We start from the raw sequence: 144,179 nt of genomic DNA, 5'->3' as shown, positions 1-144,179 counted from the left end.
CCATCAAACCTACTATAGATTTGGCCATCAAACCTGCTATAGATTAGGCCACCAAACCTGCTATAGAATTGGCCATCAAACCTGCCAGAGATTTGGCCACCAAACCTGCTATACAATTGGCGATCAAACCTGCTATAGAATTGGCTATCAAACCTGCTGTAGATTCGGCCATCAAACCTGCTATAGGTTCGGCCATCAAACCTGCTGTAGATTCAGCCACCAAACCTGCCGTAGATTCGGCCCCCAAACATGCTATAGATTTGGCCATCAAACCTGCTATAGGTTCGGCCATCAAACCTGCTGTAGATTCGGCCACCAAATCTGCCGTAGATTCAGCCATCAAATCTGCTGTAGATTCAGCCATCAAACCTGCTGTAGATTTGGCCATCAAACCTGCTATAGATTTGGCCATCAAATCTGCTATAGTTTTGGCCACCAAACATGCTAAAGATTCGACCATCAAACCTGCTACAGAAATCAGCTATCAAACCTGCTGTAGGTTTGGCCATCAAACCTGCAATAGATTTGGCCACCAAACCAGCTATAGATTCGGCCATCAAACCTGCTATAGAGTTGGCCATCAAACCTGCTGTAGATTCGGCCATCAAACCTGCTGTAGGTTTGGCCATCAAACCAGCTATAGATTCGGCCATCAAACCTGCTATAGAGTTGGCCATCAAACCTGCAATAGATTTGGCCCTCAAACCGACTGTAGTTTTGCCCATCGAACCTGCTATAGATTTAGCCATCAAACCTGCCATAGAATTGGCCATCAAACATGCAATAGATTTGGCCATCAAACCTGCTATAGATTCGGCCATCAAACCTGCTATAGAGTTGGCCATCAAACCTGCTATAGAATTGGCCATCAAACCTGCTATAGATTTGGCGACCAAACCTGCTGCAGCTTTGGCCATCAAACCTGCTATAGATTTGGCCATCAAACCTGCTATAGATTTGGCCATCAAACCTGCTATGGATTGGGCCATCAAACCTGCTATAGATTCGCTCATCAAACCTGCTATAGATTTGCTCATCAAACCTGCTATACATTTGGACATCAAACCTGCTATAGATTTGGCCCTCAAACTGACTGTAGTTTTTCCCATCAAACCTGCTATAGATTTGGCATCAAACCTGCTATAGAATTGGCCATCAACCCTGCTATAGATTTGGCCACCAAACCTGCTATAGAATTGGCCATCAAATCTGCTGTAGATTTGGCCATCAAACCTGCGTTAGATTCGGCCACGAAACCTGCTATAGAATTGGCCATCAAACCTGCTAAAGATTTGGCCACCAAACCTGCTATAGATTTGGCCACCAAACCTTCTATAGAATTGTCCATCAAACCTGCTATAGATTTGGCCATCATACCTGCTATAGATTTGGCCACCAAACCTGCTATAGAATTGGCCATCAAACCTGCTATTGATTTGGCCACCAAACCTGCTATAGAATCGGCCATCAAACCTGCTATAGATTTGGACCTCAAACGGACTGTAGTTTTTTCCATCAAACCTGCTATAGATTTGGCCATCAAATCTGCTATAGCTTTGGCCACCAAAGCTGCTATTGATTGGGCCACCATACCTGCTCTTGCTTCGGCCATCAAACCTGCTATAGATTTGGCCATCAAACCTGCTATAGATTCGGCCATCTAACCTGCTGTAGATTCGGCCATCAAACCTGCTATAGATTCAGACATCAAACCTGCTGTAGATTTGGCCAACAAACCTGCCGTAGATTCGGCCACCAAATCTGCAATAGATTCGGCCATCAAACCTGCTATAGAATTGGCCATCAAACCTGCTATAGATTTGGCCACCAAACCTGCTGTAGCTTTGGCCATCAAACCTGCTATAGAATTGGCCATCAAACCTGCTGTAGCTTTGGCCATCAAACCTGCTATAGATTTGGCCATCAAACCTGCTATAGATTTGGCCATCAAACCTGCTATAAATTCACTCATCAAACCTGCTATAGATTCGCACATCAAACCTGCTGCAGATTTGGCCCTCAAACCGACTGCCGTTTTGGCCATCAAACCTGCTATAGATTTGGCCATTCAACCTGCTATAGAATTGGCCATCAAACCTGCTATAGATTTGGCCACCAAACCTGCTATAGAATTGGCCATCAAACCTGCTATAGATTTGGCCATCAAACCTGCTATAGATTTGGCCATTAAACCTGCTATAGATTCACTCATCAAACCTGCTACAGATTCGCACATCAAAACTGCTATAGATTTGGTCCTCAAACCGACCGCCGTTTTGGCCATCAAACCTGCTATAGATTTGGCCATCAAACCTGCTGTAGCTTTGGCCATCAAACCTGCTATTGATTCGCACATCAAACCTGCTATAGATTCAGCCACCAAACCTGCTCTAGATTCGGACCCCAAACCTGCTATAGCTTCGGCCACCAAACCTGCGGTAGATTCGGCCACCAAACCTGCGGTAGATTCAGCCACCAAATCTGCTGTAGATTCAGCCATCAAACCTGCTGTAGATTCAGCCATCAAACCTGCCGTAGATTCGGCCCCCAAACCTGCTATAGATTCGGCCCCCAAACCTGCGGTAGATTCGGCCACCAAACCTACAATAGATTCGGCCACCAAACCTGCTGTAGATTCAGCCATCAAACCTGCTGTAGATTTGGCCATCAAACCTGCTATAGATTTGGCCATCAAATCTGCTATAGTTTTGGCCACCAAACCTGCTATACATTTGGCCATCAAACCTGCTATAAATTGACTCATCAAACCTGCTATAGATTCGCACGTCAAACCTGCTGCAGATTTGGCCCTCAAACCGACTGCCGTTTTGGCCATCAAACCTGCTATAGATTTGGCCATTCAACCTGCTATAGAATTGGCCATCAAACCTGCCACAGATTTGGCCATCAAACCTGCTATAGATTTGGCCATCAAACCTGCTCTCGATTCACTCATCAAACCTGCTATTGATTCACACATCAAACCTGCTATAGATTCAGCCACCAAACCTGCTCTAGATTCGGCCCCCAAACCTGCTATAGCTTCGGCCACCAAACCTGCGGTAGATTCGGCCACCAAACCTGCGGTAGATTCGGCCACCAAACCTGCTATAGATTCAGCCACCAAATCAGCTGTCGATTCAGCCATCAAACCTGCTGTGGATTCAGCCATCAAACCTGCTATAGATTCGCTCATCAAACCTGCTATAGATTTGCTCATCAAACCTGCTATACTTTCGGACATCAAACCTGCTATAGATTTGGCCCTCAAACTGACTGTAGTTTTTCCCATCAAACCTGCTATAGATTTGGCATCAAACCTGCTATAGAATTGGCCATCAACCCTGCTATAGATTTGGCCACCAAACCTGCTATAGAATTGGCCATTAAATCTGCTGTAGATTTGGCCACCAAACCTGCGTTAGATTCGGCCACGAAACCTGCTATAGAATTGGCCATCAAACCTGCTCAGGATTTGGCCACCAAACCTGCTATAGATTTGGCCACCAAACCTTCTATAGAATTGTCCATCAAACCTGCTATAGATTTGGCCATCATACCTGCTATAGATTTGGCCACCAAACCTGCTATAGAATTGGCCATCAAACCTGCTATAGCTTTGGACCTCAAACGGACTGTAGTTTTTTCCATCAAACCTGCTATAGATTTGGCCATCAAACCTGCTATAGAATTGGCCATCAAATCTGCTATAGCTTTGGCCACCAAAGCTGCTATTGATTGGGCCACCATACCTGCTCTTGATTCGGCCATCAAACCTGCTATAGATTTGGCCATCAAACCTGCTATAGATTCGGCCATCTAACCTGCTGTAGATTCGGCCATCAAACCTGCTATAGATTCAGACATCAAACCTGCTGTAGATTTGGCCAACAAACCTGCCGTATATTCGGCCACCAAATCTGGTATAGATTCAGCCATCAAACCTGCTATAGAATTGGCCATCAAACCTGCTATAGATTTGGCCACCAAACCTGCTGTAGCTTTGGCCATCAAACCTGCTATAGATTTGGCCATCAAACCTGCTATAGATTCACTCATCAAACCTGCTATAGATTCGCACATCAAACCTGCTGCAGATTTGGCCCTCAAACCGACTGCCGTTTTGGCCATCAAACCTGCTATAGATTTGGCCATTCAACCTGCTATAGAATTGGCCATCAAACCTGCTATAGATTTGGCCACCAAACCTGCTATAGAATTGGCCATCAAACCTGCTATAGATTTGTCCATCAAACCTGCTATAGATTTGGCCATTAAACCTGCTATAGATTCACTCATCAAACCTGCTACAGATTCGCACATCAAAACTGCTATAGATTTGGTCCTCAAACCGACTGCCGTTTTGGCCATCAAACCTGCTATAGATTTGGCCATCAAACCTGCTGTAGCTTTGGCCATCAAACCTGCTATAGATTCGCACATCAAACCTGCTATAGATTCAGCCACCAAACCTGCTCTAGATTAGGCCCCCAAACCTGCTAAAGCTTCGGCCACCAAACCTGCGGTAGATTCGGCCACCAAACCTGCTATAGATTCAGCCACCAAATCTGCTGTAGATTCAGCCATCAAACCTGCTGTAGATTCAGCCATCAAACCTGCCGTAGATTCGGCCCCCAAACCTGCTATAGATTCGGCCCCCAAACCTGCGGTAGATTCGGCCACCAAACCTACAATAGATTCGGCCACCAAACCTGCTGTAGATTCAGCCATCAAACCTGCTGTAGATTTGGCCATCAAACCTGCTATAGATTTGGCCATCAAATCTGCTATAGTTTTGGCCACCAAACCTGCTATAGATTTGGCCATCAAACCTGCTCTCGATTCACTCATCAAACCTGCTATAGATTCGCACATCAAAACTGCTATAGATTTGGTCCTCAAACCGACTGCCTTTTTGGCCATCAAACCTGCTATCGATTTGGCCATCAAACCTGCTATAGATTTGGCCATCAAACCTGCTATAGATTTGGCCACCAAACCTGCTGTAGCTTTGGCCATCAAACCTGCTATTGATTCGCACATCAAACCTGCTATAGATTCAGCCACCAAACCTGCTCTAGATTCGGTCCCCAAACCTGCTATAGCTTCGGCCACCAAACCTGCGGTAGATTCGGCCACCAAACCTGCTATAGATTCAGCCACCAAATCAGCTGTCGATTCAGCCATCAAACCTGCTGTAGATTCAGCCATCAAACCTGCCGTAGATTCGGCCCCCAAACCTGCTATAGATTCGGCCACCAAACCTGCGGTAGATTCGGCCACCAAACCTACAATAGATTCGGCCACCAAACCTGCCGTAGATTCAGCCATCAAACCTGCTGTAGATTTGGCCATCAAACCTGCTATAGATTTGGCCATCAAATCTGCTATAGTTTTGGCCATCAAACCTGCTATAGATTCAGCCATCAAACCTGCTGTAGATTTGGCCATCAAACCTGCCGTAGATTTGGCCACCAAGCCTGCTATAGATTCGGCCATCAAACCTGCTATAGATTTGGCCATCAAACCTGCTATAGATTCGGCCATCAAACCTGCTGTAGATTCGGCCATCAAACCTGCTATAGATTCAGCCATCAAACCTGCTGTAGATTTGGCCATCAAACCTGCTATAGATACGGCCACCAAACCTGCTGTAGATTTGGCCATCAAACCTGCTATACATTCGCACATCAAACCTGCTATAGATTTGGCCATCAAACCTGCTATCGAATTGGCCATCAAACCTGCTATAGATTTGGCCACCAAACCTGCTTAAGAATTGGCCATCAAACCTGCTATAGATTTGGCCATCAAAGCTGCTTTTGCTTCGGCCCCCAAACCTGCTATAGATTCGGCCTCCAAACCTGCAGTAGATTTGGCCCTCAAACTGACTGTAGTTTTTCCCATCAAACCTGCTATAGATTTGGCATCAAACCTGCTATAGAATTGGCCATCAAACCTTGCTATAGATTTGGCCACCAAATCTGTTATAGAATTGGCCATCAAACTTGCTATTGATTTGGCCATCAACCCTGCTATAGATTTGGCCACCAAACCTGCTATAGAATTGGCCATCAAATCTGCTGTAGATTTGGCCACCAAACCTGCGGTAGATTCGGCCACGAAACCTGCTATAGAATTGGCCATCAAACCTGCTAAAGATTTGGCCACCAAACCTGCTATAGATTTGGCCACCAAACCTTCTATAGAATTGTCCATCAAACCTGCTATAGATTTGGCCATCATACCTGCTATAGATTTGGCCACCAAACCTGCTATAGAATTGGCCATCAAACCTGCTATTGATTTGGCCACCAAACCTGCTATGGAATTGGCCATCAAACCTGCTATAGATTTGGACCTCAAACGGACTGTAGTTTTTTCCATCAAACCTGCTACAGATTTGGCCATCAAACCTGCTATCGAATTGGCCATCAAATCTGCTATAGCTTTGGCCACCAAAGCTGCTGTTGATTGGGCGAACATCCCTGCTCTTGATTCGGCCATCAAACCTGCTATAGATTTGGCCATCAAACCTGCTATAGATTCGGCCATCTAACCTGCTGTAGATTCGGCCATCAAACCTGCTATAGATTCAGACATCATACCTGCTGTAGATTTGGCCAACAAACCTGCCGTAGATTCGGCCCCCAAATCTGCAATAGATTTGGCCATCAAACCTGCTATAGAATTGGCCATCAAATCTGCAATAGATTTGGCCATTCAACCTGCTATAGAATTGGCCATCAAACCTGCTATAGATTTGGCCACCAAACCTGCTATAGAATTGGCCATCAAACCTGCTATAGATTTGGCCATCAAACCTGCTATAGATTTGGCCATTAAACCTGCTATGGATTCACTCATCAAACCTGCTACAGATTCGCACATCAAAACTGCTATAGATTTGGTCCTCAAACCGACCTCCGTTTTGGCCATCAAACCTGCTATAGATTTGGCCATCAAACCTGCTGTAGCTTTGGCCATCAAACCTGCTATAGATTCGCACATCAAACCTGCTATAGATTCAGCCACCAAACCTGCTCTAGATTCGGCCCCCAAACCTGCTATAGCTTCGGCCACCAAACCTGCGGTAGATTCGGCCACCAAACCTGCTATAGATTCAGACACCAAATCTGCTGTAGATTCAGCCATCAAACCTGCTGCAGATTCAGCCATCAAACCTGCCGTAGATTCGGCCCCCAAACCTGCAATAGATTCGGCACCCAAACCTGCGGTAGATTCGGCCACCAAACCTACAATAGATTCAGCCATCAAACCTGCTGTATATTTGGCCATCAAACCTGCTATAGATTTGGCCATCAAATCTGCTATAGTTTTGACCACCAATGCTGCTAACGATTCGGCCATCAAACCTGCTGTAGATTTGGCCATCAAACCTGCCGTAGATTTGGCCACCAAACCTGCTATAGATTTGGCCATCAAACCTGCTATAGATTTGGCCATCAAACCTGCTATAGATTTGGCCATCAAACCTGCTATAAATTCACTCATCAAACCTGCTATAGATTCGCACATCAAACCTGCTGCAGATTTGGCCCTCAAACCGACTGCCGTTTTGGCCATCAAACCTGCTATAGATTTGGCCACCAAACCTGCTATAGAATTGGCCATCAAACCTGCCACAGATTTGGCCACCAAACCTGCTATAGAATTGGCCATCAAACCTGCCACAGATTTGGCCATCAAACCTGCTATAGATTTGGCCATCAAACCTGCTCTCGATTCACTCATCAAACCTGCTATAGATTCGCACATCAAAACTGCTATCGATTTGGTCCTCAAACCGACTGCCTTTTTGGCCATCAAACCTGCTATAGATTTGGCCATCAAACTGCTATAGATTTGGCCATCAAACCTGCTATAGATTTGGCCACCAAACCTGCTGTAGCTTTGGCCATCAAACATGCTATTGATTCGCACATCAAACCTGCTATAGATTCAGCCTCCAAACCTGCTCTAGATTCGGCCCCCAAACCTGCTATAGCTTCGGCCACCAAACCTGCGGTAGATTCGGCCACCAAACCTGCTATAGATTCAGCCACCAAATCAGCTGTCGATTCAGCCATCAAACCTGCCGTAGATTCGGCCCCCAAACCTGCTATAGATTCGGCCCCCAAACCTGCGGTAGATTCGGCCACCAAACCTGCTATAGATTCGGCCACCAAACCTGCCGTAGATTCAGCCATCAAACCTGCTGTAGATTTGGCCATCAAACCTGCTATAGATTTGGCCATCAAATCTGCTATAGTTTTGGCCATCAAACCTGCTAAAGATTCGGCCATCAAACCTGCTATAGATTCAGCCATCAAACCTGCTGTAGATTTGGCCATCAAACCTGCCGTAGATTTGGCCACCAAACCTGCTATAGATTCGGCCATCAAACCTGCTATAGATTTGGCCATCAAACCTGCTATAGATTCGGCCATCAAACCTGCTGTAGATTCGGCCATCAAACCTGCTATAGATTCGGCCATCAAACCTGCTGTAGATTCGGCCATCAAACCTGCTATAGATTCAGCCATCAAACCTGCTGTAGATTTGGCCAACAAATCTGCCGTAGATTCGGCCACCAAACCTGCTTTAGATTCGGCCATCAAACCTGCTATAGATACGGCCACCACACCTGCTGCAGATTAGGCCATCAAACCTGCTATAGATACGGCCACCAAACCTGCTGTAGATTTGGCCATCAAACCTGCTATAGATTCGCTCATCAAACCTGCTATACATTCGCACATCAAACCTGCTATAGATTTGGCCCTCAAACCGACTGTAGTTTTGCCCATCAAACCTGCTATAGAATTGGCCATCAAACCTGCTATAGATTTGGCCATCAAACCTGCTATAGATTTGGCCATTAAACCTGCTATAGATTCACTCATCAAACCTGCTACAGATTCGCACATCAAAACTGCTATAGATTTGGTCCTCAAACCGACCGCCATTTTGGCCATCAAACCTGCTATAGATTTGGCCATCAAACCTGCTGTAGCTTTGGCCATCAAACCTGCTATAGATTCGCACATCAAACCTGCTATAGATTCAGCCACCAAACCTGCTCTAGATTCGGCCCCCAAACCTGCTATAGCTTCGGCCATCAAACCTGCTGTAGATTTGGCCATCAAACCTGCCGTAGATTTGGCCACCAAACCTGCTATAGATTTGGCCATCAAACCTGCTATAGATTTGGCCATCAAACCTGCTATAGATTTGGCCATCAAACCTGCTATAAATTCACTCATCAAACCTGCTATAGATTCGCACATCAAACCTGCTGCAGAGTTGGGCCTCAAACCGACTGCCGTTTTGGCCATCAAACCTGCTATAGATTTGGCCACCAAACCTGCTATAGAATTGGCCATCAAACCTGCCACAGATTTGGCCATCAAACCTGCTATAGATTTGGCCATCAAACCTGCTCTCGATTCACTCATCAAACCTGCTATAGATTCGCACATCAAAACTGCTATAGATTTGGTCCTCAAACCGACTGCCTTTTTGGCCATCAAACCTGCTATAGATTTGGCCATCAAACCTGCTATAGATTTGGCCACCAAATCTGCTGTAGCTTTGGCCATCAAACCTGCTATTGATTCGCACATCAAACCTGCTATAGATTCAGCCACCAAATCAGCTGTCGATTCAGCCATCAAACCTGCTGTAGATTCAGCCATCAAACCTGCCGTAGATTCGGCCCCCAAACCTGCTATAGATTCGGCCCCCAAACCTGCGGTAGATTCGGCCACCAAACCTGCTATAGATTCGGCCACCAAACCTGCCGTAGATTCAGCCATCAAACCTGCTGTAGATTTGGCCATCAAACCTGCTATAGATTTGGCCATCAAATCTGCTATAGTTTTGGCCATCAAACCTGCTAAAGATTCGGCCATCAAACCTGCTATAGATTCAGCCATCAAACCTGCTGTAGATTTGGCCATCAAACCTGCCGTAGATTTGGCCACCAAACCTGCTATAGATTCGGCCATCAAACCTGCTATAGATTTGGCCATCAAACCTGCTATAGATTCAGCCATCAAACCTGCTGTAGATTTGGCCAACAAACCTGCTTTAGATTCGGCCATCAAACCTGCTATAGATACGGCCACCACACCTGCTGCAGATTAGGCCATCAAACCTGCTATAGATACGGCCACCAAACCTGCTGTAGATTTGGCCATCAAACCTGCTATAGATTCGCTCATCAAACCTGCTATACATTCGCACATCAAACCTGCTATAGATTTGGCCCTCAAACCGACTGTAGTTTTGCCCATCAAACCTGCTATAGATTTGGCCATCAAACCTGCTCTCGAATTGGCCATCAAACCTGCTATAGATTTGGCCACCAAACCTGCTTAAGAATTGGCCATCAAACCTGCTATAGATTTGGCCATCAAAGCTGCTTTTGCTTCGGCCCCCAAACCTGCTATAGATTCGGCCTCAAAACCTGCAGTAGATTCGGCCCCCAAACCTGCTTTTGATTCGGCCCCCAAACCTGCGGTAGGTTAGGCGACCAAATCTGCTATTAGATTCGGCCATCAAACCTGCTATAGAATTGGCCATCAAAGCTGCTATAGATTCAGCCATCAAACCTGCTGTAGATTTGGCCAACAAATCTGCCGTAGATTCGGCCACCAAACCTGCTTTAGATTCGGCCATCAAACCTGCTATAGATACGGCCACCACACCTGCTGCAGATTAGGCCATCAAACCTGCTATAGATACGGCCACCAAACCTGCTGTAGATTTGGCCATCAAACCTGCTATAGATTCGCTCATCAAACCTGCTATACATTCGCACATCAAACCTGCTATAGATTTGGCCCTCAAACCGACTGTAGTTTTGCCCATCAAACCTGCTATAGATTTGGCCATCAAACCTGCTATCGAATTGGCCATCAAACCTGCTATAGATTTGGCCACCAAATCTGCTTAAGAATTGGCCATCAAACCTGCTATAGATTTGGCCATCAAAGCTGCTTTTGCTTCGGCCCCCAAACCTGCTATAGATTCGGCCTCCAAACCTGCAGTAGATTCGGCCCCCAAACCTGCTTTTGATTCGACCCCCAAACCTGCGGTAGATTTGGCCACCAAACCTGCTATAGATTTGGCCATTCAACCTGCTATAGAATTGGCCATCAAACCTGCTATAGATTTGGCCACCAAACCTGCTATACAATTGGCCATCAAACCTGCCATAGATTTGGCCATCAAACCTGCTATAGATTTGGCCATCAAACCTGCTCTCGATTCACTCATCAAACCTGCTATAGATTCGCACATCAAAACTGCTATAGATTTGGTCCTCAAACCGACTGCCGTTTTGGCCATCAAACCTGCTATAGATTTGGCCATCAAACCTGCTATAGATTTGGCCATCAAACCTGCTATAGATTTGGCCACCAAACCTGCTGTAGCTTTGGCCATCAAACCTGCTATTGATTCGCACATCAAACCTGCTGTCGATTCAGCCATCAAACCTGCTGTAGATTCAGCCATCAAACCTGCCGTAGATTCGGCCCCCAAACCTGCTATAGATTCGGCCCCCAAACCTGCGGTAGATTCGGCCACCAAACCTGCTATAGATTCGGCCACCAAACCTGCCGTAGATTCAGCCATCAAACCTGCTGTAGATTTGGCCATCAAACCTGCTATAGATTTGGCTATCAAATCTGCTCTAGTTTTGGCCATCAAACCTGCTAAAGATTCGGCCATCAAATCTGCTATAGATTCAGCCATCAAACCTGCTGTAGATTTGGCCATCAAACCTGCTATAGATTCGGCCATCAAACCTGTTATAGATTTGGCCATCAAACCTGCTATAGATTCGGCCATCAAACCTGCTGTAGATTCGGCCATCAAACCTGCTATAGATTCAGCCATCAAACCTGCTGTAGATTTGGCCATCAAACCTGCTATAGATTTGGCCATCAAACCTGCTATAGATTCGGCCATCAAACCTGCTGTAGATTCGGCCATCAAACCTGCTATAGATTCGGCCATCAAACCTGCTGTAGATTCGGCCATCAAACCTGCTATAGATTCAGCCATCAAACCTGCTGTAGATTTGGCCAACAAATCTGCCGTAGATTCGGCCACCAAACCTGCTTTAGATTCGGCCATCAAACCTGCTATAGATACGGCCACCACACCTGCTGCAGATTAGGCCATCAAACCTGCTATAGATACGGCCACCAAACCTGCTGTAGATTTGGCCATCAAACCTGCTATAGATTCGCTCATCAAACCTGCTATACATTCGCACATCAAACCTGCTATAGATTTGGCCCTCAAACCGACTGTAGTTTTGCCCATCAAACCTGCTATAGATTTGGCCATCAAACCTGCTATCGAATTGGCCATCAAACCTGCTATAGATTTGGCCACCAAATCTGCTTAAGAATTGGCCATCAAACCTGCTATAGATTTGGCCATCAAAGCTGCTTTTGCTTCGGCCCCCAAACCTGCGAGAGATTCGGCCTCCAAACCTGCAGTAGATTCGGCCCCCAAACCTGCTTTTGATTCGACCCCCAAACCTGCGGTAGGTTAGGCCACCAAACCTGCTATAGATTCGGCCACCAAACCTGCCGTAGATTCAGCCATCAAACCTGCCACAGATTTGGCCACCAAACCTGCTATAGAATTGACCATCAAACCTGCCACAGTTTTGGCCATCAAACCTGCTATAGATTTGGCCATCAAACCTGCTCTCGATTCACTCATCAAACCTGCTATAGATTCGCACATCAAAACTGCTATCGATTTGGTCCTCAAACCGACTGCCTTTTTGGCCATCAAACCTGCTATAGATTTGGCCATCAAACCTGCTATAGATTTGGCCATCAAACCTGCTATAGATTTGGCCACCAAACCTGCTGTAGCTTTGGCCATCAAACATGCTATTGATTCGCACATCAAACCTGCTATAGATTCAGCCACCAAACCTGCTCTAGATTCGGCCCCCAAACCTGCTATAGCTTCGGCCACCAAACCTGCGGTAGATTCGGCCACCAAACCTGCTATAGATTCAGCCACCAAATCAGCTGTCGATTCAGCCATCAAACCTGCCGTAGATTCGGCCCCCAAACCTGCTATAGATTCGGCCCCCAAACCTGCGGTAGATTCGGCCACCAAACCTGCCGTAGATTCAGCCATCAAACCTGCTGTAGATTTGGCCATCAAACCTGCTATAGATTTGGCCATCAAATCTGCTATAGTTTTGGCCATCAAACCTGCTAAAGATTCGGCCATCAAACCTGCTATAGATTCAGCCATCAAACCTGCTGTAGATTTGGCCATCAAACCTGCCGTAGATTTGGCCACCAAACCTGCTATAGATTCGGCCATCAAACCTGCTATAGATTTGGCCATCAAACCTGCTATAGATTCGGCCATCAAACCTGCTGTAGATTCGGCCATCAAACCTGCTATAGATTCAGCCATCAAACCTGCTGTAGATTTGGCCAACAAATCTGCCGTAGATTCGGCCACCAAACCTGCTTTAGATTCGGCCATCAAACCTGCTATAGATACGGCCACCACACCTGCTGCAGATTAGGCCATCAAACCTGCTATAGATACGGCCACCAAACCTGCTGTAGATTTGGCCATCAAACCTGCTATAGATTCGCTCATCAAACCTGCTATACATTCGCACATCAAACCTGCTATAGATTTGGCCACCAAACCTGCTGTAGCTTTGGCCATCAAACATGCTATAGATTCGCTCATCAAACCTGCTATACATTCGCACATCAAACCTGCTATAGATTTGGCCCTCAAACCGACTGTAGTTTTGCCCATCAAACCTGCTATAGAATTGGCCATCAAACCTGCTATAGATTTGGCCATCAAACCTGCTATAGATTTGGCCATTAAACCTGCTATAGATTCACTCATCAAACCTGCTACAGATTCGCACATCAAAACTGCGATAGATTTGGTCCTCAAACCGACTGCCGTTTTGGCCATCAAACCTGCTATAGATTTGGCCATCAAACCTGCTGTAGCTTTGGCCATCAAACCTGCTATAGATTCGCACATCAAACCTGCTATAGATTCAGCCACCAAACCTGCTCTAGATTCGGCCCCCAAACCTGCTATAGCTTCGGCCACCAAACCTGCGGTAGATTCGGCCACCAAACCTGCTATAGATTCAGCCACCAAATCTGCTGTAGATTCAGCCCCCAAACCTGCTATAGATTCGGCACCCAAACCTGCGGTAGATTCGGCCACCAAACCTACAATAGATTCGGCCACCAAACCTGCTGTAGATTCAGCCATCAAACCTGCTGTATATTTGGCCATCAAACCTGCTATAGATTTGGCCATCAAATCTGCTATAGTTTTGGCCACCAAACCTGCTAACGATTCGGCCATCAAACCTGCTGTAGATTTGGCCATCAAACCTGCCGTAGATTTGGCCATCAAACCTGCTATAGATTTGGCCATCAAACCTGCTATAGATTTGGCCATCAAACCTGCTATAGATTTGGCCATCAAACCTGCTATAAATTCACTCATCAAACCTGCTATAGATTCGCACATCAAACCTGCTGCAGATTTGGCCCTCAAACCGACTGCCGTTTTGGCCATCAAACCTGCTATAGATTTGGCCACCAAACCTGCTATAGATTCGGCCACCAAACCTGCTGTAGATTCGGCCACCAAACCTACAATAGATTCGGCCACCAAACCTGCTGTAGATTCAGCCATCAAACCTGCTGTATATTTGGCCATCAAACCTGCTATAGATTCGACCCCCAAACCTGCGGTAGGTTAGGCCACCAAACCTGCTATAGATTCGGCCACCAAACCTGCCGTAGATTCAGCCATCAAACCTGCCACAGATTTGGCCACCAAACCTGCTATAGAATTGGCCATCAAACCTGCCACAGATTTGGCCATCAAACCTGCTATAGATTTGGCCATCAAACCTGCTCTCGATTCACTCATCAAACCTGCTATAGATTCGCACATCAAAACTGCTATCGATTTGGTCCTCAAACCGACTGCCTTTTTGGCCATCAAACCTGCTATAGATTTGGCCATCAAACCTGCTATAGATTTGGCCATCAAACCTGCTATAGATTTGGCCACCAAACCTGCTGTAGCTTTGGCCATCAAACATGCTATAGATTCGCACATCAAACCTGCTATAGATTCAGCCACCAAACCTGCTCTAGATTCGGCCCCCAAACCTGCTATAGCTTCGGCCACCAAACCTGCGGTAGATTCGGCCACCAAACCTGCTATAGATTCAGCCACCAAATCTGCTGTAGATTCAGCCCCCAAACCTGCTATAGATTCGGCACCCAAACCTGCAGTAGATTCGGCCACCAAACCTACAATAGATTCGGCCACCAAACCTGCTGTAGATTCAGCCATCAAACCTGCTGTATATTTGGCCATCAAACCTGCTATAGATTTGGCCATCAAATCTGCTATAGTTTTGGCCACCAAACCTGCTAACGATTCGGCCATCAAACCTGCTGTAGATTTGGCCATCAAACCTGCCGTAGATTTGGCCATCAAACCTGCTATAGATTTGGCCATCAAACCTGCTATAGATTTGGCCATCAAACCTGCTATAGATTTGGCCATCAAACCTGCTATAAATTCACTCATCAAACCTGCTATAGATTCGCACATCAAACCTGCTGCAGATTTGGCCCTCAAACCGACTGCCGTTTTGGCCATCAAACCTGCTATAGATTTGGCCACCAAACCTGCTATAGAATTGGCCATCAAACCTGCCACAGATTTGGCCATCAAACCTACAATAGATTCGGCCACCAAACCTGCTGTAGATTCAGCCATCAAACCTGCTGTATATTTGGCCATCAAACCTGCTATAGATTCGACCCCCAAACCTGCGGTAGGTTAGGCCACCAAACCTGCTATAGATTCGGCCACCAAACCTGCCGTAGATTCAGCCATCAAACCTGCCACAGATTTGGCCACCAAACCTGCTATAGAATTGGCCATCAAACCTGCCACAGATTTGGCCATCAAACCTGCTATAGATTTGGCCATCAAACCTGCTCTCGATTCACTCATCAAACCTGCTATAGATTCGCACATCAAAACTGCTATCGATTTGGTCCTCAAACCGACTGCCTTTTTGGCCATCAAACCTGCTATAGATTTGGCCATCAAACCTGCTATAGATTTGGCCATCAAACCTGCTATAGATTTGGCCACCAAACCTGCTGTAGCTTTGGCCATCAAACCTGCTATTGATTCGCACATCAAACCTGCTGTCGATTCAGCCATCAAACCTGCTGTAGATTCAGCCATCAAACCTGCCGTAGATTCGGCCTCCAAACCTGCTATAGATTCTGCCCCCAAACCTGCGGTAGATTCGGCCACCAAACCTGCTATAGATTCGGCCACCAAACCTGCCGTAGATTCAGCCATCAAACCTGCCGTAGATTCAGCCATCAAACCTGCTATAGATTTGGCTATCAAATCTGCTCTAGTTTTGGCCATCAAACCTGCTAAAGATTCGGCCATCAAATCTGCTATAGATTCAGCCATCAAACCTGCTGTAGATTTGGCCATCAAACCTGCTATAGATTCGGCCATCAAACCTGTTATAGATTTGGCCATCAAACCTGCTGTAGATTCGGCCATCAAACCTGCTATAGATTCAGCCATCAAACCTGCTGTAGATTTGGCCATCAAACCTGCTATAGATTTGGCCATCAAACCTGCTATAGATTTGGCTATCAAATCTGCTCTAGTTTTGGCCATCAAACCTGCTAAAGATTCGGCCATCAAATCTGCTATAGATTCAGCCATCAAACCTGCTGTAGATTTGGCCATCAAACCTGCTATAGATTCGGCCATCAAACCTGTTATAGATTTGGCCATCAAACCTGCTGTAGATTCGGCCATCAAACCTGCTATAGATTCAGCCATCAAACCTGCTGTAGATTTGGCCATCAAACCTGCTATAGATTTGGCCATCAAACCTGCTATAGATTCGGCCATCAAACCTGCTGTAGATTCGGCCATCAAACCTGCTGTAGCTTTGGCCATCAAACCTGCTATTGATTCGCACATCAAACCTGCTGTCGATTCAGCCATCAAACCTGCTGTAGATTCAGCCATCAAACCTGCCGTAGATTCGGCCCCCAAACCTGCTATAGATTCTGCCCCCAAACCTGCGGTAGATTCGGCCACCAAACCTGCTATAGATTCGGCCACCAAACCTGCCGTAGATTCAGCCATCAAACCTGCTGTAGATTTGGCCATCAAACCTGCTATAGATTTGGCTATCAAATCTGCTCTAGTTTTGGCCATCAAACCTGCTAAAGATTCGGCCATCAAATCTGCTATAGATTCAGCCATCAAACCTGCTGTAGATTTGGCCATCAAACCTGCTATAGATTCGGCCATCAAACCTGTTATAGATTTGGCCATCAAACCTGCTGTAGATTCGGCCATCAAACCTGCTATAGATTCAGCCATCAAACCTGCTGTAGATTTGGCCATCAAACCTGCTATAGATTTGGCCATCAAACCTGCTATAGATTCGGCCATCAAACCTGCTGTAGATTCGGCCATCAAACCTGCTATAGATTCGGCCATCAAACCTGCTGTAGATTCGGCCATCAAACCTGCTATAGATTCAGCCATCAAACCTGCTGTAGATTTGGCCAACAAATCTGCCGTAGATTCGGCCACCAAACCTGCTTTAGATTCGGCCATCAAACCTGCTATAGATACGGCCACCACACCTGCTGCAGATTAGGCCATCAAACCTGCTATAGATACGGCCACCAAACCTGCTGTAGATTTGGCCATCAAACCTGCTATAGATTCGCTCATCAAACCTGCTCTACATTCGCACATCAAACCTGCTATAGATTTGGCCCTCAAACCGACTGTAGTTTTGCCCATCAAACCTGCTATAGATTTGGCCATCAAACCTGCTATCGAATTGGCCATCAAACCTGCTATAGATTTGGCCACCAAATCTGCTTAAGAATTGGCCATCAAACCTGCTATAGATTTGGCCATCAAAGCTGCTTTTGCTTCGGCCCCCAAACCTGCTATAGATTCGGCCTCCAAACCTGCAGTAGATTCGGCCCCCAAACCTGCTTTTGATTCGACCCCCAAACCTGCGGTAGGTTAGGCCACCAAACCTGCTATAGATTCGGCCACCAAACCTGCCGTAGATTCAGCCATCAAACCTGCTGTAGATTTGGCCATCAAACCTGCTGTAGATTTGGCCATCAAATCTGCTATAGTTTTGGCCACCAAACCTGCTCAAGATTCGGCCATCAAACCTGCCATAGATTCAGCCATGAAACCTGCTATAGATTCGTCATCAAACCTGCTTTAGATTGGCCATCAAACCTGCTATAGCTTCAAGCTACCAAACCTGCTATAGATTCAGCTATCAAACCTGCTATAGCTTCAAGCTACCAAACCTGCTGTAGATTCAGCGATCAAACCTGCTGTAGCTTCGGCCATCAAACCTGCTACAGCTTTGGCCATCAAACCTGCTATAGATTTGGCCATCAAACCTGCTATAGATTTGGCCATCAAACCTGCCGTAGATTCGGCCATCAAACCTGCTGTAGATTTGGCCATCAAATCTGCTGTAGATTGGGCCATCAAACCTGCTCTCGATTTGGCCATCAAACCTGCTGTAGATTCGGCCATCAAACCTGCGATAGATTCGGCCACCAAACCTGCTGTAGATTTGGCCATCAAACCTGCTGTAGATGTGGCCATCAAACCTGCTATAGATTCAAGCTAGCAAAGATGCAATTGAATGAGCCAACGAACCTGCTATAATAATGGACCGCCGAATTTGTTCATGTAGAAGTTAATTATGCTGTCCTTCATTGTTCCTTTCTGGAACCACTTCTTTTCATCACATATGTCAATGATTTGTATACAGGTCTTCAGAGATTGGTGTTGAAATTTGCACATGACCCCAAAATAGGAGGCATCAACTGGGAAATTCCTCAGATTTGCTCCTTCTACATTGGTGTGACTTCTCCAGATCTGCTTAGGATCCTTCTATTTCTCCCGAATGTCCAGCAAGGTATTTCCCTAGTTAATTGTTTAGGAGACCAAAGGAAACTGCAAAGGGATATTGGTAGGATGGGAGAATTGTAACAGACAAAAGCATGGCCTGATGATGCTTTATGCAGTCCAGCCAGACATAGCAGTGGATGGCTAAATCAGTTGCCATCATATCCTTTAAGTCTGCATCCTTTGAACTTAAGGGAGCAGATATGAGGGCCATACCACGGGCAACGGCCAAGTTGGGAGAGAGTAATGGTTTTACTGGGGACTGGGGCACCAAAGGTGAAGGTTGTCACTCTTCTCCACATAAAACCGATCCTCGATCCCACCATCGTTGTAAGCCACCACCCCATTTCCAACCTCCCTTTCCTCTCCAAACTCCTTGAAAATGTTGTCGCCTCCCAAATCCATGCCATTCTTTCCTGGGGAACTTTACGTTTCAAACCCTGTAATCAGGTTTCTACCTCTGCATAACGGCTCCTTTCACAAGTCACAAATGACATCCTATGTGACTGTCACAAAGGTAAACTTTCCCTCCTCGTCCTTCTCGACCTATCTGCAGCATTGGTCATGGTTGACAACACCATCCTCCTACAATACCTCTCCACCATTGTCCGGCTGGGTGGGACTGCACTTGTCTGGCTCCATTCTTATCTATTAATTGTAGCCAGAGAATCACTTGCAATGGCCTCTCTTCCCACTCCTGCATCATTTACCTCTGGTGCCCCCAAGGATCTATCTTTGGCCCCCTTCTGTTTCTTATTTACATGCTGCCCCTCAGCGGCATCAACTGAAAACACAGTATGAGTTTTCATATGTATTCCGACAACACCCAGTTGTACCTCACCATCACCTCTTTCGATTCCTCCACTGTTGCTAAATTGTCAGACTGCTTATCTGACATCCAGTGCTGGATGGGCAGAAACATCCTCCAATTAAATCTTGAGAAGACTGAAGCCATTGTCTTTGGCCGTATGTTACAAAGTCCATTCCCTAGCCACTGATCCATCCCTCTTCTTGGCAAATGTCTGAGACTAAACCAGACTGTTCACAAGTTCTGAAGAAGGGTCACTGACCTGAAACGTTAACTCTGCTTCTCTCTTCACAGACGCTGCCAGACCTGCTGAGTATTTCCAGCATTTCTTGTTTATATTTCAGACTGTTCACAACCTTGCTGCGATATTTGAATCCAAAATGAGCTGCTGACCACATATTCTAGTCATCACTAAGACTGCCTATTTCCACCTGCGTAGCATTGCCTGACCCACCCCTGCCTCAGCTGATCTGCTGCTGAAACTCTCATCTATGCCTTTTCTTACCTCTAGACTTGACTATTCCAACACAACCCTGGCCAGCCTCCCACGTTCTACCCTCTGTAAAATTGAGATCATTTAAAACTCTGCTGCCTTTTTCTTTACTCACACAAAGTCCCATTCACCTATCAGCCCTGTGCTCACTGACCAACATTGGCTCCTGGTAAAGCAATTTTAAAACTCCAATCCTTGCCTTCAAATCCCTCCATGGTCTCACTCCTCTCTATCTCTGTAATCTCCTTCAGTCCCACAATCCTCTGAGATATCCGTGCTCCTCTAATTCTGGCCTCTTGAGCCTCCCCGATTTTAATTGCTCCACCATTGGTGGCCACGCCTTCAGTTGCCTAGACCTCAAACTCTAGAATTCCCTCCCTCCACCTCTCCACCTCACTTTCTGCCTTTAAGATACTCTTTATACCTCTTTGAGCAAGCTGTTAGTCATCTGACCTAATTTGTTTTATTCTTTCATGGGATGTGGGCATCGCTGGCAAGGCCAGCATTTGTTGCCCATCCCTAATTCTCCTTGACAACTGAGTTGTAAATTCTATGAGTGTCGCAGATGTAATGTCTGGACATTGTTACTTAGATTTAAAAAGATTTTTTGAATCTTAGCCCACAGCAGAAACATTTAAAATAAAACCCAGCGTGAGTCTGACAACCTAAAAATACACTTTATGAAGGAATAGAAAACTATTCAACAAAGAACACATTAAATGCCCAAGCACTTCCTATATTAAGAGAAAGTGCAGGAAATGTGTTGAGAGAGCTGTCAATATTACTGTAGGCTTGCTAGGCCATTTCAGAGGGCAGTTAAGAGTCAACCGCAATGCCGTGGGTCTGGTGTCACATGTAGGTCAAAGCAGCAGGGCATATTTTCTTCCCTAAAAGGCATTAATGAACGAGATGGGTTTTTCTGACAATCAATGATCATTTCATGGCACCATTACTGAGACTAGCTTTCAATTCCAGATTTGTCATTAATTAAGTTTATTAAATGAATTTAATTCCACAGCTACAATGGTGGGATTTGAACCTATTGCCCTAGGGCTTCAGCCTGGACCTGTAGATTACCACTACACCACCATCTGCTTATATGCCTCAATGTCAAATTTTGCTTTATAGTGCTCCTGTGAAGCACCTTGAGACATTTTATTATGTTAAAGGAGCAATATAAATACAAATTGCTGTTATTGTTGTTTGGCTAAAAAGTGGCAGATGGAATTCAATGTCATTAAGTGTGAGGTGATATATTTTGGTGAAACAAAGCAGCAGTAATTATACTCAATGAAACTAGGCTTGGTATTCTGGAAGAGCAGAGGGTTTGGTGGAGGTTCAGATTCACAGAAAATAAAGGTAGCACTTCAGATTAATAAGATTATTAAAAAATCCAACAGAATTCTAATTATTATCACTAGAGGTGCAGAATGCAATAGCCAAGAGGAAATAAAGGGTTAGTGTGAAACATTAATAAGACCTCAGTTAGAGTACAGTGTAGAGATTGGGCTCTAAACAATTGCAAAGGTATTGAGCGTGTGCAGTGCAGGTCCACCAGGATGTTGCCTAATATGAAGAAGTATAAATAGAAAGAAAGATTCGAAATAACTAACAGAGAAAGCTGATGAAGGTAGTGTAGTTGATGTGGATATGGACTTTCAAAAGGCGTTTGATAAAGAGCCATATAATAGCCTTATTTGTAAAATTAAAGCCCATGGGATTAAAGGGACAGTAACAGAGTGGATATAAAATTGGCTGAGGGATAAAAAGCAGACAGTAGTGGTGAATGTCTGTTTTCAGATGGGAGGAAAGTATGCCGTGCTGTTCCCCAGAGGGCAGTATTAGGACCACTGCAGTTTTTGATATACATTAAAAACACAGGCTTTGGTTCTAAAGGACACAACTTTGAAATTATGACACATAACCTGGAAATGTAACAGTAAAGAGGAGAGTAACAAACTTTAGAATGACATAGACAGACTGGTGGAATGGGTGGACATGTGAAAGAAGTAATTTTATACCGGGAAGTGTTTTGTTTTATTCGTTCTTGGCATGTGAGCATAGTTGGCAAAGCCAGCATTTATTTCCCATTCCTAATTGCCCTTGAACTGAGTGACTTGTTAGGCCATTTCAGAGGGAGGCTAAGAGCTAATCACATTGCATTGGGTCTGGAGTTACATGTAGGCCAGACCAGGTAAGGATGGCAGATTTTCTCCCTCAGAGGAGATTAGTGAACCAGATTTGTTGAAGTGTTAAGTGATACATCTTGGTAGGAAGAATGGGGAGAGGCAATATAAACTAAAAGGTACAATTTAAAGGGTGTGCAGGAACAAAGCGAGTGTATGTACATAAGCTTTTGAAGATGGCAGGACAGGTTGAGAAGGCTGTTAAGCAAAAGCCTATGGGATCATAGTCTTTAGATATAGAGGCATAGGCCAGAATTTAACATCCCCACCCCCAGGAATGGGCTAGGAGGCAGGGAGACGTAAAATAGGATGGGGAGGATTGCCATGTCTTCCATGCTACGCACCTACCAGCAGCAGAGGAGGTGGCAGATGGACTGCCCACTCTTAGGCCAACTGAGGATGGGCCCAGCAGGGATGGGCTTGCCCCTAGCTTTCCAGCTGGTAGGCGGGGCCACTGCCTCACCATTAAATTCTGGCCATAGAGTACAAAAGTAAGCAAGCTATGCTAAACCTGTATCAACCACTGGTTAGGCCTCAGCTGGAATATTGTGTTCAATTCTGGACAGCACATGTCATGAAGGATATCAAGGCCTTGGAGAGGGTGCAGAAGAGATTTATTAGAATGGTACCAAGGATGAGAGTCTTCAGTTACATGGAGGGACTGGAGAAGCTTGGGGTTGTACTACTAAGAGTAACTAAAAGAAATTGGTGGTGGAAGCAGATTCAATAACTTTCAAAAGGGCACTTGATAAATACTTGAAAGGGAAAACTTGCAGGGCTAAAGGGAAAGAGCAGGTTAGTGGGACTAATCGGATAGCTCTTTCAGAGAGCCAACATAGGCACAATGGGCTGAATGGCATTCTTCTGTGCTGTATCATTCTATGACTCTATGTATTTTTATGTGAGCTTCCCATCCCCCTCACACCCTTCATGAGAGGCAGTACCGGCGAAGGTTGTTGTGCTACACTGTCTTAAGTGGTCTGTAACGGCAGCCATTTGATATCTTAGATGTAACATCAAGGTCATGAAAACCATATCAGAAATAACAGGACAGGACACACCGTCAAACAACAGTTCACATTAGCAAACTGAGATCCACAGGTGTTAATTAAGAACAGACAGAATTGTAATATTAATCATTTGCAGCATAAATTAGTTAAAGCTCTGTAAATTATTGATGAAATGTGTTTGTTCTGTATTAAGTCCTATTCTTGAAGGGCTCAGAAATGAAAGTATTGGAACCTGGGAGCTACATTGTGTATTTCACCCTCAATCAGTTGAGTGGTTCGGAAACAAAACAGACATTGAAGGTCATATGCTGATTAATTACAGAGTGAGAAATTGCAGCCAAGTTAGTGCCCATTTCAGAACCAAACCCAAGCCGCCAGTTTTGACATCTCTGCTTTGATGCTGGTGTCAACGGACTGGCTCTCATGGTCAACCTGTTGGGTTCAGGCATAAAGGGCGACCCAATGTAAACCGCAGTAAAGCTGGGCCTCCGGCTTTATAAGGGCAGACAGATTTAACAGCAGAAACTGCAAGAGCCAGATCCCAGAATCAAGTTAAAGGCAATGGCAAAAGCTTGGAACACTGATCACCACTGAACACATTTCTAGGAATGACAAAGTGAGCTGGTCAAACAATGACCCAGAAATGCTGCATACTTTTAAGAACTTTTTAATAGAAGCATGATCACAGATTTAAGGAATTTACAGGACAGAAAGAGGTCATTTGAATTGTGCCAGCTCTTTAACTGGAGCAGTCTACTCCAGTCTCATTCCTCTGCCCTTTCTCAGCATCTGTTCATATTCTTCCTTTCAATCCTTATCCAGTTCCCTTTTAAAATTGACTCTCTGCCTCAATAGCCCCTTGTGATGAAGCAATATAAATTCTAACAACCCTCTGGAGAAAGCTAGAAAGATAGGAGGAAAGGAGACTTGTACTTAAATACCGCCCAGAGACAGACAATGTCGCTCTCTTCACTCTCTGAGTGTGACGCTCAGTGAGGAGTGAGAGTCAGAGACAGTGTTGATGCTCTCCCCATGCCACAGAGAGACAGTGGAATCTTTGAATTTGGCCTCACATATTCTAATGAAATGTTGTAAATTTGATTTATTTTAAATGGACTGAAGTGCAAACACTATAAGATGTTACTTCTCTCAAGCGCCCTATAAATTCCTGACTCTCTGTTGAGATTCCTGGCGCCTGATGTATTTCAAGATCTCTGATGTTTTAAGCATCACTCTGTGCACTGTGTGAGAACTTTAGTGCAACCTCTTGGGAGTCTATTACCGTCCTTACATATTGTCTCTCCACCAACCTGGTAACACTTTAATATCTGTCCTTGTGTCTTCCATCGCTTATCTTGTTTTCCTTGGGGTCTGGTGATACCTTGCTCTTTAATTGACAAGATGTCAGCTCTCAAACAATACTGAATCCACTTCTGTTTCAGCAACACGTTTCAGATCAAATTTTAACACGGTTTGATCAAAGACTATATAATTTTTCAAGATAGCTGTTATATCCAGACTTTTATAAAGACAGGAATATGTACCTTTGCTGACAAATAAAAGGCTGAGAGCTGCCTTCAACTACCTGCCTCAAAAAAGGTGAAAAAATTACCTTCCAAACTGGTCAAGATTGGAAACACACAGAGGATTAATCGTCAACTTTGTCAAGAGATAATGCAAGAGACCTTTCAGAAGTTTATCTTTCCTTAGCAAACACTTTAACCAGTTCGGAAAGTTGGAGAAAAGGGCCAGGTTGAAACAATACATAGTCCAATCAGAAAGGAAGTCAGTGTGCTGTACTTTTGTTTAACAAAAATCAGTGAGCTGATGGAAAGTATTTTAAAAGCCTGCAAAAGATTGTGCAGCCATGTGACCAAAAAACTCATATATATTCTGGTATGAGTTATGGAGTCATTAGATTCCATGATGGAATTTATAGGAAGGGGATTAAGGCATTCAGCCCCTCAAGCCTGTTCCTCTGTTCAATTAAATCTGATCTGTACCTGAACTCTATCATAGAATTCTTGTTGACATAAGATGACAACTCTATGGATAGTTAGAGAATAGGCTGGGAAAAGTAAATCCACTTCACATAATGACTTCCCCATGGATAGGTAGGGTATAGGCTCGGGAAGTTAGATCATAAGAACATACAAATTGGGAGTAGGAGTAGGCCACTCGGCCCTTCAAGCCTGCTCCGCCGTTCAATATGTTCATGGCTGAATTGGTTACTCCACATTTCCACCTACCCCTAATAACCTTCCATCCCCTTGCTTATCAAGAATCTATCTACCTCTGCCTTAAAAATATCCAAAGTCTCTGCTTCCACCACCTTTTGAGGAAGAGAATTCCAAAGACTCACGACCCTCTGAGAGAAAAAATTTCTCCTTATCGCTGTCTTAAATGGGCAACCCTTTATTTTTAAACAGGGACCCCTAGTTCGAGATTCTCCCACAAAGGGAAACATCCTTGCCACATCCACCCTGTCAAGAGCCCTCAGGATCTTATATGTTTCAATCAAGTCACCTCTTACTCTTCTAAATTCCAGTGCTTATAAGCCGAGCCTGTCCAATCTTTCCTCGTAAGACAGCCCGCCCATTCCAGGTATTACTCTAGTAAACCTTTTGTTGCAGCAGCTTTTTCTGAAGCAGCGATTGTGCGAGCGAGGTGTCAGCTGGGAAAGTGAGTTTCAGTTTAAAATAACTTACCTTTTGTTTCGGCGGACAAGAGGACTGCTGGGTAAGTAAACCTATATATTCGGGCAGTTTAAAATAACTTACCTTTTGTTGCAGCAGCTTTTTCTGAAGCAGCAATAGTGCGAGCGAGGTGTCAGCTGGGAAGGTGAGTTTCAGTTTAAAATAACTTACCTTTTGTTTCGGCGGACACGGGGACTGCTGGGTAAGTAAACCTATATATTCGGGCAGTGGCTAAACCCGAAACACTACACGTTTAGTGTCTCCTACCCATCCTCCTCCTCTAACCAAAAAAAAAGGACTCTTGTGTGGAGGGTTTGGTAAGGTAAGGTTTTCCTTTTTTTTAAATCTCTGTTGTCAATTTAGTGTGGAGGGGATGGAAGCTTGGGCAGTTGCATGCTCCTCTTGCAGGATGTGGGAGTTGCGGGTCACCACTTGTGTCCCTGCTGACTTCACCTGTGAGAAGCGCACCCAACTCCAGCTCCTCGCAGACCGCGTTAGGGAACTGGAGCTGGAGCTGGATGAACTTCGGATCATTCAGGAGGCTGAGGGGGTGATAGAGAGCAGTTATAGTGAAGTAGTGACACCTAAGTTACAGGATAAAGGTAGCTGGGTGACCGTCAGGGGAGGGAAAAGGAATAGGCGCACAGTGCAGGGATCCCCTGTGACCGCTCACCTCAATAATACATCTACCGTTTTGGATATGGTTGGGGGGGACGACCTACCAGAGGAAAGCCACAGTGGCCAGGTCTCTGGCACTGAGCCTGGCTCAGTGGTTCAGAAGGGAAGGGGGGAGAATAGGAGAGCATTAGTGATAGGAGATTCAATGGTTAGAGGAACAGACAGGAGATTCTGTGGTCGCGAACGAGACTCCCGGATGGTATGTTGCCTCCCGGGTGCCAGGGTCAGGGATGTCTCGGATCGAGTCCACAGAATTCTTAAGGGGGAGGGGGAGCAGCCAGAGGTCGTGGTACATATTAGTACCAATGACATAGCTAGGAAAAGGGATGAGGACCTGAAAAGCGAATATAGGGAGTTAGGTTGGAAGCTGAAAGGCAGGACGAGCAGAGTAGTAATCTCAGGATTGTTACCGGTGCCACCTGCTAGTGAGGCTAGAAACAGGGAGCGAGTGCAGCTGAACACGTGGCTACAGAACTGGTGTAGGAGGGAGGGATTCAGATATGTGGATCATTGGGATACCTTCTGGGGAAGGTGGGACCTGTACAAGAAGGACGGGTTGCATCTGAACTGGAGGGGCACCAATATCCTGGGCGGGAGGTTTGCTAGAGCTCTTCGGGAGGGTTTAAACTAGTTTGGCAGGGGGATGGGAACCGGAGCCACGTATCAGTGGATGGGGTAGCTGTTGAACAGGCAGATCCCGAGTGCAGAGAGTCTGTGAGGAAGGTTAGACAGTTGACAGGGCAAAGTTGCAGCCAATATGATGGGTTGAAGTGTGTCTATTTTAACGCAAGAAGTTTCAGGAATAAGGGTGATGAACTTAGAGCATAGATCAGTACTTGGAGCTACGATGTTGTGGCCATTACGGAGACCTGGATATCACAGGGGCAGGAATGGATGTTGGATGTTCCGGGGTTTAGATGTTTCAAAAGGAATAGGGAGGGAGGTAAAAGAGGTGGGGGAGTGGCATTGTTAATCAGGGATAGTATCACAGCTGCAGAAAGGGAGGTCGTCGAGGAGGGTTTGTCTACTGAGTCATTATGGATGGAAGTCAGAAACAGGAAAGGAGCAGTCACTTTGTTGGGAGTTTTCTATAGACCCCCCAATAGCAACAGAGACATGGAGGAACAGATTGGGAGGCAGATTTTGGAAAGGTGCAGAAGTAACAGGGTTGTTGTCATGGGTGACTTCAACTTCCCTAATATTGATTGGAACCTCCTTAGTGCAAATAGTTTGGATGGAGCAGTTTTTGTCAGGTGTGTCCAGGAAGGTTTCCTGACTCAATATGTAGATAGGCCGACTAGAGGGGATGCTATGTTGGACTTGGTGCTTGGCAACGAACCAGGCCAGGTGGCAGATCTCTCGGTGGGAGAGCATTTCAGTGATAGTGATCACAACTCCCTGACCTTTACTATAGTTATGGAGAGGGACAGGAGCAGACAGGATGGGAAAATATTTAATTGGGGGAGGGGGAATTACAATGCTATTAGGCAGGAACTGGGGAGCATAAATTGGGAACAGATGTTCTCAGGGAAATGCACGACAGAAATGTGGAGGTTGTTTATGGAGCACTTGCTGCGACTGCTGGATAGGTTTGTCCCGATGAGGCAAGGAAGGGATGGTAGGGTGAAGGAACCTTGGATGACAAGAGATGTGGAACAGCTAGTCAAGAGGAAGAAGGAAGCTTACCTAAGGTTGAGGAAGCAAGGATCAGACAGGGCTCTAGAGGTAGCCAGGAAGGAACTGAAGAATAGACTTAGGAGAGCTAAAAGGGGACATGAAAAAGTCTTGACGGGTAGGATTAAGGAAAATCCCAAGGCGTTCTACACTTATGTGAGGAACAAGAGGATGGCCAAAGTAAGGGTAGGGCCGATCAGGGATAGTGGAGGGAACTTGTGCCTGGTGTCGGAGGAGGTAGGGGAGGTCCTAAATGAATACTTTGCTTCAGTATTCACTAGTGAGAGGGACCTGGTCGTTTGTGAGGACAGCGTGGAACAGGCTGATATGCTCAAACAGGTTGAGGTTAAGAGGGAGGATGTGCTGGAAATTTTGAATGATATGAGGACAGATAAGTCCCCGGGGCCAGACGGGATATACCGAAGGATATTACGGGAAGCGAGGGAAGAGATTGCTGCGCCTTTGGCGATGATCTTTGCTGTCCACTGGAGTAGTACCGGATGATTGGAGGGTGGCAAATGTTGTTCCCTTGTTCAAGAAAGGGAATAGGGATAACCCTGGGAATTATAGACCAGTCAGTCTTACGTTGGTAGTGGGCAAATTATTGGAGAGGATTCTGAGAGACAGGATTTATGATTATTTGGAAAAGCATGGTTTGATTAGAGACAGTCAGCATGGCTTTGTGAGGGGCAGGTCATGCCTCACAAGCCTTATTGAATTCTTTGAAGATGTGACAAAACACATTGATGAAGGAAGAGCAGTGGATGTGGTGTATATGGATTTTAGCAAGGCGTTTGATAAGGTTCCCCATGGTAGGCTCATTCAGAAAGTAAGGAGGCATGGGATTCAGGGAAAGTTGGCTGTCTGGATACAAAATTGGATGGCCCATAGAAGTCAGAGGGTGGTAGTAGATGGAAAGTATTCAGCATGGAGCTCGGTGACCAGTGGTGTTCCACAAGGATCTGTTCTGGGACCTCTGCTCTTTGTGATTTTTATAAATGACTTGGATGAGGAAGTGGAAGGCTGGGATAGCAAGTTTGCCGATGACACGAAGGTTGCTGAAGTTGTGGATAGTGTGGAAGGCCGTTCTAGGTTGCAACGGGACATTGACAGGATGCAGAGCTGGGCTGAGAAGTGGCAGATGGAGTTCAACCTGGAAAAGTGTGAAGTGATTCATTTTGGAAAGTCGAATTTGAATGCGGAATACAGGCTTAAAGACAGGATTCTTGGTAGTGTGGAGGAACAGAGGGATCTTGGGGTCCATGTCCATAGATCGCTCAAAGTTGCCACCCAAGTTGATAGGGTTGTTAAGAAGGCGTATGGTGTGTTGGCTTTCATTAACAGGGGGATTGAGTTTAAGAGCCGCGAGGTTATGCTACAGCTCTATAAGGCCCTGGTTCGACCACACTTGGAATATTGTGTTCAGTTCTGGTCGCCTCATTATAGGAAGGATGTGGAAGCTTTAGAGAGGGTGCAGAGGAGATTTACCAGGATGCTGCCTGGACTGGAGGGTATGTCCGACGAAGAAAGATTGAGGGAGCTAGGGCTTTTCTCATTGGAGCGAAGAAGGATGAGAAGTGACTTGATAGAGGGGTACAAGATGATGAGAGGCATAGATAGAGTGGATAGTCAGAGACTTTTTCCCAGGGTGGAAAGGGCTATCACCAGGGGGCATAATTTTAAGGTGATTGGAGGAAGGTTTCAGGGAGATGTCAGAGGTAGGTTCTTTACACAGAGAGTGGTGGGTGCGTGGAATGCGCTGCCAGCGGTGGTAGTAGAAGCAGATACATTAGGGACATTTAAGCGACTCTTGGATAGGTACATGGATGATAGTAGAATGAAGGGTAGGTAGTTAGTTGATCTTAGAGTAGGTTAAAGATTTGGCACAACATCATGGGCCGAAGGGCCTGTACTGTGCTGTACTGTTCTATGTTCTATGTTCTTAAACCTTCTCTGTACTGCCTCCAACGCATTTTCATCCTTCCTTAAATAAGGAGACCAATAGTGTACACAGCACTTCAGATGTGGTCTCACCAATGCCCTGTATGGCTGAAGCATAACTTCCCTACTTTTGTATTCAATTCCGTCGCGATAAACAATAACATTCCATTAGCTTTCCTAATTACATGCTGTACCTGCATACTGACCTTTTGTGATTCATGCACTAGGACATCCAGATCCCTCTGCAATCTCTCACCATTTAGAGAATATCCTTCTTTTTATTCTTCCAGCCAAAGTGGACAATTTCACACTTTCCCACATTATACTCCATTTGCCAAGTCTTTGCCCACTCACTTAACCTATCTATATCCCTTTGTAGCCCACTTATATCCTCTTCACAGGTTACTTTCCTACCTATCTTTGTGTCATCAGCAAATTTAGCAACCATACCTTCGGTCCCTTCATCTAGGTCATTTATATAAATTGTAAAAAGTTGAGGCTCCAGCACAGATCCCTGTGGCACATCACTCGTTACATCTTGCCAACCAGGAAATTGCCCATTTATGCCTACTCTCTGTTTCCTGTTAGCTAGCCATTAGCTGTTATTTTCTGCAATAACCTTTGATGTGGCACCTTATCAAGTGCCTTCTGGAAATCTAAGTACAATACATCCACCGGTTCCCCTTCATCCACAGCACGTGTAACTCCCTCAAAGAACTCCAATAAATTGGTTAAACATGATTTCCCTTTCACAAAAGCATGTTGACTCTGCCTGATAATCTTGAATTTTTCTAAATGCCTTGCTATAACGTCTTTAATAATAGCTTCTAACATTTTCCCTAAGACAGAATGTTAAGCTAACTGGCCTGTAGTTTTCTGCTTTCTGTCTCCCTCCCTTTTTGAATAAAGGAGTTCCATTCACTATTTTCCAATCTAATGGAACCTTCCCCAAATCTCGGGAATTTTGGAAAATTAAAAGTAACGCATCAACTATCTCACCAGCCACTTCTTTTAACACCCTAGGATGAAGTCCATCAGGACCCGGGGACTTGTCAGCCCAGAGCTTCAACAATTTGTTCAGTACCATTTCCCTGGAATTCCTCCCTCCCTTCCATTTCCTGACTTACAGCTAATACTGGGATGTTACTTGTATCCTCTATAGTGAAGACTGATGCAAAATATCTGTTCAATTCATCTGCCATCTCCTTATTATCCATTATTAGTTCCCCAGACTTACTTTCTATAGGACCAACGCTCACTTTATGAACTCATCTTTTTAAAATATCTATAGAAACCCTTACTATCTGTCTTTATGTTCTAGCTAGCTTTCTCTCGTATTCTAATTTTACCTTCCTTATCAATCTTTTAGTCATTCTTTGCTGTTTTTTATATTCTGTCCAATCTTCTGACCTGCCCTTGGGTAGGTAGGGTATAGGCTCGGGAAGTTTGATCATTTTATATAATGACTACCCCATGGGTGGGTAGGTGTCTCAGTTCAGCCTTTGCTATGTACATGTGATGTAAACAGTGCTAGGATAATAAGTTGGAATACTCATAGCAAAATATATTCCCAGTTTAATTAGAGTAATTTAGAAACAAATTAAACAATCTGAAAAAAAGTTTAATTTATATAGAGACTTTCACCACCTGAGGACATCCCAAAGCATATTACAGCCAATGAATTATTTTTTGAAGTGTAATGCAGGAAACACGGCAACCAATTTGTGTACAGAAAGCTCCCAGAAACAGCAATGTGATAATGACCAGATATTCTGTTTTTGTGATGTTGATTGAGGGATAAACATTGGCCAAGACACCAAGAATAACTCCCCTGCTCTTCTTCAAAATACTGCCATGTGATCTTTTACAATTACCCAAGAGGGCAGACAGGGTCTCAGTGTAATGTCTCATCCAAAAGCTGGCACCTCTGACAGTGCAGCACTCCCTCGTACCACTTTGGAGTGTCATCCCAGATTTCTGTGCTCAAGTTTCTGCAGTGGACTTGAACCCACAACCTTCTAGCTGTGAGGTGAGAGTGTTACCAATGGAGTCTTTCTTTTACTTTGATCTGCCACAAACATCTGGCTGATCAAAATGCACTCCTACTGTATTACATTTTCACACAGCCTCACTCACTGGGAGGATCAGGGCCCCCTCCCCAGGCTATGCATGCTTTGATCTATAGTAGACTTAGCATAAGCTTTAGTCTAAAACTATAAGTTCTGGAATGAGCATTATCACATCTCTCAGGATATCCTAAATGCTTCACATCCAATGAGTAATTTCAAAGTGCAGCCATTGTTGTAATGTAGATAGTGATTCATGCACAACAAGAACCAACAATAGCCTGTGAGATGAGTGACCAGAAGATTTGTGTTTGTGTGAGGGTAAAACATTAGCCAGGATTAGCTGCTCTCACTTTTCAGTTACTGCCATGGGAACTCTGACAGTACTACATTGGTTGGGGAATGTATAGCCACTCCATGGATAGGTAGAATACAGGAAAATGGGTTCATCTATTGCCACACCTTTCTGACCTTCTCCTTCTCTGCTGGAAAGTAGACTCTGTTCCACAGGAGATGGGTGATGCCAAAATCATCACACTTACGATCAGGTGAGAAGGCGTCGAAAGGCTCCCCTCTTGTCCCTCTCCTTGTTTCACCGCAGCAGGGTTTATTCCTTTTTAAACAGTGGATGAGTTTATCAACACAGTGAGTGTTTAATCTTTATGTGCTATGATCAGAAAAAGAATCAATCAGACAGGTTTTCTTGAGTTTAACCAAGAATGAGGTTACTGTCATGCTAGGCCCCTACCTGCCAAGAATGAGGTATATCAATTTTGTCATGAACACTGATTTTTAACTGTTGTTGGAGCGAGGAAATGACTTGATAAACAGATCAGCCGTGACTGGAAAAAAACATTTACGTACTAACAGACACCGAAGGTGAGGAAGCACATTCCAGGGCTTGCTAAGGAGGATACAATCCACAAGAGCCAGGACTGGTTAGGCCAGCTGGTCACATGACTACCTGGCTGTTCCAGGGTTTTCTTTTGAACTGGCCACAGAGAGTTGGAGATCAGAGTGTCTGTTTTCCACCTGGACTGAGATCTCTCTCCTGTCTCCTCCCATTTCTTTCTCACAAGCCTCTAAATCCACGGAAGACACATGAACCCGTAGAGAGAAAAATCTCCTACAGCAAACAAGGTTTAAGAAGAATACTGGGCCCCAACAAAAAGCAAGATCTACCTATAATCAAAGACTCTACAGTGAGTTCGAAGAACCGTAACAACAACTCTTCAGATATTGCCTCAAACGTTTCCACTTTATTTTTTTTCTGCTCTTATCTGTCCCTATTTGCATGTGTATATACAAGATAGTGTGGGTGCATTGTGTGTCTGTAGGTGTTAACCGAATTAGAGTTCAAGTTTAATAATTTCAACTTTTCTTCTTTAAACCTAAGAAAGCCTGTTTGTGCTGGTTTCTTTGCCTTACAATTGGAAAGCAGTGAACAAGGATTCAAGAATCACTTCAAGAATAAGAATCCCAAATTTCTCTGAGGTTGTATTGTTCCAATGTTTACCCCGTCCACTAGTGAATGTTCCAAGAAGGCTTTGAATGTCCTGCTAATGAGGGTGATATTGGAAAATTTACTCAACTGTTCAAGCCATTGTCCCGGATGAGAGCTCTTTAGACATGTGTCTCCACTTCGGTGTCCTGGAATGTGAGGTTTTTCAATGCAAATTGCGGTGGCCATCTTTTTAAAAGTTAAAATGTAGGATTGCAGCTTTCCTTTTTAAAAGTTTAATGTAGGTTTCCAAACAAAGAATTAAAAGTCCTCATTCAGCACAGCATGTTTTCTTAACAACAAAGCAGACTGCAACAACTACAGGGGCATCTCACTCCTTAGTGTCACAGGGAAGGCCTTTGCTATGGTCATACTTAAAAAACTCCATTTATCACAGACCAAGTGTACCCGGAAGCACAGTGTGGCTTCCATGCTGGCAGATCTACTGTGGATATGATCTTCTCCATACGACAGCTACAAGTGTAGGGAACAGAGTATACCCCTTTACCTTACTTTCATAGATCTCACTAAGGCATTTGACACCATCAGCAGAGCAGGGCTCTACAAGATTTTGAAAAAATTTGCTGTCCACTGAAGCACCTCAGTCTCATCCTCCCCTTCCATGATAACATGCACTGCACTGTACAGTTCGATGGCTCAACTTCCAACAGTTTTGGAGTAAAGAATGGAGTGAAACAGGGTTGTGTCCTAGCCCCAACTCTGTTTGGCATCTTCTCCATGCTGCTGACCTTCGCCTTCACTGCAGATATGGAAGGAGTCTATTTGCACACTAGGTCACACGGCAAGCTTAACAATCTATCAAGGCTGAAAACGAAGACAAAAACACATCGCGTCCTGATCAGATAACTCCTCTACGCTGATAATGCTGTGCTAGTCGCTTACACGGAATCTCAGCTACAAAGACTAATGGACTGTCTCTCCCAAGCCTGTAACTTGTTCTCCTTGATTATAAGCATCAAGAAAACCATGGTCATGTTTCAAGGTGTTGCATCTCCACCCCTGATCACACTAAATAATACCCCACTGGAAGTGGTTAGGAAATTCTGCTACCTTGGGTCCACTTGATGCAGAGTTCGATACACACATAGGGAAAGCAGCTACCACCTTTGACCAACTTGCAAAATGTGCATGGGATAACACCAAGTTGATGATCCATCTCGGCCTCCTCCTGAAGCCCCAGCATCACAGATGCCAGACTTCAGCCAATTCAATTCACTCCGCGTGATATCAAGAAATGACTGAAGGCACTGGATACTGCAAAAGCTATGGGCCCTGACAATATTCCAGCAATAGTACTGAACATCTGTGCTCCAGAACTTGCCACGCCCTTAGCCAAGCTGTCCTAGTACAGCTACAACACTGGCATCTACCTGACATTGTGGAAAATTGCCCAGGTATGTCCTGTACACAAAAAGCAGGACAAGTCCAACCCGGCCAATTACCGCCCCATCAGCCTACTCTCAATCATCAGTAAAGTGATGGAAGGTGTCATCAACAGTGCCATCAAGCGGCACTTGCTTAGCAATAACCTGCTCAGTGACACTCAGTTTGGGTTCCGCCAGGGCCACTCAGCTCCTGACCTCATCACAGCCTTGGTTCAAACATGGACAAAAGAGCTGAACTCAAGAGGTGAGGTGAGAGTGACTGCCCTTGACATCAAGGCAGCATTTGACCGGGTATGGCATCAAGGAGCCCTGGCAAAACTGAGGTCAATGGGAATCAGGGGGAAAACCCTCCGCTGGCTGGACTCATACCTAGCACAAAGGAAGATGGTTGTGGTTGTTGGAGGTCAATCATCTCAGCTCCAGGACATCACTGCAGGAGTTCCTCAGGGTAGTGTCCTGGGCCCAACCATCTTCAGCTGCTTCATCAATGACCTTCCTTCAATCATAAGGTCAGAAGTGGGGATGTTCGCTGATGATTGCACAATGTTCAGCACCATTCATGACTCCTCAGATACTGAAGCAGTCCGTGTAGAAATGCAGCAAGACCTGAACAATATCCAGGCTTGGGCTGATAAGTGGGAAGTAACATTCGCGCCACAAAAGTGCCAGGCAATGACCATCTCCAACAAGAGAGAATCTAACCATCTCCCCGTGACATTCAACGGCATTACCATCACTGAATCCCCCACTATCAACATCCTAGGGGCTACCATTGACCAGAAACTGAACTGGAGTAGCCATATAAATAATGTGGCTACAAGAGCAGGTCAGAGGCTAGGACTCCTGAGGCGAGTAACTCACCTCCTGACTCCCCAAAGCCTGTCCACCATCTACAAGGCACAAGTCAGGAGTGTGATGGAATACTCTCCACTTGCCTGGATGGGTACAGCTCCAACAACACTCAAGAAGCTCGACACCATCCAGGACAAAGCAGCCCGCTTGCTTGGCACCCCATCCACAAACATTCACTCCCTCCACCACCGATGCACAGTAGCAGCAGTGTGTACCATCTACAAGATGCACTGCAGCAATGCACCAAGGCTCCTTAGACAGCACCTTCCAAACCCGCAACCTCTACCAACTAGAAGGACAAGGGAAGCAAATACATGGGAACACTACCACCTGCAAGTTCCCCTCCAAGTCACACACCATCCTGACTTGGAACTATATCGCCGTTCCTTCACTGTCGCTGGGTCAAAATCCTGGAACGCCCTTCCTAACAGCACTGTGGGTCTACCTACCCCAAATGGACTGCAGCGGTTCAAGAAGGCAGCTCACCACCACCTTCTCAAGGGTAATTAGGGATGGTCAATAAATGCTGGCCTGGCCAGTGAAGCCCACATCCCAGGAATGATTAAAAAAACGCTGACCTTTAGGGCCAAGCTGATGGTTTATAAGGCCTGTGTTCTCAGCACCTTGCTGTATGGCTGTGAAATATGGGTGACTTACAGCTACCAGGAAAAGAAGCTCAATAATTTCCATCTTCACTGTCTGCAGTGCATTATGGGTATATCCTGGCAGGACAAAATCACAAATGTGGCAGTCCTCTCAAAGACTGAGCACCCAACTGTGTGGGCAATAATCAAACAGAGGCAGCTTCAGTGGATCGGACATGTCCACAGGATGGAAGACGGTTGCATACGCAAGGACACTCTGTATGGTGAGGTAGCCAGGGCTAGACAACTAGTGGAACATCCAAAGTTCCCCTTCAAGGATGCTCACAAGGGAGACATGAAGGACCTAAATGTTGACTATCACACCTGGGAGTCACTAGCTGGTGAAAGAGGGAAATGGCGACACATGCTGTGGGCTGGTGTGCACTACCACGATGACCAGTGGTTACAGTAGCTTGGCAACAGGTGCCAACATCAAAAACAACAACTCACAGCATCACTTGGCAGCTTCACGTGCAGCACTTGTGGCAGAACCTGCCTCTCAAGGATTGGCCTTCACAGCCACCAACAAAGGTGTACCAAGAGAAGACACCCCATATAAATGGATTGTTTGCTGCATGTCTATCATCTCTCATAGATGAAAGGGTGTCAACCAATACAGCAGAAACTAACAAACACATCCTTCACAGTTGTAAGTTGCAACCTGTCCCATCTTAGGAATTGGATTTACCCTTCAGTTTATAATTGGGCTCCCCTGGGACTACATACCATATGGCATTTTTAACAGACTATAGAACTGCTTTACAAGAAGCTCCACTTAACCCACAGATGTTAATGAGGTACAAACATCTTAATCAGTGCTCCTGCTTTGAGAATATTAGCCTCCGAACAGTCCATAGTGCAAAAGTAACCCCTTGCCTGTTATGGGAGTATAAATGACATCCAAGCAGCAACTCAATCCTTTCTGGAAGAATTCAGAAGTGACTCTGCTGCCCATCCCATTCACCTATCACCCTGTGCTCACTGACCTACATTGGCTCCTGGTAAAGCAATGCCTTGATATTAAAACTCTGATCCGTGCCTTCAATTCCCTCCAGGATCTCACCCCTCCCTATCTCTGATCTCCTTCTGCCCTACAACCCTTCCAAGTACCTGCCTTACTCCAGCTCTGGGCCCTGTGCATTCCCCACTTCCTTCACTCCATCATTGGTTGCTGTGCCTTCAGCTGCCAAGGCCCTCAGCTCTGGAATTCCCTCTCTGTCTCCCTCTCCTCGAAGATGCTTCTTAAAACCTCTTTAACCAAGCTGTAATAAAAACAGAAAATGCTGGAAATACTCAGCAGGTCAGGCAGCATCTGTGGAGAGAGAAGCAGAGTTAACGTTTCAGGTCAGTGAACTTTCATCAGAACTCATTCAGATTTCCAGCATCTGAAGTATTTTGCTTTTATCGGTTCGTTGTCATTTTGGGATTTTTTTTTTGCCTTATTTCACTCCTCTGAAGTACCTTGGGTCGTTTTGTTAAAGGCGCTACGTTAATGCAAGCTGTGTTGTTTTCGGAGTCGGAGAGGATATTTGTGCTGAACCAGATCCCGTGCAGAATTGTTGGATCGATGTAGCTAACGTGGGACGAGAGAGCTCTTTCCCATAAGACAAAACAATTTCAGCTGAATTCCGTTTTGCATCTGAAGAGCTGGTGGGCTGCGTTTGTCCCAAAACAACATGCAATGATTTTTACAACCCCGCAAAAAAAAAACAAAAGGCAGAGTGAAGCTGATTTCACCAGGAGGTGAACTCGGTCAGAAGTTCCTTGTTGGAACTGAGGATCGAAGGATCAAAAGGTAGGTTACCCAAAACACTCAGCTTTATTACTGTTTAAAGATCATTTCTCAAATGAATGGTGGACAACTTTCTCCAGACAATGTGCATCGTTAGGGGAGTTGGGCAGCTCGCAGCGACATGGGTCCGATGGGCCGAATGTCTAAGATTCTGTTCTCGCCAAAGAAGTTGTTTCTGTGAGACAACTGTTATGTTTAAATACACTAAGCCGTCTACTAGGTTCCTTTAAAAAAACAGCCGTGGTTTTAAGTATTTCCTCAACTTCACAAATGAAAATGATACAAAGTACAGCGAGCCATTTTATAATTAATGGAGTAATATTGATAGACTGCAATATGATACCACACAGTGAGAGTTACCCACTCCTCATTTAGTTAATTCTCACCAAGAAATTACTGTTGTATATTTCCCACGTGTTTCTATTGTATAGAAGGCAAGGTGTTTCATACAGAAAGCAGCAAAGCTAACATGATAGGGACTAGATGGCAAATAATCTCTGCTGAAATGGAGCCACATTTCAGTCAATGGAACTTATCTACTAAATGATTCTAACTACAAAATCAAATAACCCAACGTTGCATTGGGTTTATTTTATGATACTCTCGAGTTTTAGATTTTGTGTCTAATTTATGTTGGGAGATAATCTAAAACTGGACAGTGACGTCTAATTTCTGTTCAAATATAATCGGCGATGAGGGAGTGATGCATCATTTTACTGACCATATATCGATACTTTTAAAAGAAAGAAGCTACACAAGATCTATCACTGAATAAAACAAAGCCATAATAAATACAAAGTTTATCAGTAAAATTCCAAACTCTGCAAGCTTTCTTTGTGAGCGGGCATTGCTTTTCTCTTCGCATATTTAAGCGGATGATGTTCAGTTCCTAACTACGCCGCCACGTTATTCCTGCAGCTCAGTCGCAGGGAGGTCTTGGAAAGCTCTGTATTCATGGTAGACAATGGGAAGTGTTCTCCATCTTCCTGTCTGCTCCATCTACAGTGCACAATGATGGCCCGCAGCTCTTTTTTGAAGTTATTGTTCAGGAAGCCGTAGACGATAGGGTTGATACAAGTGGAAGCCATTCCTGCCAGGTGGCATAGGGAAAAGATGAGATTGTGGTGACAATGCATCACTGCGTCCAGATCCCAGTCTGCAATGGCATTGAATACATTTAACGGTAACCAGCAGAGGCCAAATCCGATAACCAGGAAGCCAAGCATCAGGGTTATCCTTCTGCTGTTTGTCAGTCTGCGGTTATCCTCACCTGCTCTGTCTAACAACTCCTTCCTTGTCTTTAGTCTCCTGTATATTCTGCCGTAACAGACTGCAATGAAAGCAAGGGGCGCACAGTATTGAAAGGCTAGGAGCCATGTCGTGTATACCAGTTTCTGCTCCCTGGATGGCCATGACTCCGTGCAGATATCTTCGTTAGCCAGTGGCGCGATGGAGACAGGAAGGTCCCTGAAAGGTTCGTCTGTTAGAACATGAAAAGCCACAAAGGGCAAGGAAATGAAACAGGCTAGCATCCAGATGAGCACTACTGTCCTATATGCTTGGGGGACACTCGGTTTCCAACCTGTCGGGTTTATAATGAGTTGATGTCTTTCCAGAGCAATCATGACCAAGGATAGAATGGATACTGTCACTGACATACACTGGATGAAAGGGACCATCTTACACAAGACTTCGCCAAAAATCCAATAGTCCATTAGGGTGTAGACTACTGTAAAAGGGAGACAGAAGACACAGATCATGATATCTGAGAAGGACAGGTTGGCAATGAGCATGTTGGTCACATTCGTTTTCTCCTTCTGCTTTGCTATCACACAAATTAAGCAGATGTTTCCCAGTAAACCAACAGCCATGACGGCACAGTAAGAGGCCACCAGAAAGCCGGTGAGGGCCGCTGAGGTTGGGCAGGGATTTCCAAAATCGGGCAAATTCCAGCCTGAGGCATTGAAGGGAAGGGAGTAATTACCATATCGGAGAATGGGACCATCTGCCATGGCAGGGAGTCTTGTCGCTTCTGTCCAAAGTTATCCTACTTGCAAAAACAGGAGGCTCGAAGGTTGCAGAACATGGCTATCACTTTAAAATAGGCACACGACGGTGCGAAAGTGGAACGTAGACAGCACCGACTGATAGGAACATCTGTGGGGGGGAAATCAACATTAATACCAGTTAATTGTAGTTCAATTCGGTGAGAGACCCTGATTTAACTACAGCAGATTCTACATCAGAGACTCTGGCGCTACTGCGAATTATTAGACTTTCCACCCCTTGTGTGCAGGCATTGAGTGGGGAAGGTAAGCTGAGTTGGTAGAAATCCTTTGTTACAGTGTGGTTACTGTTTATAACACTCAGCCTTGCTCCTGGTGCCGATAATACTGAGGTGCCAATTATTAACCTGAGATTCTGATAACACAAACGGCGCGGGATCATATCAGTCTTAGTACGATTAGACCTTTAGTAAGTATCTCTTACCTGGAATACACACACACACACGTCTCAGGCTCCTCACCTGGTGCACTTTAGGATTGGGACCTTATAAAATGTCACCTCTTATGTTCACAGAAACTACTCAGAGTGGGATGCTGCGTTAGAAGGGACTGCGTTTAGATGCTGTGTGGGGCGCTGTTTAAATAGTCTTCGATCTACAGACTCCGGTTAGATGTGTGGGAAGAAACCCCGCGCAACCGCTAAACACCACTGCCCTCTCTCGGGCTGGAACGTAGTAAATGATTTCAGCTTTACTGTAGAATCATCCTTCTCCACAAATTTCTATTAACTTGCATTTTACTTTTTTGTGCTTTTCTGAGTTCCTCCAACACTGGTAATTGAGGTCACATTCAGGTTTTCTAAGTGTAACTGAGTAACTAAACTATGTAAACGATATATTTTGCCCGGCTCCTCTCGACAAGCTCGATTGGGATGAGTAGGAGCTGTCAATAATGAAGGTTCCGCCTGCCGATGGTATAAGAGGCTGAACTGCACCATAATAACTTGTTTTATTTCAAATTGTATTCTTAAAGGAGTCTGGTTTTTATGCAATGATGAACTTATTGATGAATGTTTAGTCAAGCCAATATCTTCTTTCTTTGGCCTCCTTGTCTCGAGAGACAATGGGTAAGCGCCTAGAGGTGGTCAGTGGTGTCAGTCGCTGTGAGGCAACTATGGAGTGACCTCTCCATGGCGCATGCCTGGGCGAATGTATGGAGGTTGAGAGTTGCCCAAGCGTCAAAACCCCCCTCTCGGCCTTTCTGGTGGGGTCCAAAGGAGTGCAGAGCACGACGTTTGGCACCGGTATGGCTGCAGGAACTGCCGGAAACATGCCAAAGGTGACACATGACCGCCTACTTACTCCCTTAGCCGTGGTCTCTCCCGAGACGCCCACAAGGCAGCTGTTCATTTGACAAATAAAACAAGTTAGGGTTATACCCTCATAACCAAAAAATACTTGCTGCAGTCAGGTGGGAGTTGAACAGTGCAAACCACCCTCACCAGGTGGCCAATATCTAGGCTACTATAAAAGCAAAATACTGCGGATGCTGGTTCTGATGAAAGGTCACCGATCTGAAACGTTAACTCTTTCTCTCTCCACAGATGCTGCCAGACCTGCTGAGTATTTCCAATATCTCAGCATTTATTTATCATTGGTAATGTATTGAGGATGCCGGAAATATGAAATAAAAACAGATAATACTGGAAAGACTCAGCAATTCGGGCAGCAACTGTACAGAAACAACTTAGGTTTACCATTTCATTCTGGTACAAAATCTTTCAATGGACAGGTATATACTGCAGGGCAAGAATTATAGCTGGGGGAAAGGAAATTATGATGCGATTAGGCAAGATTTAGGATGCGTAGGATGGGGAAGGAAACTGCAGGGGATGGGCACAATCGAAATGTGGAGCTTATTCAAGGAGCAGCTACTGCGTGTCCTTGATAAGTATGTACCTGTGAGGCAGGGAGGAAGTTGTCGAGTGCGGGAGCCGTGGTTTACTAAAGAAGTTGAAGCGCTTGTCAAGAGGAAGAAGAAGGCTTATGTTAGGATGAGACGTGAAGGCTCAATTAGGGCGCTTAAGAGTTACAAGCTAGCCAGGAAGGATCGAAAGGGAGAGCTAAGAAGAGCAAGGAGAGGACACGAGAAGTCATTGGCGGATAGGATCAAGAAAAACCCTAAGGCTTTCTATAGGTATATCAGGAATAAAAGAATGACTAGAGTTAGATTAGGGCCAATCAAGGATAGTAGTGGGAAGTTGTGTGTGGAATCAGAGGAGATAGGGGAAGCGTTAAATGAATATTTTTCGTCAGTATTTACAGTAGAGAAAGAATATGTTGTCGAGGAGAATACTGAGATCCAGACTACTAGGCTAGATGGGATTGAGGTTCACAAGGAGGAGGTGTTAGCAATTTTGGAAAGTGTGAAAATATATAAGTCCCCTGGGCCAGATGGGATTTATCCTAGGATTCTCTGGGAAGCCAGGGAGGAGATTGCAGAGCCTTTGTCCTTGATCTTTATGTCATCATTGTCGACAGGAATAGTGCCGGAAGACTGGAGGATAGCAAATGTTGTCCCCTTGTTCAAGAAGGGGAGTAGAGACAGCCCTGGTAATTATAGACCTGTGAGCCTTACTTCGGTTGTGGGTAAAATGTTGGAAAAGGTTATAAGAGATAGGATTTATAATCATCTTGAAAAGAATAAGTTCATTAGCGATAGTCAGCACGGTTTTGTGAAGGGTAGGTCGTGCCTCACAAACCTTATTGAGTTTTTCGAGAAGGTGACCAAACAGGTGGATGAGGGTAAAGCAGTGGATGTGGTGTATATGGATTTCAGTAAGGCATTTGATAAGGTTCCCCACAGTAGGCTATTGCAGAAAATACGGTAGTATGGGGTTGAAGGTGATTTAGAGCTTTGGATCAGAAATTGGCTAGCTGAAAGAAGACAGAGGGTGGTGGTTGATGGCAAATGATCATCCTGGAGTTTAGTTTCTAGTGGTGTACCGCAAGGATCTGTTTTGGGGCCACTGCTGTTTGTCATTTCTATAAATGACCTGGATGAGGGTGTAGAAGGGTGGGTTAGTAAATTTGCGGATGACACGAAGGTCGGTGGAGTTGTGGATAGTGCCGAAGGATGTTGTAGGGTACAGAGGGACATAGATAGGCTGCAGAGCTGGGCTGAGAGATGGCAAATGGAGTTTAATGCAGAAAAGTGTGAGGTGATTCACTTTGGAAGGAGTAACAGGAATGCAGAGTACTGGGCTAATGGGAAGATTCTTGGTAGTGTAGATGAGCAGAGAGATCTTGGTGTCCAGGTACATAAATCCCTGAAAGTTGCTACCCAGGTTAATAGGGCTGTTAAGAAGGCATATGGTGTGTTAGCTTTTATAAGTAGGGGGATCGAGTTTCGGAGCCACGAGGTCATGCTGCAGCTGTACAAAACTCTGGTGAGGCCGCACCTGGAGTATTGCGTGCAGTTCTGGTCACTGCATTATAGGAAGGATGTGGAAGCTTTGGAAAGGGTGCAGAGGAGATTTACTAGGATGTTGCCTGGTATGGAGGGAAGGTCTTACGAGGAAAGGCTGAGGGACTTGAGGTTGTTTTCGTTGGAGAGGAGGAGGAGAGGTGACTTAATAGAGATATATAAGATAATCAGAGGGTTAGATAGGGTGGATAGTGAGAGTCTTTTTCCTCGGATGGTGATGGCAAACATGAGGGGACATAGCTTTAAGTTGAGGGGTGATAGATATAGGACAGATGTTAGAGGTAGTTTCTTTACTCAGAGAGTAGTAGGGGCGTGGAACGCCCTGCCTGCAACAGTAGTAGACTCACCAACTTTAAGGGCATTTAAGTGGTCATTGGATAGACATATGGATGAAAATGGAATAGTGTAGGTCAGATGGTTTCACAGGTCGGCGCAACATCGAGGGCCGAAGGGCCTGTACTGCGCTGTAATGTTCTAATTCTAATGTAAATAACAGCAAACACTTATAGGTCCTTTAACATAATAAAACGTCCCGAGGCACTTCACAGGAATGATAGAAAGCAAGATTTGACATCAGACCACATAAGGAGTCACCAGTGAAGATGACCAAAACCTTGATCAAAGAGGTAGGTTTTAAGGATGTCTTAAGGGAGGAAAAGGAGGCAGAGAGGTTTAGGGAGGGAATTCCAGAGCTTAGGGCCCAGGCAGCTGAAGGCATAGCCACCAATGGAGGGCAAATTAAAATCAAGAATGCTCAGAAACCCAGGATTAGAGGAGCGCAGATATCTTAGAGGGTTGTGGGGCTGGAGAAAATTACAGCGATCATGAGGGGCAAGGCCATGGAGGGATTTGAAAACAAGGGTGAGGTTTTTAACATTGAGTTGCTGCTTAACAGGGAGCCAATGTAGGTCAGTGAGTATAAGGATAATGGGTGAATGTGACTTGGTGATAGTACGGACACAGGCAGCAGAGTTTTGAATGACATCAAGTTTACAGAGGGTAGAATGTGGGAGGCTGACCAGAAGAGGAATAGCCAAGTCTAGTAGCAATAAAGGCATGGATGAGGGTTTCAGCAGCAGATGAGCTGAGGCAGGGGTAGAGTTGGATGATTTTATGGAGGTGGAAATAGGTGGTCTTAGTGATGGCACGGATATATGATTAGGTACAAGTATGATACCATATTTACAAATAGTCTGATCCAGCTTGCAGGGAGAGGAATGAAGTCAGTAGCTAGAGAACAGATTTTGTAACAGGAACCGAAGACAATGGCTTCAGTTTTCCAAATATTTAATTGGAGGAAATTTCTACTCACCCAATACTGGATGTCACAGAGGCAGTCTGATAATTTAGAGACAGTGGAGAAGTCGAGAGGTGATGAGGTAGAGCCAGGTGTTGACAGTATACATGTGAGAACATGTGAGGTGATGCATTTGGGGAGGTCAAATAATGCAAAGGAATACATGATAATGAGAGAATACTGGGAGGTGTAGAGAAAGTGAGGGCCCTTGGAGTGAATGTCCACAGATCCCTGAAGGTAGCAGGACAGGTCGATAAGATGGTTAAGAAGGCACATGGAATCCTTTCCTTTATTAGCCGAGGTATAGAATATAAGAACAGGGAGGTTATGCTGGAACTGTATAACTCATTGGTTAGGCCACACTTGAGCGTGCAGTTCTGGTCACCTCATTACAGAAAGGATGTAATTGCACTAGAGACGGTACGGAGGAGATTTACCAGGATGTTGCTGGGACTGGAAGATTGCAGCTATGAGGAAAAATTGGATAGGCTGGGGATGTTCTCCTTGGAACAGAGAAGGCTGAGGGGAGATCTGATTGAAATGTACAAAATTGAGGGACCTGGATAGAGTGGATGTGAAGGATCTTTTTACATTAGCAGAGAGGTCAGTGACTAGGGGGCATCGACTTAAAGTGATTGGTAGAAAGATTAGAGGGGAGATAAGGAAAAAAAGAATTCAGCTAGAACATGGTGAAGGTCTGGAACTAACTGCCTGAAAGGATAGTTGAGACAGAAACCCTCAACTCATTTAAAAGGTGTCTGGATAAGCACCTCAAGTGCTATAACCTGCAGGGCTACGGACCAAATGCTGGAAGGTGGGATTAGACTGGGTAGCTCATTTTTCGGCCGGTACCGACACGATGGGCCAAATGGCCTCTTACTTTGCTGTAAACTTTCTATGATTCTATGATTCTAACAGATGCTGGATTTTCAGATGATGTTACCAAGGGGCAGCATGTGAGAAATAGAAGGCGGCCAAGGATAGATCCTTGGAGGACACCAGAGGTAACAGTACAGGAGTGGGGAGAGAAGTCATTGCAGGTGTTTCTCCGTATTAAACAATCAAAAGCAAACTGATCAAATCGAGAAAGACCTAAATAGATCAGGGAACTGGACTAGTGAATAGTAGCTGTTGTTTAATGTGGACATAAGCAGTCATGAGATTGGGAATAGTTAATAAACAGAGACAACATAAGGTAAAAAGGATTAAACTACAAGACATGGCACAAAAGGGTTGGTGGTAAATCAATCAACATAGTGTAAAACAGCAGTAAGGAGCAGAGAGTTGCTTGTACTGTGAAGTCAGAATGAAAGAGCTTGGATCCAAGGAAGTGACTGAGATTGTACAGAGCTCTGGTTCCCAGCTGGAGCACAAAGGTAGGTCACAGTCACACTTGCAGACAAAATGGAAGTGTTTGAAAAATTAAGCATCTGATCTGTGTTTGGTCTCTACAGGGTACAAGAGACTGCACCATGAGTTGTGAGTACAGTCTAGTAAGTTAGAGGAGGTACATGTTGTCAGGCAAACCCCCAACTTGCCAAGACTGAGGCACACATGATGTCGCCACATGAACATTAAAACTTAAAATTGCAAGCCTCTGACTGGAAAGACATTTTTGTATAGTAACTAACAGTGTTGGAACAAAAGGGACGCAGTCGTTGCTTCCCCAATACACAGAAGAAGTGTTCAGACCAGTTTTAGTCACATGACTAACTGGCTGTTGCAGAGAATTTGAAATTCCAACAAAGGATTTTGAAGAGACAAAGCTGTGTGCTCATGGAGTGAAGATCTTTCCTGGAACTGAAGCAAGAATTACCTCCTCTCTGCCTGCCTCCATCACTTCCCCATGGCACTGAATCTTGTGAAGACACGTAAACAGAGAGAGAGAAAAATCTCCTATGTGAACAAGGTTTACGAAAAATACTGGGCCCCGATGAAACGCAAGACCATATCTTCAATCAAGGACTCCAGTGAGCTCAAAACAGTAACAAGATATCGCCTCAAACTGTTCTACTTATCTTTTCTTCTGCTCTTTTCTGTCCCTATTTGCATGTGTGTATTGCGTGTGCATGCTAGCGTGGGCGTGTCGTATATCGGTAGGCATTAACCAGATTGTTTAAACCAAAGAAAGCCTGTTTGTGCTCATTTCTTTGCCTTATAATTGGAAAGTTGTGAACAAGGATTCACAAAGGGAGAGCTCAAAACACAGTGTGTTTAAAATTAAACCCTGTTACAATAAGACTGGTGAAGATAGTAACAGACCCCTAGACACATTTCTCACCTGGTCATAACAATGTTCATAGCTTTCTCATGCAGAAGCAGTATTTGGACCCAGGACAGTGGTATAGCAACTTCCTTGCAATCACATTTTTAGTTGTTAGTTCAAACTTCTAACATTTGCTTTTTAAAAAAAGAAAAGAGGACAAAAAGGTCTTCAAAACCATCAAACCAATTTATCCAGTCAGTGGTGCAACCTAACACCAGACCCCCCACCATCCTTCCCCAACACCTTTGTTACGCTCCCGTGAAGTGCAGCGATTGAAAATACAAGAAAGCAAACTGAAGAATTATAAAAATTGACTTTTCCTTTAAAAAGTGGACAATATGCTGGAAAAAAATGGCCACCGAAGGTCAAACCGTATATCAAACTGAGTTACCATCTGACAAGGGCAAAAGGATACAGTCTAAGCTAAGAGGTATCAATTACACCCATCCAGAACCCATCAAGAGATATTTTTGAATTGAATGGGTTCTTCTGAAACAAAGAAGGTGTGAAGTAGCCACATCCTGGGCCACTGTCAGTCGCCATAGGGAGAAAGATCTATGTCTCCCAACAGAGGCAAGATGTGAGACCATTTTGACCATAAAAGTAGCTCTCTGGAGAGAGAGAGAGAGAGAGAGAGAAAGGCCCAGGAAAGAAAAATCATGAAAGCCTCTCCAGCTGAGATCTAGGAGAAAATCCAGCAAGAAGGTGCCCTGCTGTGAGTTCTACACTTCAACGTGTGCAGCAGAGAACTGAAAGTCATCCCCTGCCTCCAGACTAAAATTTCAGTCAACAGAGAAATCTACAAACAGCCCAGGCCTGTAACTTTAAAGAAGAAACTGACCTCCAAGAAGATTCAACAGGTTACCATGAACCCCAAAAATCTACCTCACTTCAAATCCCATAACTCTTTTTCTCTCTATCTCTCTCTTCTTGTGCGCGCGTGTGCGAGTGAATATGGGAGCGGTTATGGTTGTGACCATTTCAGGAGTGAATATTTGCTCAATAAGTAGTTAATCTTCTGCTGTAAACCTCCAAGAAAACCTATCGCTGTCAGTTTATTTAACAAATAAAACACAAAGGGGTTAAAACCCTAGTAACAAAAACATTTGCTGTGGTCAATTGGGAGTTCTCTCTCCCCCTAACACTTTAACAGGCGGGAGAACTGTAAATTTAACTTTGCTAAACTGTATTGTAATTTTGGACATGCAGGACTCAGATGTTGAGATATACTTAAGATTGGGGATTTGCATGGAGGTTCTCATGATCAGCCACTGTAAGCTATTGATGCAGTGCATCAAGGGTCTCCACTGAACCACCTCAAAAGTTAGGGCAACCAATTAGTAAAGCCCAAGGAAATTCCTAGCATGTGTATTGATTGTGATATATGATGGTATTACTTATGTTCTAATAAATGTTGCAATGCAGTATTAAAGGATGCAGGATGCAGTTGTATTTCTGACTTGATCTGTGGTACCTGGCAAGCAGGTATATTGCAACTGGGATCCTACAGTTTTCCTGTAGTGATTAGTTGCACGTCTGTAACTGAGAAAGTAAGGCCCGGGTGATGTAAAATGGTTCAAAGATGAGCTAACTTGCATCTTATAAACTGCAGAGGGAAATCTCAAACTGAATAATGATGTGAGGGTGTACGAAAGAGGAAAGATTAATTGAATATCATTTGATTAATAATCCTTACATATTTTATAGATTTACCATTTATTTAACCTTGCACCTTGCTGTGTCTAGGTACCTTCCTCTTCACCATCCATAACGATTCCTCTTTGCACATTGAAATTGTGCAGTGTGCAATAAATTAGCTCAATCCTAGAAAACTAACAAGTGACTTGCATGTTGCAATGCTGATGGCCACATACAAGGTGCACATTCATGGAGTAGAATTCTTTATGGTAGTAGCATTGTATAAGGGAGCATAAAAGGCCATATGGATGCAAGCCTCACCCCATCAGTACATAAATATAAGAATATAAGGACATAGGAACAGGAGTAGGCCATTTAACCTCTCAAGTCTGTTTCCACTGCCATTCAAAGAGATTGTGGCTGATCTGCAATCCAACGTTGCCCCATATCTCAACACATTTGGTTAACAAAAATCTATCAATCTCAGATTTAAAATTAACAATTCATCTAGCACCAATTGCCATTTGCAGAAGAGAGTAAATCCTAGCAGCCTTTTTTTATTATTTGTTTCACGGGATGTGAATTTCGCTGGCTATGCCAGCATTTATTGCCCATCCCTAATTGTCCTTGAGAAGGTGGTGGTGGGCTTCCTTCCTGAACTGCTGCAGTCCATGTTGTGCTGGTATACCCACAATGCTGTTAGGGAGGGAGTTCCAGGATTTTGATCCAGTGACAGTGAAGGAACAGCGATATAGTTCTAGGTCAGGATGGTGTGTGGCTTGGAGGGGAACTTGAAGGTGGTGGCGTTCCCATGCATATGTTGCCCTTGTCTTTCTAGGTGGTAGAGGTCACGGGTTTGGGAGGTGTTGTCAAAGGGGCTTTGGTGAGTTGTGGCAGTGAATCTTGTAGATGGTACACACTGCTGCCAGTGGTGGAGATAGTGAATGTTGAAGGTGGCAGATGGGCTGCTTTGTCCTGGATGGTATCGAGCTTCCTGAGTGATTGTTGGAGCTTCACCCATTCAGGCAAGTGGAGAGTATTCCATCACACTCCTTGTAGATGATGGACAGGCTTTGGGGAATCAGGAGGTGAGTTACACACCGCAGAATTCCCAGCCTCTATCCTGCTCTTGTAGCCACGGTATTTATGTGGCTACTCCAGTTCAGTTTCTGGTCAATGGTAACCCCCAGGGTATTGATAGTGGGGGATTCAGCAATGGTAATGCCATTGACTGTCAAGAGGAGGTGGTTAGATTCTCCCTTGTTGTAGATCACCATTGCCTGGCACTTATGTGGCACGCATATTAGTTGCCACTTATCTGCCCAAGCCTGAATGTTGTCCAGGCCTTGCTGCATGTGGACACAGACTGCTTCAGAATCTGAGGAGTCGCAAATGGTACTGAACATCATACAATCATCAGCGAACATACCTTTTTTTGATCTTGGGATGAAGGGAAGGTCATTGATGAAGTAGCTGAAGATGGTTGGGCCTAGGACACTACCTGCATCAATATCCTGGAGCTGAGATGATCAGCCTCCAACAACACAACCATCTTCCCTTGTGCTAGGTATGACTCCAACCCTGTTGTTTTTTCCTCAGCACTGACCCTCCAACATCTGAGGCCCAAACATTGATCCTTGATACTTGCCCTGGGAGTATTTGTTGGGAACAGTGTAGAGGGAGCTTTACTCTGTATCTAACCCTGTTTTTTAAATTTTGCTTGAAGGCCCAATTTATATATACATTTTAAATAAATAACTTTATCAAAATTGAATAAACAAAGCAGAAACTCAAATTAAAATAGTATTTTCAGCATCGATGATGCACTCCAGTGCCTGCGGTGCTCACTGTTCGTAGAAGGCCTCAAGCGAACTGGCGGACACCACATGCTCCATCTCCAGGGACACCCGGGCGCAAATGTAACCGCAGAAGAGGGGCAGGCAATCAGGGTGGGCGGACCCCCAGATGGCCTACAGCCTGGACCTGTGAATTGCCACCTTGGCCAGGCCCAGGAGCAGAGTGACGAGGAGATCCTCCTCCCGGTCCACCCACCTCCACACCGGGTGCCCAAAGATCAGGAGTGTGGGGCTGAAGTGCAGCCAAAACTTGAGGAGCAGCCCCTTTAAATTACCCACACAGGGGCTGCAACCTCACACACTCCATATATACATGGAACACAGATTCGTAGAGGCCGCAGAAATTACAGGTGGCCTGGCAGTCTGTCAACCTGCTTAAAAGTCTATTGCACGGGACTGCCCTATGTAGCACCCTCCACCCTAGGCCCCCGACGTAACGGGGGAGGACTCCCGCATAGAGAGACCTTCATTGGGGTCTCCCTTCGCCGTCAGATGGCAACACGGACTGCCAATGCGTGTCCGGGCGGCTGACGAGGGCAAGGAAGTGGAGAGTGTGCAGAAGCAGCCCATTTGGAATGCCATGGTGGGCATTTCCGAGAGGCGGCTCAGGTTGTGCGGGACCGGCTCCCAAAGAGGGTTTTGGGGCTTGGGCCTGATGGTCAGCTCGGCCGGAAGCGCTCTGCACTCCCGAACCCCGTCCTCACCCGCAGAGAGGGGTGTCCTGGGGCTTGGCTATTCCTCCAACTGCGTGTCCATCCCCGGAGTCGACCACCCGGACAGGCGAGGTGCACTCCTCCGCCGGCGGGGGAGTGCCCTGACTGGAGGCGACCATGTTCCATTCTCTGAATAGATCCCGGTAAAAGACAGGCAACTCCCCCAGGGAGGTGCGGCTAACATTCTCCGCAGGGAGCTGCATGTCGTCTTGAAGGCAGTGTCGCTGGCGGAAAAAAATACATCGCCAGCGCACACCATCTGTTAGGACGCTCGACGTACAGGTATTTCTGCAGGGTCCGAAGGCGGAGAGTCACAGCCTGGGTTTGGCCGCCCTCCTCAATTGGGACACTCAGGACCGCGGCACAGACCCAGTGTTTCCTCTTGGCCCTGAAGAAATCAACGAGCTTCTTCTGGATCTTGGTGGCAAATGCAGGGGGGCGGGGCCAAAGCGACCATCCGGTACCACAGCATCAAGGCCACCAGTTGGTTTATTACCAGCGCTCGGCCCCTGCAGGAAAGCACTCGGAGCAGTCCTGTCCAGCACCCCAGCCAAGTGGTGACTTTCGCCTCCAACTCCTGCCAGTTTGCCGGCCAGGCTTCCTCAGCAGGGCTAAAGTGGACTCCCAGATAGAGGAGGTGTGTGGTGCTCCACGCAAAAGGTGAAAACTCCTCTGGCAGGGAGTCCAGCCGCCACTGACCCACCAGGAGTCTGGAACATTTCTCCCAATTGATCCTGGTGGAGGACGCAGCAGAAAAGGTCTGCTGGCACTCGCGCATCCTCCGCAAGTCAATGGGAGCTAGGGCTCCTTGATGCTATACTCGGTCAAATGCTGCCTTGATGTCAAGGGCAGTCACTCTCACCTCACCTCTTGAGTTCAGCTCTTTTGTCCATGTTTGGACCAAGGCTGTAATGAGGTCAGGAGCTGAGTGGCCCTGGCAGAACCCAAACTGAATGTCAGTGAGCAGGTTGTTGCTGTTTAAGTGATACTTGATAGCACAGTCCATGTCACTTTGCTGATGATCGAGAATAGACTGATGAGGTGGTAATTGGCTGGATTGGATTTGTCCTGCTTTTTATGACATTACATACCTACGCAATTTTCCACATTGTCGGGTAGATGCCAGTGTTTTAGTTATACTGGAACAGCTTGGCTAGGGGCGTGGCTAGTTCTGGAGCACAGGTCTTCAGTACTACAGCTGGGATGTTGTCAGGACCCATAGCCTTTGCAGTATCCAGTGCCTTCAACCATTATCATGTGGAGTGAATCAAATTGGCTGAAAACTGGCATCTGTGATGCTGGGGACCTCAGGAGGAGACCGAGATGGATTATCCACTCTGCACTTCTGGCTGACGATGGTTGCTATTGCTTCATCCTTGGTTTTTGCACTGATGTGCTGGACTCCTACATCATTGAGGGTGGGGATATTTGTGGAGCCTGGTCCTCCTGTTAGCTGTTTAATCGTCCACCCCCATTCACAACTGGATTGTGACAGAACTGCAGAGCTTTGATCTGATCTGTTGGTTATGGATCACTTAGCTCTATCGCATGCTGCTTCCGCTGTTTGGCACCTTGGTGCTGCTCCTGGAATGCTCTCCTGCACTGTTTATTCATCCAGGGTTGATCTCTTGGCTTGATGGTAATGGTAGGGTGGGGGATATGCCAGGTCATGAGGTTCCAGATTGTGGTTGAATACAATTCTGCTGCTGCTGATGGCCCACAGTGCCTCATGGATGCCCAGTTTTGAACTGCCTGATGTGCTCTGAATCTAACCCATTTAGCACAGTGGTAGTGCCACACAACATGATGGAAGGTAGTCTCAGTGTGAAGATGGGACTTCGTTTTCACAAGGTTTGTGCAGTGGTCACTCCTACCAATACTGTCATGAACAGATGCATCTGTAACAGGTAGATTGGTGGGGACAAGGTCAAGTAGGTTTTTACCTCGTTAGTTCCCTCACCACCTGCTGCAGGCCCAGTCTGGCAACTATGTCCTTCAGGACTCGGCCAGCTTAGTCAGTAGTGGTGCTACTGAGCCCCTCTTGGTGATGGACGTTGAAGTACCCCACCCAGAGTGCATTCTGTACCCTTACTACCCTCAATGCTTCCTCCAAGTGAGATTCATCAGCTGAGGGAGGGTGGTAGATGGTAATCAGCAGGAGGTTTCTTCCCCATGTTTGATCTGATGCAATGAGACATCACGGGGGCCGGAGTGAATGTTGAGGATTCCCAGGGCACCTGCCTCCCGCCTGTACACCACTGTGCCGCCACCTCTGATGGGTCTGTCCTGGCAATGGGACAAGACATACCGAGGAATGGTGATGGTGGTGTCTGGGATATTGTCTGTAAGGTATGTTCCGTGAGTATGACTATGTCAGGCTGCTACTTGACTAGACTATGGGACAGCTCTCCCAAATTTGGCACAAACCGCCAGATGTTAGTAAGGAAGATTTTGCAAGGTCGATAGGGCTGGGTTTGCCTTTGACGTTTCTGGTGTCTTGGTCGATGCTGGGTGTTCCATTTGGTTTTATTCCCAACTTTTGTGTAGTGGCTTTGTACAACTGAATGAAATGACCTAGCAAGTCAGAGGGCATTTAAGAGTCAATCTCATTGTTGTGGGTCTGGAGTCACATGTAGGCCAGACCAGTTAAGGATGGCAGATTTCCTTCCCTATAGGATATTACTGAACCAGATGGGATTTTAGAACAAGCCATGGGAGTTTAGTGGTCTTTATTACTGAGACTAGCTTTCAATTACAGATCTATCAATTAACTGATCTGAACCAGTGTTACCAGATTATTAGCCTGTATGAGAAAGTGTTGCCTAATTTCACTCCTGAAAGATCTGGTTCCAATTGTTAGAATGCCCCAAGTCCTAGATTCCCCAAACAGTAGAAATAGTTTCTATCTCCCCTATTTCCAAGGTATAGTGCCCAGAACTGCTCACAGTACTCCAGGGCATGTATAGCTGGTGCATGACTTCTACCCCCTTGTAATCTAGTTTGAGATATAACCTATGCACCTGGACTCCCAAGTCTCTTTGGACTTCCACTCTTTCGAGTTTTTTCACCATTTAGAGAGTGCCCTGTTCTACTTTGTAGGTCCAAAGTGGATGACCCCACGTTTGCCGACATTGAAATCCATTTGTCAGTTTTGCCCACTTAATCAATCAATATCTATTTGTAACTTTATGCTTCCATCTGCACTACTTACATTGCCACCTATTTTTGTGTCACCTGTAAATTTTGATATGCGACTTTATATTCCATCATTTAAGGTGTTATTTATTAACAGTGAATAGTTGATGCGCCAACATAGGGGCACCAGGAGTTACACCCTGCTAATTGGAGTACCTGCCCATTAGCCTGACTCTCTGTCTCCTGCCACTCAATTTCCATACCAGGTCAATAATTTGCCTTCAGTTCCATGAGCTCAAACTATAAGCAAACAGTGTCTTCTGAGGAACTTTATCAAATACCTTGTGGAAATCCAATTAAATAACATCCATAGATGTGTCCCATCCACCACTTTTGCCATCATCTCAAAAAATACAATAGTTTCATCGGGTAAGACCTACTCCTTACAAATTTATGCTGGTTCTCTCTGAACACCTTAATTTTTCAGCTGATCAGTCACTCCATCCTTAATTTTAAACTAACAATTCCTCACAAAAGATGTTAGGCCAACTGATCTACAATTCCCCAGTTTCCCTCTTTCACCTTTCTTAAATAATGGAGTAACATGTGCTGTCTTCCAAAAGCAGAGAACTTTGGAAGATTATAATTCGGGCATCTGATGCCATATAAACATAAGTTGTTAAAATAACACCTTACAGTCCACAATACTAGATTTGAATACAAATTTAAATCCTTAAAAAAAAAACTGGTGTCTTATTGCAAAGATAGATTTAAGGAACAAGTAGTGAGCTAGATTACTGTTATCGGCCCGAAGGGACTATCGCAGACCTTATCCTGTGAAAGCTGGTTTATGCCAATTATTCCAGAGTTGAAACATTGTGGTTATGTATATTAGTCTATGTAGCATTGCTTGGCAACCCAATGAGGGAGTGGGGGAGTGGGGGGAAAGGGGGGAGTGGGGGAGCAGAGCAGATGCGAATTGACCCACAAAGGGCTTTCAATGCAAATTAAGGACCTGGTGAAATGTGCTCAGTTCAGGCACCAAACACTCACTGTCAGAGGGTCAGTACTGAGGGAGCGCTGCACTGAGGGTCAGTACTAAGGAACCGCTGCACTGACTGAGGGTTAGTAGAGGGAGTGCCGCACTGTCGGAGGGTCAATACTGAAGGTCCGCTGCACGACATCGTCGGAGGGTCAGTGCTGAGGGAGGGGCGCGCTGTCGGAGGGTCAGTGCTGAGGGAGGGACGCGCTGTCGGAGGGTCAGTGCTGAGGGAGGGGCGGGCTGTCGGAGGGTCAGTGCTGAGGAAGTACTGAACTGTTGGAAGGTCTGTACTGATGCAAATGTGGGACTGTTTTTGCAGTGCGTTATTTGATTGATAAAGTGAAGACAGTGAACGAGGGTAAGAGGTAAAATTTTGTCAGTCAGACCAATTTCACACTGAATTGTTATTTTGTTTGTGAACACCTCCAACCAGCCAATTAATATGGAAAGCTGGTGAATTCAAATCAGTAAATTCATGTTAAAATGTGGACGGTTCCATTCTGAACTGACACATCCTCTGGACTTGTGAAATATGGAATGGTTCTGCTGATGGGAGAGTTTGTGCTCACAAATCAGACACTCGCATAGTCCTATTATTTATTTCCCAGTTGCTTCCTTTACAAATTCTGCAGGATCAAAATGGAAACGCATGTGTCGGACATTTACCTGGGAATAAAACTGTGGGAACTGTGGAAAGAATGGATTGCATGCGTCAGTGCTGAAGGATTTTCCATCTAGCAGAGAGCGCGTATAACAGTAAAATGGGTCTGGAGAACCATTTCTGCTCCTGCAATAAACTGACCCACTTCAAGTCAGCTATTTTCCTCAAACAATTATTAGTTATTCCATAGAACACAGTTTGCAAATCATTTTGAAAAATATAACTTGAACAGACACATCATAGTAATTCCACGTTTTACACTGGGAATAAAGCAGATCTAGTGTCACACCCTAATTATCTCCACGGAGACAGCAAACGGAGCAGAGAACGAGATTGGAGTCTTACCATTACTGACCGCATGGGTTCAATCGCATCTGTTTAAAAAATCACTTCTCTCAATGCTAAACAGGTAAAATCCAGCTTCAAGCTGCTGGGTTATCTGGTGCAATGTAGTAACACAGATTCTCCATCAGATAGAACAAAAAACAGTTTGCTGTCAATTCTTTATAATTGTATATCAGTACAGCAATTTCACTGACAGTTCCCAGGAGGAGTGTGTGATTGGCGGCTGCAGATTGTAAACAGAGAGATCAGTGCAGGAATTTCACAGAGTTCCTGGGAGGAGAGTATGCGATTGGCGTCTGTAGACTGTACACAGAGAGATCAGTGCAGGAATCTCAGTGACAGTTCCCGGGAGGAGTGTGAGATTGACAGCTGCAAACTGTACAGAGAGAGATCAATGCCCAGGAGGAGAGTGTGTGATTGGCAGCTGCAGATGCTGAAAATCTGAAATAAAAACAGAAACTGCTGCAAAGACTCAGCAGGTCTGGCAGCATCTGTGGAGAGAGACAAGGTTAAAGTTTCAGGTTGATGTCCTTTCACTTGAACTGTCTTGTTTCAGATTTACAGCATCTGCAGGGTTTTGGTTTTGCTCTTGCTCATGTATAAAGTTACAGTTAATTGTTAATTTAGGCTTATTAACCAATCCTTAGGGGAATAAAGTTAGTTAATTGTTAAATTGGAGTTGATAACTAAGATTATTCTCGGTGATTTGATTAATTCATATATTGGAGGGTCACTGACCCGAAACGTTAACTCTGCTTCTCTTTCCACAGATGCTGCCAGACCTGCTGACTATTTCCAGCATTTCTTGTTTTTAGGCCAATTTCCAGCATCCGCAGTATTTTGCTTTTGTATCTGTTTAATTCACTGCCACTTCTCTTCCAGGAATGTCAACCTTGAAGTTCTGCTCTTCTGACAGATTTCTGTTTGTCTCTTTTACCTTGTTCACCTTCATTGCTTTGTTTCCCTTCTCATGTTTAATCTGGTATCTACAAACTCGCTTTCAAAGCCACCTCTCCCTCCTTAGCACAGATACAGATATCGAGACAATCAACATTCTGCAAACCGTTCTCTCCGTATTCTGAGATTCACACAGTGCCACGTGCCACTACATGCACACACGCAACCTCACTCCTATGCAGCATCAACTCACTTCATCTCAAGCTGTCCTGCTCTGCAGTTTCATTTCATCCTTTGGCTCAGGCAACACCTTAAAAAATAGCTTTTTCTCAGGTGTTAAGGATCACAAGCTTCAGCAAATCATGGGTACCAATGCGCCTTCATATCTTTCTTCCCCTTCACTTCCCTGACCTCAAACCTCCTTTTAATCTCACCTCTTATTGTATATTCACAATACCCTCGGACCTTCCCTCTCTTATCCTGAACGATCAGTCCTTCGCAAAGACCTCAGCTTCATCCCCTCACGCCCCCACCTCAATGAATTGAGCACAGCACAATACTCAGCTCTTTTTCCGTCTTCTTTGCCTCCGCGCCTACTTCTTTATTTTATTTTATTTAGAGATACAGCACAGCAGACCTTTTTACCAGTCTCTCCTCTCCATCTGGATCCCTCCCTCTGGGACCTTATCCTCCTGATCTTTTCATTGATAACTGCCAGCATGACATCGGCTGTCTCAATTTCTCTGCTCCCCTCACTCACTCTAACCTGTATCCCTCTGAACTTGCTGCACTCGGTTCCCTCAGATCCAACCTTAATATGGTCATCAAGCTTGCTGACCAGGGTGAAACACAAGAAATAGGAGCAGGAGTAGACCATATGGCCCATCAAACCTGCTACACCATTCAAAACGATCATGACTAATCTTAGGATTCAACTCCACTTTCCTGCCCGCTCTCTATATCCCTTGATTCCCAGACAGCAAAAATGTGTCTATCCCAACCTTAAATGTATGCATCAATGGAGCATCCACGACCCTCTGCAGTAGAGAATTCCAAAGATTCACAACCCTTTGAGTGAAATAATTTCTCCTCACCTCAGTCCTAAATAAACGGCCTGTTATCCTGAGACTGTGACCCCGTGTTTTAGCTTCCCCGACCAGTGGAAATAATTTCTCTGTCTACCTTATACAGCCCCTTCAGAATCTTATATGTTTTAGTGAGATCACCTCTCATTCTTCTAAACTCCAGAGAATACAAGTGGTGGTGTTGCCTGGCAAACTGACCTCTACCTAGCAGAGGCCAGACGCCAACTCTGACTCATCCTCCTACCTTCCCCTGGACCATGGCCCCATCACCGAACATCAAGGCATCACTTCCAGCATTGTCACTGACCTCATCTCCTCTGGAAATTTCTCCCCATGGCCTCCAATCTCAGTCCCCCAACCCCAAACAGACCACTTCCATCTCCTTCACAAGATCCACAAACAGGACTGCCCTGGTAGACCAATCGCTTTAACCTGTTCCTGCCCAGAGAATTGATTTCTTCTTTTTGCACCTCTTCTCCTTTTGTCTTCCCACCTACATCCAAGACTCTTCTGATGACCTCAGTCAGTTTACAAGCTCTAACCATCCCCTCTTCACTATGGACATCCAATCTCTCTACACCTCCCGTCCCCCACCAGAATAGTTTTAGGGCTCTCTACTTCTTCCCTGAACAGAGACCCAACTAGTCTTCATCCACTACCATCCTTATCCCCCTGGTTGAACTTGTTCTCACATTGAACAACTCACTTCCCTGCATGGGTCCCAGCTATGCCTGCCTTTTTGTGGGACATTTTTTGTTCCAGTACTACTCATGCCTCCTCCCTCAACTCTTCCTGACAATTGATAACTATCGGTGGCATTTCCAACACTCATTTGGAACTGGAAAACTTCTACTTTGCTTCCAATTTCCACCCTTCTCTCACCTTCACAAGGTACAACTCTGACTCTTCCCTTCCTTGACTTCTGTCTCCATCTCTGGGGATAGGCTATCAACAAACATTCATGACAATAATAAATGCAAAATACTGCGAATGGTGGAAATCTGAAATAAAAACAAGAAATGCTGGAACCACTCAGCAGGTCTGGCAGCATCTGTGGAAAGAGAAGCAGAGTTAACGTTTCAGGTCAGTGACCCTTCTTCGAACCGAAGAAGGGTCACTGACCCGAAACGTTAACTCTGCTTCTCTTTCCACAGATGCTGCCAGACCTGCTGAGTGGTTCTAACATTCATTACAAGCCCACAGACTCCCACAACTACCTAGACTACTCCTCACACCCTGCTTCTTGTAAGGATTCCATCCCATTATCCCAGTTTTTGTCTCCGTTGCATCTGTTCTGGCGATGTAACCTTTCACACCAGCACTTCTGATGTTTTCCTTTTCCGCAACCAAGGATTCCCCCAACCGTGGTTGACAGAGACCTCGACCATGTCCAACCCATTTGCCACACTTCTGCTCGCACCCCTTCCCCTCCTGAGAACCACAATAGGGTTTTACCTTGCACTCACCTACCACCCCACCAGCCCCCAAAATCTAAAGGGTCATCCACTGCCATCTCCAGCATGATACCAAACACATGTTCCCCTCCCCTTTCAGCAATCCAAAGGAAACATTTCCTCTGCCACACCCTGGTCCACTCCTTTATTACCCCCAACACCTTGTCCCATCCCAACACCTTTCCATGCAAGCACTGGAGATGCAATACCTGCCCTTTTACCTCCTCTTTCCTAAAAACACTTTTTTTAAAAAAAAGAGATACAGCACTGAAACAGGCCCTTCGGCCCACCGTGTCTGTGCCAACCATCAACCACCCATTTATACTAATCCCACACTAATCCCATATTCCTATCAAATCCCCACCTGTCCCTATATTCTCCTACCACCTACCTATACTAGGGGCAATTTATAATGGCCAATTTACCTATCAACCTGCAAGTCTTTTGGTGGTGGGAGGACACCAGAGTACCCGGCAAAAATCCATGCAGACACAGGGAGAACTTGCAAACTCCACACAGGCAGTACCCAGAACTGAACCCGGGTCGCTGGAGCCGTGAGGCTGCAGTGCTAACCACTGTGCCGCCCGTTAGGTGTAAGTGTGGTTTACGTGTAATTCTCTCAATTTAATATAGTCACTGCTCACAATGCAGTCTGCTCCACATTGGGGAGACCAAATGCGGTATTTGGTGACCGCTTTGCGCAATACCTCTGCAAGCATGACCCTCAGCTTCTGGTGGCCTGCCATTTTAATTCGCCACCTTGCTCTCACACTGGTATCTGTCCTCAGACTACTGCACTGTTCCAATGATGTGCAATGCAAGCTTGAGGGACAGCTCATCTTTCAATTAGCCACTTTACATTACAGCCTTCTAAACTCTGAGTTCAGCAGTTTCAGACTATTATCTATGCTGCCCATTGTTTTCTTCTCTTTGCATGTTTCAGTCTTAATTTTGTGTTCTCGATTTTTCTTTCAGATGGCAGATGTTCTTTATTCTGCCATTCACACCTTTCCCAGACACATCTTTTTTGTTTCTTTACTTGTCCCATTACCACCCACTTTGGCTCTGACCCACCAAATCTTTTGTCATTTAACATATTCCGCCCTATGACAGATCTTCCCTTTTGGTCTTTTTCCACCCTCCCCCATTTGACCTGCTTAAAACCTGTTACATTTCTAACTTCTTCCAGTTCTAATGAAAGATCATCAACCTGAAACATTAACTGTTTCTTTCTCCACTGATTCTGCCAGACCTATTGAGTATTTGCAGCATTTTCTGTTTCCATTACAATTGAAACACTTGTTAGAAAGCAGCTGTCAGTGATAAAGTCCAGTGAAGGTCAGTGAAGACTGAGCAGAGAGATTCTATTCAAATGTCAATGAGAAAAGTGATGCATTACAAGCAGGCTAGACCAAATATCATGTAAACATATAAATAAGGTCCAGTAACATTTCTGTAGGTCTTCAGGAAGGCACCACATGCCTTTGGAACAAGTTTCTTCTATGCAAAGAACTCAATGCCACAGAACAGGCATTGCAGGTGCGAAGCTAATTTGTTCCCCTTTAAGAAACTGCTTCTATTTTCAATATACTAAAAAAATGACAGGATGCTTCTCCAATACTGGTGCAAAATAACTTTAAAATGCTGAATGCTTCTGAGCAGCAACTTAAAATTTAATAGCACATTCCTATCTACAAAGTTCTTGATCAAACAGCAGCAAAACAGAATGGCTTCAGCTTGTGTTTACATAAAGCAATGAGCCTTTCTAGCCTTAAAAGGGACAAACCACCTTCACAGTAAAATACATTGTACATTGTAATGTACAATACTTATCATTCAATCAGCAATGCCAATGGGGGACCCTCTAACATTTGGCTCTAAAACCTCTACCCCAACCACAGGTTGTATATGCTGCAGTAAAGCCTGGCTCGGTACAAAATTAAAACCCTACCCAGGCCCGAACCGACAACAGCCAACCCGGACCTGACCCAGGCTGGGCCAGAGTCCTTTAATATTTTTTAAATGCCCGACCCAACCCGAACCAGACACATGTAGTCGGGTTTGGTTGGGTAGCCAGGCTTTACTGCAGAGTGCGAAGTCCGGACTGTATGTTTCCCACCTTGACGTCCTGAATGTTCATTTGAAGACTACTTCCCGGAGCAAAGCAGCACTGCCCACATCCAGCCCGACCCGAACCAAATCCTGGACCTGGAAGAGAGACCCGACCCGAACCAGACACATTGTCGGGTCTGGGTCGGATAGCCACGCTTACTCTGCAGGTCCAATCTCTGAGTCAAGTACTAATCCAAGACTCAATGCTCCCTCTCCACCTCAATTTCTCTCACTTGTGTATGGTGCACACGTTTTCACACAGCCTGGCTCTACCCAACTGCAGTTCTCACCTTCAATCTGGTTATATATTGGCTGCCATCCTGGACTATCAGGCCAGCTTTGCTTAATTGGTAGCACTCCCGCATCAGTCCTACTCCAGACTTTGAACACCGTCTTGACCGACATTTCAATGCAGTTCTGCATTGTCAGCTGAGATGTTAAACTGTGTCAGCATGTACAAACGGATGAAAAAGGATCCCAGGGTACTATTCAGAGAGGAGCATGGAGTTCTTCCAATGTCCTGGCCAACCTTCCTTCCTCAACAACCACCCAAACAGATTAATTGGTCATTCAACTCATTTGCTATTCTGTGACATCTTACTGTGCACAAACTGACTGTTTCAGGTGGCTCCACTGCAATAACTGAACTTAGAAAGATAATTCACTGGCAACTTTGCAATATCCCAAGGCAAGGCATCATCTAGATGGAATTTCTTCCTTCACAAGACGACATCACAAATATGAAAACATGTGTGACAATCATTCAGGACAGAAAGGAGGCAGATTAAAGGAACTTACAGAAAGGGAGATCAACAGTTAAACAGATATTTGAGAAGTACAGGAAGAGAGGGAGTAAGAGTGGAAGACAATAGAAAAACATAAGGAGATAAGTGAGAAGTTGCAAGAAGATTGTGTCAAATTTCTGCAAAAACATTTGCACATGAAGAATGCCAGACTCCCCTGTGACTGACTGTGCATTAAATGTTATAACGTTCACACTTCTACAATCGGACCCTCCACTGAACTCACCATGAGTATATAATGCCCTAGTGCAGAATAAAAGTATCTGAAATTGGATTTGAAATATGGAAAACACACCAGAACTGTGACCAATTTGAAAATTTTATTTCTAATAAAAACAATTTTTTGTACAGTTTATACATCAGCATTCGGCACACATCAGGGATTGAAGTTTGAGGTGAGGGGAAGGTCGTGGTCCTGACAATGCTGAAGCATTCTGGTTCTTCAGCTTTTTACAAGCAGGAATCAGTCTCCTATTTGTAGTGCTAGGCATCTGTTTGAGAAAGCCTTGTTTAAGCAGTAAACTAAAGCTGCAGTATACAGGTTCTACAAACGTTATCCCCAGTATTTTCTGCAGGCCCTGATTTAATCCCTGTGCAATTATCCAAACCCAAATGACTTTAAAGAAACAGCAGCATGACTCTTGCCCAAGGCAATTGAAATTTCAAGGGTTGCATTTCTTAATTTGCTGCAGGTTTAAAATGTCATAATCACTACTAACCAGTCTTTCATTCAGCTCATTTCACACTAATTCCTACCAACGGCAATAAAATAAAGAAAATCCTCACTTCCAACTGCTCCCAAGAGCCAGGTTTTCATGATCAAGAGATGTTACAGGGTAGCATTCAGTGCCAGCCCCCTATCCCATGGCCCTGGATCCAATAGAAATGAAATATTGCAACAGAAAGCCAGGTGCAGGAAGCAGTGCTTGGTAAGATTCCCACTTCAGCTCTGCTCTCCTGGCATTTTAACTAAAACACAAGCAGCGCTTGGATGAGCAACAGGTACCACCCTGTGGAAATGAGCAAGTTAAACTGACTACCATTAACTTTGTACAGTAACCATTAATCCGGGGGAGTGAGGAAGACAGAGACAGTGCAGGAAATTTCGCCGCTGTCCAACAGTTTCATAAATTTCACCATCAGTATGTTTGATACAAAACTCAAAGGGGAAGGGGAGGAAAAAAAATCTCAGTCTGCGATTTTTAAATCAATGACTGAAGCATTGTCCGCAGGGGTAGGAGAGCAGGGCCCAGTGACACCATGCCGGTGTCAATTTATTTTAAAAGATAAAAATCCAGGCAACAAATAGTTTTCTGACAGTGAGGGAAGACCATGAGAACTTAAAAACAGTGGTACACTTCCAACTTTTCCAATTCTGAATCAGAGTCAACAACTAACTACCAGCATTAATTACAACAAGGTACACACTGGCAAACTGCCACCAAACTGCACACTCTCATCTTCCTGTTTCTCTTGAACAGGGCCTCTGCTGAGACCATAAATGTGCAAATATCCTAGAGGGTAAGAGCACATGTGTAAACTAAACAGAATTAGAGTGACAAAGCAAAAAAAACACTGTCTTTATTCTCCCATTCCACTTGTACAATGGTTAAAGGTTTGAAATTAAGCTCATTATTCAGATTCCAGGCAGCAATAAATCTCAAACTGAAAAAAATCTGCATCTGTAACCTACTGTGCAAAAAACAATCACTTAAAAAAAAAAGTCCCGCTTTAAAAACTTTCAACAGGGTGGCTTGTCAGATCAATAACTGTAAGACTGCAGACTGATCCTAACACTGCACTCCAGGAGTGACTTTCACTCAAACTATAACTCTTCCCTACAGGGGAAAGCAGGACAAGGAGGGACGACAAACACCTGAATAAAGAGATGTCTCCAGCCATCTCACAGCCCACACAACTGGATTCCTGCATTTGTGTCATCACTGTCAAGTACTTTGAAAACGTTGTCTCTCTGGCTTTTGATTCCTGAGGTACATTTAGTCAGTTGTTCTGTAAGAAAACAAATCAAATACAACATACATCACACTGGCAATGGTTCATACAAGCTGATGACAGGGCTCACTGAAAAACAATTCTATTGTTAACCTGTTCCCTCTCCTCAGGCGCTGTCCTCCTCTCCAACTCCAACCTCCCTTTCCTTTCCAACCCCCTTGAATGTGTTGTTACCTCCAAAATCTGCATTCACCTCTCCCACAAATCCATGTTTGAATCCCTCCAATCACTTCCTTCCCCACCACAATACTGAAATAGCCCTCAAAGTCACAAACAATCACCTACATGACTGACTTCAGCAAGTTATTCCTCCACATGATTTTCAACCCCTGAAGCATCGAGATGTTTTACTCCATTAAAAGCAGTATATAAATACAAGTTTTATCTGCAGCCTTTCACATGGTTGACCACACCATCTTTCTCCAATGCCTTTTCTCCATTGTCCAGCTGGGTGGGACTGCCCTTGCCTGGTTCCACTCTTACCCATCAAATCATAACCAGAAAGCCACCTGCAATGTCTTCTCTTCCCACTCCCAGACCATCACCTTTGGAGTCCCACAAGGATGGGTATCCTCCACCCCGTTCTATTCCTCATCTACATGAAGCTCCTCAGCGACATCATCAAAAAACACAACATCCAGTTCCACATACAAGCTGATGAGAACTCCATCCTGCCCCCACCTCTTTTGATCTGTCCACTGTTTCTAATCTGTCAGCCTGCCTGTTCAATATTCAGTACTGGATGAGCAGGAATTCCTCCAACTAAATATCAAGACAAGTGAAGCCATTGTCTTTGGTCTACACCACAAACTCCATACCCTAGCCACCGACTCCATCCCTCTCCTGGCAACTGTCTGAGGCTGAGCCAGACTGTTCACAACCTTGGTGTTGCGTCTGACCCCGAGATGAGCTTCCGACCATATATCTGTGCCATCACTAAGATCACCTCTTCCACCTCTAACATTACCCAACTCCAACCCTGTCTCAGCTCATCTGCTGCTGAATCCGCATCCATGCCTTGGTTACTTCTAGACTTGACTATTCCAAACGGTCTCCTAGGCAGCGTCCCATCTTTCACTTTACCTAACTTTCACACTGTGTGCTCGATAGAAACATGGACAAACATTTAGTGTAAGGATCATGTCCAATTACTTACTGCTCAGATCACTGCGATCCAACAGGATCTGTAGGTCAACATCACTCATCACTTTTTCAGTGGATCCCTTCACGACTCTGTTGGAAAGATTGACAAAACATTCAGTCAAGTGGAGATGAGTTGATAGTCTGCACCTAACTAGCCAGCAAATCAATTAGGATCAATTAGTTAATCAATGCAATAATTAACAGACTCAGTCAGAGGAATCTGCAGCAAACATTTTTTCTTCTGGTTAGAAATATCTTTACCCTCTGCGTCAAATTACCCACTGCACAAAAACATCGGAGTTCAAACTGCACTGCAAACGTGGATAAATTATTCACAGGAATAAACATCCAAACTCATTCACTAGAACCCAGCTAAGAACTACTGAGAAGCATTTCATGTCAACAAGGAAGGAAGCTCCACTCTCTTCTGGCAGATTGTCTTAATCCAAGAATGGAAAGGAATGGAGTGGAGTAGGTAAGCGCTCACACCTTGGGCCTTGTCCATGAACAATTTAAATTTAGAGAAAGGCCAAGGTCCTTGGGCTTCCACAACTTTAAAAGATCCTGGACAAGAATGAGTCAGGACAGAAAATAGGAGACTGTGCAATGACTCTGGAATTAAGATAGTATAAATGGATGGAAGAGGACGAGTGTGTAGTGTAACACAATGTAGCTTCAGATGAAAAAGTACATTCAGAGGAACAATTCTAAACACAACAGGTGACCTGATATGACAATTTGGAACTTGGAACCCAAGCTGCAAAAATCCACAAAAGGTTAAACAGATCAACAGCCTATCTACTTTACCTTTCATGATCGCGAGACTTCAGCAACTCCATCAGCTCTGTAGAATCCAGGCTGCTCCTAGACTGCTTCAAGCCTGACTTGCCCCCTTTGAACTTATCTGAACAGGAATTGAGAAAGAGACATTTGACCATTCTGAATGAGACCAAATGAAGAGTACAAAGTTCAGAGGACACAACAATGCAGTGGGTCAGACACTCTTCACTGCAATAACTCTGGTGTAAATTCAGTTCACGACGATACAAGTCTCCTGGGTCTGCAATTATACCCGAAATGACCACTCAATTCCTAAATACTGAGATCCAAATTAATTAATTAAATAGAATAGAGATGGTTGGGCAGGTGGTGCTGCAGCTATAATATGTGGGAGCTGGTGGACACCAGTGCAATCCAGTGACCACATCTGGAGCAAGTGTTGGCTGCTTGAGGACCTTCAGCTCAGAGTTGATGAGCTGGAGTTTGAATGCAGACACTGCGACACATCAGGGAGGGGGAGAATTACCTGGACACTGTTTCAGGAGACAGTCACACCCCTTAGATTAATTACATCAAATTTGGACCGTGGTCAGGGACAGGAGGGTATGACTGCAAGTGAAGCAGGTACAGGGATCCAGAATTTAGCTTAGGAGGAGCCCCAGCCAGTGCCCTTATCCAATAGGTATGAGGTTCTTGCTCCCAGTGTGGATGAGGGCACAGACTGCAGGGAAGATGAGCGAACTGACCAAGGCACCATGGTTCAGGGCGCCTTTCAAGTGGGGAGAGAAAAGAGAAATGTAGCAGTAATAGGGGATAGCACAGCTACAGAAATAGATGCTGTTCTCCGCAGCCACGATACAGTGTCCCGAAAGCTGTGTTGCCTACCTGGTGCCAAGGTTAAGGACATCTCTTCTGGGCTAGAGAGGAACTTGGAGTCGGAGGGGAAGGATCCAGTTGTCGTGGTCCACGTAGGTACCAACGGCATAGGTAGGACTAGGAAACAGGTTCTGCTGAGGGACTATTAGCAGCTCGGGGCTAAATTAAAAAGCCGAACCACAAAGTTAATAATCTCCGGATTACCAGCTGAGCCACTTGCAAATTGGCCTAGGGTAAGTAAGATTAGAGAGGTAAATGCGTGGCTCAAAGATTGGTGTGGGAGAAATGGGTTCCGATTCAGGAGACAGTGGCACCAATACTGGGGAAAGACGGAGCTGTTCCATTGGGATGGGCTTCACTTGAACTATGCTGGGACCAGTGTCCTGGCGAATCGTATAGCTAGGGATGCAGATAAGGTTTTAAAGTAAATAGTGGGGAGGGGAAGGGTTCAATTAAAGGGAGATTTAAAAAGTCAAAAAAGTAACGGGAGAGTAGAGGCGCAGGGTAGGGAAGGGGCATATATTAATCAGGGAGTGACAGGAAGGGACATAGAATACAAGCATAAGAGTACAGCAGAAATTAGAATCAAAGTAGGTAAAAATGGCAAAAAGTCAAAGCTTAAGGCTCTTTATCTGAAAGCACATAGCATTTGCTGACGGCATAAATAGAAATAAATGAAAATGATTTGATAGCTATCAGATACATGGTTGTAGGACGACCAGGACTGGAAACTCAATGTTCAAGGATATTCAATGTTCCGGAGGAATAAACAGAAAGAAAAAAAGAGGTGGGGTAGCTTTGTTATTAAAGGAAGTGCAGTTGTGAGTAAATGATACAAGTGTAACAGATCATGATGTAGAATTAATTTGGGTGGAAATAAGGAATAGCAAGGGAAAGAAATCACGGGTGGGAGTGGTCTATAGGCCCCGAGGAGTTGCCTCTCTGTAGGACAAAGTACCAATCAGGAAATAATGGAGGCGTAAGAAAGGCACTACAATTATCATGGGTAATTTTAATCTGCATATAGACTGGACAAATCAAATTGGCAAAGGTAACATGGAAGACGAAATTGTAGAGTGCATCAGGGATTGTTTCTTAGAACAATAAGTTACAGAACCTACCTGGGAACAGGCTACTTTAGATTTGCTCATGTGTAATGAGGTAGGATTAATAAGAAATCTCAGTTAAGAATTCTCTAGGGGGAAGTGATCAAAACATGATGGAATTTCAAATTCAGTTTGAGGGAGAGCAACTCAGATCTCAAACCATTATCTTCAACTTAAACAAGGGCAATTACAGAGGTATGAAGAAAGTTGTCTAAAGCGGGCTGGGAAAATAGACGAAAGGGAAAGTCAGATGAGCAGTGGTAGACTTTTAAGCAGATGTTTCATAACACTCAGCAAACATTGAGTCCTTCCTTCTGACTGGAATAAATGAAAATGATGAACCAACCGTAGATAACAAAGGAAGTTAAGGAGAGTATCAGATCACAAACAAAGGCATATAAAGCAGCGAAAGCTAGTGGCAGGCCAGAGAATTTAGGAACCAGCAGCAGATGACTAAAAAAAACTAATAAAGAGGGGAAAAATTGATTACGAGAGTAAATTGGCAAGAAATATAAAAACAAACAGCAAAAGCTTCAACAGGTATATAAAAAAGGGAGAGAGTAGTTAAAGTAAGTGTGGGACCCTTAGAGGATAAGACTGGAAAATTAACAGGGACCAGGCAAATGTCAGATAATTTAAACCAATATTATGCATCAGTCTTCACGGTGGAGGACACTATAAACATCCCAACAATAATAGATGAGCAAGGTGTAAATGGGAGGGAGGAACCTGTAACAATCTTGACCACAAGGGAAAAGGTGCTTAACAATCTGATGGAACTAAATGCAGACAAGTCGCCAGGATCTGATGGCCTGCATCCAAGGGTTTTAAAAGAAGTGGCTACAGAGATAGTGGAGGCATTGGTCATAACATACCAAAACTCACTGGATTCAGTAGGGTACCAGAGGATTGGAAAACCGCTAATGTGTCGCTCCTATTCAAGAAAGGAGGGAGACAGAAAACAGGAAACTATAGACCAGTTAGCTTAACATCTGTCATTGGGAAAATGCTAGAGTCCATTATTAAGGAACAAATAGCAGGACATTTAGAAAAACAAAATGCAATCAGAGTCAACATGGTTTTATGAAGGGGAAATCATATTTGACAAATTTGTTAGCGTCCTTTGAGGATTATAACAAGCAGACTGGATCAAGGGGAACCAGTAGATATTGTGTATTTGGATTTTCAGAAGGCTTTCGATAAGGTGCCAGAACTTTTTTTTTTTAAATTCATTCATGGGATGTGAGCGTCGCTGGCTAGGCCAGCATTTATTGCCCATCCTTAATTGCCCTTGAGAAGGTGGTGGTGAGCTGCCTACTTGAACTGCTGCAGTCCATGGGAAGTAGGTACACCCACAGTGCTGTTAGGAAGGGAATTCCAGGATTTTGACCCAGCGACAGTGAAGGAACGACAATAAAGTTCCAAGCCAGGATGGTGTGACTTGGAGGGGAACTTGCAGGTGGTGGTGTTCCCATAAAAGGTTATTGCACAAAATAAGAGCTCAGGTATTGGGGGTAACGTGCTGGCATGGATTGAGGATTGGGTAACACACAGAAGGCAGAGAGACGGGATTAATGGGTCTTTTTCAGGTTGGAAAGCTGTAACTAGTGGGGTGCCACAAGGATCGGTCCTAGGGCCTCAACTATTTACTATCTATATTAATGACTTGGAGGAAGGCATAGAGCGTAGTGTATCCAAATGTGCGGACGATACAAAAATAGGTGGGAAGGCATGTTGTGCTGACGACACACAGAATCTGCAAAGGGATATAGATAGGTTAAGTGAGTGGAAAAAACTTGGCAGATGGAGTTCAATGTGGGAAAGTGTGAGGTCATCCACTTTGGTAAGAAGAAGACAGACTACAAAATACTGCAGTACTGAGGGATCTGGGTGTTCTTGTACATGAAACACAAAGTTAGCATGCAGGTGCAGCAAGTAATTAGGAAGGCAAATGGAATTTTGGCCTTTATTGCTAGGAGGTTAGAGTTTAAAAATAGGGAAGTCCTGTTCCAACTGTACAGGGTGTTGGTGAGGCCACACCTGGAGTACTGCGTACACTTTTGGTCCCCGTATTTAAGGAGGGATATACTAGCATTGGAGGCAGTTCAGAAAAGGTTCACTCAGCTGATTCCTGGGAAGAAGTTGTCTTATCAAGAACGGCTGAACAGGTTAGGCCTTTATTCATTGGAGTTTAGAAGAACGAGAGTTGATCTTCTCGAAACATATAAGATTCTAAGGGGACTCAATAGGGTAGATGTTGAGAATATGTTTCCGCTAGTGGGGGAATCCCGAATTAGGGGACGTAGTTACAGAATAAGGGGTCACACATTTAAAACTGAGATGCAAAGGAATTTCCTCTCTGAGGGTGGTGAATCTCTGGAATTCTCTAACTCAGAGTTGTGGCGGCTGGGTTACTAAATGTAATTAAGGAGGAGGTACATAGATTTTTGAAATCTGAGGGAATAGAGGGTTATGCGGAACAGGGCCGAAAATAGAGTTGAGGCCTGGGACAGATCAGCCATGATCTTATTGAATGGCGGGGCAGGCTTGAGGGGCTGAATGGCCTACTCCTGCTCCTATTTCTTATGTTCTTACCATAAAATGTCTCCACTGGTACTTGAACTCAGAAGCCACAGGATGGCCAATGTGATAAGTGGAAAATGTCATACTGGTGCATTAAAGAGTTCTTTGAAGGTTGATTTACAGGCACATCCCTGGATGGACAGTAAAGTTTTTTTTTTCTGATTTTATGATCAGGGCGAGGGATGGTGGGGAAATAGGAACTCCTAGCATTTCAGATACCAAGGGCAGAATTTTGTTCTGCCCTTGGAGGTGGGGAGGGGGCAAACAAAATGGCAGGGGGCACTGTCCCAGATGTTGCCCCGGCTCCCTGCCAGTTTGTCCGGGACAGGAAGCCAGAGGACGACGGTCCTGCTATCAGAGACCCTAGATGACAAATAGATAGCCAGTTAAGGGTCTCTTCCTGCCTCCACCTCAATTTTGTGGAAGGCGGAAGGGCCCACTGCCACGGGGAGATGACGCCAGGTAGAGCTTGGCGGCCTCCTAGTGGGGTCTGGGGGGGGGGGGGGTGGGACATCCCTCATTTGGGGGAAATCCAGGACCCCTCAGCAGCGATCGCCACCACCTGCACCCTGTCGTCAGGGCCTGCCTTAATTACCCAGTGACCCCGGCCCCACTCACCTGCGTCGGGGTCTTCTCCAGTCTTCGGAGCTGCTGGACCTCCAACAGTACCAGCAGTCGCCACTACTCGCAGTGCTGCCAGCCTTCTGATTGGCCGGCAGCTCTGGAGGCAGGAACTTGTCCCTCAAAAGGGACCGTTGGCAGTTAATTGGCTGCCCGCCATTAAATGGCTTTGGAGGTCTGAGACAGGGTCACCTCCATACCCTCACCTTCTGTCCCGCTTCCAAAACCCTCATTGCCAGAATAAAATGCAACCTCCACAGTCAGTGTCAAAAGTCAGGCACAGTACAGCCAGATTCAGAGTCTGCCCTGCCCCAACATGCTTCAGCTCCAAGAGCAGTCTCTACTGCACCAGTGATACATTTTCTTCATTCCCATACTATTCTTCCTGAGGGCCCTGACAGAGATGGCCAATTGGTGCCAAATTAGGGACAGTTTTAGGACAGATCAATTCCCACTGGAAGCTGGATTCAGACTACCAAAACTCATTTTACATTTGTGCCTTGCAGACAGAGGACACTTTTATTCAATCAGTCTCGCCTGCATTTCAGCCAAGATACCGTTCCACCAAGTTCCCCTGTGAAGCTCTCCTTACTCTACACCAACCCATGCTACACCTGGCATGCAGTCAGTCAATAACGCAGACAATGGGCGCCCAAAACTGAAAGTATCTTGTGCCCCAAAAAATAAAAACAAGTGTTGCATTGCAACAGTAAATCACATTCATTGAGAACAGAGGAAAGGTGAGTTGTCAGATGAAGTTCTCACTACCCTCCGACCAAGAAAATGTTGTATTCAAACACTAACTTTTATGAATAACCATCTTTTCGAGTCGCCTTTTGGCTGCAGCTTTCTCCACAATCTTCTCATCAATGGTATTGGCAGTTACCAGGCGGTACACAACAACTGGTTTGGTCTGACCAATCCGATGACACCGATCCTGAGCCTGAAGATCCGCCTGAGGATTCTGAAAAGTAACGTGAAGATGAGGGATCTCAAGCATGCATACAATGACCTGCAAAATTGACTGCTGCTGCTGTTTTTGCACAGCTCTACAGGCCCCACAGTCCTCAGGTGCTTCAACAAGTGGCCATTTTTCACATCAAACCACACCAGGCAGTCACTAGACTACTGGAGGTTACCCGCATAATATGATTTTTGGACTTTAAATCCAGTACTCAGATCAAAGAAAATACACCCACCCCCACCAAACCTCATCTCAAAAGGCTGCATCTGTGTTTAAACACCTCCCCCTCTTCATCAAAAAATTATTAAAGGCATTTTCCTGTAAATTCAACTGCTCAGATGGTGTGTAACTCAGTTCCCCATTCCAAATACATTGCAATAGCAGTGCAGAATACAAATGGATACAAACCAAAATAATGGTAGGAAACTCAATTAGAATCTCAAATTGCTCTCAGCAGAGACCTGCATCCATCAATACTTCACTCTTGCATTAAAAGCTCAATGTACTCTCTTCGCAATGCACATCACAGTGAACTGCCACAGAATATGCAGCGTGAATAGCACAGCAGTGTAACACCTCATATCCCAAATGACAGTACAAGCTGCACTTTACTGATCAGCTACAGCAGGTTCTATACAGTGCACAAGCAAGATACTCAAATAGGTCACAGGATCAACAACAAACTCAGCTGACCGCTTCAAAGCCCCAAAAAAGACTGTCTGGAAACGGTACTTACCCAGTCACTGTCGTATATAATGACAGTGTCTGCTGCAGTCAGGTTAATGCCCAAACCTCCAGCTCGAGTGCTCAATAAAAAGATGAAGACTTCAGGATCATTGTTGAAATTGTTTATCTGGAAAAAGAACCAGAGACACAGAGATTATAAACATAACCTTCTAAATGAGAAGCATTGTGCTCCAAATCATTGCCCACCCAAAACTCATGCTGGTAATGTTTCAAGTCATCTCGAAACTGCACCCAATATCAGGACATAAGCAGGAACATGGAAAGATAATTCAGAACCTTCTCACTATGTTTCCAGCACTTCGACAAATTGTGTTTTATTTTGGGATGGAGAAAACACTGGTAAAGCAACATTGGGAAGGGTGCAGGGGGTTGTCAGGTTCAAAGGCCAGACTGAAAGGAGTGGTTATGGGGGGGGGGGGGGGAATTTTAAAAAAAGAGACAAGTTCAGCAGCCAAACTGATTAGGGATGGCTGGCTCAGAAACCTGACTGAGAAAGGGTGCAGGCTGCTTTCCCAAAAGGCCTGTGAGCCAACTGGATTCTTATGGCAATCCAGCAGCTTTTGTGTCATTTCTTTTCATGATGTCAACTAAAAATTTTGATTGATCAAATGAAGATCCACACTTTATCAGATGGGATTTGAACTTGGCCTTTGGGGTGCTCATGAAGACCAGGTTCCATAAATTTGCTCTCCTGCTCCGCCCAAAAGGTAAATAAAGCCAAATGCCAAAATATTCATCTAATCCCAGATCATACATCCCTGCCAAATTATTTTCCTTTCAATGGCATTTCCATACTCAGAGCAGCTCAAGCTACAACCACCACTGCACAGCTCTTACTGTACTGATTCTTGCACCCTCAGTTACGTTCAATTGTGTTTATCTGCACTAGTTCCTGTAATCATTGGTCCCATTCGACCATCTCTACCTATCTGTATTTATCTCTAAACCTCACTTCCATTCGACCATCTCCCTTGTTTTTAATCCCTCAGTCCCATTTCCAAATCAGTACACTATTTTTACAATTGAAGTATTGGTTGATAGATTAGCTGTTTTATCAATACGACCCTTCTATCTATCCAGTACTCTGGGGAATATTCAACATATTTTTGTCAAGTCTTGATTGATGTACCCTCTAAATTTTTTTTTTCAATGCTCAGCTGATTTGATTAAATGCATGGGCCCCTTAAATGTTTTTGCGCAACCACATACACATGGTAACAAAGTCTGTGCGTTGCCTGCACAGGAACTTTCGGTTTGCTGCGTGGCTGTACAGCTTCGAAGGAACATTAGTCCTGATCACGTTCTGTACTGCCTACAAATGTAGGAAGCTGAAAATCTCAAAGCAAAGAATTTTGCATGAAAAGTCTAATCTCTTTGGTAGCATTTACTGCTGCCCAATGTTAAAAGCAGTTTTTTGATGTGCACCCTTTCACCGGCTTTTCTGTTGGTCTAAAGCAGAAATTCAAGATATAAAATGGCTTTAAGCTTAAAGCCAGACAGAAGAGTAGAGACCACAGCTGCAGTCTCTGAGGGGAAACGTACATTTTCCTCACGCATAATGTAAGACATGGAACCATCCAGTCGGCTGTATTTGTAGTCCCTCAGGTAGCAATAGTCCATCAGGATATCCAGCATCGATGTCATTTGAGAAAATAGCAGCACCTGTTAAAAACAAAATCAATCAGTCATCAGTCAGAGTACAGCAGACTGCCAAACTGAAGAGGTGCCGGAGAGTTAGCTTAGAGTGTATAGTCCTTTTGTACAATACCGGGGCAGTTAAGCTTTTTTAAAAAAGGCAGTGGCATCTTGCAGCAGTAGGGATAAAGGATAGAGGAAAGTGGGCATGGGTGTTTGTGGACAGACAAGGTCCAACAAGCTATTCTAGGTCAAATGGTATTTGCAACAAATAGACAAATGGATTGGAGTCTGCTGGAATGTGTTGACACTGGAGACTCTTGCTTGATGTCTTTACTTTTGTATGTAAGTGACAGCTTTCTTTTGGTTTTGAAAGATTCACATTTGATTTGCCAGGTTTCTGTTGAGCTTCAAATGTGATCAGAATAATTCTGGGCAACCTTGCGGCATACTTTCAATTTTTGAGGCAATCTGACATGCGGGGGGTGGGGTGGTCAAGACTCTAGGTCAGACCATCCCTACGTGTAAATCGTATTACAGACATTAAAGATCTAGATCCAGTATTACTGAGAGTTAGCAAAAGCTTACATCATTTTTAATACTGAAGAGGTGCAGATGACGTCCTGGAAGGTACTGTGGGTATGCCAAGCTTTTGTCTTCATCTGACACCATGTTTAAATAAACAAACACTCATTAATTTGCAGGTACCAACAGATCTTGCTGTTGAGATTTGGGATTTATCCAGCACTTCAATCTGCAACTTCACAAGCAGAATGGAACAAACCAAAGAAGAAAGAAGCACAGAACAGGACAAAGGTCTCTAGGCTTCTAGGACACAAGAAATAGGAGTAGACGACCACATGGCCCATCGAGCCTGCTCCGCCATTCAATATGATCATGACTGATCCTGGGCTTCAATTCCACTTTCCTGCCTGCTACCCATATCCTTCGATTCCCTGCGAGACCAAAAATCTATCTACCTATCCCAGCGTTCATTCAAAGATGGAGCATCCACAACCCCCTGGGTTAGAGAATTCCAAAGATTCACAACACTTTCAGTGAAGTAATTTCTCCTCATCTCACTCCTGAATAATTGGCCCCTTATCCTGAGACTGTGTCCCCGTGTTTTAGATTCCCTGACCAGTGGGAACAATCTCTCAGCTTCTAGCCTACCAAATGCTTTCAGAATCTTGTATGTCTCAATTAGATCACTTCTCATTCTTCTAAACTTCAAAGAATATAGACCCAATTTATTCAGCCTCTCATCATTGGACAACCCCTTCATCCCAAGGACCAGTCAAAGCTCTTGAACTGCATATTGAATGCTCCCGATTTACTGCTTATGTTATTTTTTTAATGAACCTGCCCTGTAAGTTATAGTAAGATACAGATCACAATCTGAAAGAACAAAGAACAGTACAGCACAGGAACAGGCCATTCGGCCCTCCAAGCCTGCACCGATCTTGATGCCTGTCTAAACTAAAACCTTCTGAACTTCCAGAGTCCGTATCCCTTTATTCCCATCCTATTCATGTATTTGTCAAGATGTCTCTTAAACGTCGCTATCGTACCCGCTTCCAGCACCTTCACCGGCAACAAGTTCCAGGCACTCACCACCCTCTGTGTAAAGAACTTGCCTCGCACATCCCCTCTAAACTTTGCCCCTCTCACCTTAAACCTATGTCCCCTAGTAACTGACTTTTCCACCCTAGGAAAAAGTTTGACTATCACTCTGTCCATGCCACTCATAACTTTGTAAACCTCTATCATGTCGCCCCTCCAACTCCGTCGTTCCAGTGAAAACAATCATGCCGTATGCCTTCTTGACTACCTTATCCACCTGCATTGCCACTTTCAGTGATCTGTGGACCTGTACGCCCAGATCTCTCTGCCTGTCAATACTCCTAAGGGTTCTGCCATTTACTGTATACCTCCCACCTGTATTAGATCTTCCAAAATGCATTACCTCACATTTGTCCGGATTAAACTCCATCTGCCATTTCTCCGCCCAAGTCTCCAACCGATCTATATCCTGCTGTATCCTCTGACAATCTTCATCACTCTCCGCAACTCCACCAACCTTTGTGTCGTCCACAAACTTACTAATCAGACCAGCTACATTTTACTCCAAATCATTTATACATACTACAAACAGCAAAGGTCCCAGCACTGATCCCTGCGGAACACCACTAGTCACATCCCTCCATTCAGAAAAGCACCCTTCCACTGCTACCCTCTGTCTTCTATGACAGAGCCAGTTCTGTATCCATCTTGCCAGCTCACCTCTGATCCAGTGTGACTTCACCTTTTGTACCAGTCTGCCATGAGGGACCTTGTCAAAGGCTTTACTGAAGTCCATGTAGACAACATCCACTGCCCTTCCTTCATCAATCATCTTCGTCATTTCCTCAAAAAACTCGATCAAGTTAGTGAGACACGACCGCCTCTTCACAAAACCATGCTGCCTCTCGCTAATAAGTCCATGTGTTTCCAAATGGGAGTAAATCCTGTCCCAAAGAGTCTCTCCAATAATTTCCCTACCACTGACATAAGGCTCACCAGCCTGTAATTTCTTAGATTATCCTTGCCACCCTTCTTAAACAAAGGAACAACATTGGCTATTCTCCAGTCCTCTGGGACCTCACCTGTAGCCAATGAGGATACAAAGATTTCTGTCAAGGCCCCAGCAATTTCCTCCCTTGCCTCCCTCCGTATTCTGGGGTAGATCCCATCAGGCCCTAACTTCTTAAATTTCTAAATTTACTCCTGCAGCTCTCTTCAATTACATAAGATAAGAAATAGGAGCAGACCATACAGCCCCCATTCCACCATTCAATACCATCATGGCTGATCTTGGGTTTCAAATCCACTTTCCCACCTCATCCCCATATCCCTTGATTCACAGAGACCAAAAATCTGTCTATCGCAGCCTTGAATATACTCAACAAAGAAGCATCCATAACCCTCTGGGATAGACGATTCCAAAGATTCACAAACCTCACTCAAGAATTTTCTCCTCATTTCAGTCCCTTATCCGGAGACTGCGTCCCTGTGTTCTAGATTCCCCGGCCAGGAAAACAACCTGTGTCTACCCTGTCAAGCCCCTTCAGGATCTTGTATTTTTCAATGAGATCACCTCTCATTCTTCTAAACTTCAGAGAGCATAGGCAAAATTTACTCAGCCTCTCATTATAGGACAACCTCTTATCCCAGGAACCAATCTAGTGAACCTTCGCTGTACCGCCTCCAATGCAAGTATACCCGTCCTTAAACATGGAGACCAAAACTGCACATGGTAGGTGCGATCACAAGTTCTATACAATTCCAAGTTTACGGTTTCTCCACACTACTTCTAACTGCTCCTTTCACCATTAATGCAAGTCGAGATATGTTTTTACATATCTCCCAGAAGACACCACTCCTGATGGGCGCAGTTCATAACTTGAGACATGGAGTTATGTCTGCCAGCAAAGCCCAGCTCTGGCTGAATTTGAAATTGAGATGATTTTGCCAGCCATGACCAGTCCCCTACCTCAGCCTGATCTCCCCAGCCAACATAATGGATGAATTGGAGAGGGCCCTTGGTTCTAAATCCATTCAGAATGGAACAAATTGTGGGTAGAAGCTGTGTGTTAACACAGTCATATGTATTTACCCAATAGGGATGTCCTGGAACTAGTGTGTGGCACAAAATGCAAAAGAACATTTAATGATGCCTAAAGAAAATTTTTAAATAAACAAGCTAAGGCTTTACCAGGATATGTCTCTATTCACGGAGCTTGTATGTAACCCAAGGACCAAGTGAAAGAAGCTTATTCCAGGAAAACAATACAATTTAAATCCAAGCCCTTGGCAAAAGTAGGCTTCTTCAGGCAAGAGTCACTGGACTGATTTACACCAGGTCACATTCCAATTAACATCCAGCCACATCCCACCAGTGCCTGGGAATAAACTTGCACCTTTGAGGTTGGTAAGTTTTGGTTAAATGTTGTGTGGCAGTACCACCATGCTAAATGGGATAGATTTCGAACAGATCTAGCAACGCAAAACTGGGCATCCATGTGGCGCTGTGGGCCATCAGCAGCAGCACTGTATTCAACCACAATCTGTAACCTCATGGCCCAGCATATCCCACTATACCATTACCATCAAGCTGGGGGATCAACCCTGGTTCAACAATTAGTGCAGGAGGGCACATCAGCAGTAGCACCATAGCTAAAAATGAGGTGCCAACATGAAGCTACAACACAGGACTACTTGCATGCCAAACAGCGTAAGCTGTATATGATAGAGAGAGAGAAGCGATCCCATAACCAACGGATCAGATCTAAGCTCTGCAGTCGTGAATGGTGGTGGACAATTAAACAACTAACTGGTTCCACAAATATCCCCATCCTTAATGATGGGGGAGCCCAGCACTTCAGAGCAAAAGGCTGAAGCACTTGCAACAATCTTTAGTCAGAAGTGTCGAGTGGATGATCCATGTCGGCCTCAAGTCCCCAGCATCACAGATGCCAGTCTTCAGCCAATTCGATTCACTCCAGGTGATATCAAGGCACTGGATACTACAAAGGCTATGGGCCCTGACAACATTCTGGGAATAGTACTGAAGTCCTGTGCTCCAGAACTTGCCACACCTCTAGCCAAGCTGTTCCAGTACAGCTACAACACTGGCATTTACTCAGCAATGTAGAAAGTTGCCCAGATGTGTCCTGTACACAAAAAGCAGGACAAACCCAACCCGACCAATTTGCAACCCATCAGTCATCAGTAAAGCGACGGAAAGTGTCATTGACAGTGCTATCAAGCGGTACTTGCTTAGCAATAACCTGCTCAGTTACACTCAGTTTGGGTCCCGCCAGGGCCACTCAGCTCCTGACCTCATTACAGTCTTAGTACAAACATGGACAAAAGAGCTGAACTCAAGAGGTGAGGTGAGAGTGACTGCCCTTGACATCAAGGCAGCGTTTGACGGAGTATGGCATCAAGGAGCCCTAGCAAAACTGGAGTCAATGGGAATCAGGGGAAAACTCTCCACTGGTTGGAGTCGTACCTAGCACAAAGGAAGATAGTTGTGATTGTTGGAGGTCAATCATCTCAGCTCCAGGACATCACTGCAGGGATTCCTCAGGGTAGTGTCCTAGGCCCAACCATCTTCAACTGTTTCAATCACCTTCCTTCAATCATAAGGTCAGAAGTGGGGATGTTCAACACCATTTGGGACTCCTCAGATACTGAAGCAGTCCATGTAGAAATGCAGCAAGCCCTGGACAATATCCAGGTTCTGGCTGATAAGTGGCAAGTAACATTCACGCCACACAAGTGTCAGACAATGACTATCTCAAACAAGAGAGAATCTAACCATCTCCCCTTAACATTCAATGGCATTTTGACCGTTGAATCCCCCACTATCAACATCCTGGGGGGTTACCATTGACCAGAATCTGAACTGGAGTAGCCATATAAATACCATGGCTACAAGAGGTGGTGAGAGTCTAGGAATTCTGTGGTGAGTAACTCACCTCCAGTCTTCCTAAAGTCTGTCCACCATCTACAAGGCACAAGTCAGGAGTGTGACGGAATACCCACCACTTGCCTGGATGGGTGCAGCTTCAACAACACTCAAGAAGTTCAACACCATCCAGAACAAAGCAGCTCGTTTGATTGTTTGTGGGCGGGGTGCCATTCACTCCCTCCACCACTGATGCACAGTGGCAGCAGTGTGTACCATCTACAAGATGCATTGCAGCAATGTACCAAGGCTCCTTAGAACCTTCCAAACCCATGACCTCCATCACCTAGAAAGAGGAGGGCAGCAGATGCATGGGATCACCACCTGCAAATTCCCCTCCAAACCACACACCTTCCTGACTTGGAACTATATCATCTTTCCTTCACTGTTGCTGGGTCAAAATCCTGGAACTCCCTTCCTAACAGAACTGCGGGTGTACCCCTATCTCACATGGACTGCAGCAGCTCAAGGCGGCAGCTCATCACCACCTTCTCAAGGGTAATTAGGGATGGGCAATAGTGATGGCCACATCCCATGAACAAATTTTAAAAAAGTGTAGTCACTACTGGTCTCAAAAAAGCAATTTGGTTGCTGGCTTTTCCTATTTGTCTTTATTTGAGTGAATCAGAATTGTTCAAAGAATGAGCAATTTGAGCTGAACAGAAAAACCTGATCCTATGCATAAGAGAGACATAAATAGGTCACCTTGTGCCCTCTTCTGCTGAGTTCTGGCAGCATTCGGTCCAAAATGAGAAACTTTCCGGAGCTTTTCACCAACTCTTCATCTATCTGCAGAAAACAGTTTGAAAATGTACATCAATGCCAAGTACCTAAAGTATGCAGGAGTTGAAACCCACAACTTTAGAGATTTAGGGAATCAAATACAATATTTTAAAAAGTGGAAAGAGAAGTTTATGAAATTAAAAATAATTGGATCATTAACAGGTTTATGAAATACAAAAGCAGAAGTAATGCTTTTACATATACAGATCATTGGATAGGCCACAATTAAAATAGCATGTCCAGTTTCAGAGCTCTTACTGTAGAAAGGATTTTAAAGCCATGGCGAACGTTGAGTCAGATAATACCCAGAAAGAAAGAGTACAGACTAGAGAAAGGGGGCTATCTTTAACCAATAGAGAGGTCAAGAGAAGATTTCAGAGATGTTTAAGATTTTGAAGGGTACAGATAAAAGGGGAAACTATATCCAGCCAGTGAGTCAATAACCAGATGACATAAAATTTAAGATCATTGCAAAAGACGAACGGGAGAGGTTAGAAGATAACAGAGAGGGGAATATGCAGCAAGACCTGGGTGTTCTCGTACACCAGTCGCTGAAGGTAAGCATGCAGGTCCAACAGGCGGCAAAACAGGCAAATGCTTTGTTGGCCTTCATAGCAAGAGGATTCGAGTACAGGAGCAGGGAGGTCTTGCTGCAATTAGACAGGGCCTTGGTGAGGCCACATCTGGAATATCGTGTGCAGATTTGGTCTCCTTATCTGAGGAAAGATATTCTTGCTATAGAGCGAGTGCGGCGACGGTTTACCAGACTGATTCCTGGGATAGCGGGACTGACGCATGAGGAGTGATTGAGTCGGTTAGGATTATGTTTGCTGGAGGATCTCATAGAAACCTATAAAATTTTTAACAGGACTTGACAGGGTAGATGCAGGAAGGATGTTCCTGATGGTGGGGGAGTCCAGAACCAGGGGTCATAGTCTAAGGATACAGGGTAAACCTTTCACTACTGAGATGAGGAGAAATTTCTTCACCCAGAGAGTGGTGAGCCTGTGGCATTCACTACCACAAAAAGCAGTTGAGGCCAAAACATTGTATGTTTTCAAGGAGTTAGATATAGCTTTTGGGTCTAAAGGGATCAAAGGGTATGGGGCGAAAGCAGGAACAGGTTACTGAGTTGGATGATCAGCCATGATCATAATGAATGGCAGAGCAAGCTCAAAAGGGCCAAATGGCCTAGTCCCGCTCCTATTTTTTAATGTTTCTAGGACAGGATTGCCTTAGAAAAAACAATGGGAGGTGGCAGAGGGGGGCTGCGGGGGTGGGGGTAATAGGTAAATACTTTACTAAGTAAGGGTCTGGGTAAAAGGGCAAGGGAATGGGAGAGAGAAAAAAAGTTCCATTTTACAGCTGAATATTTTTTCAACAGGGAGATCACAAATGCAATGATAGAAGTAAACGAATACTTAAATCATTAAAATCAATTCTTAACCAATTTCCCTAAAATTCAGGATTTGAGTGGCCATTGGAAAAAACAATTTCCTTCCAAATTAGATGGGAAAAAGTCCCCATATTTTCTGTTCTTACCAAAACTGATAACAGAGACACAGCACATCACACCTGTGAGGCGAGGCTGCATATCATGCACTGTGCTGATCCTGGGTGTGATGTATACATATATCTGCATAGAAAAAATGAATTTGAATTTCTTTCTGCATGCATGAAACTCTTTATACTACAGGATCTGTTGGTCTTCCTTTCCTAGCAGGGTATGTTAGCAAGGATAGCAGTGTACCAAGTCACAACATCAATAGTCCCCTGAAGATGAATTTCATCAATCAAGGGCTGACTCAGGTCAGACACCAAAGCAAGCTCACAACTGTCTTTTGGGCAGAATCTCCAACAATTTTTATTATCCCACTACTGCAGTTGCAGGAACCACCACAATAAACATAGGTTCATCACTTTTATTCTTCAATTTTACTTAATTTTAAGAAAGATGAATGAGGGGGTTAAAAGTCTGAAAATGAGCCCCATAAAACATGTTATTTATGAACTGTGAATTTATGAATTTAAAAATAATGCTCCCTTGCCTATTTTCTTCCATTTCAGTGATGTTGGAAATGAAAACTGATTCACTGAAATTACAAGGGCTTGTTGGGCACCTGCTGATTTTCCACAACGGAAATAAAACTCAACTACAGAGACCCTAGGTTTAATTCCCAAGCAGAGCTGAATTAGTTGATCTCAGGTTGGACATTAATATGGGTACACTTGACCCGAGGGCCCTCGAGCTAGGGAGGGAAAAGCAATGTGGGATCTTGCTCTTGTTGGTAATTGCACATGGCGATGGGGAAACTTGGCCGCTATCCCGCAACAGTCAAATAGCCTGAACCATATATGTTAGCACAGATCATCCCCTTCAGCAGAGGGGAGTTTGGGTTTAAAGTGGATACAAAATGACATGAGTCAACTGAGGATGTGAAGGGAATCACATGGTTTTTTACCTTAAATTCCTGGGTCTTAGGGTCCAGTGGGTACTCAATTAAGTAAGGGTGGTTACAACACTTCCTGAGCAACATCAACACATTCTGTAACTTCAGGTGGATTTCCTTATCTTGTGGGATATACACATCCAACACAGGCATGCTGAAAAAAAATGAGAGACTGCAAATTACTTTCACAACAACCAACTAGGAGAACTTTTTGCTATGTCAGCCCTGGTTCAATGGTAGCAGTCACTACTTCAAGCCCCACACCATAGACTTCAGCACACCAATCCAGGCTACCACCCTGATGCAGTACTGAGGGAATACTACACAGTTGCAGGTGCCATCCTTCAAATGAAATGTCAAGTCTCGGGGGTTGGGGAAAGTAACAGATCTCATGCACAATTTCAAGAGCAGGAGAGTTCCCTGTTGATCGATATTTATCCAACACCAAAAACAACTCTTCTGGTCATTTATTTCAGCAGTTTGTGGGAGCTTGCTGTGTGCAAATTAGCTGCTGCATTTCCCTTCATTGTAACAGGGACTACACCTAATGAACTTCATTGGCTCTGAAGCCAAGGCCATGAAAGCCATTAGAGAAAAATGGCTGCTTAATGCTCAAAACCAATACAGCAATCCTTGTAGTTCAGTTTCAAAAGTTCTGAGTGGAAGGGAGGTAATGGTATCTCTAAGGTGACTGCAAAGCAATGTGCCACTGGCATACAATTTTTTTTTAAAGTTATGTAACACATGCTGTTGCACACCACACAGAGTATGTTACACACCTGCACGTAACATGATGCAAAAATTATCTAGTGGTTCAGAGAAGATTCCGCAAATAGTTGACATTAAATGTTTCTCTCTCTACAGATGCTGCCAGACCTGAGTGTTACCAGCATCCATCTCATTAATGAAATAGCTGATCCTAGCTGGGCAGGAGAAGGGAGGAGAGCCAGCAGGTGTTCTCCCCTCCTGGTCACCATCCAGTGAGTGAACCAGTTGATGAAACTGCTAACAATCACGGTTAAGTTATGGGTGTAGAGAATTCTACCCTTCCCCCCACCACATACAGAATAGACTCCTGTTAACACAATGCAAGTATTTCAACTAGCTTATGTTTAAACAGCTGAAGAAACATCCAAAATTTTTAAAACACTGAAGGTCATTAGGAAATGTCAAAATATCAATGTCAATGCATGAAAACACACTGCTCCATCTGAATTGGAGGGGACAGAGCAAGGCAGTTGGGGGTGGGGGGCATAGCTGGGTAGGGAGAAAGAGACTTTCTACCAGCCAGTAGTCCAGTTTCTTTACCTGCCGCTCCTGAAGGCACTGAGCCATGTTTAAGTGGGAGTTGGAAGCTCTCCAAATTCCCATCCAAGTTGTTGCTGCCTACACTGAGCATCAGTAGGGTAACCTGGCCATGGGCACATCACTCAAGTTTGCTCCTGTTTTTTTTTCAAAGAGCCGCACATGCATTTGCCAGCAGAGGTCACGAGAGTGACCAGGAGCCAGGGCCTTTGCTAAATCCCCACCCTCAATACAATCTCTGCCATGGTCAAGATTAACTAAGACAGGTCAAATATCCTACTGTGTGATTTATAGAGCTTCGCACCACACTCGGCAGTGTCTGTAGCCACTCACGTGTGGGAAGCTGCCCTGCCCATTCTAAACTCTAGACCTTTGATCAAATGCCAAAATAACTGAAGATCACAGAAATGATAGCGAAAAATAGAATTTGTATTTATATTGTGCCTCATTACTTCATGAAATTTATAAAACACTTCACAATTAAATAAATCATGAAGTCAAATTCAACAGCCAAGTTGTGCACAGGAAGATCCCACAATCAAAAAAAAAATGGTAACCAGATAATCATTTTTCTGGTGGTAGTCATTGAAGGAGGAATACTGACCAAGACACTGGGAGTGTTTCTGGTTCCTTTTCAAATAGTGCCAACAGAGCCAGACCACATCTACCCAAACCACAAGGAGTTTAACGTCTCATCCAAAAGGATAGTGTCTGACAGTGCAGCACTCCTTTAGGACTGTAGCAAAGTGTCAGCGTCACTAGATTATGTGAAGTCCTAGAATGGGGATTGAACCCATGACCTTTTTATTCAGAAGAGAGAATGCAAACAATTAAGTCATGAAGTCAAGTCACAACTGTCAAGTGGGTAATGTTCAGTTTAATGTGATTTGGCCCATCAGGACAACCCACATCCCAGTCACCAACCTCTGCTCATGCGCATTCTGCTGCATCACAGCAATAATCTTCTCCAAATCATCATCATCATTCTCTGTATAATTCACCAGCTTCCTGCTTCGACGTTTCGGTCGACCAGAAGGGGTCAGCTGTGGTTTCTCCTCCACGGACTGTTTAAGGGTTGGGAGGGGAGATTAAACAAGTGCAGCAAACTCAAAACCTTGGCCTCAGAATACAACAGAGAAAAAGACCAACTAAATGAAATGCCTCATCTCAGTTTGAAATGCAACCTTACCTCCTGTCCCAGCAGTGTTGTGATTGTCTTGTTAACTATGGCAGTGTAGAAGGACTCCTGTTTCTTGCTCAGAGGTGCATAAACCACCATCTCCCGTTTTGGAGGAATATCCAGAGTGACATCAGATTTCAATCTCCTTAGCAGGAACGGAGTGAGGATCTGCAACACCGACAATACCCCATCCAGAATTCAATAACCATCACTGCATAGACTAGGTGCTGCTGGACAGCAGCTTGTAAAGAGTTCACCACTTATGAAGATTCCACAGATGTTAGGTGAACTTCTCTGTTCATCAAGGCAATAGCTAGCTTCAATCAAACACTCATGGGTCAGTTACCCATGGGTCAGGGCTGAAAAGACTATAGGCAAATCTCCAAGGGCATTGCTCACTGCAAGTCACAGACAGGAACATTATAACATGTAAAATAGAACACATTATTTTATTTTTTTATAGTTTATTTTATTTAGAGATACAGCACTGAAACAGGCCCTTCGGCCCACCGAGTCTGTGCCGACCATCAACCACCCATTTATACTAATCCTACACTAATCCCATATTCCTACCACATCCCCACCTGTGCCTCTATTCCCCTACCACTTACCTATACTAGGGGCAATTTATAATGGCCAATTTACCTATCAACCTGCAAGTCTTTTGGTGGTGGGAGGAAACCAGAGTACCCGGCGAAAACCCAGGCAGACACAGGGAGAACTTGCAAACTCCACACAGGCAGCACCCAGAATTGAACCCGGGTCACTGGTGCTGTGAGGCTGCGGTGCTAACCACTGCGCCACCCAAATTACTGAACTGTAGCGTTTGTCAATTTAACACTGGGTGAGTTCACATACAAGTGACGATAGAGACTGTAGACACTGAGGTTCCAGTACAGAGTGTTCCTGCTTTTAAAATAACTTTTATACTCCCTTTTCATACTTCCCAGTGAATATTAATTTTCAGTAATCATTTTTAAAACGTCAATTTAATTTCACTTTTGCATTTTGACAACTTGTCCTGGACTCTGAATAACTTGTATTTACATAGATCTTTATTATAACAAAACATTTCAAGATACTTCAGAATTGAGAATGGAGCCAAGGAAAAAGGTTCCGGGGAGGGCTAAAACCAGAGAGATGAAAATTGAGTCAGTAAAGGACATTAGGAGTTAGAGTCTGTGTAAAAAGATTATGCAGGAGTACTTGTGAACAAACCTGATTAAAGGCAAAAATTGTGAAGGAAGCATCTGCGCTTTTGACACCTTAAGATTCAAGTCAAAAACCCTCTTCACTGGTTTTCCAAACTATTCAGTAAAGAAACTCTTAACTTGTCTTGAGCTCTGCTGCCCACATTTTGTCCCACACTAAGTTTTCCTCATCTGTCAACTGCTGTCTTCTGGCTCAGTCTCCTGATGTGAAGCTCCAGAAGTCTAGGAAGGCATGATGAAAGAGTTTAGAACCAGTGTTCTGCAGAATGGGCCAAGGCAGCTGTGAAAGGCTTGTAAGCCAGTGAGAAATGCTGGGAGGAGAGGGTACACAGGAGCACAAAATTGCAGGGTGCAGGTGGACACATAACAGAGGAGATTATAGAGGGATGAAGGGAGGCAGGAGAGATTTGCAAATGAGGACAAGACTTCTGGAACTTCATATCAGGAGAAAAGGGAGCCAGAAGACAGAGCAGGTAACAGATGAAGAAAACTTAGTGTGGGACAAAATGTGGGCAGCAGAGTTCAAGACAAGTTAAGAGTTTCTTTACTGAGTAGTTTGGAAGTCCAACGAAAAGGGTTTTTGACTTGAATCTGCCTGCAACAGTAGTAGACTCGCCAACTTTAAGGGCATTTAAGTGGTCATTGGATAGACATATGGATGAAAATGGAATAGTGTAGGTCAGATGGTTTCACAGGTCGGCGCAACATCGAGGGCTGAAGGGCCTGTACTGCGCTGTAATGTTCTATGTTCTAGTTAAAGAGGGTGCTTGCAGCAGAAGATTTATCTGTATTCTTTGTGTGGGGTAACAGATGCGCCAGCTTCAGCTGAAAGACATTCAAATACTTGGGTGTGATTTCACTGCATTTGCCAACTCTATGCCAATACTAAGCACTCTGACAGTTGCCCTGCATTGGGAATGAGCTAACAGAGGGATGACGTTTTGTCAGTAAGAGGCAGATTAGGAGCGAGGAACTGGGCTCAGGAGTGTAACACAGCCAGAAGGGGGGTGCAGAGAACCAGACTGCTAGTATCAAAAATCTTGGATAAAAAATGAATTTGCTTGCACAGTGAGGCTGCTGGAATCTAGTCTGGTTGGTGGGAGAACCAATGTGGGATTGACAAATTGTGCCAGAGAGGAGGAGCTGGGAGAACCTAGAATCAAGTGTCAGACTCAGCCAATTGCAAAGAAGTTGTTTGTCTACATTAAAATGAACTTGGAGATAATTTCATTGAACTGTATTCCTTTTACTCCCACTTCGTGGATCCAATTCTGCAAGTATGTCCGATTTTCGATGAAAACTGTAAATAATTGGCCTTTATTATATTTAATATTTAATGAACTTTTTTAAAAAAGACCAAAGCTCACTGCAATAAGTCAGTTAGGCGTGGCCCACAATGGATGTAGGTGGGTGGTATTTAGCAGTAGTAGTTGGGAGTGAGGGCAATTTTGGAGTTGGCAGCAGCCTTGGGAATTGAATCTTTGGTCCCATTGTTCTGGGGTGTACCAATACTGTGAAGGGACAGCTCGGCTTTGTTCACAGTAGTGTGATCTGTAAGAATTGAGGGAGGCTCCTAATGTCTGGAAACTAAGGGAAGGCAGACTGTAAATTAGTATCTAATCCATTTCTGGTGATTCAGGATCTATAACCAGTCACGCTGAGCCACAAATTCAAATCCTAGGCTCCCTCAGGGCTCAAACATAAATGCAATTCTAACAGGAATTCAGCAATTTTACATTAAAATAACTGCTGCAATTTCATTTTTTTTTAAAACTTGTTAAAAACTGAACCAAATTGCCCAGAATACTTGATATTTGTTCCCTTAGTCTGCTGACGCTATTTTAACTAGTGGCCATAACTTTCACCTGTTTATAGCCAAACTAACGAGAAACAAACCAAAAAATTTCAAAACATATTCTGAACAATGCGATTGGTTCAGTTTCTTTTTTTTTAATGTTTATTTTGGTCTTAAGTTACTGATTTCTGCTTGGTTCACTCTTTGATTTATATATTTTGGTTGCATTTCTTAGCTATCAAGTTGTGACTTGCTGAATATGAAAGCAGTTTAAAAAAAACGTTGCGAAGTCTGGCACAGGAAGTGAGATATAACTAACAGGAAATGCACACTACTGTATGGTTTTTTAAAATAATAGAACAAACAGACTCCCTGTGATTACTCAATTGAAAACATGCTGTTTCATAAAACGTGCATCAAGCCATGTAGTGCATAACAAATTAAGTGTAATGATTTTATTCAGTGACTGAGCGAGTCACACTTGCATTTCTATTACCGGAATTATCTTTGAAAGCTGTAAATCAGTGCCCGTGACTATTACATGCTCACCTCTACTCAATTTTTACCTGGTACCTTTTGTAAAACATAGGATAAACCACAAGATGAACCATGCTGGAGGTAAGTTTCTGGTATTTAGCATTATTGGGAGGGTTCATCACGTGGTCTCACAGACTGTGTGGGAACCGGGGAGTTTAGTCCTGGTGTGCGTGTTGCGGGTGCAGGAAGGAGTGTTTGTGGAGTTTAGCAGCACAGAAAGGGGAACCTTGAAATGTAGCAGCATTGCACTATGATTTAATAGCCCTGCAATAGGGTTGCTGACAGTTGGCAGTAATGATGGGCTGGCCCTATGATTAAGAGATATGGAATGGGGGTGGGGGGTGGGGGGAGGAACCCAACCCCCAACTGCGATCTGGTCGTACCCCAAGAAGGGATCCTGAGGTTTGGCAATACCAGGGAGGGAAACCTGTGATTTAGTAGAGCTGAGGTAAAATGCGGGTTTGAAAGCACTAGAGGCTTGAAGTCGCAGAGCACTGAAGGGGAGTGGGGGTGGGCGGAGGAGGGGGAAAAGAATGTACAAAGGAATAGAAGTGCTATTTCCAAGACAGCAAAGCAAGTGTTTTATGATTAGCTCCAAAATAGTAAATAAGATGACCTCCATATATAAACACCACCTAGTGCATACATTGCTTCTTGTGTAAAAAAAATTATAATATTTTCAAGAATTGATGTTGTATGGTTAAGGCCAATTAGGGACCAAAAGAGAGATCTACACGTGAATGTAGAGGGCATGGTCGAGATACTAAGTGAGCACTTTACATCTGTCATTTTACCACGGAAGATGTTGCTGCCAAAGCCAGTGAAAGAGGGGGTAGTTGAGAATCTGGATGGGTTAAAAATTGACAAAGAGGAGGTACCAGAAAGGCTGGCTGTACTTAAAGTTTGATAAATCACCAGGATTAGATGAGATATATGCAAGGATACTGATGGAAGTCAGAATGGAATTTGCAGTGGTACTGGTCATAATCTTCCAATCCTTAGATACAAGGGTAGTACCCGAGGACTAGAGAATTGCAAATATTACAGTCTTGTTCAAAAAAGTGTACAAGGATAAACCCAGCAACTACAGGCCAGCTAGTTTAACCTCAGTGGTGGGAAACGGTGATCAGAGACAAAATTAAAATCACTTTGACAAGTGTAGATTAATTAAGGTGAGCCAGCAGATTTGTTGAATGTAAATGGTGTTCAACTAGCATGATTTGAGTTTTGCGATGCAGTATCAGAGAGGGGTAATGAGGGTAATGCTGTTGATGTGATCTATATGGACTTCGAAAAGGCTTTTGATAAAAGTATCACCTAATAGACTTGCCAGCAAAGTTGAAGCTCATGGAATAAAAACAGGCAGTGGCAGCACGAATACAAAGTAGACTGAGTAATAGGAAACAAGTGTAGTGACGAACTGTTATTATTCAGACTGGAGGAAAGTATACAGTGGGGTTCCCCAGGGGTGGGTACTAGGACACCTATTTTTCTTGGTATATATTAATGACCTAGACCTGGGTGCACAGGGCACAATTTCAAAATTTGTAGACGACACAAAACTTGGAAGTATTGTGAACTGTGTGAGGATAGTTAAAGATAGACAGGCTGGTGGAATGGGCGGCAAGCGACAGATGAAATTGAACGTGCAAGTGTGTGATGATGTTACGTCCTACCAAAATGTAAGGAAAGACAGCATAAAATAAAGGGTGTAATTCTAAGGGGGTGCAGGAACAGAGAGACCTAGGGGATATAAGTGTACAAATCATTGAAGATGGCAGGGCAGTTTGGAAAGGTAGTTTAAAAGGCATGCATTAACCTGGGTTTTATAAACAGAAGCAGAGAATTTAAAAACAAGGAAGTTATGATCATGGAATCATAGACTGGTTACAACACAGGAGACTGCCATTTGGTCCGTTGTGTCTGTACATCTCTCTGCAAGAGCAATTCAGCTAGTCCCACTGCCCAGCAAACTTTCTTCAGGCAATTATCCAACTCCCTTTTGAAAGCCACGATTGAATCTGCCTCCACCACACTCTCAGGCAATGCATTCCAAATCCTAACCACTTGTTGCATAAAAAAAGTTTTCTCTCGTGTCACTTTTTGGATAATTTTTGCCCAAATGCTTTTCACGGGCATTGTGCATCCCTTCCCCCATTTCTACACCCACATGGAAACAGCATGAATAGAATATAGAATGATTATAGCTCAGAACATGATTATTCAGTCCATCAGGCCCATAGATTGTCTGCAAGAGCTTCTTAGCTAGCCCTACTTTTTTTTTAAATGCAGTGAGTGGTTAGGAGCTGGAATGCACTACCTTAAAAAGGCAGTAGAGGCAGATTCAATTATGGCTTTCAAAAGGGAATCAGATAAGTACCTAAAGAGTGAAAGTTTCCAGGACCATGGGAAAAGGGCCAGGGAGTAGGACTAGCCAAGTAGCTCTTGCAGACAACTTCTGTGGGTCTGATGGACCAAATGGTCGCGTTCTGTGCTGTAACCATTCTATGATTCTATTCATGCTGTTTCCATGTGGGTGCATGCCACCAGTAAAAAGTATTTGGGTAAAAATTACCCAAGACACTGAAGCAGGTGTATAAACATATCTTATTTTAAGAATGGTTGCTGGAATTCCAAGTCCAAACAAGCAAGCACAGGTTTCCTAATCATCCCTCTCACATCTAATCTGTTACTGAAGTAACAGTTCAGGTGTGCAAATAGCTGACTTTTCCACTAAGAAATAGCAATTAGAATTTATAAATTCTGAATATAAAGAATGCAGAGTGTTCAGATCATCTGTGCAACTTACTTTGTCTGTGAACCCCTCTCTCTCTCTACTGGAAATGAAGTACTTGTAAGATTAAGGCATGAAAAGTTTTTGGCCAATACTGTTCTAATTCATGGTTCCAGATTACTTCTGGCTAATTTGAAATAAACAGAACTTAGAAATGCTGCTGCAGCACACCCGACCAACAAAAGTGAGAGACTCATATGAACATATGAATTAGGACCAGGAATAGGAGTAGGCCACTCAGCCCCTTGAGTCTGCTCCGCCATTCAACAAGATCATGGCTGATCTGATTAGAACCTCAACTCCACATTCCTGTCTACCCCCAATAACCTTCACCTCCTTGCTCATCAAGAATCTATCTACCTCTGCCTTAAAAATATTCAAAGACTCTGCTTCTGCCGCCTTTTGAGGAAGAGATTTCCAAATACTCATGACCCGGAGAAAAAAATGTCTCCTCATCTGAATTTTAAATGGGCAACCCTATATTTTTAAATAGTGACCCCTAGTTCTAGATTCTCCCACAAGTGGAAACATCCTTTCCACATCAAGACCCCTCAGAATCTTATATGTTTCAATCAAGTCACCTCTTACTCTTAACTCCAGCGGATAAAAGCCTAGCTTGTCCAACCTTTCCTCACAAGACATCCCGCCCATTCCAGGTATTAGTCTAGTAAACCTTCTCTGAACTGCGTCCATTGCACTTAATGATGAATGCTACAAAATACTGTACAGACACTGTCAGACTCATGCACATTGGGATTGCAGGCATTGAGCAACAGGGAGAAAAATATTTTGCAACTCCAGATTTTTGAGACAGAGGTCTTACAAAGTCTGAGCATTAAAGAAGTTACTGAAAGACAATTTTTAGGCAAGTTTGTTATTGGGAAATATGTATTTTTGTCATTAATTAGGATTGAAACGGAGTCCAGTTAAGCAGGTTGAAGAGAATAAAATTGGACAAATTCTCAAAAATGAGTACAAATTAATGGGCTGTATTTCTGCATTCATTTAATGATTGACTTTACAGACAAGCAACTGCAGATGTGTAAAATATTTTATTAGTTTCCAAGTCACCATTTTCACTGCAGTTATGATCATCTGGTTCATGGTTTGTATTAATATTTTGGAGGTCACTTTTAGTTTTGGGAATTTAAATGTGCAGCTGTAAAAATTTCAAAAGGTTGCAGACCACCCAAGATCACAAATCTCTCCATGACAGCCTACAGTGACAGAGTTCAAGAGGTGAGAGTCAAACAGCAGTGGGCTCGTTTTGTTGGCAGTTGCAACTAGAAAGTGTAGAAAAGATTGCTCTGTCATTGTCAGCAATATCAATTATTCATGCGGGTGTCAGAAGTCAATAGAGATGTTTTGTGAGTTGGAGGTTAAAGGACATCCGATGTGTATGACATTGTTATGGAGATTCATGATGCAGGAGGTGCCTGTTGGTGTTTTGATTGGTGTGCTTGCTGACAGACAAGCAATCAGCTTTTGGAAAGCTGTTGGCTTCAGACAGGCTATTGGTCACAGAGAAAGCAGTTGGCTTTGGGGGCAAATGAGCTCAGGAGCAAAAGAAGCCATCAGGAAGCAGGGGTGTTTCCATTTTGAGTAAGTCCCATGCTCAAGCTGGGAAGTCCAGCTTCGTGAGTTCTTGAATGAGAACTGGAGGGTTTGTCAAGCCAAAACTAGAGGGGGAATCCCCAGGAGATCTCATACCTCAGAAGACAGATGAGAATTTAAGGAAAACTGAAGTGAATTCTTAAGAGCTAAGATGCACTTTGGATTGGTCCCTGGAGAAGTGAGCAAACCACCAAGATCCTGTAACGTATAGGGGAATTCTTGGGGTGCAAGTCAAAAGTAAACAGGGGTGCTCTATTGAGATTTAGCATTTAAAGAATACGTCTCCATGTTATAGGATTTTAATTTTTAAGTATGTGTTTCCAAATTGCAGTGTTAAGTTAGTAGTGTTTTGCTTTGTTTAACTCTTGTACAGTAAAGTTTTTTGTTTAATACATGAAATCATGTGGCATAATTCAGTAATAATTGGGAATTCGACTTTTTCTTTTTTAAAAAAGAAAACAGTCCCTAATGGGATCGTAACACTGCTAAGTCACAAATTCTTGCATTGTCATTTGTTAATGCTTTACAAATATGAAATTTGAGCAATGAAATGCAAACACAACAGCGGGATGGACATTGTGTGCCTGACAGACACAACATTTCTAATATATTATGAGTCAACCGATCATCATGCTCAGTGTCCAGACCAAGCACAGTGTTCAGGTGAAGTGGATTAGAGGATAGGGGAGAATCTGACAAGGGCACACAAATGTAATTCAACCTCCATTTTAAAGTCATAATCCATTTTTTAAAAATACTTTTATTTGTTATCTATATTTAAAACTTAAGAGCAATTTGCAAAGAGAAGTTTCTCTGCAGGACAGACCGAACAGCCAGGAGATGCAAACTGAGGCACAACAGTGCCACCACTGGCAGTGTCAGAAATTCGTATTGGCAGTTCCCATCCTAAATAATGGGAAATATGGTTTTGCAGAAAGGAAGTATGCACAAATAAGATGTTGATCTAAATAGATGTAAACAGACCAAATAATAAAAGAAAAAGCCATTGGACTGAAAGTTTTTCATACTGGCAACAGTGAAATGTGCTTGATAAAATACAAGATTAAAGTCATTCAGGGCATGAATAGGTAGTGGAAAAATGAAAAACAGTGAATAAAACAGCTTCAAAATAAACAAAACAGACAATATGAATAAATGGAGGCAGGAAAACAATGAGAGGGACACAAGTGGAAAATAAAGGTGTTAAAAGGCAACCTTCAAAAGTGAAGCTCAAGTATTCTATAAAGCATTTCCACAAATAAACAAGTCTACCTGGTGAAGCATGTGCAGAATGTTTTGTTCCCGCTCACTGGCAACTATATCTTCAACATTTTCTGTGATGCTTGTAATGTCAAACCAAGATTCAAAACTAGGGAACAAAGAAAGATTACATTTATCACAAAATTAGTTAACGAAAATATACAGCCTTTAGCGCAACACATTCTCAGGTTCAGCATCATAAGCCACTCCCATAAACTGGCCTTGGTCCCCTACAAACTGGAGTGTAACCATTAACTGCCCAAATTCTAAGTAAATGACAGCAAACTCAGGGATTACAACAGAGAACTATTACATTCTAGTAGCTGGTGTACCAACACATTAAGTCACAACTTGATTTTCCTCTTGAGACCTGAACACATGCTCTGAAGACCAAGAATCAGGCTCTATGCCAACAGATAGGCTATTTATATGAACAGGAAAACAATGAATTGACACATACGACAATAAGGATGCCATTCACTTTCTTTCTATACAGACTTATGAACAGGAGTAGGGAGCAGGAGTAGGCCATTCAGCCTCTCAAGCCTGCTCCACCATTCAACTAGATCATGGCTAATTTTCTACCTTAAATGCCATTTTCCTGCACTATCCCCATATCCCTTGATATCTTTAATAACTAAAAATAGCTAGCTTCAAACTCACTGAGCTGGTACAATCTTAAACATAGCTTTAATGCTAACTGGGAATTTAACATGCATACCATCTGCTGGGAGCAACACATTATGATGATATACTGAAACATAGGGTTGTCATTTTTTAATATTCGCTAAGGTATAGCCAATCCTTTGACAACACATACTAAGTATCATATGCCAATGAATCCAGTTGACACCTTAAACTTCCTACTGCGTTTTCTCCAACACATGGCATCCTGCAAACTACTACAGCCAAGCTGAGAGTTCCTAACTTTTCCCTTAAGAAATATCCTGTGTAATTCTTTTTTTTTAAAAATCCCTCAGACCTATTTCTAGACCTGAAGTACACAAGTTAAAAATTTAGCAGACAAAAAAAAAAAATCAATCTTTGAAGTTTTATTAATGCCAGGAGATTTTGATCAACTACTAAAAGTGAATATCTAAACTTCTGATTGTAAAATCACCTCATCTAATTTTTAAAATCAAAATCAACATTTTTATGTGGCAAGGTTATTAAGGGTTACAAAACCAAGGTTTGAGGGGCTGAATGGCCTACTCCTGGTTCTAAGTGATGAAGGTGACTCTTGACGCAAAGCTGGGGAGGGAAGAGCCTCCTTTAAATCAACATCCAACTCTCTTGGGTCAGACAATGTGAGGATCTACACAGGCTGGATACTGGGACACAGATGTAGAACAGAGCAAAAACAAAAGCTGGAAACACTCAGGTCAGTAAGGCAGCGTCTGTGGGGAGAACAGACAAGTACATTTTTTGGATGTGAGCACCGTTTGCAGAACATAATACAGTCACATTTTTAAACCAGCCCCTGCATCAGTATTACACGCTCGCAGGTTGGAAAGAAAACTTGTATTTATAGAGCACTTTGCATGACCACTGGACATCTTACAGCGCTTTACAACCAATGAAGTACTTTTGAAGTGTAGTCACTATTGTAATATAAGAAACACGGCAGCTAATTTATGCACAGCAAGATCCCACAAACAGTGTGATAATAGCCAGATAATGTTTTTGATGTTAATTAAGGGATAAATATTGGCCAGGACACTACGGATAACTCTCCTGCTCTTCTTTGAACTAGTGCCATGGGATCTTTTACGTTCACCTGAGGGGCAGACAGGGCCTCAGTTTAAGGTCTCATCTGAAAGACTGCAGCAGTACTGCACTGGAGATTTTTGTGCTCACGTCCTGGAGTGGGAATTGAACCCACAGCCACGACTTGCATTCATATTAGCACCTTTTACATAGAAAAATGTCCCAGAGGCAAATCAGACAAAAGGAGATGAGGAGAGGCAACAAAAACTTGGTCAAAAATATGGGTTTAAAGGAGAGGGAGGTGAAGGCAGATGTAGAATAAAGCTGCTTTTCACCCTCCACATAGTATAAATGAATACAGAAATCAATGACTCACTGGATTCAGGACCAGTTGGAGCTCGATTAAGACAACTCAAGCCAACATGAGACTTAATCCTCTCATTCGTTCGTTGGGGTCGTCATCTTCCCAGAAGGTTAACTGTCATGGATCTCCACCTCTGTCTGCCCTGTGCTGTCTTTACACATTCTGCATAGGTGAACTGCATCCAATCCATTATATTGGTCATCCATTTTCTTCCTTGCTGCTCTGTCCTACATTTTCCATCGATCTTTCCTTCCAATAATAGTCTCTGTCTACCTTATGCTCTAATGATGCGTCCGAAGTATTGTATCTTTCTCTGATGTTACGCACCAATTTGCTCTCCTCCAGCCATTTCCCACACTTCCTCCTTAGTCCGTCTGTGCAAGCTATACGGAACATCCTCTGATATGCCCAGATCTAGAAAGCATTCAGCTTATCAAGTCTCTATTTGTTGTCCATATCTCCGAGGCATGCAACATAGATGACAAAATGTAGCACCTCAGCACCTTTTCCTAAGATTCAGGGTCAGTTTCTTTGATGTTAACAAGTCCTTCATTCTGACAAAGCTGGTCTTGGCTATCAATTCTCCTTCAAATCTCATTCAGCTCTCCCATCATCTGTGATAAGCTGCTCAAGGTATATAAACTTTTTCCCTTGTTCCAGGACTTGTCCATTTATTTCAATTTTCACTTCCAGGTTAGGTCCCCTGCTTATCACCATTCTGACTCTGCAATCAGTGCAATATCATCTGCATATCTGAAGTTGTTAATGTTCAACCCACCAACATTGCAACCTGGTAGATGTTTTAGGTCTCTGAAGATAGCTTCAGTGTACAGTTTTGGGGACATAACACAACCCTGATGCACTCTCCTCTTGTGATGGGGAAACAAGCCGCTATCAAGTCTCATCACCGCTGATTGTTTTCAATATAGATTCTGAATTATCCTTTTATCATTTGTCAATTTCTAATTTGTTTAAGCACACCATTATTTTCTGATGGCAGACACTATCAAATGCCTTCTCAATCTATATCGCACACATGCGTTTTTGTACTTCCAGATATCTTTCAATTACTACTCTCAAGCTAAAAATGCCCTCTCTTGTTCCTTTCTTTGGTCTGAATCCTGACTAGCCATCATCTTGCTCTGCTTCTATAGATTGGTCATTTCTTTCCAAAATGATTATTAAAATCATCACATGGCTCCTGAAGCTGATTGTCCTGCACTATGAACACTCTAGGGCTTTTGGTTTCTTTGGGAGTTTAATGAATGTTGACTCACAAGATCCACAAGTATGAATCCTGTTCTGTAAACTTTGTTGTAGAGGTCTGTCAGTTTTCCAATACTAACATCATTCAGGGCTTTCAGACATTCTGTTGGTATCTCAACGATTCCAGGTGCTTTCTTTGCTTTCATCCTTTTGATCGCTGCACTGACTTCCACCTATTATCTTTGGTCCTTTACTTCCCTCTGGTGGTACCGGTTCAAGTGTCAGAGTCATACAGTTATACAGCACAGAAACAGGCCCTTCGGCCCATCGTGTCTGTGCCAGCCATCAAGCACCTATCTATTCTAATCCCATTTTCCCACACTTGGCCCGTAGCCTTGTATGCTATGGCGTTTCAGTGCTCATCTAAATACTTATTAAATGTTGTGAGGGTTCCTACCTCTACCACCCCTTCAGGCAGTGTATTCCAGATTCCAACCACCCTCTGGGTGAAACAATTTTTCCTCAAATCCCCTCTAAACCTCCTGCCCCTTACCTTAAATCTATGCCCCCCGGCTATTGATCCCTCCGATAAGGGAAAAAGTTTCTTCCTATCTATGCCCCTCAATTTTGTAATCAGGTCCCCCCTCAGCCTTCTCTGCTCTAAGGAAAACAACCATGACATATCCAGTCTCTCTTCATAGCTGAAATGCTCCAGCCCAGGCATGGTGAATCTCCTCTGCACCCTCTCCAGTGCAATCACATCCTTCCTATAGTGTGACGACCAGAACTGTACACAGTATTCCGGCTGTGGCCCAACTAGCATTTTATACAGTTCCATCATAACCTCCCTGCTCTTATGCCTCAACTGATAAAGGTACGTATCCCATATGCCTTCCTAACCATCTTATCGACTTGTGCTGCTGACTTCAGTGATCTATGGACAAGTATACCAAGGTCTCTCTGACCCTCTGTACTTTCTAGGGTCCTACCATCCATTGTATATTCCCTTGCCATGTTAGTCCTCCCAAAATGCAACACCTCACACTTCTCAGGATTAAATTCCATTTGCCACTACTCCACCCATCTTACCAGCCCCCCTCACTATTTACAACACCATCAATTTTCGTGTCATCTGTGAACTTACTGATCATACCTCCAAAATTCACGTCTAAATCATTAATGTATACTACAAACAGAAAGGGTCCCAGCACTGATCCCTGTGGTACACCACTAGTCACAGGCTTCCACTTGCGAAAACAGCCCTCGACCATCACCCTCTGCCTCCTGCCACTAAGCCAATTTTGGATCCAAATTGCCCTCGATCCCATGGGCTCTTATCTTCTTAACCAATCTCCCATGCAGGACCTTATCAAAAGCCTTACTGAAATCCATGTATACTACATCAACTGCCTTACCCTCATCTACACATCTAGTCACCTCCTTGAAAAATTCAATCAGTTTGTTAGACACGATCTCCCCTTGACAAAGCCATGCTGACTATCCCTGATTAATCCCTGCCACTCCAAGTGGAAATTAATCCTGTCCCTCAGAATTTTTTTCCAATAGTTTCCCAACCACTGATGTTAGACTCACTGGCCTGTAATTACCTGGTTTATCCCTGCTACCCTTCTTGAATAATGGTACCACATTCGCTGTCCTCCAATCCTCTGGTACCTCTCCTGTGGCCAGAGAGGACTTGAAAATTTGTGTAAGAGCCCCTGCTATCTCCTCCCTTGCCTCATACAACAGCCAGGGATACATCTCATCTGGGCCTGGGGATTTATCCACTTTTAAGCCCACTAAAACAGCTAATACTTCCTCCCTTTCAATGCAAATTTGTTCAAGTATATCACAATCCCCCTCCCTGATCGCTACACCTACATCGTACTTCTCCATAGTGAATACAGATGAAAAGTAATCATTTAAAACCTCACCTATGTCCTCCGGCTCCACACACACATTGCCACTTTGGTCCCTAATGGGCCCTACTCTTTCCCTTAATATACTTATAAAACGCCGTAGAATTTTCCTTTGTCTTGCCCGCCAATGTTTTTTCATGTCCCCTCTTCGCTGTCCTAATTACTTTAAGTACCCCCCCCTACACTTTCTATACTCCTCTAGAGCGTCTACTGTTTTCAGCACTTTGAAATTGCCACAAGCCTCCTTTTACTTCCTTATCCAAACCTCTTTATCCCTCGACATCCAGGGTTCCCTGGACGGGAACATGTTGGCCCTGAACTCTCTATTTCCTTTTTGAATGACTCCCACTGGTCTGATGTAGACTTTCCTGCAAGTAGCTGCTCCCAGTCCACTTTGGCCAGATCCTGTTTTATCATATTGAAATCGGCCTTCCCCCAATTCAGTACTTTTATTTCCGGTACCTCTTTGTTGTTTTCCAGCAATACCTTAAATCTTACAGTTATGGTCACTATTCCCAAAATGCTCCCCCACTGACACTTCTACCACTTGTCCAGCTTCATTCCCTAGGATTAGGTCCAGTACCACCCCTTCTCTTGTAGGGCCTTTCTACGTGCTGGCTCAAATAGCTCTCCTGTATGCACTTTAAGAATTCCACCCCCTTTAAGCCTTTTGCACTAAGACTATCCCAGTTGATATCGGGGAAGTTGAAATCCCGTACTATTATTACACCTCTGAGATTTGCCGACATATCTGCTCCTCTATCTCTCCCTGACTGTTTAGAGGCCTGTAGTCCACTCCCAGCCAAGTGACTGCCCCCTTTTTGTTTTTAAGTTCTACCCATATGGCCTCATTTGAGGAACCTTCGAAGATATCATCCCTCCTTACTGCAGTAATTGACTCCTTGATCAACAGTGCAATGCCACCTCCTCTTTTACTCCCTCACCTGTCATGCCTGAAGATTCTATACCCTGGAATATTGAGCTGCCAGTCCTGCCCTATTCTCAACCATGTCTCTGTGATAGCAATATCATATTCCTATGTGTTAATCAATGCATTCAATTCATCAGCCTTACTAGTAAGACTCCTTGCATTAAAATAGAGGTAATCCAGCCTTGCATTGCTCACTTGTGCCTTAACAGGTCCAGATTTGCTGCCTTCCAGACTGACTCAGCTTCTCTTCTATATTTGGCTGTGCATCACCCCCTACTGTACCTCCACTCTGTATCCCACCACCCCTCCCACCTCAACAGCGCTAGCAAACCTCCCAGCAAGGATGTTGGTCCCATTCCAGTTCAGGTGCAACCCATCCAACTTGTACAGGTCCCACCTTCGCCAGAAACAGACCCAGTGATCCAGGAAACTAAAGCCCTCCCCCTCCTGCACCATCTCTTCAGCCACACATTCATCTGCTCTATCCTCATTCCTATACTCACTGGCACATGGCACCAGGAGTAATCCAGAGAGTACAACCTTTCAGGTCTTGCTTTTTAATCTGCTACCTAGCTCCATAACTTCTTGTTGCAGGACCTCATCCCTCTTTCTACTGTCTTCATCATCATACAGCTCTCTGATGTACTCCACCCATCATTTCTCTACCCTTTCTTTTTCAAAGAGAAGTTCACTTCCACGCTCCTTATACAGCCACCATTTGTGGCTACTTTCTTCTTGCCCATCAGTACTTAACTTTCTCATGCAATGCTCTCATATTATGCCTTTTCTCCAGTTCTATTTTTTTGCAACAGTCTTCATATCACTTTATTCCCTCAGTCTGGTCTAGATTTGAATTTGGGTTACTTAGAATGGTCAGCACAGAAACAAGCCACTGGACTAACAGATCTGCGCCAGCATTTATGATCCACAAAAGCCTCCTCCCACCATATCAACATATCTTTCTAATCCTTTCTCCCTCATGAGTTTATCTAAATTTCCCTTTAAATGCTCCTATGACTTTAGATTACAGAGCTGCAAGACCACTGCACCATCCATCTTCCTAATTCACCATGCAATCAAAATGATGAGTGAAACCTTCTTTTTACCATAAAACAGTTCTGGTGAAATAAAGAGGAGAACCTGAACTGGAATTAAACTACAAGCCCTTCCCCCTCAAAGTTACGGACTTTTTCAGGTGCAACGAAAGACCTCTGGTATGTCACCCCAGTCGCCTTTCTTCCCCAAGCTAAGGCATGGTAGTGTGTGCTGACAGGCTACGTACTGCAGAGGGAATCACAGCTGAAGCTAATGCCCTCAGTAGTAGACACTGGTCACTTGATAGAGATCAGATAGAATACTAACGGATCTTTCATATTTAGTCTAAAAGACACAGATGTCAACTGTAGTGACCCCATGGAAAACCCAGCCAGGATCATTTAACGGAGTATATTAAACTTGCGACCTTCTATTCTACAGCTCTGCTACAGTAGGTGGTGCATTTAACAGAAAAGACCAGTTAAATTCAACATCGCACTGCAGCAGCCAGCCCTTTCACAATGGGTACCTTTTCAAGTCGTCAAATACATCAGGCAGTAGAAAGTTGAGCAGTGACCAGAGTTCAGCCAGGTTATTCTGGAGAGGGGTTCCAGTCAACAGCAGCTTGTTGTCAGTATTGAACCTTTTCAACTCTTGAATCAGACGGCAATTTAAGTTCTTGATTCTGTGACCTTCATCCACAATAAGGTACTTCCAGTGACAATTCTGTTTATTTTGGAGAAAATAAAATACAATTGTTATACAAGATTTTCAATTACAGTTGCAGTTTGGCACAGCGGGACTTAAAAACTGAGTCACTACTCCCTCCCCGTTATCCACAGGCACTGATTCTTACTGGAGTACAGTTCCATAGGAACCAGTGGTCCTCCACACTTCACCCAGTAGCCACTCAAGAGCAAGCTTAGACTCTACTCTGGCTGCATTTGGGATATCACAACCAAGCAGAACTCCCAGCATGTGCTGAGTTAGCAGATTTCAGATGGGGCAGCAGCAGCATCGGAATACTTCTGCCCAGGAGTTTATCGTGGCATTGATTCAGAGACAAGGGAACAGCAATGAGTGGGGCTTTCACGTCCTGAACACTAGCCGAGCATTCCTGCTGGGAAGTGTACACAAATGGATGCTAGTGAATAAAGGAGACGCGAGCTTGCTGCCAATCAGTGTTTAGGTTCAATCACAAAGAATGGTTGCAATGGCACCGTGCCAAGAGGATGCCAGGATCACTAACAGTATATTCCAGCAAGAGTAAGCATTGGCAGGTCAGGACAATAGAAAATAGGAAAGATATGAGTTATAATCAATACAAATCTCAGCAATACACTAAATGAACAGAAACATTGGTACAACCAACCAACCAACAATGCTCCATTGAAACCAATTTTGCTGCAATGAAACCAGAATATAAGTAGCCACTCCAACATTGGTTAGTTCTGATGAAAGGTCACAGACCTGAAACATTAACTGTTTCTCTCTCCACAGATGCTGCCAGATCTACTGTGTATTTGCAGCACTTTGTTTTTATTTCAAACTTCCAGCATCCACAGTACTTTGCTTTTATTTTGGCTAGTTCTCACTGGTTTCAGCAATCAAATCTCACTGAACTCAGTTCTAATGGCTGATAATTCTGTCTTACATAATTGCTACTATCTTTGATGTGACAAATCAGCTTATAAATGGTGAACTTTAACAGAAAGTCTTCATTTATAAAGAATTTATACACAATGAATTTTTCCATAAACCTGACAAAGACAGAACCCATGACGTTTTGACATTTGACCAGAAACCGTCCCTGCTCAACCAAAACTTAAACAAGAAACATGCTCTGCACACACACCTGGAAGTGTTTTCTGTCTCTCATGGCTATTTCATAAGAAGTGATGACAACTGGTAAGATGTGCAGAGACCCTTGCCGTTTGTGTATTTTACGCAGGCTTTGTAAACGATCTTTCTGACTTCCATGATAAAGCAGCACAGGAATCTGAGATACAGAAGTAAATACATTAAAATGTACTCTATGAAAAATCACTTCTCAACACAAAGGGGTAGTAGAGATCAGCCCTCCCAGTCTCACCTCTGGAGTGAATCTCTTGAACTCCGACACCCAATTTGGTAGAGTAGACAGAGGACCACAGACGAAGAAAGGTCCTGGGACCCCTCGTTCCACCATCATAGCTATCATGGCGATGCACTGGACAGTCTTCCCCAAGCCCATCTCGTCCGCCAGGATCCCATTAATACCATTTTCCCACAGCATCTAACAGACAGGAATACATGTGCGTTAGGATGCCCTCCAAGATGCCCACACCAATCCACTTTGAATTTACTGCTTCTTAAGCTTTAAGATCCATTGTGAGCCTCTTCCACTCCTCTGTGTGCACTAGATGGATAGTAACGACACAAAACCAAAGTCCCAGGTTCAACCGCTAGTCTGTTGAGTTAGTCAAAAAAACAAACTCAGCCAGAGTGACGGGCTGCAGGGACAGGGGAACCAATCCCCACCTTCGGGTGAGGGGTGGGGGCGGGGAGGAGAAACGGGAATCAATCCCCGCCCTGGGTTTTGGGGGTGGGGTGGGGGAAGGCAAAAGAGACAGATGAGCTGATCAGAGAAGAGACACAGAGAAACTAAAATCAGCTAGGTCCCCATTTGCGCTCACAACAGTCTCTCCTGCTGAAACTGTGCAAAAGGACAGGATTAGGCTCAGCCTCCATAGCTGATCTGCCTGCTGACACTCGCTCTTTACACTGGTCAATTGGATGTGGTAGCAGAGGCTTCCTAGCACCCATAGAATGTCTGCACCAAGTCTCATCTTCAGCAGAGGACAGCACAGAATGGGGAGGTAGAAACAAAAATGTTGCAAATTTCCCATCACTCCTTCAAATTACACTCCCTATAATTGAGGGTAATTTATTGTCCAATATCTAGCTGAACTATATAGTCCCAAGAAAATATTTGTATGGCCCTACATTGAATATTGTGATTATACACATCTGCCACATATCTTCTCTTACCTTTCAGAAGGCAAGAGTGAACATTCAAGTGATACAAGGTTAATAATGAACCTAAAAACTGGTTTATTTGATATGTACATTTTTCAAAGCAAGATTCAAATCAATAACCTACTACTCATCTTACTTGAAACAAAATCCCTTTGATATGGGACCACAAGCCAGCAAACAAAGGTTTCAATGCTTCTTTTATTGTTCCAGCCTTAAAGGGAAGGCAGTGGCGATGGGGAAGCGAAAAAAGAAAAAAAAACCAAGCGAGAGCGACAGTGATAAGACAGACAATAACTTGTGATCTCCCTCCCTCAGCTCTGGCATAGATTGTTGACCGAGCTGACAACGAAGCCTATCATTTTCAATGGAAAACCTCACCAATTTGTGTGGAAACCAAAGCAACTGCTGAGATAAGTCCCCTGCTGGACACTACTAAATGAAAATCATTCCATCATTAAAAAGATATTAATATCTTCTAATAGGTATTGGGCAACTTCCTTCATCTCAAACTGATCTGGTACACAAGAACACATTAACTGAGATGGCTCGTATTCCATCTAATTTGCCCTAAACTGTATCCTAGAAAGCTTTTTTTTAAAAAAAAAAAGAGTTAACCTTGCAAACAATGTAATTTTAAGCAGCAGAATTTAAAATTAAATCAAAATCTTTCCAGATTAAATAAGTAAAAAAAACAACTTTACAGCAACATTAAGACAATGAACATAGTGTCATCGTCACCACCAATCCAGAGTATGCTATTGCAAAACCAGACATGGTGGAACTGAACAAAGGGTACTGCTGACCAATTTTCCTTATAAAATTTTAATTGTTGTGTGGTCAGTTCTTTCAATGCACGGCATCTTTAAGGCCTGCACAGTACTTTCCAGGTTGCTACGTGGGCGCGCACACAAGCAGCTTAGTGGGAACATTGCTGCTGACTGATCAGGGTGTGGCTTTCAACACACCTCCCGTTTCCCCAACAAGCAGCTGGTTAACTGCAAGTCAGACCCTAACTTGAAAAAGACGAGCATTGTAAACTCACCCGCAGCCATTCCATACCCTCCACCTGGTACCATCTCATCACTCCACCTGTGAAGAGTTTGGGTTGTTGATATGGAACTGGTTGGCTGTTCACCTTCCTCACCGGGTCCAGGAGATGCTGAGAGTTGTGGCGTACAGTCTGGGTCAGCCGGTCCTTGATAGCAAAATTTGAATCTTGGTTCTTCTCAATATCTTCAGCTACAAGCTTTTTGAGAGATGTTGTATCAAGATTCTTTATTGAAGATTTTAAAAATAAAGTAAAAATATAGTAATCAGACCTACATACAGACATTAGTTCAACATTGCACATGTGGAATGGTACAGCGATCAGGTGAATGTCTCCTCCCTCTCTCAGCTAGTTACAACAATAAACTATGTTTACATAGGGCTGTGTCTCAATTGAGTGAGCACAGGCCCAGAACACAGAACCACTTAGACTGGCACTAATTTGGCAATCCACAATCCAATCTGGAAAACCAGAGATGTAGTTCTGATCAGGCTGAGGGACACTGTTGAGCCACTAAAGAGGGAGCTTGACTCTGCCTCCAGCTGTGCTATATCTCACCTAGGAATACTCAATGTTAACACGATGGAAAATGCTCAATTCTGAAGCACCAGATAGGTTAAGAAACTTGTGCTCCAATCACTGTACAAGGTGCACATGATGTGGACGTCTAATGGCAATGCACAGAACCAACTGCTGTCCTATCCTGCCCAGATTTAGAATTATTTTTGTCACTATCTCCTGATTTGCAACACTACAGAACATTAAAAATATTTGTTTAATGACTTACCTCATCTGTTTTAACCTTTTTAACCCTCGACAAAATATCCTATAAAAATAAATATCAGTCAGCAATTTTGTAACAGGCAACTAGTGTTTAGCAAATGTATTTTGACCTTTCCCGATACAGATGTGCATAGACAAAGAGAACGCAAGAAACATTCTATAAATAGATCCCACCACTTATAGTGGGTGCAATGGCATTATTGGGATCATTCCTCTATAAATATTGAGAGTAAGTGAGGTAACACGCAACGAGAAGGAAACAAAATGACTGGCTGGATTCCAAATACTGTGCCCAGTTATTGGGAACCAAACTTTAACGGAGGAAGAAATTCACAAGTGGCTGGTAAAATGCAGGAGGGACAAGATTTCTTAAATCTCTGCAGTAATTGCTAACCGAGCCATCGGTGGGATTCTAGCTCGTAACACGAGATTGTTAACAATAAATGTAGGGGCACAAAACAGACACAATGATCCATGGAAGAATTTAAACACAAATAGGATAACAAGATGCAAAAAAGAAACTTAGTGAATTGCCCAAATTAGCCAGCACGTTCAACATGTTAAAAGCAGCACTTTTATAATGGATGGTACTGGCAAATGGTTAAGGCTATTCACCAAATATAGACGGCCTCCTATGATAAACATTGACTGTATACATGGTGGGGACTATGCATACAAGATTCCACAAGGGATGGTTTACAGAAATTAAAACATTTGATATTAAAAAAGGAAAGTAGGCACCTTGACAGAGAGGTGGCTACTGAACAGAAAAGAAACAAGGGGGGTGGGTGTACATGGATGTATTAGCATTGATGAGGATTTGGCTAGTTTTTTTTTTTTAAAATTCATTCATGGGTTGTGGGCATCACTGGCCAGGACAGCATTTATTGCCCACCCCTAGTGGTGTGCCCAGAGACATATGCTGGGATCTCATTTTCTGTTGAAATAACTTTTTGTGGATATGGATACAAGGGAATGAAATTTTGCTGGTGTTCCCAAATTGGATGGCAGGGCAAAGATAGAGAAGAATTCAGGTGGATACAAACAGACTAGCACAGTGGGCCGATAGGTAGCAAGTACAAGTTAGAGAAATGTAAATTACTCTATTTTGGGAAACTAGAATACCAGGAATGAGAAGTTATACTTAAAGATTTGAAAAACTGGTCTTTATTCATCAGAATCAAGAAAGTTAAGGAGATGGCAATTGTAAGAAGTTTCCAAAATTATGAAGAGTCATCCTCCTGAAACTTCCACAGATGCTGCTTAGCCTGCTGAGTATTTCCAGCATTTGCAGTATTTTGCTTTTAGCAGCAGAGTAACTAGCCTAGTTAAAAAGCTAGCACCAGCACTGAAACAATGAGCCCAATGCCTCCTTCTGTGCTGTATTTCTATGATTTTATCGATTAAATAAGCCTCAGAACACTGTAGGGAAAAACACTCAGCTATGTAGGAGATGCACAACATCAAGTCTCGGAGGCAGAATCCTAGAAGAATTACAGTGGAAATAGCAAAGTAATTGAGGACGTTACAGCTTCCTTCAATACAAAGGACATCAGGGTCAAGAGCCCGTATATCAGCTATAGTGGAACAAGGGTGTTACCTCTTTAGTGATGTAATCAGCAAGATTGTACGTTTCTTCTTCTCTTCCCCTTTTCTTCTTTATTGCTAAAGTTTTTAAAATCAGAAAGCAGATTAACTAGCTGGATCTTTGAATGCTGTTTCTGTGCAATGTGGAGGATGCACATCATGTAGCTTGTGCAGCTCTGAGGACACCACACACTTAAGCTAAATACCCTAACAGTGAAGATGGGACTACATCCCAATCACATGAAGCCTCCAAAGTCATTTCTACTTAGCATTACTTATTCTAAAGATGCAAACATGCACAGAATGTTGGTTGGACCACACTTGGAAGTACTAGGCAGCGTTTTGATCGCCATATTATTAAAAAAAAGGAGGTTGGCAAGATGTAACAAGTGGCGTGTCACAGGGATCAGTGCTGGGGCCTCAACTTTTTACAATTTATATAAATGACTTGGACAAAGGACCAAAGGTATGGTTGCTAAATTTGCTGATGACAAAGATAAGTAGGAAAGTAAGTTGTGAAGAGAACATAAAGGAGGCTACAAAGGTATATAGATAGGTTAAGTGAGTGAGCAAAGATCTGGCAAATGGAGTATAATGTGGGAAAATGATAAATTGTCCATTTTGGCAGGAAGAATTAAAAAAAAAGCATATTATCCAAACGGTGAGAGATTGCAGAGTTCTGAGATGCAGAGGGATCTGGGTAACCTAGTGCATGAATCGCAGAAGTTGGTATACCAGGTACAGCAAATAATTAGGAAAGCTAATAGAATGCTGTTTATTGCAAGGAGAATTGAACACAAAAGTGGGAAGGTTATGCTTCAGTTATACAGGGCATTGGCAAGACCACATCTGCAGTACTGTGTACAGTATTGGTCTCCTTACTTAAGGAAGGATGTAAAGGCATTGGAAGCAGACTAATACCTAGAATGGGCAGGTTGTCTTATGAGGAATGATTGGACAGGCTAGACTTGTATCCGCTTGAGTTTAGAACAGTAAGAGGCGACTTGACTGAAACATACAAGATTCTGAGGGGTCTTGACATGGCGGGTGTGGAAAAGACGTTTCCCCTTGTGGGTGACTCTAGAACTAGGGGTCACTGTTTAAAAATAAGAGATCGCCCATTTAAAGACAGAGATGAGGAGATTTTTTTTTCCTCCCAGAGGGATGAGAGTCTTTGGAACTTTCTTCCTCAAAAGATAGTGGAAGTAGAGTTTTTAAATATTTTAAAGGCAGAGGTAGATAAGCAAGGGGGAGGGGGGGTGCGGTGAAAGGTTATCAAGGTAGGTGGGAATGTGGAATTGAAGTTACAATCAAATCAGCCATGATCTTATTGAATGGCAGAGCAGGCTCCAGTGGCCTACTTCTGCTCCTAATTCATATGTTCATATGTAGTAAACAGAGATACATTGAGTCACCCACATAGCTCAATTTTAAATTAGAAATCTGAGAGGTGATGGTTACATTGAAGAGGCAAAATTCTGTGTTGCTGTCAGCACTCCTTCAGTACCAGTGAGCTCCTATCACCAATGAACTTTTGACATTGCAGGAGTAGGCAGGATCTTCAGTGCCACAGACTCAATTTATATTGTTGAGGCATCAGCCTGCAGTGCCAATATTTTCTCAGCACACCACCAGATTGGGAATACCACACATTTTTGGGCTTACTTCTATTTCCTAACTAGTTCTAAAATAATGCTAGGAAATGGTGCAGCCAACCCATCCTGAGCATTGTGAACTGGAGATAAACTTGGGAAATTACACCATCTTGTCTGGACAACAAGCATTTGATGATCACAAAAAATCTGCGATTGCGAATGGACAATCGTATTTGGCACAATATGTAAAATCACTGGCAGATATTAGAGTTGAGACACATGTTGATCCAACCATGGAGAGATGCCTCTGTATATTCCCAGAGACATACATCTTGGGACTCAGTTAACCTTATTAAACAACTGTAGCATCAATTTTCCAGCTGCCCAAACTAGTTACATCTGAAACCAGAGCACTAAAGGATTTGAATTTTTCTTTAAAAAAAAACTTACTACCGAATGAACACAAGAATTTTCAATCTCAAAAATACAGCAAAAAAAAAAGGTAATTTTATTAAACACTCCAAAAACATTTAATGACACACAGATTTGGTTGAAAATGTCACTTGTATTTGCATTAACTGGAAGACAGCTAAATAAATGTGATTAGTTGCCTTGCTTGATTCAAAGTGGATTACAATCAAAATTGTGCAGCAAATTGCTCACAAGACCACTACAGTTTCATAACAAACACATACCTGTTTCAGTTTCTTGTTTTGAGCAGTTGTCCCTCTTCCCCTGGATAGGTACAAAATAAAGAGTCAAACCTGTGGCTTCACTAGAACCATAGAACAGTTACAGCACAGAAAGAGGCCATTCAGCCCATCATGTCTGCGCCAACTGGGAAAAAAAAACTAGCCATCCATTCTGATCCCACCTTCCAGCCTTGCAGGTTACAGCACTTCAGGTGCAGGTCCAGGTACTTTTTATATGAGCTGAGAATTTCTGCCTCCACCACCAATCCGGGAAGCGAATTCCAGCCACCCACCACCCTCTGGGTGAAACAAAAGTTGTTACTCATGCTCCCTCTAATCCTTCTACTAATCACCTTAAATCTGTGCCCCCTGGTAATTGATCTCTCTACTCGGGGAAACAGCTCATTCCTGTCTACTCTATCTCAGCCCCTCATAATTTTGTACACCTCAATTAAGTCACCCCTTAGCCTCCCTCTGTTCGAAAGAAAACGACCCTAGCCTATCCAATCTTTCCTCATAGCTGCAATTTTCAAGCCTTGGCAACATTCTTGTAAATCTCCTCTGTACTCTCTCCAGAGCAGTTATGGCCTTCCTATAATGTGGGGACCAGAACTGTACACAATACTCCAGCTATGGCCTAATCAGCATTTTATACATTTCCAGCATTACATCCCTGCTTTTGCATTCTATACCTCAGCCAATAAAGCAAAGCATTCCATATGCCTTCTTCACCACTTAATCTACCTGCACTCCAAGGTTTCTCACTTCTACCCCTCTCAATATCCTCTCATTTAGTGTGCATTGCCTTGCTTTGTGTTCCCTGCCCAAATGCATTACCTCACACTTCTCTGGATTGAATTCCGCCCAGTCGACCAAACCATTGATATCATTCTGGAGTCTACAGCTATCCTCTACACTATCAACTACACAGCCAATTTTTGTGTCATCTGCAAATTTCCCGATTATGCCTCTCACATTTAAGTCCAAAGCATTAATATATACCACAAACAGCAAGGGATCCAATACTGGGCCCTGTGAAATGCCACTGGAAATCGCTTTCCATTCGCAAAAACATCTGTTGACCATTACCCTTTGTTTCTGGTCACTGAGCCAATTTTGGATCCAACTCGCCACATTCCCCTGTATCCCATGGGCTTTTATTTTTCTGACCAGTCTGTCATGTGGGACCTTGTCAAATGCCTTATTAAAATTCATGTAGACAACATCCACTGCATTACCCCCAACAAACCTCGTTATTTCCTAAAAAAATTCAAGTTAGTAAGACATGACCTACCCTTACAAACCCATGCCAACTATCCCTGATTAATCAGTGCCTTTATAAGTGAGAGTTTATCCCATCTCTCAGAATTGATTCTAATAATTTTGCCACCACTGAGGTCAGACTGGCCTATAATTATTTGGCCAATCCTTCGCATCTTTTTTAAACAATGGTACAATGTTCTCAGACCTCCAATCTTTGTCTGTATCTAGTGAGGATTTGAAATGATCCTCACAGCATCCGCTATTTCCTCCCTTACTTCGTTTAACAGCCTGTGATACAATCTATCTGGCCCTGACGATTTACCCACTTTCAAGGATGTCAGACCTTCTAGTAGAAACATCTCAATCGGAGGAATTTAAAAACAACTTTTCTAAAAAGCCACCAGTTTAATACTGGTTTTATATAGTACTTTAAAAAGAGAGATTGAGACAGCCCCCCAAACCCTGCAGTACTTGAACAAGTTACCATCTCATCATGTAGAACTCAAGAACACTAATTGTAATTGGGAAATTGTCATTTCGTAGTACAGAACTTGAGTATTGCTGAAAACAGACATTTTGTCGAAGATTTTCATCTTGCACTCATCAGGACAATCCGCAAGAATACCAATAAAAGGGAATGCAACAAATTTATACTGTATGAAAAGAGTGCGCTGATTGGTTGGCAAGTGGACTCTGATTGGCAGAGGTGTTGCCATGGAGAATGCACCAGTTTATGGTGACTGACAGTTAACTGCCAAGCTTTGTTTGAAATTTGAACCAGGCAGCTTGACGCTGATTGGTCAAGGCATTGCCCTGAGGAAACAGGCATAATGTGTGTAGATGTTCTGTCTGCAAACAGGGCCCTGTGTAATAATATATGGAGCTTCCAGTACACGCAAATGCACTACACTGCGAGCCCTACTGACAACCTTAAATTGTTTGTCAGCGTAATTCTTAGCACACTGGATTATTTCGCAAATGGTGTCCAATCGTGGAATCACATCTAATGCTGGACGCTATATTTTGAGTTTTGCAAGCACGGACTGGTTGGATACGGTCTGCACCTCGCCCGTTGCAATCAGGGGAAACGACATGCTGTTTGATATGATCTGTCAGTCTTTGGGTTGTATGGCCTACATACCTAGCATCAAATTGGCATTGAAATTCAATATTACTCATTTGTGTGACAGGCAGAACATCTTTTTGGCTTGACAGCAGCATCCAGTTAGTGGCAAAGACCACACATGCTGCCACTGCATAGTAGCAGCATGCAACAGCTAGCTTCACCTGTTGCTCAAATATTTGGGATAGATTACCCTTGCAGGGTAGTCTGAGCTGGACTGGGCACTTTTCAGGGCCCATTCAAAAGTTTGCGTGATATAGTGAGAGGTGATCTGATTAGGGTAGCCACTGTCACACAGGATGCCTTTGATTTGCCCTATTTCAGCATCAAGCTTGCATGGTGAGCAAATGGCTCGGGCCCTATATACGAGGTTCCCGATAAGGCCAATCTTATAATGCGTGGAACAAAGAATCCCAATGTATCGGCCAGTGAAAGTAGGCTTGCGTTAGACTGTGGTAGAGACCCCTTAACAGATTTCACAACTAGTACGTCAAGGAAAGGGAGCTCATTTGACTGCTCCATTTCAAAGGTGAATTTGAGTGCAGGATGGAGCCCATTAAGACGTGTAAGCAAATTATTACGTGCAGCTGCGGATTCAAATATAGCAAATGTATCATCTACATTTGGAAATATGCAAGAGCTGGGGTGGGGGGGGGTTAGGTGTCATTCCCTCAAGGACACGCTTCTCATGGAACCCAACGAAGATGTTTGAGAGAGCTGGACCTAGAGGGGATCTATTTGGGCATATATGGTTTCGTTAAAACTGAACTCAACCGTGCGAGTAGCCGAGCTCATAAGTTCAATGAATACTGATTCTTCACGCAATGGTGGCGGGTCTAGATCACCATGATATAGTGCTGCAGCGGAAATATCTGGGAAATTAAGCACGGGAAGATAAGTCAGAGAAATCAGAGAGGTCACTGAAGCAGAAAGAGTAAATGGAGTCCAAAGATTGATTTCTAAAGGGAAACAGGAGTGGAGTGAAGAATAAAAGGGAGAAAGTGAAGTTGATATATCAAAAAGATGGGCATTGAATAGGATGGCTTTTCCCTGTTCTTAGCTAGGACAGTATATATTACTAGAACATTTCCATAGCACTGTCTACAGCACAGCCTTGGCTGAGTAATCGCAATCTCACAGGAGTCAGAAGATCATAGGTTTAAGTTCCACTCCAAAGATGTGAGCATATAATCTAGGTAGTCACAATGCAGTACTGAGGGAGTGCTATACTATTGAAGGTACGGTCTTTCAGGGGAGATGTTACCTTAGCTGGATGCAAAAGACTACTGCACTATTCAAGGAGTTCTTCTAGTGTCCTAGTCAACATTTAACCCTCAATCACTATCAGTAAAATAGTTTAGTCACTTATCACATGGCTGTTTGCAGGATCTTTCTGTATGCAAACCGGCTGCCGTGTTTTCCTACATTACAACAGTGACAAGTACTTTAGGACATCCCCAGGTTCCGAAAGATGCTATATAAATCAAAGCTTATTATTTCTGTTATAAGCTCAGAAGTCTTATACTGTGTAATGGACAATGTATTACTCTGCTCCCAAGGAGAAATTTAATTAGGCAGGGAGTTGTTAGGTCATGAAATGCTTTGTCACAGGTAACAGTTGATGCAAAGATCATTGAATCGTTTCAGTGAAGAGAAAAGTTAAACATTTGATGAAGATAACCAAATGGCACCTTCTATGCATTCCTATAATCCTACAAATAGTGCGAAGGAGTGGAAATGGAAAGTGTAATTCTCCAGCACTGATTCACTACACCTTAATGACCACAAATAATTCCCAAGATAAAGCAGTCTAGCCATTACCGTTTGAGCGGTCATCAGCAGCTTTTTCTTTTTTTCAAGCTTTTCTTTTCTTTGCTGCTCCTGTTAGAAACAAAGACATAATTTTCCCAGTAATCCAGTATGACAAAAGGGTTTTTATCTTTAATGAGTATAATTAAATACTAAAATCAGAGGCAAATTCCCCCTCCATTCCAGAGTGAGATTCCTTTTAAAAAGAAAAATTAACTTGCTATTCGCCCCCACTCCCACTTGAAAACAGCATCATGCCCACAGACAGCAAGAGCTTTCCATTAATTTCAAATAGCCATCCTTCACGTGCGAGTCTTTGACTGTGGGGTAGAAATAAGCAGAACTTGGCTCCGTTTCTGTCAGACAGCCATATCTTCGCACATTCCAGCAAGATCCCTGAACAACGAACTGAAGCAGGAGTTCCAGCTGATTATTGCCCTGTCTATCCCAAAGGTACAGAATCAGCTGCTGCCTCACTTTGCATCAGCTAACGCAGCAGAGAACTGGTTCGAATGCCTATGATGACACAGAGCCAATGTCTTTATCCACAAAACTCATTACTACTTCATCATTCAGATGGTTTGACCGATCCATCATAAAGTATAAAGTGCTGAACCTTCAACCTGATCTAGCAAAATCTTCCGAAAAGCAAACATAAAACTAAAGCAATTATCTTTGAATGCAGGCACTTATACAGGTGCTAAGGGGAGGAATGCTGAATTCAATTCAGAGGACAGTATGGAACAAGGACAGACCACTTGGCCCATTGTCATGTTCCTCCCACAGCCCATGCACCCTCTATCTTCTAGGACAAGATATTAATCAGGAAATAATGGAGGCGTGCAAGAAGGGCACTGCAATTATCATGGGTGATTTTATTCTGCATATAGACTGGACATATCAAATTGGCAAGGGTAGCATGGAAGACGAATTTGTAGAGTGCCTCAGAGATCGTTACTTAGAGCAATATGTCGCAAAACCTACCAGGGACCTGGCTATTTTAGATTTGGTATTGTGTAATGAGGTAGGATTAATATGAGATCTCATAGTTAAGGATCCTTTAGGGGGAAATGACATGGTAGAATTTCAAATTCAGTTTGATGGTGAGCAACTCAGGTCTCAAACTAGGGTCTTCAACTTAAACAAGGGCAATGACAGAGAAATGAAGAAAGAGTTGTCTAAAGCAGGCTGGGAAGATAGACTACAGGGGAAGTCAGTAGATGAACAGTGGCAGACGATTAAGCAGATATTTCATAACACTCAGCAAACATTTATTCCAGTCAGAGGGAATAACCCAAAGAGAACGATGAACCACCTGTGGATAACAAAGGATGTTAAGAAGAGTATCAAATCAAAAGCAAAGGCATACAATGCGGCGAAAACAAATGCCAGAGGATTGGGAAGCTTTTAGAAACCAGCAGCGGATGACTAAAAAAATCAAGAGGGAAAAAATTGATTATGGGATTAAACAGGCAAGAAATATAAAAGCAAACAGTAAGAGCTGCTATCGGTATATCGAAAGGGGGAGAGTAGCTTAGAGGATGAGAATGGGGAATTAATAACAGGGAAATGGCAGATAATTTAAACCAATATTTTGCATCAGTCTTCACAGTGGAGGACACTATAAACATCCCAACAATAATAGATGAGCAAGGTATAAATGGGAGGGAGGAACTTGTAACAATCTCTATCACAAGGGAAAAGGTGCTGGACAAGCTGATGGGACTAAATAGACAAGTCACCAGGACCTGATGGCCTGCACCCAAGGGTTTTAAAAAAAGTGGCCGCAGAGATAGTGGAGGCATTGGTCATAATATACCAAAACTCACTGGATTCCAGTAGGGTACCAGTAGATTGGAAAACCGCTAATGTGACACCCCTATTCAAGAAAGGAGGGAGACAAAAAGCAGGAAACTATAGACCAGTTAGCTCATCAGTTATTGGGAAAATGCTTGAGTCGATTATTAAGGAAGAAATAGCAAGTCATTTAGAAAAACATAATGCAAACAAACAGCGTCAACATGGTTTTATGAAAGGGAAATTACATTTGACAAATTTGTTAGAGCTCTTTAAGGATATAACAAGCAGAGTGGATAAAGGGGAACCAGTAGATGTAGTGTATTAGGATTTTCAGAAGGCTTTCGATAAGGTGCCACATAAAAGGTTATTGCACAAATTAGGAGCTCAGGGTATTGGGGGTAATGTGTTGGCATGGATTGAGGATTGGCTAACACACAGAAGGCAGAGAGTCGGGATAAATGGGTCTTTTTCAGGTTGGAAAGCCGTAACTAGTGGGGTGCCACAAGGATCGGTCCTAGGACCTCAACTATTTACTATCTACATTAATGACTCAGAGGAAGGGACAGAGCGTAATGTATCTAAATTTGTTGACGTCACAAAAATAGGTGGGAAGGCATGTTGTGATGACGACACAAAGAATCTGCAAAGGGATATAGATAGGTTAAGTGAGTGGGCAAAAATCTGTCAGATGGTGTTTAATGTGGGAAAGTGTGAGGTTAACCACTTTGGTCGGAAGAATATTGTTTAGATGGAGAAAGACTACAAAATACTGCAGTACAGAAGGATCTGGGTGTTCTTGTACATGAAACACAAAAGGTTAGCATGCAGGTGCAGCAAGTAATTAGCCTTTATTGCTAGGGGGTTAGAGTTTAAAAATAGGGAAGTCCTGTTCCAACTGTACAGGGTGTTGGTGAGGCCACACCTGGAGTATTGTGTACAGTTTTGGTCCCTGTATTTAAAGAAGGATATACTAGCATTGGAGGCAGTTCAGAAAAGGTTCACTCGGCTGATTCCTGGGATGAAGGGGTTGTCTTATCAAGAACAGCTAAACAGGTTAGGCCTTTATTCATTGGAGTTTAAAAGAATGAGAGGTGATCTTATTGAAACATATAAGATTTTAAGGGGGCTTGACAGGGTAGATGTTGAGAATATGTTTCCACTAGTGGGGGAAATCTCGAACTAGGGGACATAATTATAGAATAAGAGGGCACACATTTAAAACTGAGATGCAAAGGAATTTCTTCTCTCAGAGGGTGGTGAATCTCGAATTCTCTGCCTCAGGGTTGTGGAGGCTAGGCCACAATGTATTTAAGGAGGAGGTAGATAGATCTTTGAAATCTCGGGGGAGTCGAGGGCTAGGCAGAGCAGGCCCGAAAGAGAAGTTGAGGACTGGGACAGATCAGCCATGATCTTGCTGAATGGCAGGGCAGGCTTGAGGGGCTGAGTGGCCTGCTCCATGTTCTTATGTTCTCTATTATAGACACCAAGTTATCCACTTCATTTCCTTCCAGCCTTTGTGCACTCGCCCCCATCATGGATTCGACCCATCCATTAAATCTCCTGCAGCAAGGTGGGTGGCAGGAAGTCTGCATAACTGCCCAAACTACAGCACAGTCAAAAAAATAAAATTAAAAATGCTGGAAACACACAGCAAGCCTGTCAGGGTATTAAATAGAGACAGACATATTAACAATTCAGATGGAATTGATAGTTATAATTGATTTCCAACTCAGACATTTTTTTAAAAAAGGATACCATTTATCCTTGCATTTCCTCGATTCACCCGACTGTTGTGCTCTAAACAACATCCTCTTCCCCAGCAGCATCATGATGCATGGCAAAAGGACCAAAACAAAAACACAGGTGTTACCTCCAGCTGCTGTTGCTCCATCTTTGTCAGCAAGAATTTGGAGTAAATGTTACTCTTCTCCAGTAAATGCTGTAATCGTTTATAACGCATTTCACGAGAGTCTTTTTCCCAGAACATTTTAGCCTACAAAAAGAAGTCATGTCACAAAGAAATTTCAGCCAAAAATCACACAACAATACAATGATTCATTTCTAGTTTCACCTCACTCTCTGTAAACACTGAAATTTAGCCATAAGAATCTTTTACAAATACAACAATCATTGAGCCACAAAGAAGTAATTTCATTCTCACCAACCCACCCCCAAAATATCCATCTCAATACACTCCAATCCTCTTTCACTGCAGAAATGATTCTAATTCAGTGTAGCACTGAGTGAGTGCTCAGTACTGGTCGAGGTGCTTCTTTCAAAAAAGGACATCTGCCTGTTAAGGTAGCCGTTCAAAAACCATGGCACCCTCTGTGTCCTGACCAATATTCCTCCCTTAGCCCACACTACCAAAAATAGACTCATCATCCAGTTACTATTTGTAGAATCTTCTGTTTGCAAAATTGGTTGCTGCCTTTAATCTGCCCAACAGTAAAGGAACTTCGAAATTGAAAAATATTCTTTAACAGCCTGAGGCCTTAACAGGACAGTGTGTGTGTGTGTGTGGAGGCAGAAGACACGGGCACTGTGAATGAATACTTTGTACCTGTCTTCACAAACATGGGGGACGATGCTGTCATTGCAGTTTGGGTTGTACTGTTTAAAAAGATAAGAAAGGATAGACTAAAGGCCTGCTCGGGTCTGCAAATGAAACCTGACCCGAGCCCGATACAGCCAGAGTCCTTTCATTTTGTTCCCGCGACAGACCCGACTACCGGAATAAAGTTTATTATATTAAAGAGGTTGTGCTCTACCCTTGGATGGAATCGCTCACTGCAGACTAGTGCGGAGTGTTTCCCGCCTTGATGTTCTGATTGTCACGGTGTCCAGCCCGAACCGAACCCGGCACATGTCGTCGGGTCCCGTTGGGTTTGGGTCGGGTAGCCATGCTCTAGGATAGACTGAGTAATTACATGACAGTCAGCCTAACTCGGTGGTGAGAGAACTATTAGAAATAATTGAGACATTATCATTTAGAAAGGCATGGATTAATCAAGGACAATCAGCCTGGATTTGTTAAGGGAAGGCTGTGTCTTAATAAATTGAATGAATTTTTTGAGAAGTTAACAAGGAGGGTCGATGAGGAAGTGCATTTGATGTAGTCTACATGGATTTTAGCAAGGCCCCATATAGCAGACTGGTCAGAAAAGTAAAAGCCCACAGGATCTACAGGCAAGTTGTACCTTGTAGAAGCTGGACAAAGATTGTGGAGTCAGATGAGTTACTTGCCATAGAATTCTCAGCCTCTGACCTGTTCCTGTAGCCACAGTATTTAGAATAGCTGGTCCAATTAACTTTCTGGTTCATGGTAAACCCACAGGATGTTGATGGGGGAATTCAGCAATGGTTGAGATGGTTAGATTCTCACTTGTTGGAGCGAGTCATTGCCTGGCACTTGTGTGGCATGAACGTTACATGCCACTTATCTGCACATGCCTGAATGTTATCTAAGCCTTGTTGCATATGGGCACGACCTGCATCAGTATTTGAGGAGATGCGAATGGTACTGAACATCCCAATTTTTGACCTTATGTTGGAGGGAAGGTCACTGATGAAGCAGCTGAAGATGGATGGACTGAGGACACTACCCAGAGGAACTCCTGAAGCGATATTGTAGGGCTGAGGTGAGCCTCCAACAAAGGCAACCATCTTCCTTTGTGCTAGGTATCGCTCCAGCCAGAGGAGCTTCCCCACCCACCACCCGCCCCAAACCAAATTACCAGTGACTTCAATTTTGCTAGGGTGCCGTGGTTCCACACTCGGTTAAATGCTGCCTTGATGTCAAGGGAGTCACTCTCACCTCACCTCTGGAATTCAGTTCTTTTGTCCACGTTTGGACCAAGGCTGTGAAGAGGGCTTGAGCCAAGTGGTCCTGACAGAACTCAAACTAAGCATCAGTGAGCAGGTTGTTGCCATTTAATTGCACTGTCAATGACACCTACCATCACTTTGCTGATTGAGAATAGACTGATAGAGCAGTAATTTGCCAGGTTGGATTTGTCCTTTTTGTGGATAGGACATACCTGAGAAATCTTGTACATTACCTGGTAAATGCTAGTGTTGTAACTGTACTGCAAGAGCTTGGCTAGAAATGCAGCTAAATGTGGAGCACAAGTTTACTGTACCAGCTGGGATGTTGTCAGGACCGATAGCCTTTGCTATAGCCAGTGCCTGGAGTCATTTTTTGATATCTTGTGGAGTGAATCAAATTGGCTGAAGACTAGCATCTGTGATGCTGGGGACCTCAAGAAGAGGCCGAGATGGATCATCCACTCAGTACTTCTGGCTGAAGATGGTTGCAAATGCTTCAGCCTTGTCTTTTGCACTTGTTACGACCAAGGCAGGAGGAGTGCACTGCTTATTCTAGTCCCACTTTTCCATAGGTCACACCATATAGGTTTAAATTTTCCCACTTACCGATAGTCATACACTCCATTGTCCCCAAAATAAAACACACCAACCAGGGTTCTTTAATAAAGATCAGTTCAGTATACACCGAGTGACATGCAGGGCTTCCTCAGATACAGGAGGAAATAGGAATCTGACACACTGGATGTAGATTTTGTTTTCAAGAGAGAACTGAGCTGTTCTTCTTGCAGGCAAAAACCAACTGTCTGTTATAACAATTCAAACTGAAACTAAAACCTTCCAGAAGTTAAGCCTCCAGACATCTATAAATCTTGGCCAGTCACTTCTTTGTAAACATCTCACCAAGTCAAAAACAACCCCTGCTGGGTGATTATCTAGACAGGTGCCTTCCAGTAAGACTTGGTTACTAGCTAAATTCAGGAACCTTCTGGCAACATCTCAAACAAAAACCCCACAAAGTTCAGCAATCTCTTAAATATTCCAGAGGAATCAGCGTCCATAATTCAATTAGACGTCCTTAACATATTTTACAAAAGAAACAGAAGCAATCTCGTAACAGACCGAAAAGCTGGGTTCTGCCATCGTGGACTGGGATGTTCACAGAACCTCCTCCTACAATTATTTGTTTGAATATCCACCATCATTCACAACTGGGTGTGGCAAGACTGCAAAGTTTTAATCTGATCCGTTGGTCATGGGATTACTTAGCTCTCTCGAACATGCTGCTTCTGCTGTTTAGCATGCACATGGTCCTGTGTTGTAACTTTATCAGGTTCGCGTCTCAGTTTTAGGTACGCCTGGTGATGCTCCTGGCATGCTCTCCTGCACTCCTCATTGAACCAGGTTTGATGGTAATGGTACAGTGAGATATGCCAGGCTCTGAGGTTACAGACTGCAGTTGAATACAATCCTGCTGCTGCTGCTGGTGGCCCACAGCACCTCATGGATGCTCCAGTTTGAACTGCTAGATCGGTTGTGTCTATGCCATTTAGCACAGTGGTAGTGCCGCACAACACGATGAATGGTATACGCAGTGTGAAGATGAGAAGGATCATGCAGTGGTCACTCCTACCAATACCATCATGGACAGATGCATCAGCGACAGATAAATATGTGAGGAGGAGGTCAAGTAGGTTTTCCCTCTTGTTGGTTCTCTCACCACCTGCCATAGGCCCAGTCTGGCAGATATGTCTTTAGGACTCGGACAGCTCAGTCAGTAGTGGTGCTACCAAGCCACTCTTGGTGGTGGACTTTTAAATCCCCCACCTAGAATACATTTTGTGCCCTTGCTACCCTGAGTGCATCTTCTAAGTGGTGTTCAACATGGAGAAGCACTGATTCTTCAGTTGAGAGAGGATAGTATGTGATAAGGGCGGCACAGTGGCGCAGTGGTTAGCACCGCAGCCTCACAGCTCCAGCGACCCGGGTTCAATTCTGGGTACTGCCTGTGTGGAGTTTGCAAGTTCTCCCTGTGTCTGCGTGGGTTTTCTCCGGGTGCTCCGGTTTCCTCCCACATGCCAAAGACTTGCAGGTTGATAGGTAAATTGGCCATTATAAATTGCCCCTAGTATAGGTAGGTGGTAGGGAAATATAGGGACAGGTGGGGATGTGGCAGGAATATGGAATTAGTGTAGGATTAGTATAAATGGGTGGTTGATGGTCGGCACAGACTCAGTGGGCCGAAGGGCCTGTTTCAGTGCTGTATCTCTAAACTAAACATGATATGCAAGAGGTTTCCTTGCCTGTGTTAGACCAGATGCCATGAGAGTTCATGAGGTCCGGAGTCAATGTTCAGGACTCCCAGGGCCTCTCCCTCCCAACTGTATACCACTGTGCCACCACCTCTGCAGGGTCTGTCCTGCCAGTGGGACAAGATATAGCCGAGAGACAGCGATGGAGGAATCTGGGACATTCGCCGTAAGGTATGATTCAGTAGTATGACTATGTAAGGCTGTTGCTCAACTAATATGCGGGACAGCTCTCTCAATTTTGGCACAAGTCCCCAGATGTTAGTGAGAACGACTTTGCAGGGTCGACTTGGCAGGGTATGCCTTTGTTGTTTCCACTGTCTAGGTTGATGTCAGGTGGTCCGTCCCATTTTATTCCTATTTAACTTTCCTGTAGCAGTTTGATATGATTAAATGGCCCAGCAAGCCACTCAAAGGGCAGTTAAGAGTCAACCACATTGCTGTGGGACTGGAATTACATGTGGGACGGACCAGATAAGGACAGCTGATTTCCTCCCCTGAAAGACAATAGTGAGCCTTCCATGCTCGCCTACTAATTTTCTGCTTTCTGTTTCCAGCTTGGCTCATCTCCCTTCTGAATTAATGCTCAGGTTTCCATCTCCCTACCAAGCAAGTTTAAACCTTCCCCAACAGCACTAGCAAACCTCCCCACCATGATATTGGTCCCCACCCTATTGAGCTGCCACCCATCCGGCTTGTACAGGTTCCATTTTCCCCAGAACTGATCCCAAATGTCTGAAGAATCTAAAACCCTCCCTTCTGCATGATGTCTGCAGCCACACTTGCATCTGCACTATCTTCCTATTCATATACTCACTAGTGCGTAGCACTGGGAGTAATCCAGAGATTACTACCTTTGTTGTCCTGCTATTTAATTTCTTTCTTAGCTGAAAGCAAGTTCTGTACTACCTCAAAACCATTTACATAAAATTCACTTCAATGGTTACTTCATAAACACCTTCAGGTGCTGGAAAGAAAAGCATCCTGACCTCCCTGGTTTTAACTTGCGTCTGGTATTGCAAGCTACACCTCCAAGTCTTTTTCAAAAGGATAGTCGTCCAACTTCCTTCATTTCCTTTGAACTTAAATTCCTAATATCCTGAACACACATTTAATTTCACCCTGTCTCACATATGTACAAAGAACATGTTGATAGGACAAGATGAAGTTAGGCAGGAGGAATCTTGTGTAGAGCATTATCACACAGACCTGTTGGGCCAAAGATTTATGTAAGTTCGCTGCAGCAACTACTACTGTGGACTACAGTGTAATTTAACAAAGAGCCTTACCTGTGCCATCAGCTTTCTCTCCTCCTCCTGCCCTTCCTTCTCCAGCTGCCTTTCTTCTTTCAACATGCTGGCTGTTATAATCTCATTCACCTCAGGCTCAGCCATCTCACCATTTCTAGACTCTGAAAGGAAACACAGGCCAGAGCACTTACTTGAATGGTTACAAATAACCTCCTGATTGGGCAGTGATTTTACTGAGCAATGAGCTCCCAAGCCATACAGAACAACAGATCCCAAGTTCGATTCCATGCATTACACTCACCCTTGGTGGCCCTGAGCTAGGAAAGGGAATTTCATCATGATCAGTCAGTGTCTGTCCTTCCACCAGGCAATGACACACTATTGCTTGGCTATGACTTCTACAGCCTGATCACTTGACTGTGGTACTGGAAAACTATGAATGCCCAGAGCCATAAACTTACAGCAGCCACTTCTGCCTTGTTACTGATCTGTGCACAGTGCCTGAGATAATTTAAACACACAGCTAGACAGCATAAACATTGTTGCAATCGTTTCCTTTAGGATTTCTGGGAGCCATTGCAAGAGCCATTCAAGCGCAGCAGTGTTTCTGTAATCTGCAGCAAAAAAAAAGGAACTGCTTTGGTCGGGAAACTGGTATTTGTACTCAACCATCATAAGCAGTGGCACTGAATATCAGTTACTTCTGAGCCAAAGCAAGGAGACCCTGCCATTAGTTTGTTCCCCTACTCAGTGATTCCTGCTGTACAGGGTGTGTACGTGACTGCAGTGCCTTTCACAATCACTGTCAAGGCTCACGTGAAGAACGATCGCTTGGATGGGGATACGGCACGCATGGAGTTACAATTAGTGCTTTCAACAGGAGAGTGATAAATCCGAAATCTGCAATCATTGACTGGCGCATTAAGGCAGTACTACACCAAGGAGTTTCTGTTTAAAAATACGGAGTGTCTCCCAACAACGCAGAGCGATCGTCTATGTCATCAGTGCGTCCAAATATTAGCCAGCTTGCCAGTATGAATTCACGCGGCAACGTCACCAAGTAATGGCGTCAGACGTATTGATGTCCGAGTTTTGCCTCACACCTCCATGGCTTCCTCTTCCCCCACCCCCCAACAGTAACCCGCTCCCTCCCGCGATCGCTGCTTCTCGGCCCCGCTCCCTCCCGCCAATCTCTCCCACTCCCAACTGCTAGCCGCTCTATCCCACCGCTCCCGACTGCTCGCTGCTCCATCCTACCTCGCCGCTCGGGCTCCATTAGCTGCCGTTTCTCCAGACGGCAAGGCTGGGAGCGAATGGCAGGATGGAGCGGCAAGCATTCGAGCAATGGAAGGAATGGGAAACTAAATGCAGCAATTGGGGCGGCGATCGCGGGAAGGAGTGGGTAAGAGCAGTGGCAATCGCGAGGGGGGGGGTGGGGAGATGGAGGTGTCAATTGGGGGTCATTGGGGGGGGGGGGGGGGAGATTTGGGTATAATTTGTCTTTTGTGTCAAATTGAGCAGCGCCATCTTTATTACTGACAGCTGCCTGAGGCGTCACAGACAGTGATGTTTCAGTTGATGAGACTACATTTGTGTATATGCAGTACTGTGCCACCTTGTGGCTGCGTTGTCAGCAAATGCAGCCTTTGTGTATAGCTCACATCCACGTGCGATAAGCTGTCTCATTTCCACATAGACGGGGTTCATTGGTTTTAGTTCTAGTAGACATGGATATGTATTGTAGTGCAGCAGGTGGTATTTCTCATGTGAATCTGTCCTCCCATCTTGTTGAAAGCAAATGTAGTTTTAAAACAGTTCTAATTTTTTTTAAACTTCAGCTTTTAAAAAATATTTTCATCGCTGCACTTCTTGTGAGCATGACAGGGTGTAGGTGCATCGACCTTTGAAGGTGGTAGGACATAGTGAGAGTGCGCTTAGCAAAGTATATGGGATCTTGGGCTTCATAAATAGAGACATGGAGTACAAAAGCAGGGAAGTTATGCTAAACTTTTATAAATCTCTGGTTAGGCCCCAACTAGAGTATTGCATTCAGTTCTGGTCACCACACTTTAAGAAGGATGCGAGGGTGCAAATGAGATTTTCCAGCAATGGGAGATTTTAATTACAAGGTTAGGTTGAAAAAGCTGGGTTGTTCTCCCTGGAGCAAAGGAGATTGAGGGGAGATTTGATAGAGGTGTACAAGATTATGACAGGCTTAGATAAGGTAGACAAGGAAAAACGGTTCTCATTAATGGTACAAGGAGTAGGGGACACAGATTGAAGGTTTTGGACAAGAGATGCAGGGGGAAATGTGAGGAACAATTTTTTTTTTTGGAACAGAACTCGCTTCCGCCTAAGACGGTGGAAGTGGAAATAATCAATGATTTCACAAAGAAATTGGATGGGTAGTGGAAGAAAATTAGCTTGTACGGTTATGAGGAGCAAGCAGGGGAGTGAGACTGACTGGATTGCTATGCAGAGAGTTGGCATGGAATCGATGGGCCGAATGGCCTCGTTCTATGCCATTAATGACTGAGTATTGTAGAGAGTAATCTGGAGTATTGTATGCAGATTTTGTCTCTTTATCTGAGGAAGGATGTTCTTGCCACAGAGGGATTGCAAAGAAGATTTACTAGGCTGATTCCTGAGATGGCAGGATTGATGTACGAGGAGACACTGGGTCGACTAGGCCTATATTCACTAAAGTTCAGAAGAATGAGGGGATCTCATAGAAATCCATAACATTCTAATAGGACTAGGCAAGCTAGATGCAGGGAGGATGTTCCTGGGGATCCAGAACCAGGGGTTACATTCTCAGGATACGGGGTGTGCCATTTAGAACCGAGATGAGGAGAAATTTCTTCACTCAGTGTAGTGAACTTGTGGAATTCTCTACCACAGAAGGCAGTGGAGGCCAAGTCATTAAATATATTCAAGGAGGAGATAGATATATTTCTTAATGCCAAAGGGATCAAGGGATATGGGGAGAAGGCCTATTCACTGACGGGAACAGGGTACTGAATTAGACGATCAGCCACCATCTTTTTTGAATGGCACAGCAGGTCCGAAGGGCCTACTCCTGCTCCTATTTTCTATGTTTCTATGACAACGTCTATTTGGAACAGTTCCAGAATCAGCCAGAAGAAGCCAATGCTAAGCAGCTACAGACCATTTAAACATGGAGAACATTGAGCCTGGGCTCATCAGACATCAATATACACACAGGTTTCCAGCCTGTGGAAGCTGGATAGCAACCAGCAGCTAAAATGTTAACCAATTTTTCTGCTCACTAATCCAGGCTCGCAAGACCATTGGTAGAGTCGCATGTGCTGTCCCAACTGAGACCAACGGGGCACAGACTGGGAACCAGTTCTAAGTTCTTCCTGGTCTGTATGGTTCCATACCATGCAACTGGTGCATTCACCCACGAAACCAACAGGGGGACCTTTTAAGCTACAGTAAAGTCCTCAATGAAGGGAGGCGCAGCAAGCACTACCCCAGAACCTGAAAGCCTACGAACCCCAAGCAAATTCCAGAACATGGCATTAACAGCACCAAATTCAACAGCACAAGGCCCAATCCAAATGAAACTTATTGCCAGTCAACTTATTGTTGTCACTAGGATTTCTATAAAGTACAAAAGTGGCTGTAAAACTTTCATAGGCCGCCAACTGAAGTAAGGAAACAATGATTTCAGAATGCCTCCTTCTGAACGGACACCTGGCGACAGCATTTTGAGCTGCATAAACAGCAGAGAGAAACATTGGGGATCACAGCTCTATCCCTGCTCACTGTGGTGGAGAGACTTGAAAAATTCCAAGGAGAGCTACAGGCAGACAAATGTCGGTCACTAATGATGGATGAGTACTGGTTTAAGCCTGGTCCTTCCTACAGGGCACTGGTATGCAGACAGTGAATAGGCCCAATAATAAACCTACCACACTGTTAAATCCTGGTACACCTGCAACAAAAAGATTAAACTGCACACAACTCACTCGCTCATTACAAAAATCCTCAGGGGCATGAACTGTTGGGTGGGGGTAGGCAGGTAGTAAATCCTCAGTATACAGTCAGCTGATAAAGAGAAAATTCTTAAAGGGAGCATGTGCTCCACAGCACAAAATGATCCCTAATTAAGCACTTGTCAGCAACTTCAAAAGCAGTGGATAGGGGAACATCAATGGGTGTTATTTATATGGACTTCCAGGAAACATTTGATAAAATCCCTCTTAAGAGGCCGTTAGCTGAAGTTGAAGCCCATGAAATTAAAGGCAAATTATTGATCTGTCTATGAAATTAGCTGACTAGCAGGAGGCAAACAGAAGGGTCAACAAGCAGGTACAATAATTGGCGAGATGTGACTACTGGTGTCCTGCAGGAATGAGATGGGGCCTCAACTATTCAACATATTTATTAGCAACTTAAATGCAGGGATAGAAAGCCACATATCCAAATTTGTAGAGGGTACAAAAATAGGCAGCATCATAAGCAGTGTAGATGGAAGCCTAACATTACGAAGAGTTATTGATTAAGTGAATGGGCAAAAAAGTGGGCCAAATATATTTCAACGTAGGCAACTGTGAGATCATCCACTTTGGAACCTAAAAAGTGATAGAACAAAGTACTTTCTAAATAGTGAAAAGCTAGAAACAGTGGGCAAGGACACCTGGGGGTCCAGGAACACAGATTATTAAAAGATCATGAATAGGTGCAGAAATAATTAATCAAAATGACCAATGGAATGTCTTTATATCAGAAGGATTAGAATACAAGGGGATGGAAGTCATGCTTCAGCCATGCAAAGCTCTGTTTAGAGGGCACCTTGAGTATTGAGAGCGGTTCTGGGCACCACATCTTAGGAAGGATATATTAGTCTTGGAGGAAGGCAGTGTAGATGTACTGGACTCCAAGGGTTAAATTAGGATAGATTACACTAACTTTTGGGGGAAAAAAAACACAAACTAGAGTTGTATTCTCTGGAATTTAGAAGGTTAAGGGGCGATTTGATCTAATTTTTTTAAGATATAGACTGGGGAGTCTAGGATGAGGGAACATAGTCTAAAAATTAGAGCCAGATCTTCCAGGAGGGAAATTAATACTTCTACACACAAAGGCTGGTAGAAGTTTGGGACTCTCTTCCACAAATGGCAATTGATGCTAGATCAATTGGAAATCTCTTGAAACTTGGATTTAAATTTTGTTATCCAAGGTAATGAGAGACATGGGGCAAAGGCGGGTATAAGAAATTAGGTCACAGATCGGCCATTATCTCTGAAAGGTGGAACAGGCTCGAGGGGCTAAATGGCCTCCTCCTGCTCTTATGTTGCTAACGTCACTCAATAGTGATGGGATGTCTGCTACAAGTAATGGGCAAATGTCACAATGGGGCAGCACAAGGTGCTCTTCTGAAGCCAGGTTCAAGTACAAGAGCTTACATTTATAAATCATTTTAACAACTTCAGGACAGCCGAAAGTACTTTACAGCCAGTGAAGTACCTTTGATGTGTAGTGACCATTATAAATTAGGAATCGCAGCAGCTAATTTGCACACAGCAAGCTCCCACAAACAGAAATAAGATTATGACCAGATAATCTGTTTTAATGTTGGGTTGATATTGACCAGGACACTGGAGAAAACTTCAAATAGTGTCATAGGAATTTTTACAGCCACCTGAGGAGGCAAATGAGGCCTCAGTTGAGCATCTCACCCAAAAGATAGCCTGTCCAACAGTGCAGCATTTCCTCAGTACTACACTAAAATATCAGCCTATATTATGTGTTCAAGTCTCTCAACTGGAACTTGAACTCAACCTTCAAACTCAACTGCAAGAGCGCTCCACTGAAAAATCGGCTGACTTCTTGGTTAATACAATTTGTTGGACAAATAGCATCAGGATACTTACACTTCGTCCAATCTGATCTGGGGGTGCTTGTTGACACTTGACATTCAAAATCAGAAAGCATCCTACTACCCTGTGCTAACTCCCTGCAGTTTGACCAGCAGCAAAAAAAAGAGTCTTCTGACAATGTCAGAATTTAAATGCAACTTACTTGTATCAGGAATTTATTCAAAAGGCAGTAAAGAGAAATAACAGAACTCTGGAGACTAGACACATACAAATAACTGCTAGTTATTTCAGAATGCCAGGACATGTTTAAAAATCATGCAGTTTGTAAACAACACCAATCTAATGCAATACAAGCCTCATGAGGGAAAAAAAACACAAAAAAAAAGATACACAGGAGCAAAAAAAGTTCTTTATAGCTGGAAACAACAGCTTGCATCTAAACATCCCAAAGTGCTTCAGAGGAGCAAATCAGACAAAATTTAACACATTTAGGACAGGTGACAAAAAATACTTGATCAAAAAGGTGGTTTTTAGGGAGAGTCATAAAGGAGAAGAGAGGTTTAGGGAGGGAATGTCAGAGCTGAAGACCTAGGCAGCTGAAGGTAGGCCACTGGGCTGGAGGAGATTACAGAGATATGGAGAGGCAAGACAGATAGACGGATCTGAAACCAAGGATGACAATATTAAAATTGAGATGCTGCAGACTAGGTGCCAACATAAGTCAGTGAGCACAGGGGTGATGGATGAACAGGACTTGGTGCAATTTAGGACAAGGAGAGCAAAGCTTTGGATGAGCTCATGTTTATGGCGGGTGCAAAATGGGCAACGAGCCAGGAGAGCATTGGTGTAGTCAAGTCTGGAATTAGCAAAGGCTTAAAGGAGGGTTCAAACAGCATTGAGAATGGACAAGTTCAGCACTGCTTTCTGCTGAACAGTAAACTGACCTACCTAGAGCAGGCTTAAAGCATTTGGCAACAGACGACAACCCTTTTATATTGGAGAACTGTAGGGCATGTTGGTGAATAATTAGTTCAAAATTGCATTCATGACTTAGATAACGTGGCTGAGACTTTTGGCTGCTGTCACATTATGTTGTATACCAGCCAGTAGGAGCCAAAGAGCTACCAATAGTATTTCTAACAGAAGCAACCAGTGAAACAAACACAAGTAGACATCACTCCCTCCAACAGCAAAGATAATATTTACAATGTAGCTTAAAAGGGACACTGGCAGGAGCACCCACTGAACATTACCTGTGACAGAGCCAGAGTTCAGCAGCCCAGTGTCCAACAACTCCTGTTCCTCGCTGGAGTTTACTTGAAGACGAGACTCGTTTTTTTCACCTCTGAAGGCACTAAAAACAAGAATGTTGAATCAGAACCACTGTAACAGGAAGCAAAAACAGACAGGTAACTGAAGATACAGACAAGAGGGTATAATCAAACTACAGACAGACAGTCAGAGCCAAAAGAAACAGACTCAGATACACACACCGGGAGTAGGAACGAGAGAGTAAAAGACAAAGATACCAGAGTCAGATAAGTGCATCCAGAAACCACCAAAGGCAAGATCATCCAGTACATAAATGTGCCATCATGGCTTACAATTGTATGTCTAAACAGCTTCAAACAGACGGTAGTCTTTGAGTAAAGAGGCTGCTGGTGACCTAGGTTCTTTAAAGTTCACTCCACTAAAATATTTGGCTTTCACCAAATTGAATTCATCTCATCTCCTGCAACCAGCACTTGGCTCAGTGGATCACACAGGGTCTGAACCAAGCTTCAGACAGACCCAGAGATTGCTCATCAGAGTAACAATATTCTCAGCCATCATTCTGCTGTGTACAGACAGGTAGCAGGGGTGTTCCAGACAGAGATGGGGGGGGTGAGGAGCCAGGCCCGGTGGTGGAGGAAGTGGAGGAAGAAGGCACACATGCGGTGGTGGAAAGAAAAGCCAGTCAGCCAGGGGGGGGAGAGAGAAGAGAAGCCAGACAGCGGAGCGGGGTGGGGGAGTAGAGATGCCAGACAGGCGGCGTGGTGAGGAGGGAGGATCCAGACACGAATGACGCAAAGTTAAGGCCAAAGGCCGATGTGGTTACCGGGCAAGTTCCCGGCCTTTCACACCACTCCCCGTGGCCGGGCTCCCCGCACTTACCCGCTCATCGCTCCGGCCTGCCCCGCTCTCTCTGATGGTCAGCGTGGTGTGGTCGCAGTCTCTCCCTGTCCCGGTCAGTGTACTGTGTTGTGTCTCTCTCCCGATCGGTGTGATCCCGGTCAATGCTCTCAGTTGCTATCACTGTCGATCCTGGTGCTATGTTGTGCTGCGCGATTTCTCTCTCTCTCTCTCTCTCTCCACCGGTGCTTTTCGCGCCACTTGTCGGTGGAGTCCAACTGAAGTAGGGGGGGGTGGCAGAACAAACCACTTAAGGTCCATCAGAATCAACGGTGATTAATATAGATGCTATGTTCATTATCTCTGACTTGTAAAAAGAAAACTCTTTAAGTAGCCTCCTTCCACCGGGTTTTTGGTTTCTGTGCAACCCTACACCCCCGCGCCCCCCCCGTTTAGTTCGACCGAGTGGAAAATCCCACCCAATTCTGCAATCGCGCGAGTGGCGCGTGGGGGGGGAGAGAGAGAGAGGCTCCCTCGACCCGCCCCCCACACCACTCCCTCGACCCGCCCCCCACACCACTCCCTCGACCCGCCCCCCACACCACTCCCTCGACCCGCCCCTCACACCACTCCCTCGACCCGCCCCTCACACCACTCCCTCGACCCGCCCCCAACACCAGCCCCTCAACCCCCCCAACACCACACCCTCAACCCTCCCAATACCACCCCCTCAACCCGCCCCCAATACCACCCCCTCAACCCGCCCCCAATACCACCTCTCAACCCGCCCCAATACCACCCCCTCAACACACCCCCAATACCACCTCCTCAACCCGCCCCCCATACCACCCCCTCAACCCACCCCCCATACCACCCCCTCAACCCCCCATGCCACCCCCAAAACCCGCTCCCAAACCACCCCCTCAACCCGCCCCAATACCACCCCCTCAGCCCCCCCATACCACCCCCTCAACCCACCCCAATACCACCCCCTCAACCCCCCATTCCACCCCCTCAACCTACCCCCAATACCACCACCTCAACCCGCCCCCAATACCACCCCCTCAACCTGCCCTCAACACCACCCCCTCAACCCGCCCCCTCTCAACACCAGCCCCCCCATCAGCACCCCACCAACACCCACCTCAACACCACCCCCACAAACCCCCCTCAACAGCACCACCCCCCAACACTGCCCCCCCAACACCACTGCCCCCCCAACACTACCCCGTCAACACCCACCCAACACTGCCCCCCTCAACACCACCCCCCCAACATCATCCCCAACACCGCCCCACGTCAACACTCCCCAACACCGCTCCCCTCAACACCCCCCCAACACCCCCCCCCCCCCCTCCCAAAACCAGGAAAGAGGTTCTGCATAGGGACTATGAGGAGCTAGGCACTAAATTAATAAGCAGAACCTCAAAGGTAATAATCTCTGGATTATTACGTAAACCCTGTGCAAATATGCCTTGGTTAAATAAGATTAGAGAGATAAGTACGTGGCTCAAAAACTGGTGTGGAAAAGTGGCCCCAGTACTGGGGAAAGTGGAGGCTCTACTGTTGGGATGGACGTCACCTGAACCACTTAAGGTCCATCAGAATCAACGGTGATTAATATAGATGCTATGTTCATTATCTCTGACTTGTAAAAAGAAAACTCTTTAAGTAGCCTCCTTCCACCGGGTTTTTGGTTTCTGTGCAACCCTACACCCCCGCCCCCCCCGTTTAGTTCGACCGAGTGGAAAATCCCACCCAATTCTGCAATCGCGCGAGTGGCGCGTGGGGGAGAGAGAGAGAGAGGCTCCCTCGACCCGCCCCCCACACCACTCCCTGGACCCGCCCCCATACCACTCCCCACCCCCCCCCCCACCACCCCCTCAACCCTCCCAATACTACCCCCTCAACCCGCCCCCAACACCACCCCCTCAACCCGCCCCCAACACCACCCCCTCAACCCTCCCAATACCACCCCCTCAACCCGCCCCCAATACCACCCCCTCAATCCGCCCAAATACCACCTCTCAACCCGCCCCAATACCACCCCCTCAACCCCCCCATACCACCCCCTCAACCCGCCCCAAATACCACCTCCTCAACCCGCCCCCCCATACCACCCCCTCAACCCGCCCCCCCATACCACCCCCTCAACCCCCCATGCCACCCCCTCAAACCGCTCCCAAACCACCCCCTCAACCCGCCCCAATACCAACCCCTCAGCCCCCCCATACCACCCCCTCAACCCACCCCAATACCACCCCTTCAACCTCCCATTCCACCCCCTCAGCCCCCCAATACCACCCCCTCAACCCGCCCCCAATACCACCCCCTCAACCCGCCCTCAACACCACCCCCTCAACCCGCCACCTCTCAACACCAGCCCCCCCCTCAGCACCCCACCAACACCCACCTCAACACCACCCCCACAAACCCCCCTCAACAGCACCACCCCCCAACACTGCCCCCCAACACCACTGCCCCCCCCCACACTACCCCGTCAACACCCACCCAACACTGCCCCCCTCAACACCACCCCCCCAACATCACCCCCAACACCGCCCCACGTCAATACTCCCCAACACCTCTCCCCTCAACACCCCGCCAACACCCCCCCCCCCAAAAACCAGGAAAGAGGTTCTGCATAGGGACTATGAGGAGCTAGGCACTAAATTAACAAGCAGAACCTCAAAGGTAATAATCTCTGGATTATTACGTAAACCCTGTGCAAATATGCCTTGGGTAAATAAGATTAGAGAGATAAGTACGTGGCTCAAAAACTGGTGTGGAAAAGTGTCCCCAGTACTGGGGAAAGTGGAGGCTCTACTATTGGGATGGACGTCACCTGAACTGTGCTGGAACCAGTGATTTAGTGAGTCAGATAATTAGAGAAGCAGAGAGGGCTTTAAACTAAATAGAGGGGCAAAGAGATGGGGAAGATTGAGTAAATGAGGTAGATAAATAAGGTAAATGACAAGGCAATAGATCAAGGTTGCAATAAAGGTTATGATGATCAGAGTATGGCAGGAAGGGGACAGTGATTGCAAACGTAAAGAAAAAACTGAATTAAGGGCTCTGTATCTGAATGGCTGTAGCATTCGCAATAAAACAGATGAATTGTCAGCTCAAATAGAAATTTATATGTATGACCCGAGAGCCATTACAGACACTACAAGTTGGGATCAGAATATCCAAGGGTACATGACATTCAGGAAGGATAGGAAGCTGGGAAAAGGTGGTGGTAGCTCTGTTAATTCAGGACGGCATTAGTACTGTATTGAGAGATGACCTTAGTTCTAAAGATCAAGATGTAGAATCGGTTTGGGTGGCACCAAAAAACAGGAAGGGGCAGAAAACATGGTTGGAGTTGTTTATAGGTCACTAAACAGCAGTGATAATGTAAATCACAGTATAAATCAGGAAATTAGAGGTGCATGTAAAAAAAGTAATACAGTAATTATGGGGATTTCAATCAACATCTCGACAGGGTAAACTTTATTAGTACTAATGTTGTGGAGGATGAATTCTTGGAATGTGTAAGGGATGGTTTCCTGGAGCAGTTCTTCGAGGAACCAACTAGGGAACTGGCTATTTTAGATCTAGTATTGTGTAATGAAAAAGGGCTAATTAATAACCTAGTTGTGAAGGAGCCTTCAGGAAACTGTGACCATAATATAGAATTTTACATTAAGTTTGAAAGCAACGTAGTTCAATTAGAAAGTAGGGTCTGAAATCTAAGCAAAGGAAACTGAAGGCATGAGGGGTAAATTGGCTATGGTGGATTGGGAAACTATGTTAAAAAGGTATGGTGATAGACAGGCAATGGCTAACATTGAATGAACTAGTACATAGTTTACAACAAAAATACACTCCTTTAATGCACAAAAACCCGACAAGGAAAGTGTTCCAACCGTGGCTAACGAAAGAAATCAAGGATTGTATTAGAGTAAAGGAAGAGTCATATAAAGTTGCCCCAAAAAAGGTAAGCCTGAGGATTTCAGAATTCTGCAAAGGAGGACCAAGAAAATGATTAAGATGGGGAAAATAGAACATGAGAGTGAACTAGTGAGAAACATAATAACGGACTGTAAAAGCTTCTACAGGTATTAAATAAGGAAATGGCAGAGAAACTAAACAAATACTTCGTGTCTGTCTTCACTGAGGAAAATACTAAAAAAAACCTCCCAGAAATAATGGAGAATCAAGGGACTAGTGTAAACAAGGAACTGCAAGATATTAATATTAGTTTTGAAAAAAAGTACTAGAGAAATTAATGGGGCTTAAAGTAGATCAATCACCTGGACCTGATGATCTACATCCCAGAGTGTTGAAAGAGGTAGCTGTAGAGATAGTAGATGCATTAGTGATCATCTTTCAAAATTCTACAGACTGGAATGTTTCATGCAGGTTGGAAGGTGGCAAATGTAACCCCACTATTTAAGAAAGGAGGGAGAGAGAAAATAGGGAACTACAGACCTGTTACCCTAACATCATTTGTAGGGAAAATGCTACAATCTAAAATAAAGGATGTGGTAACAGGACACTTAGAAAATAATGGTAGAACTGCGCAGAGTCAACATGGATTTATGAAAGGGAAATCATGTTTAACAAACCTCAGTTTTTTGAGGATGTAACTAGTAGAATAGATAAGGGGGAACCAGTGGATGTGGTATATTTAGATTTTCAGAAAGCCTTTGATAAGGTCCCTGTTAGGACCGGGTGAGGAAGGGATCTCAGGCTCCCCTTTCGCCCTTCTCTGGTTTATCCTTTTTTAACACTGTGATTAAACTTACCACCTCAGTGAGCACTTGCTCCTGTTCCTCGAACATAATTGCAAATGAACCAATAAGACAGTTTTCTTGAGTTTAAACAAGAAAGATGTAAGTTTATTATCCTTATCACTCTAAACCAGTTAAAATTACTAAAATACACTACGCATCCACGCCCACGTTCACACAAGAGACACACACACACAAATAGATTACAGAGGGAAAAACTGAGTTGGGAGGTTGGAGTAGAGTCTGTAATAAAAGGAATTGAAATACAGTTCAGTAGTCTCAGAGTCTTTAGTTGAAATTGTAGTCCTGAAGTCCTCGCTGGGCCACATGCACAGTTGTATCCTAATTGTTGGTTGTAGGGGTCTATAGATTTGGCTTGAGCAGCTGCAGCCTGAGGCTTCTCTGGATTTCTACTGGACAGAGAGAGAGCTGTTCCCTTGCTCGCTTCCAGTTACGGTCCACCTTCTGAGTCACAACTCACAATCTCCCAGAGTCGCACAGGTGGTCACATGACATGACCACCTCTTTGTGTTTTAATGAGGGCTGCGTTTTCAGACAACCTAACCATTAGGTGGCGCTGCACTGGCACATGCGCAAATGTAGCCTGTGCCACGTAAACATCACAGCCTGCGACGTTACGGCAGCTGCCAGGACTAAAGATGGCGCTGCCCAAATAATCACACAAGGGCAACGTAAAAGCAGGCCAGGGAGGGAGCGAGCGGGCCGGGGAGGGAGCGATGGAGCGAGCGGGCTGGGGAGGAAGGTAGTGAGCGAGCGGGCCAGGAAGGGAGGTAGGGAACGAGCGGGCCGGGGAGGGAGGGAAGGAGCGAGCGGGCGGGGAGGGAGGGAGCGAGCGGGCCGGGGAGGGAGGGAGGGAGGGAGTGGGCCATGGAGGGAGCAAGCGGACTGGGGAGGGATTGAGCGAGCGGGCCGGGGAGGGAGCGAGCGAGCAGGCCGGGGAGGGAGTGAGCGAGCGGGCCGGGGAGGGAGAGAGTAAGCGAGCGGGCCGGGCCGGGGAGGGAGGGAGTGAGCGAGCGGGCTGGGGAGGGAGTGAGTAAGCGAGCGGGCAGGCCGGGGAGGGAGTGGGCCGGGGAGGGAGGGAGGGAGCGAGCGGGCTGGGGAGGAGAGGGAGGGAGGGAGCGAGCAAGCGGGCCGGGGAGGGAGTAAGCGAGCGAGCGGGCAGGCCGGGGAGGGAGTGGGCCAGGGAGGGAGAGAGCGAGCGAGTGGGCCGGGGAGGGATTGAGCGAGCGAGCGGGCTGGGGAGGGAGTGAGCGAGCGAGTGGGCCGGGGAGGGATTGAGCGAGTGAGCGGGCTGGGGAGGGTGTGAGCGGGCGGGCCGTGGAGGGAGTGAGCAAGTGAGCGGGCCGGGGAGGGATTGAGCGAGCGAGCCGGGGAGGGAGTGAACGAGCGGGTCGGGGAAGGAGAGATTGGGGGCAGGAGGAGAGTGCACCCGCCACCACCAAATTCTTCGGCTGCGCTCTCCCTACTTCCCCCACCCCCACTGTCTCCTAGCTGCCCCCACTTTCGCTCTCTCCTCGCTACCCCCACCTTTTCCCCGCTTCCCTCTCCCCCGATCTTTCCCTGCTTCCCCCACCCCCGCTCTCTCCCCGCTCCACCCACCCCCGCTCTCTCGGCGCGTTACACGATGACATCATCTGCGCACGTGCCAGCCAGTCCTGGCAATGCGGAACGCAGCACATGTGAAGAGAGCAGGGGCCCACCTGCGCATGTGCGCAGATTGGCACAGTCTGATGACATCAGCTGCCAGCTGCATAGTCAAGAATCACTTTGTTTAATAAGGTTCTTCGGGAATTTCCTCTAAAATTCAAGGCTCTCCCCTCAGGCTCTCCAGACATACTTGGTGGGGTCGGGGGCTAGGTGTGGTGCTGGCTCTTTCAAAGTCAATGGGTGTCAATGGCCCTTGATGATCACATTGACAAGGTTATCTCAGGTAATTGAATCAGAGAGCACACCATTGTTCTGGCTAGGCTGAGTCCATCATGTTTATCTCCAGTCTAATCCTTTGGTGTTTCAAATGCAAATGATTGTAGTCATCTTTGCTGCTAGCTATTCTTTTCAGAAAGTTATTTGTAACAATTTCCAGTAAAAGTCTCAGGCAACGTTCCAATCGATGAAATTAATATTTCCCATTTGACATGTGACGTTTTAATAACACCTCCGTACCACACAGAATGAAATGCGACCATGGGAGCATTTCATTATAGGAGTTAAAAAAATACAGGAAAACACACATGCATTTTTCATTCACCCTTGTTCACTCAGAAACCTTAAAATTCTTGCAGCTTGTCTTTTTTTCTCTGCAGCAGCAGTACTGATTTTTAACTGCCCCTTTCCCTTGAAATTGGTCTGGGATGGCTAGGTGTTGCCCAAAGGGTTTTAAGTTTCTTCAGTATCAGTTTCTAATAAGCTGGGGATGGGCATCTTAATCAACATCTGGTTGTTGGGGAAGCTTGGTGTCTGCAAATTCCCATAATTGTCTAGGGTGAGTTCTTCTTTGTGCACAAGCTTTACCCCCTCAGCTGTTGTTTCTGCAACATGTGGTTCTAACCCTTCAGGTTCCGGTACCTTGATAATTTCTCTCCCTATGGTGGTATCGGGTGGTAAATTGGTTTTAAGCCCCTGTGAGGTGCCTGAGATTTCCTTTGGGCCTTTGTTCTTGCTGGAGTCTGAAGTGAGACTGTTGGATGTGATTAACTTTGGGCTTGAGCTCAGATCATGGGATTTTGCAGTGGGTAGATCCACCTGGATCTCACTTTTATTGTTCTGGTGAGTCACACAAGTACTGCTCACTTTCGGGCATTTTTGTTTTCCTTTTCTCTTGACTGTGGGGAGGGACTCTTTGCTAATCTCCCCCATGTCCTCTGGAGCATTCCTGCCCACAGGTATCTGTCCAGATTCCACTGCACTCCCCTCTGGCACTTCGATTAGGTGAGGCATCACCCTCTCTGTTTCTCTGCCTTTTTGTGAACTTTCCTTGTCCCTGCAGGTTTCTGTAAATGTTGCTGGCAGCCTTGGTAAGGTGCTTCCTCAGCCTGTATTTACATAGGAGGGTGTGGGGACCAATTTTTCCAACATTTCGGGGTTGACTGACCGGACAGTAGGGGATTCCATTTGGGAATCCTCCTGGGCCTCCTTTAACCTGTCCTCATGGTCCTTTTCGTCCCCTTCCTCTCTAACTGTCTGCCAGACCTGTACTTGTCTGCTCCCTTTTGTTCTCGGCAGGTGTCTCTCACAATTCACCAACCCTCTGCTGGAGGGTTCCCCAAAAGCCAGTACAGGAATTAGGGGTGCAGATTTTACTGCAGGTTGGGGTTTCCTCCAAGTTTTACAGTACTCCACTACATCTTTGTGGAGTTTTGGCCAGTCAAACTGCTGTCTTATGCAGGCTTCGGTTTCTTGTATACCAACATGAACAGCCATTGTAAGCTCTTGGGCCATTCTTAATATTTCTCTACGGTACCCCAGTGGCACCACTGTCCACTCTTTGTCCTCAGGTCTGTGAGGAGAACTCCACTTCCTCATCAGCACCTCATCCTTTACATAGTAGCAATTCGGGACTCCCTCTGCTTCAGTTTGAGTTAGGGCAGCCTGTGTTAACTTCCTTAATACTGGGTCGGCTTGTTGAGCCTCAACTAGGGAAGATTCATTTAACCCATTCCTCGGATCCTCTAACTTCCCAAAAAAAGTTTCAGACAACCAGGCAGCATGGTCATCTATCTGTAGCGCCAGTCACAGCCCGAGTCACTATAAAATCAGGGGAAGGCAGGGTACCGTCTCCAGCAACTGCCCTGTCTCTCTGACCTCCTTCAGTCTCTCTATCACTACTGGGGAAGCTAACACCTTCGCCCCTGCCAGATCATTACCTAGAAGCAGGCTCCCTTCCACTGGCAAAATGGGAGAATCCTTACAGTCACCGGTCCCAAAACGAGGTCACACTCCAAGTGCACCCAATATAAAGGTACAGGCGTACACTGCGCTCCAATACTATTCACTATCATTCTCGTATTTACTGTACTCTCTGGGGGAAATGTCATGTCTTTTCCCAGCAAAGGGGATCTGGTGGCCTCTGTATTAGTAGTATGAAGATGGGCTTGTTTGCCCCACTCGAGGGGTATGGGGTTACTCTCCCCTTGGACACAAAACCCTGATAACCTTCAGGGATCTCATTAAATTTCCTGCACCTACAGCAGTACTTTTTTATGGTCTCATTACTGTTGCAGTTAAAGCTACAGCCTGCTCTGCTGTGATTTCCATCAGGGTCCCTTCTCCTGCACTGGGCAGTTGTGCCCTGATTAACCCTACAGGCTTTCCCCGTAGTTTCCAGCAGCCAGCTTTGAGGTGACCAGCCTTGTTACAGTGGAAACGCACAGGTCCCCGGGTCTCACTTCTGCTTTCAGCACTATATTTTTTTGGCTTGAGGAGGGCCCCTCTGTGCCCATATTTCCTCTCTCTCCCAGGAATGTTTTGCTCCGATCACCCTCCCACACTGCCATAACACACAGGAAACCCCCAGACAACAAAAAACCCCCCATACACCCAATAACCCCCCACAAACCCAATAACCCCCCAAACACCCCATAAACCCCACATACCCCAAACTCCTCCCACACCTCGATAACCCCCTAAACACCTCAGAACCCCCACACACCCCCATAACCCTCACATCCCTTAACCCCCCATACCCCATAACCCCCATATTCCATAACCCCCACACACCACATAACCCCCCTCAAACCCATAACCCCTCACAAAACCAATAACCCCACACACAGCCCATAATCCCACACACCCCATAACCAACCACACACCCCGATAAATTGCCCACACCCCATAACCCCCACATACCTCATAATCCCCCCCACACACCCCATAACCCCCACACACACTCTATAACCCCCCACACACTGCCAATACCCCCACAAGCACCCATAACCCCCACACACCTCATAACCCCATACACACCCAATAAACCCCCATAACCCCCCACAAACACCATAACCCACACACACCCTATAACCCCCACACACCCCATAACCCCCCAAACACCCCATAACCCCCACACACCCCATAACCCTCTCAGACCCCATAACCCTCACACACCCCATAACCCCCACACACCCCATAACCCCCACACACCCCATAACCCTCACAGACCCCATAGCCCTCACACACCCCATAACCCCCACACACACCATAACCCTCACACACCCCATAATCCCCCACACACTCCATAATCCTCACACACCCCATAACCCTCACACACCCCATAGTCCTCACACACCCAATAACCCCTCACATACCCAATAAACCCCACACACCCCATAACCCCCACTCCCCCAATGAGCCTCCCACACCCCCAGAACCCGCCACACATGCCCATTACATCCCACACACCCCTAAACCACCCACATAGCACATAACTGCCCCTCCACAAACCCCATTAACCCCCAAATACCTCATTGCCAATCCCACACACCCCCATAAGCCCCCACACACCACATAAACCCCCCACATACCCCCATAACTCCCCACACACACCATAACCCCCCGCACATCCCATAACACCCACACACCCCATAACCCCCACCCCCCCAATAAACCCCAACACACTCCCCATAACCCCCAC

The 144,179-nt window shown here is 44.5% G+C and overlaps 3 protein-coding genes across 3 annotated transcripts; all 3 read right to left on the bottom strand.

The window, feature by feature from the left end:
* Window positions 1–12,570: 12,570 nt before the first annotated feature.
* Window positions 12,571–18,531, bottom strand: LOC137380840 (fap1 adhesin-like). Its single transcript, XM_068053251.1, has 9 exons — window positions 18,465–18,531; window positions 18,033–18,152; window positions 17,625–17,771; window positions 16,017–16,208; window positions 14,913–15,368; window positions 14,145–14,264; window positions 13,857–14,048; window positions 13,425–13,571; window positions 12,571–13,136 (listed from the first exon to the last, which is right to left on the bottom strand). The coding sequence occupies exons 1-9, from the start codon at window positions 18,529–18,531 to the stop codon at window positions 12,571–12,573; spliced, it is 2,007 nt and encodes a 668-aa protein (XP_067909352.1).
* A 17,482-nt stretch (window positions 18,532–36,013) lies between these two features.
* On the bottom strand, window positions 36,014–41,448 carry LOC137380504 (neuropeptide Y receptor type 4-2-like). The gene is made up of 2 exons (XM_068052408.1): window positions 41,315–41,448; window positions 36,014–40,981 (listed from the first exon to the last, which is right to left on the bottom strand). Exon 2 carries the CDS (start codon window positions 40,834–40,836, stop codon window positions 39,718–39,720), a length of 1,119 nt encoding a protein of 372 aa, XP_067908509.1. The 5' UTR covers window positions 40,837–40,981; window positions 41,315–41,448; the 3' UTR covers window positions 36,014–39,717.
* A 22,481-nt stretch (window positions 41,449–63,929) lies between these two features.
* On the bottom strand, window positions 63,930–134,242 carry hells (helicase, lymphoid specific). The gene is made up of 23 exons (XM_068052407.1): window positions 133,797–134,242; window positions 132,896–132,996; window positions 125,833–125,954; window positions 120,280–120,402; window positions 116,622–116,681; window positions 112,418–112,457; window positions 110,141–110,205; window positions 108,545–108,583; window positions 107,752–107,982; window positions 105,784–105,966; window positions 105,547–105,690; window positions 104,221–104,417; window positions 96,542–96,638; window positions 87,328–87,486; window positions 87,063–87,202; window positions 84,846–84,987; window positions 82,306–82,389; window positions 75,996–76,115; window positions 74,443–74,559; window positions 73,547–73,706; window positions 67,584–67,680; window positions 66,790–66,866; window positions 63,930–65,630 (listed from the first exon to the last, which is right to left on the bottom strand). Exons 1-23 carry the CDS (start codon window positions 133,802–133,804, stop codon window positions 65,524–65,526), a joined length of 2,613 nt encoding a protein of 870 aa, XP_067908508.1. The 5' UTR covers window positions 133,805–134,242; the 3' UTR covers window positions 63,930–65,523.
* Window positions 134,243–144,179: the final 9,937 nt, after the last annotated feature.

Source organism: Heterodontus francisci, chromosome 20 (genome assembly GCF_036365525.1).
Source record: "Heterodontus francisci isolate sHetFra1 chromosome 20, sHetFra1.hap1, whole genome shotgun sequence".
Lineage (NCBI taxonomy): Eukaryota > Metazoa > Chordata > Chondrichthyes > Heterodontiformes > Heterodontidae > Heterodontus > Heterodontus francisci.
This window is presented reverse-complemented; position numbering and strand designations above follow the sequence as displayed.

Coding starts and splice junctions, on each gene's coding strand:
- LOC137380840 (XM_068053251.1), bottom strand. CDS start 18,531: ATGGCCAAAGCTGTAGCAGGTTTGATGGCCGAAGCTACAGCAGGTTTG. Junction 17,772..18,032: donor GATGGCCAAATCTATAGCAG/GTTTGATGGCCA, acceptor CCTAATCTGCAG/CAGGTGTGGTGGCCGTATCT. Junction 16,209..17,624: donor GATGGCCGAATCTACAGCAG/GTTTGATGGCCG, acceptor AATCTATAGCAG/GTTTGATGGCCAAATCTATA.
- LOC137380504 (XM_068052408.1), bottom strand. CDS start 40,836: ATGGCAGATGGTCCCATTCTCCGATATGGTAATTACTCCCTTCCCTTC.
- hells (XM_068052407.1), bottom strand. Junction 107,983..108,544: donor AAAAGGTTAAAACAGATGAG/GTAAGTCATTAA, acceptor TCTTCAATAAAG/AATCTTGATACAACATCTCT. Junction 87,487..96,541: donor TTCTGCACATGCTTCACCAG/GTAGACTTGTTT, acceptor TCGGTGTTGCAG/ATCCTCACTCCGTTCCTGCT.